Source organism: Esox lucius, chromosome 13 (genome assembly GCF_011004845.1).
Source record: "Esox lucius isolate fEsoLuc1 chromosome 13, fEsoLuc1.pri, whole genome shotgun sequence".
NCBI lineage: Eukaryota > Metazoa > Chordata > Actinopteri > Esociformes > Esocidae > Esox > Esox lucius.
Window position 1 is genome coordinate 29,677,293 of NC_047581.1, and position 131,754 is coordinate 29,809,046.

The 131,754-nt window shown below is 41.8% G+C and overlaps 2 protein-coding genes and 1 long non-coding RNA gene across 5 annotated transcripts; 1 reads left to right on the forward strand and 2 right to left on the reverse strand.

Moving 5' to 3' along the window:
• Nucleotides 1-49,104: 49,104 nt before the first annotated feature.
• LOC117595409 lies at nucleotides 49,105-57,994 on the reverse strand. The gene is made up of 2 exons (XR_004576662.1): nucleotides 57,358-57,994; nucleotides 49,105-49,397 (listed from the first exon to the last, which is right to left on the reverse strand). It is a non-coding gene; the product is annotated as an uncharacterized LOC117595409 (long non-coding RNA).
• Nucleotides 57,995-58,048: 54 nt separating this feature from the next.
• On the forward strand, nucleotides 58,049-71,373 carry si:dkey-3h3.3 (uncharacterized protein LOC100144568 homolog). Of its 3 annotated transcripts, XR_828316.3 has the most exons (5): nucleotides 58,049-58,367; nucleotides 58,853-60,274; nucleotides 60,815-61,032; nucleotides 63,710-63,835; nucleotides 70,994-71,373. XR_828316.3 is itself a non-coding variant. In XM_010876962.3 (4 exons), the coding sequence occupies exons 1-4, from the start codon at nucleotides 58,344-58,346 to the stop codon at nucleotides 63,777-63,779; spliced, it is 1,734 nt and encodes a 577-aa protein (XP_010875264.2). In that variant the 5' UTR covers nucleotides 58,049-58,343; the 3' UTR covers nucleotides 63,780-66,112. The 3 variants fall into 3 exon arrangements, 2 of the variants coding, with proteins under 2 accessions (XP_010875264.2, XP_019908202.2); XM_010876962.3 differs by lacking the exon at nucleotides 70,994-71,373 and having other exon boundaries at nucleotides 63,710-66,112; XM_020052643.2 differs by lacking the exons at nucleotides 63,710-63,835; nucleotides 70,994-71,373 and adding an exon at nucleotides 62,958-62,996.
• On the reverse strand, nucleotides 66,626-113,835 carry parp8 (poly (ADP-ribose) polymerase family, member 8). The gene is made up of 27 exons (XM_010876963.5): nucleotides 113,153-113,835; nucleotides 112,436-112,490; nucleotides 94,186-94,223; nucleotides 91,804-91,893; nucleotides 90,291-90,364; nucleotides 90,111-90,179; nucleotides 86,335-86,429; nucleotides 81,509-81,569; nucleotides 80,194-80,284; nucleotides 79,999-80,065; nucleotides 79,586-79,714; nucleotides 78,970-79,485; nucleotides 78,554-78,692; nucleotides 78,381-78,434; nucleotides 78,143-78,238; nucleotides 75,103-75,195; nucleotides 74,900-75,025; nucleotides 74,547-74,612; nucleotides 73,569-73,636; nucleotides 72,811-72,859; nucleotides 69,901-70,013; nucleotides 69,503-69,575; nucleotides 69,245-69,314; nucleotides 68,730-68,803; nucleotides 68,566-68,635; nucleotides 68,245-68,329; nucleotides 66,626-67,964 (listed from the first exon to the last, which is right to left on the reverse strand). Exons 1-27 carry the CDS (start codon nucleotides 113,241-113,243, stop codon nucleotides 67,862-67,864), a joined length of 2,655 nt encoding a protein of 884 aa, XP_010875265.1. The 5' UTR covers nucleotides 113,244-113,835; the 3' UTR covers nucleotides 66,626-67,861.
• Between the last annotated feature and the right edge of the window lie 17,919 nt (nucleotides 113,836-131,754).

Here is a 131,754-nt window from a genome sequence, read left to right on the forward strand (position 1 = left end):
AGAGACAGACGGAGATGGGTCAGATAGACAGGCAGAGACAGACAGGGAGATGGGTCAGATAGACAGGCAGAGACAGACAGGGGGATGGGTCAGATAGATGGGGATGGGTCAGATAGACAGGCAGAGACAGACAGGTAGATGGATCAGCTTGACAGGCAGAGACAGACAGGGGGATGGGTCAGATAGACAGGCAGAGACAGACAGGTAGATGGATCAGATTGACAGGCAGAGACAGACAGGGGGATGGGTCAGATAGACAGGCAGAGACAGACAGGGAGATGGGTCAGATAGACAGGCAGAGACAGACAGGGGGATGGGTCAGATAGACAGGCAGAGACAGACGGGGATGGGTCAGATAGACAGGCAGAGACAGACGGGGATGGGTCAGATAGACAGGCAGAGACAGACAGGGGGATGGGTCAGATAGACAGGCAGAGACAGACAGGGGGATGGGTCAGATAGACAGGCAGAGACAGACGGGGATGGGTCAGATAGACAGGCAGAGACAGACGGGGGGATGGAGAAGAGATGTACAGGTGCATGACATGGTTCTCCAGGGTTCTCTAGGGTTCTCTAGGGTGCTGCTGTCTGACCAGACCACACAGCACTGCTGACCATATGGCCCCCTGTTTCCCCTGGCCTCTACTGGCCCTGGACCACCTGAGGCAGACACACACACACACACAGCAGGCATCTCCAGTCCTAATCATTCCAGACAACAGCCACTTGACACCGCAGTAACAGATGGTCCTCATAGAGCAGCTCAACTTAAGCCACCCCACGACTGGTGTGTGGACATGTGTGTGTGGGTGTGTGTATGCGTGTGAGTGTGTGTTTGTATGCGTGTGCGTGCTTCCACTGGTATGCGTGGCGAGAGGAATAAAAAAAGTAGTTGTTTGTGTTTGTCTTTGTGTGGTTGGACTCGTCCGGGATGGCGGTGTGTTTTTCAGTGGGTGTGTGTGTGTGTATAAGCATACAGACTTGTCTGTGCGTGCGTGTGTGTGCACATGTGAGTGTGTGTGTGTGTGTGTACAATGAGGGTGATGAGGTGTCAGAGATGGTTATAGTGATACACACACCCACAGACTCACACACACTCCTGTTGTCTCCCGGGATGGAAGTTGCCCCGGGCCCATTTCAGCACAGATAAGAAGGAGGCCTAAAACCGAACAGCACAACACAATGCAGATCTGTGAGGAGAACCTTCTGTGTCTGGAAAAACTGTGGGCCGTTGTCCACACTGAACACAGTTAGATCCATGCCGATCTATGAGGAGAACTTTCTGAGTCTGGAAACACTTTGGGCTGCTGTCCACACTGAACACAGATATATCCATGTAGATCTGTGAGGAGAACCTTCTGTTTCTGGAAACGTTAAGGGCCGTTGTCCACACTGAACACAACTATATCCACGCTGATCTATGTGGAGAACCTTCAGAGTCTGGAAACACTGTGGGCTGTTGTCCACACTAAACACAACTATATCCACGCTGATCTGTGAGGAGAACCTTCTGTTTCTGGAAACATTAAGGGCTGTTGTCCAAACTGAACAGTTAGATCCAGGCCAATCTTTAAGGAGAACCTTCTGAGTCTGAAACACTGTAGGCCGTTGTCCACACTGAACACAGATAAATCCATATCGATCTGTGAGGAGAACCTTCTGTGTCTGGAAACACTTTGGGCCGTTGTCCACACTGAACACAGTTATATCCCTGCCAATCTATGTGGAGAACCTTCAGAGTCTGGAAACACTTTGGGCCGTTGTCCACACTGAACACAACTATATCCATGTCTGTGCAGAGTTTCAGCAAGTCTTTGAAACATAGCATGGGATGGGAAATAATTATAATCAGACAACTCCAATAATCCCCAGCTGAACAACTGAGCAACCGAGAAATTATTTCAATTCTCTGTCTGTCTGCCTGAATGTCTGCCTTTCAGTTTGTCACCATGTCGTTGTGATTGGCAGGCACCAAAAGAGAAGTAAATCTGTTTTGCTTGTCAGATTTCGATGGCATTTGTTTGGACTCTAGATGCGGGAGGAGAGCGTTGGTTCAGGGGATGAGGGTGTCCTGTGACAGGCAAGTGAGCAGTGAAAGCTTAGTGCACGGATGAGATGCATCACGATGGTCTAAGGGGAGGGGCTGGTTTAGGAGAAGGCGAGGAGAGGGTCTCTCTTTGTTCTTTGGCGCCATGGTCCTCTCAAAAGCCTTCCAGGCCCGAGTATCTGTCTGTCTCCCTGGTCATCAGGCGTTAAATGCAGCCCTGTGGTCAGGGGTCAGACATTTAGCTCTGGCTACTGATGGCCACACACATTTTTAAGGACAAATTGTCGTGCGAAATCTTTGTCACATTTGGTTCTTTCTGGGCCTCTGTTTCAAACATTTACATGTTTTTGCCCACGCAATACTCCACACTATGACAGGTCGTTTATTTCATTATTGTGAAATAAGACTATAAAAAAATGATCTGCCGTATGTAAAAAATACAGAAACCGAAATATCATGATTGGATAAGTCTCTTCTCCTTTGTAAATGCAATCCTAAAATAGGTCAGGTAAAACCAATCACCTTTAAAACCACACTGTAAGTACATTGGCCTCCACCTGCGTTCAACTGGAGTTATTTACATAATTTCAGGATCAACTCAGCAATTTCTGTAGGTGCACTCTGTTGGGTAGTGAACAGCAATAAAATATCAAACCGTGAGTATCAAAGAGTTTAAAAAAAACTTGAGGAAAAGTTGTGGATTGACAAAAGTAAGAGGATAAGTATACAATCATGTCAAATATGTTACTTTGTTCCCAGGAATTAGCAGCGCTGACTGTTTAGCTGTGGGATTTTCATAGTATGCAAACATGCATGCAGATTTGGGATAGTGATTTGGGATAGTGATATGAACCATCCATTCCTAAATTTGGACGATGCTAATAACGCAGACTGTGACAGAGCTGAATAATGAATTGTTTGAAAAAAACTATTCTATTTGCCTTTTGGAATATCTCATGGTAAGTTATTTTTTGATAATAATATGAATTTTGGACGAACTATCCCTTTGAGAGCAACAGTACAGACAATTCTATGAATACTGTTCTTCTCATTCCTGATATAGACTATGACATCGGACTGTTAGCGAACACAAATCATGTTGTACGGTACTGAAGCAAACTCCGGTTTTGTTTGTCACACCCATACTGCTAAGGCTCACTGTTACATTTATGAAGTGGTAGAAGTTAACAGTAATGGTATACAAAATCGGTCAGTGCTTGTATGATATGCACTGATTTGCAGACTTTGATTTGAATTGCATTGAAGGGATGTTCATAGTCACTGACTCCAGGAGGGACTGAGAAGGGACACAGAGAGGTCAGAAGGCTGATGAAGAGGTACCCTGAAATGTTTTTTTTTGTCTTAACAGAAGATACTAACCACAATGAGGTGATAATACCTTTTTAATATAACCATTTCCATGTCCTATTTTTATATTGTCCCAGTGGCAAATTAAGGGCCTGGTGTGACTGATGTGTGTTTTGTGTGATTATTTTTAAGCAATGTGAATTGCATTTGGGCATTCTCACAGGCATGGAAATGAAACAATACAGCTCTTGAAGAGTGATATGTTTTGATTTCATTCCATCCAAATATATGGAATCAGAATGTAGATCTGGGCAATAACATCCATGTTTTTCCCTGTCTGAAGACAAAGGCTTTAATTAAATCAAACCTACTAGTAATGTATTCATTATCATTTCTGTCATTTTCTGTGTAGACTTTATCTGGTTTGGTTTTAGTTATCTGGAGCCCGTCGACTAGATCTCTTTCGGTGAACCACAAATCGCGTATATTGGCTAGCTCGCTAAGGCAACTCTCTCCATGTGTCCCCGCCAGAACTGTGCTCCTCTCTAGGTTTCTTACTAGGTTTATGCCTTCCTATGGATTTTCTCCTACCCGACATTTTATTGCTTGCTGTTTGGGATTTTGTCTGGTTACCAAAATGTATTGTGTCCAGGTATTCTAACATTTCAGAATATGGACAACATGTGAGGGAACACAATACATATTTCTGTTGTGCATTGGTATGACTCACAGCCGTGAGTCCTAAAACTTCACCTGTGTCAGGGAGTGAGAAAACAGTGATTGAGCACAGTCTACACAGTTTGATATAACCCCAGCCAGAGAATGGTGCTGGGTGGAAGCCAGCTTTTGCCTTGGGGCCGGATGGCTTCTTCTATGAGGGAAAGGTGTCGTTTTCAGACCTGGTTCCATGGAGCATGAAAGACCCTTGTTGTTCACTTGGAGCCAAGGAGCAACCCCAACCCCCACCGCTCCCTACACCAACCAACCATCCATTCATCTATCCACCCCTTAACCCACCTCCCAGCCCACACACACATACTTACGTACATACCCACACACAAACACACACCAATACCCACTCACAGCAGGGACAGAAGCAACGAGACCTGGATGCAAAACTGACTTTTCACCGTGTCAGTGTCCTGCTTCTGAATGCTGTGAAGCTGAATCCCATCCTCTCTTCTCTCCCTTCTCTCCTCTGCCCTGACTGCTTTCTATTCTCCCCAAAAAAGAAGTTACCACGCCGGCAGTGGAGGCAGACGGGGGGATCTCCTCCTGTTTCTGTGGTAGCACAAGAATCCCTGGGTTTACTACTGAGAATAAAGACACACAGGGGTAAAAAAAAGCTGAGAAAATCTCTGTCCAGCTAATTCGCCTCAGGTCTACCTCCAGGCACTTATTAAACTCCAGCAATCAAAGCTTTTAAAATTGAGTGTCGCAATAGAAAGCATTCCCACAGTTAGCCAGCATCCTCGACACTAGTACCACTTCGAAGTTGAATTGCAGAGTGGTTGAACTGCTGGTTTACCAGGTCCCAAATGTCCCAGTGTAGCGCCCTACTGTCGACCAGGGCTCGTAGCACTCTGTAGGGCATAGGGTGTCATTTGTGAGGCACACCACTGCATACAGTAGGCTCATTGATTAGCATCTACTAATAAATGGGACGCCTCAGTCTGAGTGGCTCATAGACTGAGACTTGATTGATCATTGTGAAATAACAGACGTGTATTTTTTTTTTTTATGAAGTGACTTTCTAAAGGCCAGGAAAATAAATGGTAATGGAGGACTGACTTTGAATTGATTTACATGTATTTAATATTCAAACAGCTTGTTAGGGAGCCTACCAAACTGTAATACATCACCACATAGCTAGTATGTGGATGTCCCTTTCAAAATGGTGGATTTGCCGATTCCAGACGGATACATTGCTGACAGGTGAATATTAGCGAAAACACAGCAATCGCGATAGAAAAACATTGGGAGTGGAACGGCCTGTACTACATGGTGAGGCAGAAACACAAAGGAGTGGCAACGACTGCTCAAATGCACCACTCACTACGGAATTCCAAAATGCCTCTGGTAGCAAAGTCACTGCAGGAACTGTTTTTGTGGAACTTCATGGAATGGGGCCAAGCAGCCGCAAACTGGACGAAGATAACTATGCATAAAGTGTTGGCTGGAAGAGGGATAATGGTCTGGGGCTGTTTTTCATGGTTTGGGCCCCTTAGTTCTAGTGAAGGAAATCTTAATTCGACATGCTAGACCAGTGTTTCAGAATCCTGGTCCTCAGGACCCAAAGGGGTGCATGCTTTTGTTTTTGCCCTAGCACTCACACAAACGATTCAAATTAATGACTTGATGATAGTTTCATTACGTCAATCAAGTGTGTAAGTGGTATGATGACATTTGAAACAGGTGTGTGAGTGCTAGGACAAAAACATGTGCCCCTTTGGGTCCCGAGGACCAGGATTGGGAAACAATGTGCTAGACAATCCTGTGCTTTCATATTGGGGCGACAGTCTGGAGAAGGCCCATTCATGTTTCAGCATGACAATATCCCCGTGGACAAAGCCAAGTGTGTACAGAAATTATTTGACATGACCAGTGTGGAAGAATTTGACCGGTCTGCAGAAAAACCTGACCTCACCTCCACCAAACTTTAGGATGAATTGGACTGCTGACTGCAAGCCAGGCCTGATCACCCAACCAGTCAGGGCCCAACCTTTCTAACGCTAACTGAAGTAAAACTCCCCAGTAATGTTGCAGCATCTAGTGGAAGGCCTTTCCAGAATAGTTTCCAGAGGTATAATAGCAGCAAAGGAGGGAGTAACTCCATATTAATGTATGTGATTTGAGGAAGAGATGTTCACCTACTGTGCAATAATAATGTTTAAAAGGATGGCTTGGGTCCTGCGTGCTGATTGGCTGAAAGCAGTGGCATATTTGAGCAATAAGGCATGAGAGGTTGTGGTATATTCCCAGTATACCACGGCTAAGAGCTGTTCTTAGGAATGATACATCGCAGACTCAGTTGGTTTAGATGATTCCGACGCTGATATATCACATCGACACCACAATTATGTCATCACATTTTCGCTTTTAAACCTCAGGTGTTTTTGGGGATATGATTTAGGGTGTGAAATAAAAAAACGACTTTAGCTGAGTTATATCGGCAATATACCACAACCCTTTATGGGTCATCCCCTAAAAATAGTATGATACAGGATTTTTACATATATGATTAAAACTATGCATGTAGACAATGGATTCAATACAAAAGGATGAATGTGTTCAGGACTGTGGAGGACCAGCTTTGGGCTCCGATATCTACTGGAGCGTCTAGCTTGCGGAACGCAAACAGAGCTGTCGCCTCTGCCTGTTGAGCCGGATTGTGGTCGACTACACGCTTCACCTTGAGTCTTTCAACACCTCGGCTTGATCCTTTGCTCCCTGGCCCCCCACCCTGGCCCCCCCACCCCCTTCATCCCCTCATAGCCAATGTAAACATTCCCTTGTACTGGAGTAGGCGTGGAGGGGGGAGGGGAAGGGGCTTGGGAATGGATTCAGTAACGACTAAAACCAACTACATGCCCCCCCCCAGCCCCCTCACACCGTGGACGTTTCCCACTGCCAGATCAGGTAACATCATCTTCCTCGGTGGCATGAAATGCCGGTCCTCAGGACTCTGCCGCGTAGCGCCACCCGTTGCGGTGAGCTTGGCGCGGTGACTTCGGTCTGAGGGCGCGGTTGACGCGTCAAACTGAAGGTAATTGGCCGTTGCAGGGTCAACTTCACACTTGGGTTATCTGTCAAGGGGCTTTTCCCACTCATTACAATGCCCCCGTGTTTTGGTAGGCTGGCTCCAATCCACTTAGCCAGTAGGCGGGAATTCCAGGTATGCGTCTTTGGTGGAGTGGGGTAGGGCCGGCTGACGCCAACCATGGGAGAGGACAGGTACAGATTAGGTTTCAGGGTGTCCCAGCGTGTATTTGAGGTGTAACATGAGACTCATTACAGAACTGTCCGAACCTCACTGTGAATGTTATTGGAGTGGTGGGAATTAAACACTAAGAGGCCATCATAAATAGTACCTTCAATAAATAGAAATTCCTGATTAGTCTATTCAGTCCCCATGTCGTGGTTTTATTATTATGTAAAATAATAACGACAAATCCCTTGTTTAATACGATAAAAGACATTTAAACCTAACTAATTAATTGTTTATTTGTGAACAACACCCATTGAAAACAGAAGCAAGTTTAATCCAATATGAGAAAACAGATTAATACATGGTCTAAAGAAAATACTTTCTACAGCCAGGAACTGGTGAGATGCTTTCAGTCTCCACACAGACTATGGCGGCAAGAAAGAGACACAACGGTTTTGTTTTCATATGTCACATTTCTCCTCTGCAATTACCCCTGGTGAATGGTGCCTTCGACACACACACACTCACTCACACACTCACACACGTACAGACACATACATACACACACAGAAAATTACCCAGCTGAATGGTAGTCGTACCAGATAATTGCTTTGTTTTTCAATTATTTGCTGAGTCTCCCCGGTAATTTAGTTCATACTATGAAATATGGCAATTAGACATTTTAATTACAGTTTTCAGTGTATCTGTATTTCCCTGTCTCTGAAAAGATGTAATACTGCTATTAACGTGTGTGTGTGTGTGTGTGTGTGTGTTTCTGAGACTAGGGAACCGTTTAATATCACGCATACTCATTTATATTCACCACCAATTGCACTCAAGTTCACAATTAATCTAATTTATAAAATTATACAAATAAAATTACTGACAGAAAATACATACAAATGCACGACTATGGGGCAATATTTCATCTCTCTTTTTAAGTTTCGTCGGTAATTCATTAATTGATTAGGAATGGTCGAAAATGAAATACTTATTCAAAGTTTTCTTTTGAAATCTGTGCTCACATACTATGAGCATAAGGATAGCCAGCTATGTTTGCAAAACTCTGATTAAGTCATCCCTAGCCTTACACAGCTTCAGACTCCATGCCCAGACTGGGTTGCATTTTTATCTGGGCCTATATCTTCTTACGCTTTTATACAATATGTTTAACAACCCCTAAGAAGTGGTCTTTGTTCAGTACGGCCAACTTGTGTATCTACACATATATACATCATGTTGCCCTCTTCTCCATTGTGACTGTCCTTCACGTTAACTGCCACTGGATATCATTTGAAAAATATACAACTCTCTCCTTCTTTGTCTTTCTCTCCCTCTTTCTTATAAAGCACTGAGCTGTCCATGGAGCAAGCACCTGTCTTAAAGGAATATTTTCCCCAGGAAATTTATTTTAGTATTTACTTTGTTAGTCCATCGATAATGTGACTCCCTGAAATGCGTGCATGTCAGCAATCTGGTTTTTGAAGAAAATAAAAATGTCATATGATAATGTGATTTGATGATGCAGTGTGAGACCGGATGATTGGTTCTGAAATTGCTTGAAAACTGACTGCTGACATGCACATGTTTTTGGGGCATTATTAATGGACTAGCAAAATACTAAAAGACAGTTTCAGAGTAAAATATCCCTTTAAACGTGGTCTCTTCCTCAGCCAGGGGGTAGAAGGTCAGGAGAGTATCTCTACAGCTACATCACAAATGGAACCCTATTCCTTGCATATTGCCCTATATTTCGTTTTCACCCAATCAGAGGCCACTCTGCAGGTGCTGGTCAGTAGCAGTCACACTGGATGACATTGCCAGAGTCATGAATTCATGACAATAGAAGATATATATAGATAAAAACTGATAGAAATATAGATAAAACCCGATAGAAAGTAAGGAAATGCATATACAGGATATTTCTCATGCCATTTAAGCTACGTTAATTGGCACAGGCATGAAAAGAGATTAGAGAAATTGAGTCAGAGGGAGAGAGAATAAGGAGAGAAAATATTTGAGAGGATGATAGAAAGAGAGCGAAAGGAAAAACAAATCTGACATTGAGGCCATTAGGGAAAAGTGACTCCAGCCACCTGATTCTCACACAGTCACATTGTTAATGAACTAGAAGCAGGACTGCATTTATCTTCCATCCATATGTGTATAAATCAGGTGCCCGGCCCGTTTTTCTTTCACAAATCGTCTTTATTCTTTGTTTGGATCCACGTTAGCGGACGTCCTGACTCCTGCATTCCTTCTCTGAGAGGGATAATAGGCCTCCGGTTCCCGGTGACTTGTGAAGGTAAAGAGTGTGATTGGGTCGGAATCTGGTTGTGTTATTGCCGGCGGTGCATTAGAGGAAGCTCTGGATTAACCTCAGTGTAAACACTGCGGCGAGGTGGCGGTTCGAGCTAAATGTTATCCTGACTTTGAACCTTTTAGAGAGTGATTATATCTCTGAGCTCTGTTGGGAGAGAGAGCGTCAATGTCTGCTAAGTACGTTCATTTGTCTCCCTGGTTGTTATCGCACAGCGTTGTGCGTTACAAAGAATAAACACGGCTAAGATCGCAGTTGTTGTTTTAGCAAATTGATGATGAGTCGTCAAACTAATGTCGTTTTTCACGTCGTTGGCTTTTAGGGTTAGGGCTTGACAAGTGGGGGAATGTGAAAATACATTTTTAATTGAAGAGCGTAGAAGTACTTGGGATCAAACTGTGATCAAAAGTCCATTTTTTTCTAATCTTTTAACACATTGTTACATTTTCCACTCAGTTTAGGATTCTTTGAAAACCAAAAGCACTGTCCTCTTTTAAAATATACAGACTTTTACGACGCTCACTAAATCTCCTGCAGATTAGGTAACCATACAGTATATGGTTGATATAACTGAAATTACCTGTAATTCAATATTTTTTTTAATTTTTAGTCCTCAGAGCAACAGTAAACACGTTGTTGACATGGCTGACAATGTTCTCATAAACCTATTTTCTCAGTGACATTTCAGGTTCTGGTGGTTCTGAGGTAAATAATGAAGACTCACGTAACATCCTCATAAACCACTGCTACTTGGATGCAAGGCCATAACCAAGCATCTGTATTCAGGTTATTCATTGAGACGGCAAAGGTAAAAACAAACATTTGCGAAAACGGTCCCTGAAATAATTTCTCATCATTTCGTATTTTCGCAAATTTCAGCTACAAAAACAGGCTGGCGACGTTGCAGTCACACATTAATAACTGTCTGCTTGTCGTGTTCTTCTCGGCCGCGTCGTTTGGGGAAGGCTAATTAATCACCCGGCTGGTTATTATGTCTGACTGCCAGATAGCTGCCAAGCTCTTGAGTTCCAGTCCCAGTGTATTCAACCCCAGGGTCTGTCTTCCCATCCTGACACATGTTCTGGTCACGCACATTAGGATGTACCAGTCGCCTTAGGGAGGGCTAACAAAGACACAGTCACTTCTAGAGGCGATCCCCCGCCACCTCCCCGACCCCCCCCCCCCCCCCCCCCCCCCCCCCCCACACAGCTTTGACAGAAAAGAAACAGAGAGAAGAAGGGAGGAAGAAAGAAAGGCAAAAAGAGCGCAAGAGCTGACAAAGACCCAGTGGCTTCTGGGAAGCAACACCAGTACGACACATGGCTCGTTGTCTGGCCTCGGGCTGCATTTTATTGATAAGGTGTTCCCCCTTGCTCTCGGACAAACACGATCTAAATCCAAATGTTGAGCTGACTTAAACCAGGACCTACAGTGATGCTTGAGATATACAGTGCTTATTAGTTTTTGTGTGAACATGGGGATACTTTGTTGCTTCTGCAGGGCACCCATTTCCAGCACTCAAAGTTTCTTGGTTGTAGTAGTGCATTGCTGATGTTTTTCTGCTACTGGTCACCGACCCCCTCCAAAATTGTGCTTTCATCTTTGACATGTTTGCGCTTTGCCAGTCCCGATCCTAACCCTGTTTCACCATCCACAATTTTACCCCGACAACAAAAATGTATTGAGAACATGTTAGTATATCAAACTGCCTGGCATTTAAATCCGGTAGCCAAAGGAGTAATGGGGTTGCATTGGGATTTAGCAAAATAAAATTAATGATCATAACATTATATTAACTGCTTTGCAACTGAGCCAGATATATCCACCCTCATAACAACATTCAACAGGTTTTCTAATAATTTCAGGTAACAAAACAATAATTATTTCATTTTTTATTTTTTATTTATATGAAAAATGTCTTGTAGGTAATTTTCTTACATTGTATTCTATTTATTAATATTATTGTTAGAAACATGAGGGCCTCTGGCCGGCTCCAGGGATGTGTTTAAATAAGATTCATGCGAAGCCACTCCAAAGGTTTGTGGACGTTCTTGCCTTGTTTCGTCCCCAGTGGAGACCCCCTCTAATGCATGTAAGACGTGCTAGGTGAGGACCTCCATGTTCCTCATATGTACCCCAGGCTCTCTGTCCCACTTACCTGCCTTCAGGGAGGCACCTCAGGGCCAGGGTGAGAAGGTCTCTACATCCCCCGTAACCCCCAGGATCCTCCATGCCCTTTAAGACCAAGGCCTTGGCAACTGGGGGTAATTGTTTGGAAGTGTGCGGTAGAGTTTTAATGCCAGGAGAAACCAGGAGGGACCTGGCCTGGAATTGTGCTACACACACACACACACAGAGAGAAAGCAAGGTCAGAACTGGGTTTCTTGTACACAAACAAACACACACAGAAAGGTGGGTGAACACTGGGTTTGTGGTTTATCCCAAATTGAAACAGCCCCAGTACTGCGAAGCAACAGTACATGGTGGACTGGGCGTGCTTCTCTGTCCGTTTTCAACACGCATTGTCCTCCATCCCCCACAGCTCCTCCCAGCATGTTGGCCTCCGTGTTTTTAGTCAGTTCTGTTTTGTGTTTCAGAGATTTCCACTGTCTGGTCTGTGAGAAAAGGTTGACAACCAGGTCTTCCCTTTTTGTTGCCATCCATTCAAAAGTCAACGTTCAAAGAAAAAGGAAAATTGTATCCCTTATTGTTTGAAATCGATTATGAAATTAAATGTCACGCCAGAGGAAAGACAGCTTAATTTTCTCTTCTTTCTGTAATTGCTTTCCCATTAGGGAGCTGTGATGATTTCATCCACCGTTGCCTCTTGTCATTTCCACAACAGGTTTTCAACGATTTCCAATGTAGGTCATTTGGTTTTAATCAGATGATTTAAACCTCAGGTTGGTAAACCAAACACTGGTATTTGAACTGCTAGATTAGCCCTTGTGAAAAAAACAAAACAAATATTTATGGATGAAGCAGATTTTTTCCATTCTTCATAGTCTGATATCAATGATATTTTAATTTATTCCTGACCATTTGTTTTTATGAAATGTTGTTTCAATAGTAGATAATAAAATGTCACTTGTAATTTTTTGTCTTCTACTACACATCCCACCAAAATCCTTTGCTGGCAGTAGGATGGCCCTCAATGAGTAATACTAAGCCTGTAAGCACACCCCATCATCCAGTCCCAGAGGTTGACCTCATGACCAGTGACTTTAAAACAGGAAAATAGTTTTGACCTAATTTTCACCAACCTTTTAACATTTACATTTAAATTGTCCACTTTAGTAATTTAGCAGTCTTATCCATAGAGATCTGCAGTAAGTGCATTCGTTTTAAGAGAGATAGTTGAAACCGCCACATAGTTTAGTAGTGAGTGCTTTCTAATCAATTAATTAGTTAATCAGTAGAAGTCAGTGCAGGAAAGAACCATACATACAATAAATATAAAATGCAAAGTTTACAACAGAGCACAGACAACAGAGATGGTGGCAGTGGAACTAGAGCAACAAAACCTAAGAAATTAGGTACATTTCTTAATGTAAATTGTATAAATTTGATAAAAATTCATAATGTGTGATCAAAATCTACTACACACAAACTAGAAACAGCATATTTGAATTTAGCATTATGATTGCCTTCCTTTGTGTTAGTCCAGACATTCTTGGGTAAAATGTAACTTTTAGATGATTTCCTAGTCAGTGGCTTCATAATGAGCGCATCAGTGGTTCGTCCCCCCAGTGGCCATACAGACATGCTCTAACATGCTCTAAGGCCTTTTCAGACATCTTCAACCTCTCCCTGACCCGGTCTGCAAAACCAACTGGCTTTGAACAGACAGACTCTGCGCCCAACAATGACATGGCAACCTTCTTAAATGAGTATCGTCCTGCAGCACTCACAACTGTAGCTGTGAAATGTTCTATAACAGGACCCTGGGATTGAACACCTCCCTCTATAACAGGACCCTGGGACTGAACACCTCCCTCTGTAACAGGACCCTGGGACTGAACACCTCCCTCTATAACAGGACCCTGGGGCTGAACACCTCCCTCTATAACAGGACCCTGGGACTGAACACCTCCCTCTATAACAGGACCCTGGGACTGAACACCTCCCTCTATAACAGGACCCTGGGACTGAACACCTCCCTCTATAACAGGACGCTGGGACTGAACACCTCCCTCTATAACAGGACCCTGGGGCTGAACACCTCCCTCTATAACAGGACCCTGGGGCTGAACACCTCCCTCTATAACAGGACCCTGGGACTGAAAACCTCCCTCTATAAAAGGACTCTGGGATTGAACACCTCCCTCTGTTAATGGACCCTGAACTTCCTGACATGCCACACCAAGGCAGTGAGAGCCGGCAATAACACATCCTCCACCCTAATGATCAAAACAGGTGCCCCTCAGGGGTGCATGCTTGGTCCCCTCGTAACCCACAACTGTGAGGTCATACTTTTTCTTACATTATCATTACGTGGAGCATTCTTTGGTCGTTCACTGTCTTCCTTGGTCCACCAGGTCCGTTCTGTATACCATGATTGCAGGGTGCAGTCTGAGTATCTAATACTATTTAATCAATAAACCTACGTATTGAGTTTCTATAGGTAGTTGCCCTGTGTGGGCTGTGCTTTCCAGCTGTCCCACAGCGGCACAAGTCAGTGTCACCAGTTGTATGACAGGCTCTGTGTGATGGTGCCCTCCTGCTTCGGTGTTCCCTGGCTCCATATGGTCCAGCAGCTAATCAGATCAGACAAACAGCAAGAGGCCCAAGGCTTCTCCTTCTCCTCCAGATGGAGGGGTGGAGGAGGAATTGAAGAGGGGGGGGGTAAGGTGGGTTGTGTATTGACCCCCCCCACCACCCACCCACCCACCGCCACCACCACCCGGCCCCTCCAGTTGTGCTTACATCACTCTCCTGCATTTCTGCCTCAGCACCCAAAATACTACAATACACACTCACACACACAGAGATCTGAATGCGTACACACAGACTCACACACACAGAGATCTGAATGCATACACACAGACTCACACACACACATACACACAGAGATCCGAATGCATACACACAGACTCACACACACACACACACACACACAGATCTGAATACATACACACAGACTCACACACACACACACACCGAGATCTGAATGCATACACGCAGACTCACACACACACACACACAGATCTGAATGCATACACACAGACTCACACACACACACACACAGATCTGAATGCATATATTTGGTCACGATGCATTCAAACAGCGTTGCACTCAGGAAGAATGCAAGCAGAGTGACGGAGCATACTGAAACCTTTCCTCTCCAACCCTGGTTGTCAGTTCCCTAAACGATACCAGCCTCCATGTGGTCTCTGCTGCAGGGTTGAGACACCTAGAGGGACGGACATCCCAGATCTGAGTACCCAGGATGTAGATGCAGGTCATACTATTTGTTTCTGACTGAATGCAGTAAAACAAAGTCCCAGGCTGTCTGAGGGGCTATCGCTGTAGGCCGCGGGGTGTACAGGGAGTCAGGCCTGCGCTGTATGAAACAGGCACACATGCCCCTGACGAGCGCACACACACACACACAGGCACTCAACACACACCCAACACACACACACAAGTCCTCTGTGGACCTGGCAGTGCTGGGCACGAGGCAGGACCGTGGTATAACTTTGTGGCTTGGAGGTACTTAATATATAATGTAATATTCTTCGCTGTGCCATTTGTCATTTGAACCGAGACACAGATTATGGCTTTGGGCTGTGCATCTGTCCATGCTGGGGGGGGGGGCTAAAAGCTCGCCCAGCTGAGGCTGACAAACCACCCCCTGATCCTGGGGTCACACACACAAACACACACACACAGAAACACACCAGCAGCCGTGCAAGCACCAACATCCATGCGCTCACACCCACAGACACACACACACACACACACACAGAGTAATACACACCCACACACACAGACAAACACACATACATACTTTCCACCCAAAACACGACTGCACGAAAAGTCGGTCGTCCTCTCTCTCTGCCTCTCTCTCTATCCCACGCCGTCACCCCCTCACTCTCCACCTTCCTCCCTCTCACTCTCCTCCTTCCTCCCTCTCACTCTCCACCTTCCTCCCTCTCACTCTTCCCCTTCCTTCCTCCCTCTCACTCTCCCCCTTCCTCCCTCTCATTCTTCCCCTTCCTCCCTCTCACTCTTCCCCTTCCTCCCTCTCACTCTCCCCCTTCCCCCCTCTCACTCTTCCCCTTCCTCCCTCTCACTCTCCCCCTTCCTCCCTCTCACTCTCCCCCTTCCTCCCTCTCACTCTCCCCCTTCCTCCCTCTCACTCTCCCCCTTCCTCTCTCTCACTCTTCCCCTTCCTCCCTCTCGCTCGTCCCCTTCCTCCCTCTCACCCTCCCCCTTCCTCCCTCTCACTCTCCCCCTTCCTCCCCCTCACTCTCCACCTTCCTCCCTCTCACTCTCCTCCTTCCTCCCTCTCACTCATCCCCTTCCTCCCTCTCACTCTCCACCTTCCTCCCTCTCACTCTCCACCTTCCTCCCTCTCACTCTTCCCCTTCCTTCCTCCCTCTCACTCTCCCCCTTCCTCCCTCTCATTCTTCCCCTTCCTCCCTCTCACTCTTCCCCTTCCTCCCTCTCACTCTCCCCCTTCCCCCCTCTCACTCTTCCCCTTCCTCCCTCTCCCCCTTCCTCCCTCTCACTCTCCCCCTTCCTCCCTCTCACTCTCCCCCTTCCTCTCTCTCACTCTTCCCCTTCCTCCCTCTCGCTCGTCCCCTTCCTCCCTCTCACCCTCCCCCTTCCTCCCTCTCACTCTCCCCCTTCCTCCCCCTCACTCTCCACCTTCCTCCCTCTCACTCTCCTCCTTCCTCCCTCTCACTCATCCCCTTCCTCCCTCTCACTCTCCACCTTCCTCCCTCTCACTCTCCCCCTTCCTCCCTCTTACTCTCCCCCTTCCTCCCTCTCCTTATTGGCCAAACCAACCAGCGTCTCTTATCTACATTCCAATACTGCTGCATGAACTTCATCACACCTAACTTTTGTCTCATGCTCCCGGCCCCACTCCCTACTGATGCTCCCAGCCCTGTCTCAAGACTAGTTAGTAACACCACCCCCTCCTGTCTCAAGACTAGTTAGTAACACCACCCCCTCCTGTCTCAAGACTAGTTAGTAGCACCACCCCCTCCTGTTTCTAGACTAGTTAGTGGCACCACCCCCTCCTGTCTCAAGACTAGTTAGTAGCACCACCCCCTCCTGTTTCTAGACTAGTTAATTGCACCACCCCCTAATGTCTGTCGACTAGTTAGTAGCACCACCCCCTCGTGTCTGTAGACTCTACAGTAGCACCACCCGCTCGTGTCTGTAGACTCTATAGTAGCACCACCCATTACTGTCTAAATCGACATTTCTTGTAGTCCACAAAGGAGCTCCACAGGGTTACATCTTGTGTCCTATGTTGTTCAGTCTATAAATGAATGAAATCTCTAAATCTTAAAATGTTATGCTAATGACACCGTACTGTACACTTTGGCTCCCTCTTTTGAACAATCTTTTGCACGCCTGCAGTCTGATTTGCTGTTACAAAAATCACTTACAGGTCAAAGGTTGGTACTAATTGTGAATTAAACTAAGTTTATTCTATTTTCTAGGTCACAGAACCTAGCTTTGGTTGATCCTAAAATTATTAACCTAAATGGTTCCTTTATAGAACTTATTACCTCTTACAAATTCCTTGGGATTTGGTTCAGTGAAATATGTATTTTAAAACACCTCAGTGAGTTGGTAAAAAATGTAAAGATAAAAATGTGTTTATTTTATGGGAATAAATCCCATCTGTCACGTAGATATAGAAAAGATACGCAAGTGTCTTCACTCGATGCTAGATTATTGTGATATACTATATGTGATTGCCTTCAGTACTCATATCTCTGGATGCTGTCTATCAGTCAGCCTTGTGTTTCATCACTGGTGCAAATTTTTTCACTCATCACTGTGATATGCTTCAGTTGGCTGGGAGTCACTGGCATCTTGAAGGGTCAGACATTGTTTGGTTTTTATATAAGGCAGTCATGTAAAACCTCTTGACAATCTAACAGTTACCAGACACGCTCTCAAGACTGGATAGTGCTGGAGAAACTACGGGTCTATTCAGAACTGGGTAAAACTGCTTTTGAATATTTTGCCTCACTCTCATGGAATGCCATTTCAATTTAAATTAAATGGTTTACTGTCTCTAAAATATAAAAAAAATCCATTGTCAATTTTGATTGTGTTTCTGTTTTCAAAAAAAAAGTGAGTTTTTATTATTGTAATACAGGGTTCAGCTGTAAAAGAGACCTTGGTCTCAGTTGATTTCTCTGAGTAAATAAAGTTAAATAAATGAATAAATAAAATGCACAGTATTTTCATTCCACTCTTGTTTCGGCGTGAATTGTTGGGGGTGCTTTCTTCTTGTTACATCAATAATGTCTGTAGATAAAAGGTGTTAACAAGATGGCTGCCCTAACTCCCTTAGTACACGGCCACACCAGTTTGGTTGCACCTAGCGGGTGACTAAATGAATCCTATTGGTGTCCCACTGTGTGCAGTCCTGCTGACTGTGGGGATTATCAGCCACGCCCCCTGCCCGTCTGTAAAGGAGGCGCGGAGGTGGACACAATATCGAAATTCCAGCCAGGGAGGGAAGGGAGGCCTAGGCGTGAAAAGACCTGCTATTCAATCTCCTCTCCCCATCTCCTCCTCTTCTACCTCTCCTCTTCTACAATTTACTTGCGCTGCACGCGTCACAAATTAAAAGAAAGGAGAGAGGGAGAGGATAGAGAGAAGGGGAGATGACAGAGAGAGAGAGAGAGAAAGAGAGCAAGAGAGAGACAGGGAAACTGTCAAGCAGCCTTCACGTATAAGTTCCAAGCAGAATGTTAATTTTCCAGGAGGAGTGCAGTGATAATTCAAAGGGCCTCTCTTTTCTCTGTCAGGGCAGCTTGTCGTCCTGTGTTGTTCTCTATTCACCAGGCATCTGGACTGGCCCTTGAGGGGTCCTGGGTGTGGGTTGGGGCAGGGTGGAGGACCTGGGGGGCCGGGTGAGTTTGGACATTAGTCTCCAGAGACTGGAAGACAAACGACTCCTCAGTGAGTGTCTAGCAAGTGTCTCAGCATCGGGTTAAAATCATGAAATCCATTTTGTATTTCAAGATGTTGTACAAACGGAGGTCCAGTTATTGTACATGCAAACAACAAGTACAGTGACCTTATTGGACCATCCTGAAACAGGACCACTTTGTTCCTGGACAAATTGACTTACCGTGGGACTGAAGATAATAACCCAATTACTCCTGTTCTATGGAAACTTTCAAACCTGTTAACCAGTCATGTGTCCGCCTCCCCAGTAGGGGTCAGGCCACAATTGGAACTAGGCAGAAGGCCGCAGGGGCAGGATGAATTAGCCTCCCAGCATCAGTCCCAGGTGTAACCCAAGACAGAGCAGCCAAGGTAGAAGGGGGTTGGCCCCTGGAGTAGTACAAGGTTTGCCCCTGGGGTACTATGGGGTTGGCCCCGGGTGTAGTACAAGTCTGGCCTCTGGGGTAGAAGGGGTTGGCCATTGGGTAGTACAGGGTTAACCCCTGGGGTTGCCTTTTGATAGGCCCAGGTGGCAACAGTTGGATATGGAAGGAGGAGGTCGCTAACAGGACTGCAGCAAGACAGAGTTACAGAGAGAGAGCGAGAGAGAGAGAAAGAGAGAATGGAAGGAGAGAGAGTGAATGAGAGAGAGCAAAACAGACTGAGAAAGAGAGAGAAAAAGAAAGAAAGAACGATAAAGTGCCAGATCGGGAAGGGGCGAGAACGAGAGGGGAGGTGACAGGGGTCAAAGCTCCAATTACACCGTCTCCCTCCCACCCTTTCCTTCATTGGTCCCCACCCCCCTTCAACAACTGTTCCTCTACGCTACACTGGTGGCTGGGATGACCCCCCCCCCCCCCCCAAAAAAAAAAGTACACTGTCTCCTGTTAATACGGGGTGACTGGCTGGAAGCACCACAACACTGTGAGTAAATAAATGATGGCGACAGCAAGGACTGCGCTGAGCTGAAGCACAGAGCGAGAGAGAAGCCAGGAAACCGGCAGCTGTGATTGGACAGCAGGAGGGATTCAGCGTCCTGGCCAATGAAATATTCACGATCCCGATGACTCTCTGCCGTCATGACACCTCCAGGTTCAGAAGTTATTTCATGACCAGGATCAGGAGAACGGGGCCTTCTGGTTCTCTCAGGGAGTTAGTGTGGATCTGGGACTTAAATCCAGTGGGGGACAAACGGTTGGAAAATATCGATTATTAAGGACCATTCGTATTTTTCTGTATGAAGCTAAATGAGCTCCCCTGCCAAACACGCCGGGACACGCCTCGTCTCTGTATGAGTGATGTCCGTATGCTGAACATGAACTGCCCGGGCAGTGTTGTGCTAGCATCAGCTGTGGACAAGAGGAGGAGGGTGTCTTTATTCCCTCGACGAGCTCTGCTAATAGGCCGTCAGCTTGCTTTGTGTTCGGGGCTGGTGGTACGTCTAATTCAATTTCACCGCCAATTTCCGTCAATCCGAGTCGAGTTAGAGCGGGGGAGAGAAAAGCAAGCGCCCACCCGCCGCCCATGTTTTTCATGACACACACGTTCAAGTTCCTGTATTTCCACCCCTGCCACGGAATAGCTCGAACAATCGCAGGTGGGTAGTTCATGGCTTCTGTGTAGGCGAGTTCAGTACGTAGTCGACATTGTGGCGGACGCCATGCAGACCCAAGGCTATCACGTGTCCTGTGCGTAACCAGGCACATCTTATTTCCAATACGTTGCCCATCAACAATCTTGTAATTATTACTACTGTTATTATTTCCGAATGATATCTCTGTGTAATGTAACAGAAGTACAGCAGTCAGGAAAATCCAGACAGGTTTGTATTTACATACATTTGCCTAATGCAACAATCTCTCTCAGACAAAGGACCAATTCACCGGCCATTGTGACGTTTGTACCTTTCATCATAGCGCTTGCTGATGATTTTCATATAAAAGTCTTGGGCCACGTCTCAAATGCCACCCCATTCCCTTCACAGTTCACTGCTTTTGAGGTTTGACAGAACTCTGGTTAGAAGTAGGGCACTGTGCAGGGAATAGGGTGGGACTTGGGAGACGTTTTTCGTCTTTATAGAACATTCTGTTTTTAGTGAGGCTCCCGTCATGGATTGGTTTTAGAATGTTTCAGTTCCCTCTATATACATGGAACATCAGTCTATACACACAAACACACACACACAAACACACACAAATATATATATATGTACGTACATGATGTCAGTCTATTAGGTGTGACTGTACATGCACAGTACATGGGGTTGTCTTAAGGGGCACAATACAGACCCTGGCAGGCAGTTGACTGGGGATGTCTTTACAAACACATACACCCACGCACACACACACACATACACACACAACTATTTACCACTAATAGTACTGGCACTCGGAGGAAGATGCTTATGGGAATATTGCTGACATTTATTAGTTGGTTTTCACATCCAAAGGGATTCGATTCATTTCCATCTGTGATGGGCCATTTTTACTGCCTGTATTTGTATGTTCTTCTAGTGATTGATGATGATTCATGACATTCAGAAAGACAGAATATATGACCTGGGGGGGTTGGTTGTGCTAGCATATAAATATTTAATTTCTGTCAAAAACAGATTTTTTTTTTTCTGCTTTCATATTTTTTTGTGATCAGGAATAATTGTGTAAAGTCTGTTTCAATATGATAAATCAATTTATGTTTAAAAGCCTAAAAATAATAATGTCATAATATTAAAAATAGTATATCATTCAAAGAAAACATTTCATAAAAAATGAATGTTGATAAATATACAGAATATTTACAAAAGTTATTATGGGAATTTGCTTTAATCTTTTCCTTTATTTGGTGCATACATGTAAAATCTGCTCATGTCTTTATACCCAAGCTGAATAAAATGCATCACACAGAATAGAACACATCCCACAGAACAGATATACTGTAAAAAAACAGTCAACAAAACAGATAACAGAGAACACAAAACAGAGAACAAACCAGAGAACTAAACAGAGAAGAGAACAGAAAATTGAATGCAGTATTGAAGAGATAGTAGAACTGGACTATAAAATTGAAGGGGATGATCTAATTAGGTATTCCTGGGGGACAGAACAACACATCAGGAGAGATGAGAAACAAAGAGGATTGATAACTTAGAGATGAAGGAAGAAAAGGAGTGATAACTTAGAGAGAAGAGTAAAGAAGAGGAGTGAAAACTTAGAGAGATGAGGAAAGAAGAGTGATAACTTAGAGAGATGAGGAAAGAAGAGGAGTGATAACTTAGAGAGATGAAGAAAGAAGAAGAGTGATAACTTAGAGAGATGAAGGTACGAAGAGGTGTGATAACTTAAAGAGATGAAGAAAGAAGAGGAGTGATAACTTAGAGAGATGAGGAAAGACAGGTGGCCTGTTGGCCTCAGCTAGTGGCAGTTTCACCTGTAGATCTAGATTAGATACATGTAGACCTCTCCTCCTATCTGATTAGATACATGTATATCTCTCCTCCTATCTGATTAGATACATGTATATCTCTCCTCCTATCTGATTAGATACATGTATATCTCTCCTCCTATCTGATTAGATACATGTATATCTCTCCTCCTATCTGATTAGATACATGTATAGCTCTCCTCCTATCTGATTAGATACATGTATATCTCTCCTCCTATCTGATTAGATACATGTATATCTCTCCTCCTATCTGATTAGATACATGTATATCTCTCCTCCTATCTGATTAGATACATGTATATCTCTCCTCCTATCTGATTAGATACATGTATATCTCTCCCCCTATCTGATTAGATACATGTAGATCTCCCCTCCTATCTGATTAAATACATGTATATCTCTCCTCCTATCTGATTAGATACATGTATATCTCTCCTCCTATCTGATTAGATACATGTATATCTCTCCTCCTATCTGATTAGATACATGTATGTCTCTCCTCCTATCTGATTAGATACATGTAGATCTCTCCTCCTATCTGATTAGATACATGTAGATCTCTCTCCCCTCTCTTCCTTCCCTCCCTCTTTCCATCCTTCTCTCATCCCCTCTCTCTCTTCCCCTCTTTCTCTTTCCCTCTCTATTAAATTCAATTTCAATTTAGAGGGCTCTTACTCCTACTCTCCCTCTTTCTCCCCCCCTTGCTGAATCCCCCTCTCTGTCGCCCGCTCTTCACCCCCCCTCTCTGTCCCCCTCTCTCTAGCCCTCTCTGTCAATCTCTTGCTGTCCCTCTGTTTCTTTTTTTCCCTTTCATAAACACTTTCTCTTTTCTTTCGTTTACTATCCCCTCTCTCCCACTTTCTCCTCTCTCTCTCTCTCTCTCTCTCATTCTCTCCTTTTCTCTCTCTCTCGCTCTCTATCCTCTCAAAATAACATAATAGCTTTTTTTTTCCAACTGCATCGAGGTTGGGAAGGGACCCAAGGGATAAAGGAGGGGGGTAAAACTGTTACTGTACTCTCTGCAGAGGGAACAATTTGAGGGTGAATAATGTATTTGAATCCCTTGGGCACTTGTACCTCGCCCCCCCCTCCCCACCGTCTTACTCTCCCTCTGTCTTCCTCTCTGTTTCTTTCTCCGTCTCTCTCTCTTCCTTTCTCTCGCTCTCTGTCTCTTTTAAGGGGTGTTAAATTAGCATGAAGGAGAAGTCCGACAGTGGAGCGGCTGAAAGGCCTGACTGGTGGAGAGATGAAGTGCATCGTTGAATGGAGTGATGTTGTAAATGACAGGGAGGATCTCAATGAGGGCCGAGGGGGGGGGGGGGGGGGGGGGGGGGGGGGTTAGAGAGGGTGTTCCCGGGCGGGGGTGGGGCACGGCAGTGTGTTTGTGGGGTTAGGGAGTGGCACAGGGAGGGGGGGGGAGTACAGCGAGATGGAGGACAGTGGAGGGGGTGTTCAAGCTACAGGGAGGGCCGGGACCTTACTGCCCCCCTCCTGCGAACCCCCACACCCCCCCCCCACCCCTTCATCCCATCTGGTCCTTCAGAGAATACCTCGCGGTAATTACCCCCAGATGGCTTTGTACTGCCAGCCGCCCGTCCATCAGGGCCATCGTGCCAGGTGCCTGAAAGCCGCCTCACCACGCCAACGCCAAAGCCGGCCCGAGGACACCACCGGACACTTTTCATGGTGTTTTTCAAAAATATGCATCAAATAAATCCATGTGAACCAGACTGGGAACCAGAGTGGGAACCAGAGTGGGAACCAGACAGGGAACCAGACAGGGAACCAGACAGGGAACCAGACTGGGAACCAGAGTGGGACGAGATGCTTGTCAGAGGCTGAGTTAGGACGGGAAAGGGGACGGCAGGGAAACGGGGTTAGTTAGTCAGGATGTCCGGTCATTTGTTCTTGGTTTTGATCATGCAGTCTTGCCAGTGGCAATGGAAGGATTGGATTTGCTCTGATTCATTCAATGAGCAGGGTCTGTTTTGAGATACAATCTTTAGACACACAGGTAATACCCAAATTGATGAGACCTGGATTAATCAATATCGATCTGTATGATATCATCCGCCACTTTTGATGAGCGGCTGATGCCAAACAAATCAGATCAAGCAGAACATGAAATAGAGGAACAGATTCAGATTTTTAAATGTGAATATTGGTTCTGTTGGGTAGATGGTTGAACTGGAATGCAACCACATCAGCTGTTTACAGCCATTGTCCCCTCTCCTCTCTTCTGTCCTCCTCTCCTCTGCTCCTCTTCTCTCCTCGCTTCTGTCCTCCTCTCCTCTGCTCTTCTCCTCTTCTCTCCTCTCTTCTGTCCTCCTCTCCTCTGCTCCTCTTCTCTCCTCGCTTCTGTCCTCCTCTCCTCTGCTCTTCTCCTCTTCTCTCCTCTCTTCTGTCCTCCTCTCCTCTGCTCTTCTCCTCTTCTCTCCTCTCTTCTGTCCTCCTCTCCTCTGCTCTTCTACTCTCCTCTCTTCTGTCCTCCTCTCCTCTGCTCTTCTCCTCTTCTCTCCTCTCTTCTGTCCTCTTCTCTCTTCTCTTCTCTCCTTTTTTCCTCTCTTCTCTTCTCTCCTCCTCTTCTCTCTCTACTCTGCTCCTCTTATCCACTCGTATCCTCTATTCTCTCCTTTCCTTCATTATCTTCTTTCACTTTTAGTATGAAGAAGTAAAGAGGGAAGAGTAAAACGTTCCGTTCACATTACTGGGAATGGACAACATGGTGATGTCCTCGCAACAGGGTAAATGACAATGGGGTTTAGTTGTAACAAAATGATTGCGACATAAAGCAAAACATACAAGTCCAAGGACATCGTTGTCATTGGCAGTTATGGCACTGTATTCGGGATGAGTATTTAGAGGGAGTTCTGGCACTGTATTTGGGATGAGTATTCAGAGGGAGTTCTGGCACTGTATTTGGGATGAGTATTCAGAGGGAGTTATGACACTATATTCAGGATGCGTTTTCAGAGGGAGTTCTGGCACTGTATTCGGGGTGAGTTTTCAGAGAGAGTTCTGGCACTGTATTCGGGTGAGTTTTCAGAGAGAGTTCTGGCACTGTATTCGGGGTGAGTTTTCAGGGGGAGTTCTGGTACTGCATTCGGGATGAATTTTCAGGGGGTGACTGGTAGTAGATCACACAATTTTGTTAATATTTAATGTTCTTATAACTCCTGGTCCTGGGGACCCAAACGTTTGCACGTTTTTGTTTTTGCCCAGGCACTCACATACCTGTTTCAAATGTTGCCTTAGCCTTTACAAACTTGATTGACATGATCAACCTATCATCAAGCCTTTAATTCTAATCAGGTGTGTGAGTGCTTGTGCTATAACAAAAATGTGCAAACGTTTGGGTCTCCAGGGTGTTTGATTTTGACAGAAGAATCAGGAGTTTTGTGAATGTTGTTTGAAGATTTGGATCTGTGTTTAAAGTTTTTTGTAAAAATGGGAGGTTTCAAAAAATTTGTCTTAGCAATTGTGAAAAACTGTAAGCAACATCTTAGCCCAATCCTGATCTAAATTCCCGCTGATGAAAACCCCAAAACCAGAAACAACACTGCTTGTTATCTCATACGTCTAATTCAGATTGTTCTGATTCCTATTCGTCCTATTCAGATTCTTCTGATTCCTATTCATCTTATCCAGATTCTTCTGTCCACAAGAGATTACTATCCATATTTTAGATCACATTTTAGACCACATGTATTTAATGTTCAAAACCACATTCCTGCTCTCTCTCTCTCTCTTTCTCCATCAGAGAGGCATCCTAAATGCCAGCGTTTTGTTGTACACAATAGGTGCTTGACCTCTGCCATGGACAAACAATAAACCCCAGAGGCTGTCCCAGGGTCTGTCATCAACCGGCCTGGTCCATTCAGTCTTATTCATGGACCTGAGAGGAACAAAGGCAGAAGACAGAGAGAACACCAGTCTTCCCAGTTAGACTCCCACTGCACAGAGTGTCTGTCATAGTCCCTCAGGAATATCAGTCAACTGGGGGTGAGATATGGTTGGTTTTGTATTGTTACACTGGATGTGGAACTTGATTTATGAAGACATAAATGTACCTACTGGGCAGTAGGGTGAAGAACTGAAATGGAAAGTCCATATTACAGTTTTTCTGAATTGCTAAAAAACTAAACCCCATTCTCTGAAAAAAGAGTACCAAAGAGAAGAGTACATTTCAGAGGCGGTGGACGATGAGGAAGAGTACGTTTCAGAGGTGGTGGACGAGGAGGAAGAGTACATGTAAGAGGTGGTGGACGAGGAGGAAGAGTGCGTGTAAGAGGTGGTGGACGAGGAGGAAGAGAATATGTAAGAGGTGGTGGACGAGGAGGAAGAGTACGTGGAAGAGGTGGTGGACGCGGAGGAAGAGTATGTGTTAGGGGTGGTGGACGAGGAGGAAGAGTCCTCTGGCAAGACCCAGCACAAAGATGTGATGCTGAGGCAGAGTGAATCTTTTATTGACTTTGATTTTGCAGTCGCACAGCATTTTTGTGCTTTTCATTGAAAGTTTTCTTTGATCTATGGGCTTTTACAGTGGACTACTGTATTTTTAAGCCACTGCTAAATATACAGACATTCAATACTGTATTGCTTGTGTCCTGCATGTATAAATGTAGTGTCTAATGAATGCCCTGTAGTGTTTATATATTGACTGGCTTTGTGTATGATCTGAAAGCATTGTTTGATTTTGAGCATAGATTAAATGGTTTTTGACAGAAGAGTCAGGGGTTTTTGAATGTAGTTTGAAGATTTGGTTCTGTGTTTAAAGTTTTAAATGGTTGAAGGTTTCAAGAAATGTGTCTTAGCAATCAGGTGCATTTGTAAAATTCATATATACATAGTACATCAACAAGGGACCTGTCAATGCTTGTACTCCTGAAGTGGTGAATTTGGTAAACAAGGAGAGACTAAGCCTGTACCCCTGAAGTGCTAAATACGGTAAACAAGGAGGGACTAAGCCTGTACCCCTGAGGTGGCCTGCTTGTAGATGTTGAGCATGGAGGATGTGTTGCTACCTGCCTTCATCAGCTTGGGGTGTCCTGTCAGGACATCCGGGTTCCAGCTGCCGGTGGAGGTGTTCAGTCCCATGGGTCTGAGCTTTATGATGAATTTCTACAGTATTTTGGCCTTGAACCTGAAGTTTTACTTAATAAACAGCATCCTTACATACTGTAGGTATTCCACTTGTCCGTGTAGTGCTCTGACAGACTCTGCCGGACATCCTGTAAAATTCTTGAAAACCGTTAATTAACTGAAATGGGGGAGTTCTGCTGTTTCTCTTTATAAGCAAATTACTTCTGACTCCCATATTCTAAGTGAAAAAAAATTATATCTGTGCTGGTTTTAATAAGAATTTAATCTCTGCTGGGGGGTTTTTTACCCTGGAAAATGGTAACTTCCAGAAACTCACTGAAGCAGAGGTCCTAGCTGCCCTGCATGCCACTGATACTAAGAAAACCCTAGGTGCTGACAATATATGCCCGTACTTGCTAAAGTGTGCTGCACCAATCAATGCTGGTTCAGTGACACATCTTCAATTGAACATTAATCACAGGTAATATCCCTAAGTTATGGAATGCAGCTTTTGTTCTGCCATTACATAAGGGAGGGGACGGTAGTGATTTGGATAATTATCGACCCATCTCTAGGCCCCCTTGTCTAGCAAAGATCCTAGAATCCTTGGTCAACAAACAGTCACAATCTTTTCTTTCTGCTAACAGTATTCTTAGCATCAATCAATCTGGTTTTAGATCTAAACACAGTACTACTTCAGCCACTATGTTTGTTATAAATGATATTGCAAATGCCTTAGATGGTAGAAAGCACTGTGCTGTGTTGTTTGTAGACCTTTCAAAAGCTTTTGAAACTGCAGACCATGGACTAAGCTGTCATCTATAGGATTGGGCACTGATGCCTGCCGATGGTTTTATAACTATCTTAAAGATAGAACTCTGGCCGTACTGGTCGATGGGGTCAAGTCTGAGCCCTTAGAGTTACTTAAAGGGGTCCCTCAGGGTTCAATAACTGGCCCACTACTGTTCTCACTTAATATAAACAACATTGGTGAAGATGTCAGATATTGTAATCTCCATTTATAGGCAGATGACCCAGTGATGTACTCTTTTGCTCCAACAGCGGACCAAGCGTTATTGCAGTTGGAGATTTTAAGATACTACAGATATCTCTTTTACAGCTTAAACCTGTTCTAAACGCTAAGAAACAAATGTCATGTTTTTTTCTAGGACTAAACTTTTAGTTTGAAACACTTCTGTGATTACTAGCTTGGATGGTCCTCAAATCAAACAGGTCTCAGCATATAAATACTGATTTGGGAAAAAAAGATTCAAGATAGGTTTCCTTTACAGAAACGGGGCTTGGCTGTCCTCTGTAAATTGTAAAAAAAAAATGTTCAGGCTACTTTTATGCCCGTTTTAGATGATGGTGATATTATCTATATGCATGCTTCGGTAAACACATTAAAACCACTGGATTCTATTAACCATTGTGCCCTCAGGTCTATCGGTGATAGTTACAGAACTCATCACTGTATTCTATTTCAACATGTGGGTGGGGCCTCTCTATCTGTGAGGGAATTGCAACATTCTCTCTTGTTTATTTATAAAGCACTTCTTTTAAATTCCCCTCCATATATATCATCATTAATTTCCACTAGACTAACATATTTCAAAACCAGATCAAAGACATGGATTACTTTAGAGACTCCAGTGGTCTCCACAGAGTTGGGTAGGACTGTTTTCAGTTCCATCGCTCCTTATTTATGTAACAAACTGCAGATCAAACTTAAGATAAATACTCTGGTTTCCTTTGCCCATTTTAAAACTGTAATGGAGGATCTACTGTATGTCATTGTTTTGTATGTTTTAGAAATTTTCTTTCTCTAAATGTTTTGTTTGTGTGCCTAAAACTGTACTTGTCAACATTACACAGGGCAGAGCCGAAAAAGAGATACAAGTCTTAGTCTGTTTTCTCTGTTAAAATAAAGTCATAATTGTTTTTTGTCTGTGTAGATAAAGGAATGTGTTGGGGTTCTATGTGAATGGAATGGGGTTAGAGGTGGTCCAGAATGGCAGCTACTAGTTTTTGTATTATTACCCCTCACCAAGCCTGATAAGACCAGACCAAACCAGATCAGACCTGACCAGGCCAGACCAAGATTAGATTAATTTCAAGTTTATTGTCATTGAACAGTACAAGTATAGTACAATGAAATGCAGTTAGCATCTAACCAGAAGTGCTAATAGAAGAGGGCAGAAAATGTAAAAGTATTATGTAGAATTTATGTTACAAGTGGGATGTATAGATGTTTAGTGGAGGCAAATGCATGTACAAATGGCAATCCTAAATGTGTAATGCAGGCAAATTGAAGGTGGCATGTGCAACTGAAATGCAGGGATAGCAGCAGTAAGGTTCCCGAAGTAGACATGTACATGTAACAACTGAAAAACGTCAAGAGTCCAGTAGCACAAGGAGAGCAGTACAGCAAGGTCCCGGAGAGGTAGTACTAAACCGTGGGTGGCTGGGTATGGCAAGTGATGGGTACAAAGTTCAGCAGGGTTAGAGTAGATGGAAAGAGACTGTTCCTGAGCCTGCTGGCGCGGAAACAAAAAGTCTAAAAACTGTACTGCCCACCTGATGGTTTGGTTTGGCCGGCCAGACCAAACCTGACCCAATCTGACCTGAGCAGGCCACGTCTGACCAGACCTTCCCAAACCAGCCCAAACCAGATCAAGCCATTCCACACCAGAGAAGAGCAGAGCCCAGACTAGAGACCAGCCAAGAGCAGATTTAAGCAGACTAGTCTGGACTAATCTGTTGGTTCCATTGAGACAGGCTAAATCCCATATTTAAAATTATATTGAATAGTATTTGAACCCGTGTCACTAACGCTGGCCAGGGCGACAGCCAGGTTATGACACAGCTCTGACAGATACAATCCTCACTGCTCTGCTTGGCTAGCGAGGCCGCCTGCAGTCCTATTGATTACTGATTAAGGCAGTGAAGAGTTCAGTCAGGAGTTCATTGAGTCTGTGTTCCCAACGTCATCCTATTCCCTAGGCAGCGCCGTACCTTTGGCCTGGGCTTCCAGGGCTTTGGTCGAAAGTAGTGCCCTACATGGGGAACAGTGTGCCATTTGGGACGACTGGTCCCGAGGAGCACGTCTACCGTTCTCAGCCCACTCTAGTCGCTGGCCCCACCCTGAGAGCCAGTCAACCCTGACAGAAAGGTGCCATTTATCTGTTGTGACGAAGTGCCCGGGTCATTTGCAGTGTTGAGGCTCTATAGATCTACCCAATGACATTCACTGCCCTCTGGACTGGACTAATGGCTCCATGCGATGCTGCAATGCTTTAACCCGTTGTCTTTTCATCCCCTTCACACTCATCCCGGGGTCCCTGTCTGTCTCTGGGAGTGACGCAGAGATCAGGCCGTCATACTGGGCCGTGGTTTCATCGGGGTCCCTGCATCAACTGACATGGTAAAAATAAATGAGTAGAATAACATCTCTGTGTGTTTTCATCTGCAGGCCTGTTGAAAAGCGGAAGACGCTGAGACAAAAAAATACAAAATGGCACATGTAAGATTTGAGGTATATATGATAAGTCTGTATTTTTGTGTGTGTTTTTTATCCCCCAGTCGAGTCAATCTGGCATTAAAGTAATACCCAACGCATGCTGTTTGTGTTTTTTCTCTTGTTTTCCTTTGGAGGTACAGCAGCTTAAGTCCACAACAAGGGATTGGGGCATTAGTACAAGGGAGAGCTAGCGATTGTCAGCTGGGGATCAGGACCACATTAAGCCCATGGAGATACAGCACAGGCTAAACCTCCTGTGTACTTCAAAATACCAAAACCCAGAGCCTGCCTCCCAAATAGACACCAATTCTACAGCGCCCCTCTTTTGATCAGAGCCAATAGAGATCTGTCCAAATTAGTGCACTTTATAGGGATTAAGGTACAGTTTGGGAGGCCCACCCTATTTTTCAAGTCTACCTATACTCAGAATTCACTTTTTTTATCCCTATAGTTTCTAGAAACTGGAAATTTAAGAAAATAAGCTGCACGGCATCCTTTACCCTGGATCCCTTAACCTGGATCCTTTACCCTGTATCCTTTAACCTGGATCATTTATCCTGAATCCTTTAACCTGGATCCTTTACCCTGGAACCTTTAACATGAATCCTTTAACCTTGATTCTTTACCCTGTATCCTTTACCCAGGGTCCTTTACCCTGGATCCTTTAACTTGGATCCTTTACCCTGGATCCTTTACCCTGGATCCTTTAACTTGGATCCTTTACCCTGGATCCTTTAACCTGGATCCTTTACCATGGATCCTTTAACCTGGATCCTTTTCCCACGATCCTTTACCATGGATCCTTAACTTTAGATCCTTTACTATGGATCATTTACACTGGATTCTTTACTATGGATCATTTACACTGGATTCTTTACTATGGATCATTTACACGGGATTCTTTACTATGGATCATTTACACTGGATCCTTTACCCTAGTATTTCACAAAAAGCATTTTGGGTGGGGTAAATAAAAACTTTAGGGATGTCACCTGGAATCCCACAACCTCTGGGTGTACCATTCAGGGTGCTGACTGTTATGGTTACAGAACACAGTTGGTTGAGCAAGCCACACTACTACATTTATACTTTGCTAGACACAAACAGACAGGATAACATGATGTGGTCACCTGAGGGTCCACTGAGAGGTGACACGAGACACTAAATGAGCTTTAGGACATTCTAACACATGCCTGAACAGAGACCAACAGAAAGGCCCTGCTGAGTAAATACTAAATAATGGGAGGTGGTCTCCAATTATTACTTACTAATCCAGGGAAACTTTTTTTAATCAACAACAAAATACCAATATTTTTTTTAAATTATATTTCACAAGACATCCATCCACACATGCATCCCAAAACATTATACATGAGATATTGTTGTTTTCTTCAAATGGGTCCAAAGGTTGTGGGAGGGACAGAGAAATGGGAGGAGCCGATGGCTGGGGGAGTGACAGGGAGATGGGAGGAACCGTAGGTCATAAAAATGTCAGTTTGTTCAAAGTACTTGTAATTGGCCTCCCTGGAACATCGTCAGCTGAATGCAGGACAACGTCAGGGTCTGAGTTGTTCGTCATTTCCAATGCCTCTTCATGGTATTCAATTGGAGAAAGGCAATGTGCAGTGACCCCAAGAATGAGAGGACAATGAGAGGACGGATCCACATCGATTTTAGACTCTCCCTTGAAATTGTGGTACTGTTTAAGCAACAGAGTTCTCATCGACTTATCCAAAGTATCACACTTGACCGGAGGGCTATGAGTTGAAGTATTTCATTACCAATTTAAAAAAAATAGATCACATATGAAAATGTGATACTCACAGAGGGAAATTTAGAAACAAATAAAATGAAAAATGTTGTTGCCCTTTGCTACTCTTTCAATATGTAACTTTTTTTTTTCTCTTCAAACGCTAATGTTTTCGGCCCATTTTGCAGCAAAACCAACTTAACTCCCTGCTGTCTTTGTGTGTGTGTGTGTTTATGTGTGTGTATGTGTGGTTATGGCTGATGGCAGGGAGTGCTCCACACATTTAAAACAAGGGTTAATTAAGAACAAAAAAATTCCCTGCAGCAACAGCTGTCGTGATAATTGATAGAGTGCTGTTTGCCCGCTCGCCAAGTAAAATTATGCATGCACTACACTTAAAAATATACAATTATAGCTGGCTGGTAATGCTGAAAAGGTTGTGTCGGTTACATATGCTTGATGTAATTAATGTTACTTAAACATGGCGTGATACATCCGACCAAGAAAATGGCACCAGTGTGCCGAATTTAAAGAGAAAAAACAGCCGTTCGTTTTGGAACGAGTACTGGCCTAATTTATTCCGGGTTATATTTGTCGGTGAAAAAAAAGTTTACAGAACGGTTATGGGATGCCTCTGTAGAGAGAAAGGGAAAAAGAGGAGGAGAGGAAAGGAATGGAGAGGAGGAGAGAAGGAGGTGGTAGGGGCATTAACATGCAGGTGATAGTGTGATGGTTTTATTGGATGGCCTGCTCAGCCCTCTTGGTTGTGCCAATCAAATATTTGGCTTTAACACAGCATTACCCACTGGGAAACACACACACACTCAATGACACACCCACTACCGGACTACAACCACGTTCCCCTTCGGCTATAAAATGTTGGCTGAAATTGTCATTTTCAAGATTTTCAAATGATGTGTTTCCGTTTAATTTCTGTGTTGTTTTTGTTTTTTTTACGAATCAGTTAACATCCCAATTAGCAGGTGAAGAAAATGATTGTTCACGTTTTTCAATTTCTCCATCCCTTAAAGTTTTCCAACCATCAGTGTCCCACAACATGTCCATTAGTCATGTTAATGCAGACGTTGTCACCTGGGGTCCTGATTAGTCGGTCAGCCCCACCAAGCACAGGGACCAGCGAGCAGCCAATTTGACCTTTCTTCTGAACCCATGTAGCCAAGGAACCACCAGGAGGTGAACTGAACAACATGCCGTGAAGAGGAATTCATACGAAGCAGCGCAGGGGTAGGGGGAGAAGAGAATAAAACACACAACATCCGTTGCTTTCTTTGTATTGATTCAGCTGAGTGTTGAAAAGGTCTCGGTCATGCCCCTACCAAAGCATACTAATTTGCTCGATCAAGTTTGTCAGGGTATCGACTCAAGAGAGGAGGCCAGGGGGAAGCAAGGCCTGGGTGCAAATACTACTCAAAGTCATAATGAGTCCCCTGGCAGGTTTACGCGAATGCACCGAGCACTTTCAGAGATTTAACGTACATATCGTATTTGAATACAGGTCCTGTGGATAGAAAGGGGACTGGGAAAGGAGGGCTACAGAGAAAGGGAGGGAGGGGAGCCGGCATTGTGCCGTCGTCAGCAGGGAGCTGGTCTGTGAAACAGGATTACCCAGAGGTCACGCTGCCACTGAATGGACGTTCATCACTTTCTCCCTGCCTCCCAAAAAGCACGCTCCTCACTGTTAAGTGCACTACTTCTGACAGTAGACCTGTGGTACCGCCAAGACCCCCTGGTCCCAGTGAAGTGCACAGGGAATAGGGCAGCGTTTGCAACGCATTCTCTCACTCTCCTTTTTGCCTGATTCAAGGGGGCGGACCCACAGGCTACGTGATTGAGATGTAGAAGGCCGCCCCAGCGAGAGGACAGGAATGGAGGGAAGGGAAGAAGAGAGACAATACACACACTGGCACACTCCTCTCTCTTGCCAAGAGATTTGCCCTGGCCCTGCTAATCTGGCCGTTTGACTGCAGAACAGCAGTCTGGTTCTGGTGGGGTGCTTTTATTTTTTGCTGTGTTGCTTGCTTGGAACGCTTGGGATTTTTTGTTTTGTAATTTGTTGATTTTAACACGATGCAAATTATTATTATTTTTAATCCTTTATTTAACTAGTGGGTGTCACAGGGCGGTGGGCATCTTCAAGCAGATGAGCTGTGGCCGGCTTCATAGAGATCGTTGTGAACATTACAACAGATCAGGAATATAACATGAACACAAATGGAAATTTAGAAGAGTGCAAAGTGTATAACTTGTTTTCATAAGCACAACACAAACTTATAAAGAAATGTTTAAAAACACATGACCAAGTGTCAATCCGTAAATTACAACAAATTAACCCCATGGTAGATCCCAAGGCCAATGATTGAAATTATAGTGTATCTCATTTGAACCACTTAGTATCTCGCTGGAATGACAAAGCACATCATTGTAGAAGTATATATTTGTTCAGTCGAAAAATTGACAAATCTATCCGTCGACAACAGATTACTTCAAAAATCAAGCTGAATGAAAATTGTTCAAACCACACAGATACAGTCAGAGATGACGTCTCAATCTTCACCTCTCTCCTGTGTGTTGTCAGACAGTACACTACAGCACATATATTCCAGGATGCCCCATTGTCCCAGAGCTTAAGAGTTTAGGGGTGTCATTTCAGTAAAACCACATTAAACACTGGATGGGGAGCGTCAAAACCCAGAAACCACAGACAGCCGGTCAGACCGTAGATAGCCGCCGGGCTTTGTTAAGCAGAATAGGCCCTGTTTCTCTCCATTTAGCAAATACTCCGCGATCTATTATCCACCGAGCCAGATTGTGTAATAGCTCCTTTCTCTGGGCCGATGGGGCGAGGTCAAAGCCTCTTACCTCTATAGGTACTGTTGGTGGAGGACATCTGCTGAGGCTTCCCGTCTGGCTGGCAGAGCACCGAGGGCCAGGTCCCTGGGAGGGAGTGCAGGGCCCTGCCCTTTTCAACCTGATCACATAGGTATTTAGCCCCCAGGCCCCCGGCACCGCGTTGTGTTTGTTTTATTTGCGGAGCAGGTGTTTTATAACCATTAGCGACTCCATTATTACCCCGTCCCTGAGTGGAAGGCAAACAAGACCGGCACCAGCCCAGCACACGACAGGCAGGGCCGCGACTACCTCCCAAACGTCGCCCCGTTCCCCATCTAGGGCAACTGTGTTCGCCAAAGGCCGCAGATGTTCGCACCACGTTAGTAGGGCACAGGCCGTTGTTTGGGATGCAGGCAGTCAAGTCATGCCAGTGATCCCCCCCCCCCCCACCCCCCCTCCTCAATGGAACCATCTGGTGACGGGAATGGAGAGATGGTCCTGCTTCGGAGCCACTGTTTGCCTACGGGACACATAATTGTGTTGTCTGGCAAAAGCTGGCTGACGCGAGGCCGGCTCGTTGGGCTGTGGTGAAGTGGTGCGGTTTTATAGAATGTTTCTAATGCTTTTGTGCATGGCCCGGGGGGGGGGGGGGGGGCGGGGGGGTCTCTAAGTGCCCGGGCCAGCGCTGTGTGTTTGTATTGGTCTGTTTGTACTGGATGTGTCCAGCCCGGCTTCCGTCAGTAAAAGGGGAAATATGTTTGATGTTTGAGTTATTTTAGCAAATAAACCTCAGCAACCCAATGTAGCCATAGGGATGGAAGTATTTATCTGGGTCATTTCTTGCTCAAATAAGTAAAATGGTGCAAAATATTGTGTCAATATTGATTTAACCTGGTTGTGTATGTAGTACTACTTCAATGCTAATATACCATTAGTTAATATGACTAATATAATATCATGCAAATAGCACCTACTATACAATCATATTGATCATATCATAATAAACCAATGTTGTACAAAGATTTAATTCACTGAACGTACATTATGTTATTTTATGAGTGAATATGTTATTTACTGTATGCGTGGACTTTAATTACATCTATTTACTGTATGTAAGTATTTACTTTTAATAAATTATTATTCAGGCTTGAGAGGGGGTAGCTCTCAGTGCTGTCAGTCTTTTGTTTCTGTGTGTTTACACTCTTTGGCCGCCTGTTTTGGTGTTTGTGATAAGGCCAGCAACAGCAATAATTATTGGAAACAAATGCTCCAACACTACACATAATTACTGCACTGATGCTAATTATCTTGTGACTCATTAACGGCTCGTTAAGCAATTAGGGTCACAGTCAATGATATGCTAATGAGCAACACATGAGACACATGTAAAAGTAACTCGTTGAAGGTGATGCAACAACACTGAAGAGAAGCTGTCGATACATTATCTCTATCACTCCCTCACACACACACACACACATACACACACACACACACACGTGCACAGCTGGTGAACCATTACACAGACTTTTGTGACTATTATTACTGGTGTTTTCTAAACTGTTGAATTTAAATTATTCATATTGATGATTAGTATTAATGTTATTACGCTTTAATGTGTTTGTCAGCAGATCGTTAGCCATTGTTTGGGCGGGGGATCTGCACTGATCAATGTTAGTAAGTGCTTCAGAAAGGTTCATTTCTGATCCCTGAGGCAAGGAGCTACTAGATTAGCGCCTAGTAGTCGAAGCAATAATAACCCTGATAAAAAAAGAAGCTCAACTTTCTTTTAAGCCGATTGATTTATCCCCCCTCCCTCCGATCTGGCCTTACTGGGAAGCACCTTTCATGTTGATTGATCTCTGCAACATGCTGCAGGTTTAAAACCTCCGGAAAGCTTTCTCAGCTAATCAGTCCAGAGACAGTTAAGACTCCTGGGCAATGTTCTGACTGTGTCCCATCTGCCACCCTGGAGCCCTCGGGCTCTGGTCAAAACTAGTGCACTAAACAGGCACCAGGGAGGACTTTGGGGCACAACTTGTCCACTTGAAAGTGTGGCTTTGGTCCTGACGTGAAACCGGGGATGGCGCTTGGGTTATGGAGCTCCCAGAAGCCACCGGGGCAACATAATGAACTATTTTTTTAATGGCAAATTATCCTCCAGTTTCTATTTCCTCCCTGCTCCCGGCATTCAGAGGGAGGGAGGGAGGGAGGGAGGGAAGACCGAGGGAGTGAGAGTGAAAGGGAGGCAAAGAGAGAGGGAGAAAGAGAGAGGGAGAAAGAGAGAGAAGACCTTCGCAAATTGATGTATCTCTCCTCTGAGGTTTGTTCCAGAGGCATTATGGCATTTTAAAATATTAATATGAGAGTGCATTTAGCTGAGAGTAGCTCGTTCTCCAGGCAGCTCGGCCAGGCAGGCGGGTATTCTCCTGTGGGCTCCATTTAGGTCACCAGGGACATCAACCCCAAGCCTCACAGCCTCCCAGTCGGCTGATGATTTAGCCTAAATGTAACATTAAGAGATACTAGGCTTTTCCAAAGGTTCAAGGGAGCCACGGTTTTTAATTCTTTTATTTTTTTATCCCTCTTGCAGCTTTATGTTTTTTTCCTGTCATTCCTTTTTTTTTTTTTTTTATGAGAAACAAACGCTCAAGGCGTCATGTATGGCTGTCAGTAACACACACGAAAACACACACACGAAAACACACACACGAAAACACACACAGAAACACGGACGCACAAAACACACATGCACACGTGGCACTGGAGAATTAGAAACGTAAAAAAACATTAACATCCTCTTGTGTAATGATGATGATAAGGACGTGTCTATGTGTCTATGTGTGTGTGTGTGTGTATGTGTGTGTGTGCATAACTGCATGTGTGTGTCTGTGTGTATGTGTGCATTACTGCATGTGTGTGTGTCTGCGTGTGCTGTAGATGCTGAACACTGTAGAATACACCAGGCGAGGCAACAGTCTGACTGGTCCAACATCACCTTGATTAGAATAGACTGCATGTCATCTCCTGTTAGAATAGGAGACACACTGGGCTTCCTCAGAGATTCACACAGAAAAACAAACAGGCATACACAAACACACACACAGACAGGGGGAGACACACTCACACACGCTCAGACAGGTGCATAGACACAAATGTACACACATACACACTCACACACACTACACACCTAGTGTAGAAGTGAACATGGACGAGGAGAAGTGATGTTGCTCTGGATTGATAAAACAAAACTAAACAAAAAAGGTCTTTATTGACCCACTGGGCTTAATCTAGATAACAAGACAGTGATCATTTCAGCCCCGCCACGAAATACACTGTAATTACAGCTATGCAATTTGGTTTTAATGCACCACCATGCATGAGATTTTTTTTTATATTAACTTAAAATCGTTACAAAATTAAACTTTTGTGTTTATTCCACTTTAGTGATTTCTATTTTCAATATGCACTCTGGTACCTATATACAATGGCAGACAACACCCCCGGCTGGACACGCTGCAACTCCTAGCCTGAAAGCTGCGAGGGCTGGAGTAGCCATTGCTAAAATGCTAAAAGGGTTTTGACCCGATCGTTTACACTAATGTCAGATTTAAAAGCCCGGCGTGACACACCTCCTGTGTCTTTGTTTACATCTAGATCATTGAAACACACACGCACGCACGCGAGCACACTTTCACGTCTCTCACTTCACGGCCGATGTCGGTGTCAGAGGTCAGAGAAGATGGAGGTCAGCCTGACATTTGTTATGGTTCCCTCCATAACAGATGAGTCCAGTGTTGCCAGGGGAGAATGGTGAAATATTGATTAGGCAACTTAGCCGCTTGCCTCCAACACAGAGACTGACGGAGACTGACCCATCTCACCCTTTTAGGGGGATACAGAGGCATAAATATGTCCAGATCGGCCTCTGGCCGGAGAATACATCACTCACCGGACAGGAAGGGTTATCATTATTTGTATTGGTATTGCTGATGTGATAATTCATATTTCATTAGGTTGTATTGCGACAATTATACATTGTACTGTATATCTTCGGGAAGAGTCCACCTTGTTGGGGAATATGAACTACGATTTATAGTCAGGAAGGGTTGTACTCAGAAATGTACATAGCCCTTGTTTGCCGCAGTGGAGAAAGTTTCACAGGATACATGCAGGTGAATGGGTGTGTCCAAACTTTTGTTTGGTACTGCATATGAGCAACGGCAATGCATTTCAGAAATGTAGCCTACACTGCGTACACACAAAAATACACCGCCTTCCACACATTGCAAATACAACCTTCATCAACACGCAAACATACCACTTATCATGCAAATTCTGGTCCCAGTGAACAACAAAAAACAAAATGTCTCCTCCTTCGCCCACAAAATATCCTCCCTCATTGGAGCAGCTTTTGTTGTCATACTAATATTGTTCCATAACAACAGTCGGCTGGCTGGAGAACAGAGCCTTCCGCTGCCAACTCCTTTAGTATATTGCCCTCTCTTACTAGCCATCATAAATTGTAAATCTAACAACTGCCCGGTAAAACGCTGCTAGGGCCTTTGATGTGAGCAGGCCACTAATTTGATTAATATCCAGCCTCATCCTGTTCCCAAGCTCTTCGCCTTATGCGTTCCACATGGAGCAACACAAAGTAGTAAAAAAAAAATACAGGGCATTTTAGTAAACAAACAGGGTGAGAGATGGGTGAGTGCAGTGGAAAAATACAACAGCATGTGTTATGCTAAATTATATATAGATCTGTTACATTTAAAAATTGTAAAGTTATTGCAATGTCATTGGAAGGATAGCATGTGTGGAATTTCATTTTCCCATCACCTGATGAAATGGTGCTGTACATTTTCTTGCCATTCATTTTTTCACACCTGCATTAAATAAAATGAATGGTCTCTAGTCATCCCTCCTAAATATATGACTGGTCTCTAGTCATCCTTCCTAAATATATGACTGGTCTCTAGTCATCCTTCCTAAATATATGACTGGTCTCTAGTCATCCTTCCTAAATATATGACTGGTCTCTAGTCATCCTTCCTAAATATATGACTGGTCTCTAGTCATCCTTCCAAAATATATGACTGGTCTCGAGTCATCCTTCCTAAATATATGACTGGTCTCTAGTCATCCTTCCAAAATATATGACTGGTTTCTAGTCATCCTTCCTAAATATAAGACTGGTCTATAGTCATCCTTCCTAAATATATGTGACTGGGCTGTGAAATGTTATCTGTCAACGTGTAACATATGTGAATGTGTTCTTTCGGCATTCGTTTTACCCTAAACTCAGATTTATTTGGACACAACAGAAATGGTGAACGATGGCAGTGCCTCCCTGTCCTCACAAAGAGGGACATGTTTTCTGCAAAACAAAAATGTCACCTCTCCGCTGGGAGGAGAGGAAGAGCCAGTTCCACCGCCATCCCGTCCCGCAAGTGCCAACCCTCAAATGGACGCATTGGCATATGATCCGGCTCGATGATAGCGGAGCGGGAATCTTCCTTTCACCCAGCTCTGAATAGAGGCCACATCAGCCAGCCAGCTTTTTTGTTCACTTCAGAGAATCACTTGCAACCTGCAGACAAAAGCCCCACTGCATGAATGGGTCGTCATCTTTGACTCATTCAACCAATGATAGGGTAGGGGAGCAGAGGAGCGTGTCGCGGTAAACCCAAGTCGAACACAACCAGGCAGCGAGGCTTTTAAATAAGCCGTGGGAGTAAAAAGGTGTACGCGCCACCAACACCACCCTGCCGCTGCACATCACACACAATGTTTTCTTTTATTCAAAATCCATTAGCAACCTCCCGACATGCGACATAATAAAAATACACATTTATTTTGGCCAAAATTGGACGAAAACACCACTTCAGGGCTCTCGGGAGGGATGAAATAGCAATTCCCGGGGTTTTCGTATTTCTGTGTGTTTTCTCTGTTTCATTAGATTGGTCTGGTCGGTGTGAGGGTTGGCCATGAAGCGGTATTGTGCTTTTAGAATGATGATTATTTAATGAACAGATATAATTCATATTTTTTACGTGCACTTCTTCGGCTACCTGTGTGTGTGTGCATGTGTGTAGGCCTATGTGCGTGCGCATACGTGCATGTGGACGTTCCCGACCGGAAGCCTACTGTTTGTGGGGGAACGGTGCCAGTCGACCAGAGAGGATATGAGGTGAGGGAGTAGGCTAATGGGTTGGAGTAGAGTGGGCATGGAGCAGACCAGAGGGATCCATTGTAAAACGAACAGACTCGTATTCCAGGCGTGTTTGTTCAGTGCCATTAGTAGCATCCACAGAGAGACAAATGAAACGTACATCCATCTCACTGAAGGCGCAAGCTTTTAAAATGACATTCAGAGAGTCCGTATTTGTTGAGCTGAGTGGACTGCTAATTTGATACGGTCTGGCTAGTTTTCTAATTGGAAAGTGGTATCTACTGTAGGCTTACATTAGCTGTTTTACAATGTAACCTATGTCCTCAGCTGACCCTAGCTATGTTTGTGAAGTACTGTATGTTATAGTATTTACATATTTTACCACAACAAGGCCATGTTAGCTGTAAACACTACATTTCTTTATCTTACGCATCTATGCACCCAAGTCATTCATAAGACCTGTGTTGTCCATGGTAGTGGGATGTTAGTTAAGATGTTGCTGGCTGTGTCATTAGCATGTGTAGCTGAATGTCCATGAAACTTTAATTAGCTACAGTATTTTGGACTAGGTAACCTAGCATATGTTGGAATATTTCCCATCTCACTCGGAATTAGCCTTAGCTACATAAGCTAGCATTGTTAGCATTTGTTCCTATTTCCCCAACGTAGTTAAGCCAGGCATTAAGAGGACATAGCTGTGTTAGCGTGTACCTGCGTTCCCCACGCGACTCTAGCTAGCTGTGTCAGCGCGTGTGTACCTGCATCCCTGTGGCTCTAATTGAACACTTGTATCTTCTCAGCTGGTACCAGGAGACCGGGAGTCCAATGTCTCTGACATGCTCTTGCCCATGGCTCCCTTCCAGCTGCGACAGCATGCATCGCTCTGCGAGGCAGACCCTTGTTTCACACACAGGCGTGCACACAAACACTTGCACACACACACACACTCCGGAGCCGTGTTCGACAGCAGTCACGCCGGGCCCTGGGCCCACGGCAGCTGAAACTTTAATGTCGACAGGGGGAAACGCGCTGAGAAGCCAGGGCCGCAGCCTCCAGATGTGCGCGGGGAGCTGTTCTGCGGCAGCGACAGTAATCCTCACAGCCTAAGCATGTGCGTGGTCACAAGGTTGGGGAACAGCGTCTGGTGGGTACGAATGTGACGCTTTCGTATGAATGTGATGGGTAACAAGCACTCAGGTTCATTTTCTCCAAAGCTGTTAAGCGCCAGTATGCTTTTTGATGAGTTTGTTTGACTGGCTAAAGTAGCCAGCTCCCCCCTATGCCCCTGTAAACACGCTGACCTCCCTATTCCCTCCTACACCTCATTTTCCATCACTACATCCTCCTTCACCTCCTCCGCCTTTACCTCCTCCGCCTTCACCTCCTCCGCCTTCTATCTCTCGCTCCGTATGCTTCTGTGTGTACTGAATAATTTACAGTGTGAAGACCAGCATCAGTCAGCTCTCAGACAGATGTCTGGGAGGCATGGTTAAAATAGCTCTCAATGCCACAGTGTACACACAGACACACACATACACACACTGTAATTTGTCCTCTTGACCAATCAGAGTTTAGTAGATATGTTGGTCTTCCAGAAGAAGCAGGAACTCAAAGAAAGTCAAATGAATCCTAATCAAAACCAATCTGCCAACTTTAACCTCTTTCCAATCATTTTACTTTAATAATAGTAATCACTGAAACATTAATTTAATTTAGGTCATTACTCTGATCTCAAAAGGGCAGTGCAGGGTAAAATTTGAATCATGAACATTCTACTGCAGTTTTTTGCCCACTAACATGTTAACATAATTAATGTCCCCTAATGTCCCCAGATTTTTGAATGGACTTGACAATAAAATAATAATATGTGCAGAAAATCCATCATAAATATATACAATTATTATTTTTGCCTCCCTGTCCCCTCATAACCAATGATATTGTCTCCCTGTCCCCTCATAACCAATGATATTGTCTCCCTGTCCCCTCATAACCAATGATATTGTCTCCCTGTCCCCTCATAACCAATGATATTGTCTCCCTGTCCCCTCATAACCAGTTTGTCTCACTGTCTTCTCAGAACCAATCATATTGTCTCCCTGTCCCATCATAACCAGTTTGTCTCACTGTCTTCTCAGAACCAATCATATTGTCTCCCTGTCCCCTCATAACCAGTTTGTCTCACTGTCTTCTCAGAATCAATCATATTGTCTCCCGGTCCACTCATAACAGATCATATTGTCACCCTGTGTCTTCAAAACCAATTGAATTGTCCCATGTCCCCTCATAACCAATCTTATTGTCTACCTGTCCCCTGATAACTAATCGTATTGTCTTCCTGTCCCCTCATAACTAATCCTGTTTTCTCCTTGTCTCCTCAGAACCAATCATGTTGTCTCCTCATCCCCTCATTACCAAACATATTGTTTCCCTGTGCTCTCAGAACCAATTGTGTTGTCTCCCTATCTCCTCAGAATCAGCCGTATAGTTTCCCTGTGTCCTCATAACCAAACATATTGTCACCCTGTGTCCTCATAACCAAACATATTGTCACCCTGTGTCCTCACAACGCTTCCCAATGGATTTAGGAGAGTTGACCATCCCATATCCATTCATGCCAGGTAATTCTACTTTAATTCCACACATCTGGCTCTGCCCGTGCAAGGTTATAATTCACTCATCCAACAACCTCTTGTCAGGTGTCCAAGCCTCACGGTGTCACTAGAGCGTGATAAGACCAATAATCCCCTGCTGACAATGACTCCCCCTCACAGGGCAGTGCTGACCAATTCATTTTACCGATGGGGCTTCGCGGTTAGTGGTCAGCTAGCTGACAGTCAAAACTTGGTCATTGTCTGTGATGTTAAGGTTATTAATCACAAACTGTGATGGTCTGGTTATTTAACAGACTGGGATTGTCATGTTCCTAAACATAGACTGTCACTGCCAGGTTAGTGAAAATACAGTGTGATCATCAGGTTATTAACCACAAACTGTGATGGTCAGGTTTGTATAAATAGACATTGATCATCAGATTAATAAACATAGACTGTAATGGATGCTTGAGAAGATTATATTTTTTGCCTAACAAAATATTTTACCTGCCTGAAATACAAAATGAGGTCATTTTGAACCCAAAAAGCAAAAACAAACACATAATTAATATACATTTTATTATTATCCAAACATTACATTTTACAAAAATATCACTGTTTACATGGGGTTTTTTATCTCTGCCAATGGTCTGTCTATCCTGGTAGTCAGGACTTGTGCTTTTATCTGCAGATAAATTCATAAAATATTCATAGAAAGTCCATTTTATCATATCACTAAAAATCAGTAAAAAATCTGTGTTTTTGGCTGAAATGAAAATGATCTTAAAGGAGCATAAATGTATACCAATATAGAAAAACTAAACAAACATTTGGATTATTAAGAACACGTTGATTGACAAAGCCATGATAATGTAATGACATTTGACATCTGATTAAAATGAATGTCATGAAAATAACTTTTGAACTATTATTTTAAAAAGTCACGATAATGTAATAAACCACATTTTAGATATGATCAAAAGTCATGATGATGTCATAAATCACCTTTGAGCTATGATTAAATGTAATGATAATGTAATAAACCGCCTTTTAGATATTATTTAAAAAATTATCTCTCAAGTCGAACTGAACCCAGCTGGTAGTGTACAGTTGAAAAAAATAAACAAGTAAGCTTCCTGGAAAACCACACATCACGTGCCTGGTGTGTCACTGTTTATAATTGTGTTTGTGTGTGTGTGTGTGTGTGAGTGTGTGTGTGTGTGGGGGGGGGGGGGGCTTGTGTTTCTGTCATTTTGCTGCCTCCCTGCAAGAATGTCTGTTGAGAAAAGACTACCTCCACCTCTCTTTCTATCCCTGTCTCCTTCTATTCCTCTCTCCCCCATCTCTCCCCCGATAATCCCTGTCTCCAGCTCTCCCCCTTGCCTTGCCTCTCCCCAATTCCTCTCCCTCGTTGGCTGGCCCGGTGCCACTCCCTAAAGCCTGTCCTAGCGCACCCCTATATACATACACTGAAGCAAGGAGGAAGCCAGCTGGGAAGTGGTGGCACAATCCTAACATCATAATTATTGTTATTTATTAAATGAATTTGATCTAAATTCTAAACCGACTTTACCGCCAGATAACTTATCTTTATTAATTATTGTTTTTTTGTGATTAATATTATGTAATAGGAGCCAAGTGGTTGAGCATCTGACTAGTAACCAAAATGCTGCTACAATCCCATTGTTTCCCTGAACAATACAGCTAACCTTAACTAAGACTGTAAGTGGCTCTGAAAAAAGAATCATATTTTCTTTGGCTAAATAGTCAATAGATTTATTTGGGAAATTTTTGTTAAATTAATAATATATGTTGTGTAATTTCAGCCGAACTCACACCCTTCTCTCCCCCGGCAGGGCTACTTGAAGATATATTTTAATAAATCTTGGTGTTCTTTATTCCTATTGTAAATACATGCAGTGTGCATGATTTGATAAATGTATGTTAAAAAATAAAAATGATTCAAACAAATATTTCCATTACTTTATTTGCATTTGCTTTGGTATTAATCAGCTTACATAAGTTCAACCCAGTTTTTGTGAGGTTTCACAACAGATGACCCCCAGTACAACACTGAGACATCTGGCTTGTCTTGAAGGTCAGGGAGTGGTACACACAGCAGCTCCCAAATAAGAAACAGATTCAACTCCGGGAAGAGGAGAGGAGTTCACATAGGAGGAGTATAAGGAGGAGGAAGATGACTCTGTATAGTCTTTGTCAATGTTAGCACAGCATCCTGTACAAAGTGCATTGCTTTTTTTTTACACCCTCTGGATGTATAGAATACAGCTGGATCCACAGAATATAGTATTCTGGGTTTATGGAATAGAATCCTCTGTATATATAGAATAGAATCCGCTGAATGTATAAAAAACAGTAAAAGCACTTGGACCTATAGAACATTCTGGGTTTATGGAATAGAACCCTCTATATATACAGAATAGAAACCTCTGGATGTATAAAAACTAGTCAAAGCACCTGGACCCATTCTGGGTTTATGGATTGGAACTCTCTGGATGTATACAATTAAAATCTTGGTGTATAGAATAGAACCTTGTTGGTGTGCAGAACTAAATCATCTGGGTGTATAGAATGTAGAAACCAATTAAATATCACACGTAGCCATTCTTTCCCAGTGAGGAGAATGTATTTCAATTTCAACTTGAGGAATGAAACTGCATTCTTTTCATAAATATTCTTATATATGACATATACAGTAGGTGCAATCTAAGGATGTTTTTACTGTGACTGCTTTTTGAAAGAGATCACGGAAAGTTGTTGAAAGGATACTTCAAGATTTAGAAATTTGTTGTAAATACTTACTTAACCATACTTAGACAAATGGATGGACACAATTTTTATGTCTCTGTGTGCAGTTCGTAGAAAGATAAGGGGTAGCCTTTTAGACATGAACAAACAGCATACCACAAATTAATGTACCATGTAGTATGGAACCAAAAATAACAAATAACAAAATGTAATTGCTTTAAAAAGAACTGGAACCTATGTATTGTAATTTAAGAAACAATAGATAGTGCACAAGGCGCTAGGGACACAAGTTTGGAGTTAGAAGTTAGAAGGTCCATCCAACAGTTCACTCAATTTTGACATTCAAATGTGTGTTTGCAAAGAATATCCTTCTTAAATAGATAGTTCATCCAATTAATATTGGTTATTTGTGCCACAAATGCTAAAAAGTTTATAAACATTGCCTGGAAAATTTATCCAAAACATGGATTGCTGTGACACCTACTCTGTAAACCAAAAAATGCCATTTGGTAACTTGGGTGAACTGTCCCTTTAACAAGTTTACCAGCAGTCAGCCCAAGGTTCTGCAGAATAAATAATGATCAAAGATGACATGTGCTAATGTAAACTACTCCTTAAGGTTTCTCTCACAAAAATAACAATATTTGCCCTTTAGCTAGCCACCAAGGTTGAGTACAAAATGGATGCCTATTCCCTAGATAGTACACTCCTTTTGAGGAGAGGCTTATGGACCTTGACACTGGTTTCAAAACTTCTTATGTCATCTGTCTCGGGCTCAAGGCCTCTGGTACTTATACTGTCGGTTGCTAAGACCAAGTAACAATGAGTCTCTCTCTCAATCTCTCTATCTTTCTGTTTTTCTTTCTCTTGTTTATCTCTCTCTCTATTAATCCATCTCTCCATCCCGCTTCTCCCTCTCGCTCAACCTCTCTCTCTTCCTCTGTCCCTCCCAGGCAGCCAGGGCCCCCCAGTTATTAAGCCTGAAACCTTGAGGTCTCAGAGAAGCTGTTTTTTCCATTTGTCACTCTTGGCATCTTTATACACTGTCTGAGGCTGAAATGTCAGGAGTTCTCTGAGAAGTTACTTCCCGTGCCGGACCGTCCTTCATTTTATATCTCTTAAAAGGAAACAAGTGGAGCGAAAATGTTCAGTCATTTGTCTACTACACCCCCTGCCCCCCCCCCCCCTCCCACCCCACCCCAATAACCGCTCTCAGTTGAGGGATTTAATTTATGACGGTTACCGTGGCAACAATCTCTTTCTTCGGCCGTCGTTGGGGTTCATCCCTCTACTGAAGCAGTCACCTGACAGTGAGAGTTCATTTATAACGGCACATCTCCTGCTCGTTACGGAAAATTGTGTGTGTCTGTGTGTGTCTGTGTGTGTGTGTGTGTGTGTCTGTGTGTGTCCGTGGTGCTCAACACACAGGTTTTAGTTTTAACTAGCTAGTCTAAACAGTGCATCCATCAGCATGTCATTTCAGCACCTTTAAGTGACGGCTTCAAGTTTCCTTTACATAAATTCAGCTCAGGAGGATGAAGAATGGACTTCTATTAGCCCGAGGGAAATGGCGTCATACGCGAAGGAACTCTGCTTTCTATCAAAGCTGACATTAGCCTGATAGCTATAGCTAGCATGGAAGTCTGCTAGTGCCAGAAAAAGGTCCCTTCGTGCTAAAAATAAACAAATGCATAAGAATACAAAAGATTAATATTGATATTTTGAAGAAGCTGTCTGGGTAATAATAGTTACTGTAGTATTCACAATGTTAATACATTAGTACAAAGTGAACCATAAATTTGTCTTAAATATTACCAAAACGGTATGTATTGTTTATTAATTGTTAAAAACGTGCTACCAAACGGAATATAGAGTGTTATAGCAAATTAATATGAAGTATTGCCACAAATGTATATAAACTGCAACCGAAAATTTATGAAAAGTGTTACTGGGCATTTATATAAAGTGTTACTGCAACGTAATATCATCTGTTACTGCAACTTTTACTTTGAGCAAGACCAGAGAAATCAAGGAGCTGTTCAGTGTTGATCGGGAATAATTGGGAATCTTTCTGGAATCTCATAATGTTACTTCACCTCACCTCAAATGTTTAAACAGTGTAGCTGCATGACGGTTTATTGGAGAGAGTGAACGGTCAATAACAGAGTCATAGACCACATCCGTTGTTTCAGTTTAATTTGGAAGAGCAGACACACGTCACACGGGTAGCCAGGACAGCAGTTCAATCCCAAGCCAAGTGCAGTTCCATCCCACAGTCTGTGTGTGTTAGTTAAAAAGGGCCAGCTTACAATATCCCATCATTTTGGCCCAGCCCGTTCCCACGAATCACAGGCCAGCGGGACGAGTGGTTGTTGTGTCTCTCCTCCAGCTGCTTGGCCTGTCTGTTTCTCTGGTGACACCCACGCTGGACTGGTGCTGACGACACTTGCAGCAGTGGGAGAGGGAACTGGCCTGTAACTCAGATAAATGACTTTTCTATTGTATGTGAACTGAACTCATTCAGTATAAGGCAATATTTCCGGTTTCAGATGTGATTGGCCCTTTAAAAATTATTCAAACAAATAACGAGGGCATATTGAGGCAATGATTGGTTATATCTTAGGAAAGTATATGGAATGTAAGATGTTTGTGACATGTTGTGACCAGTTATGCAAAAACACAGACAAATAATCTTGGTAAAAGCGGGTCAAAGTGGCAGAGAAATCATTCATCCTTGTGGGAAAACAGGACACAATTTACAAGATTAAGCCATGCTAGTACAGAATGTCAGATGTGATTGATTGATCTCAAAACCTTTAGAATCAACACCTTCCAGGGCGCTGCAGAATACCTGACACCCTGGGTAAAAAATAACACAAAAAAGCTGAGTATTAACTAGATGCTTGAGCTTACAGAAATGTTTTATGAATCTAACGTAGAATAAAAAGAGTAATTACTTTATACAAAGGCATTCATATCTAAATTATAACAATTGTGGCACGCCTGCATTTAGTGTGCGGCCCCCCCTTGGCCAAGATAACAGCATCTGAGTCAATGTTTGCTGAGGTGGGAGAACACATAGGAAAGGATTTGAGACTATTTCACCAGACAGACACTGCCCAGATCATTCTGAATCCTTGGTTCTCACTTTTGGACTCTCCTCTTCAGCTCACCCCACAGGATTTAATGGGATTTTGGTTATTATTCTGTGATTGCTGTTGTAAATGCATAATTTTATGGTCAGTGAGTGGCCTAAAATCTCCTGGTACTTGGAGTCCATGTTGCAATTTATCCAAAACCTTTTTGCAGGGTCTTTTGAAGTTAAACAGCCCCACAACAAGATTTAATTTTAATCAGACCTTCGAACCTGGTTCAAATTAAAGTTCAAATTACATTTATCAAACTCCAAGCACTTTTATTTGTGGTTTGGTGACAGCAGAGACTTGCTTCTGGCTACCCCAATAATAATTTGCATGGAAGTGGTGACTAATCATAATTTCAGAGACTTGGTAACACCAAGATGTACTTCTGGAACTCTCTATTATGCCAGGATATTTATTTGCCACTTGAATCATATTCTCACTGTGGCAAAATAAACATACGTCCTCTTCCGAAGGGTGGTTTATCACAGGTTTATCACAGCTCGAGTTGTTTTACATTTCATCAATATTGCCCTTATAGTGGAGATTTTCAAGTGTATAGACAGTACTGGCCCTAGCCTTTTGGAGGCCCTAAGCACATTTTTATTTGGGGGCCCCTTCTCCCCTAGTGGTCTGGGGATCAGAATATCACAGATGACCACTTAAGAGTCTCCAAACACTCAGATGAACTAAAAAATGTAAAACCTTAATAGAATATACATCAATTCTATTTTCCATGAGTACCAATAACTGGGATATGAATGTTTATTAATATTTGTGTGTAAGATCAGGCTGATCAACAAAAATGAAATTTTTTCACAGCCTTTTTTGTTCACATTTACCAAGGGTGCCAATAAAACTGGAAGGCACTGTTAATCTTAGATTAATGCTAGTTAAACGATACCAGCACTGACATGGCATAAATAAATAGATTCAATCATCATAATGTGAATTCCGACACAAGGCCTGACTCTACAGACGGTTCATCATCTACCAGTTTCAGGAAGTGTCGTGTTGTTGGCAAGCTTCATCTGAATTCCTATTGGCTAAGTCGTTGTTGAATTAGCACTCGTCAATCCCATTTAGGAAAACTATAAGGAACTGCAGCAAAGCAATCAACTATGGCCTAATATGAAAAGCATGACAAAATATTTGATTATCAATGTTCAAATGGTGTTATTCATAGATACATTACATTGTGCTATTACAAAATATTTTAAGTGTCAAAATGGCCCCAACCTGATGACAGGTCATTTATTGTGGCTGTCAAAGATACGGTATGGCCTCACTATTACTATATACTGTAACGCTGATCATCTACTCGCTGAAAGATTTAAGTTGCTGATATGTTCTTGTGGGGGTTGGATATCACCCCACACATGAGCCATCAAACTCCTAACAAGCTCACTAAAACATTCTGGTGGATTGAGAATTATTTCTGTCAGGAAGGAAATGCTGGGAAAAGTTCAGTTCCCCTAACTTTTGCCATAACATCAATCTTTATTTTTGAAGGGAAGAACAGCAGAATGCTGTATGGCAGTGTCTCATTGGCCTTGAGTACTATTACATAGTGTAAACCAAGGATAGAAAACAATATTTTGTCATGCTTTTCATATTAGGCCATAGTTGATTGCTTTGCTGCAGTTCCTTATAGTTTTCCAAAATGGGATTGACGAGTGCTAATTCAACAACGACTTAGCCAATAGGAATTCAGATAAAGCTAGCCAACAACACGACACTTCCTGAAACTGGTAGATGATGAACCGTCTGTAGAGTCAGGCCTTGTCTCGGAATTCACATTATGATGATTGAATCTATTTATTTATGCCATGTCAGTGCTGGTATCGTTTAACTAGCATTAATTATAATAATGTTACATCATTAAGTCGACTAGGGGGCATCTCGTGCAACGCAAATGGAACCCTATTCCCTAAGTAGTTCATTATTTTTAATGCACCCCAGTCCACCATAGTGAATGATAAAGGCCATAGGGTGCCATTTGAGACGTCGTCCATGTCTTAGCTAGCACAGTGATGTTGGCTCCCTGGGATCATAGTTCCACTGTCCGCTATAATCAATAAAATCGTTTTGCCCTGGCCTCATCACTCGGCACCTCTTTCATCCTCTAATGTCTTTCTGATGATTTTGGGGAAGGTGGGATGATAAAACCCAGGGTGCGTCACAAATGACTACTTCTTTCCAAGGGAGTACACTACCTCTGAACCCTAGGGTCCCTGGTCTGAAGAACAGAAACACAGTCCAGTGGAACAGCATGTAATTTGGGACACAGTTTCCAATATATAAATGAGATAAGAACTTTTTATGGGCATGCAGCAACATCTTTAGTGGATTTACAAGCAATAGGCTGTCTTTTCACTTCAGTAGATTACATTTTGGACAGATTTGGGTCATCTCAGAAATGTGTTTCCCACTGATTTATTAATAAAGGTGTTTTTTGTTAATGGTAATTACAGTAAAATACTAATGACAATACAATGTGGTGCATTCTTTTTATATAAGCGGCATAAACAGTATACATTTTTTTAGATGAGGCAGTCATTCTATAGCACATACTGTCCATGTAATACACAACTTTAGATGATGCAGTCCTATAACAGATACTGTCTATGTAATGCACAACTTTAGATGATGCAGTCATTCTATAACACATAGTATCTATGTAATACATAACTTTAGATGATGCAGTCATTCTATAACACATAGTATCTATGTAATACATAACTTTAGATGATGCAGTCATTCCATAACACATACTGTCAGGGCAAAACACAACTTTAGATGATACAGTCCTTTTATAGCACATAGTATCTATGTAATACATAACTTTAGATAATGCAGCCATTCTATAACACACAGTCTATGTTATACACAACTTTAGATAATGCAGCCATTCTATAACACACACAGTCCATGTAATACACAACTTTTGATGATGCAGTCATTCTCCAGCACATACTGTCTATGTAATACACAACCATAAATGATGTAGTCCTATAACCCATTCTTTCTATACACAACTTTAGATGATGCAGTCCTATAGCTCATACTGTCTATACAATAAACAATTTTAGACACATTTTGTTTTCTTTTAAAAATGTGATTCATGCTATACACAAATTTAGATGATGCAGATCTTCTATAGCACATACTTTAACAGTATTTAGTGATCAATACTGACTGAGTAATTAAGTAGCACAGGATTAAACGCATGAACATCGAGAAACACATTTTTATTAAATCCAACATGATCACAACAAGGTACTTCAAGGAAAAACCTGGACATATCACCTTGTAAACCCCCCCAAAAAAATTCCCTCATGAATGTTCATGTCAGTCAATATGTTTTCAGTCCAGCATTCTAACTAATGTGCTGCTCTATGTAAGTCCTCTATGGCAGGATTTACTGAGCTGTTCTGAATATGAAACATATTTAGGAGACATATAGAACAATGTGTTACTGTACATGTGTGCTTGTATGTTTGTTGGTGGCATTAAGCCACGACAATGTTTGTCATGTGGAACAAAGCACCCTTCTAAAGGAATGAATGGGATCATTCTGACATGTTACTGTGGTCAACACAGTTAAGTGCCAAAATGATCACATAGTTGACCTGCGGGTTTGACTAGCGGCAACATTGTGAACATCATACTGTATGTACATCCTGCATTCAATAAGCAAAAGAAGTGACAAAATAGTCACTATAATTAACTATATTAATCAAACAGACATTTATTTCATTTATTTCCAGTTATATAAACGGGCCACATACAACAAATAATATCTATGCATATTATAATGTGAATACGTATGTTAGCATTGGGATTTAACTTAAGTGGAGGTTACAGGGTTATCTAGCCTTTTTGAGATTTGAATTTGGATGTTTAGTTTTGTTTTGGATGCAGACCAGAACATACTGGGGTAAATTGTCTTGGCCTTAACAGTACTTAATAGTGATCCTTAATAAAACTAAATGATGTCCCATTTGGTTGTGTGTTAAATGTATAGCAGATACATAATTCTATAACAGGGAATATACTATTTTAAAGGCCTCACTTCGATATAAGTTTGACTGAAGCTTTTATTTTGGCTCACAGCGCAAAGTCTTAACGGGCCCACAGACTGCTTTTCATGAAGACCATCATACAGACACGAACACTCGATGCACGTTGCAATGATCACAACCGAATACTTGTTGATTTATAACACATTCCATAAGCTCACTCGACCCTCTAGAATAACGAGAGCGTTCCGGACAACGCGCCCTGTGAAAAACAACGCACCTGATATTGAAATGGACCCCAGTGTGGTATCTGGGCCACGCCACAGTCACTTCATGACGATTTAAACGTGGCAACACTGTGGCACTGGCCAGTTGTAAGGGCAAGTCTCAGAATGATAAATGCCACTCGTGTCTGTGTGCTGTAATCAAATGAGCATGTCACAGTAATTAGTGCATTGTGAACATTTGTTAATTAGCTACTGCAATTGAAAGAGCACAGCCACTCTTCAGTTTAATGTGTTTTTGTTGTTTTATCTGTTTTGAGATCTTAGAGTACAGAGGCATAGGCCTACTTCACATCTAATACGTTGATATTAATTATAGACCTTTTATATAATATGTTCATCTATAATATAGTCCTATTCCATGTGAATTATGTTTATGATACGCTTACTTCATACATAGTATGTTGATGTTTATTATAAGTCTAATACATGAAGTACCTGATGTGTTAATGTTTGTTAATGCCCTACTTCATATCTAATATGTTGATGTTTATTATTGCCCTACTTCATATCTAATTTGTTGATGTTTATTATTGCCCTACTTCATATCTAATATGTTGATGTTTGTTATAGCCCTACTTCATATTTAATATGTTGATGTTTTTTACAGCCCCACTTCATATCTAATATTTGGATATTTATTATATGCCTTGTATATGCAATATGTTGATGTATATTATAGACCAATTGCATATATATTAGTTTGAAGTATATGATAGGCCTAGTTTATACATATTATGTTGATGTTTATTATTAACCTACTAGATAAAGTATCTGATATGTTGATGTTTGTTATAGGCCTAAGTCATATCTAATAATTATTACAAAAATAGATGCATTATGTCTATATCCATGTCAACACGTAGGCTATAGATATGATCATTGAATCACAGCTGCTGTACGAACTGTATTAAGTCAGATACGAGAAATCGGAGCATCATTTTAACAGAAAAGGCTAATTTTGCCAATGACAATGAGCATGTACAAATGAGTCAATGAAAATTATACGTTCCGCCCGTCCTAGAAACATCAACAACAATAAAAGAGGCAGAACAACAGCATAATTAGTGCGTGTACACCGTGACGTCCCTACATGGGATTACTGACGGGTGCTGGAGGCTGGCTGTTTTCTGGGTGTTCTCTCTCTCCAGCGTAGAGAAGCAGACATCCATTGTTTGACACGCGCCGAGCCGAGCCTGCTTGCTTTGGCGCAACAGACACCGAGACTTTAATCTAACCAGCGGCTGGAATCCTATGATTTGCCACGTCACCATTTTTGATGCACCTGCACAGGCGGTCTACAATGGCTCCATCTACACCTTTTTAAAATTGTTTCAGTAATAAATCAATAACTGACATTTTAAGAAGAACATTTAACCGTTATTGTATCGCCTATACCCGTGGTCCCGTTTTGGCGGGTCAACAGCAGCTGAGGTGCACCAGACTATGTGATATTATTAGAACAAATTGAATTATCTTGGATATCTTTTTTTTAATATAAATTCCCTCCCATTTAAATGCAAATGCCTTCAAACAGTCGTTTAACATGGATAGGTTGAAACGCGTTTACATTTTTCTCACATTTTAATTCATCCATCAGAAGCAAAGCAGCAGGACTGTTCGGGATATTCTTGTGAAGTGGCTGATTGAACTATGCTCCCCATGTCATTCCTGCCTCGGTGCAGCTTGGATGCTCTCAAGCAGCATAGACATTTTCCCTGATCAGATTATGAATTGTACTTAATCCGTGCTGGGTCCGCCATCGTCTTCCATCCCCCAGGTTCAATATGACTAATGTACATTCTATTGGCTACATTTGACAGATGTCTAAATCTCCCTCAATCCGATTCACATAATACTTTCACTGCTATTAAATCCACACTGTGCACGGTGGCCTCTTAGTGTGCCTAAGCTTGGGCAGACCTTTTTTGTTTTATCGGAGTTATAAAAAGCCAAACTATTTAATTTTACTCGTAATGCAAGTTTTGTGTTGTGAACGCGTTTTGTTCGTCTGCGACCGAAAAAGATGCGAATTATAACAAATCAATACAAACGGAAATCTGCCAGTGTCAAGGAGTATCAAAAATAATGCTGGGCTTTTCATATAATAATAATAATAATAATTTGATATTTGTAGTATAATTGTAAATAAAAGTAATATTGGGTGGAAATGTAAGATTTTTAAATGACAAACAAAACGTTAAACAAATGCAATCACATTCATAACAATTATTATTTTTATCAAAAAGGTTTATTTTTAGATATTCATTTGATGTAGTATCGGCTAATGCAATTAATGTATGCTAGTGACATAAAAGAAGGTAAAGAAACGGAGTGATTAATGAAAATGATGATGGACGAGGAATTAATCACCCTATATTTTCTGTAAAAAAAAAAAAGTATGGCTAATATAGGTAATTTTTTAATAATTGTTTGTATTTCAGGCATGAAACTGCGTGTAGGAGTTATTTTAAAAGGAATGTATTTACATGTTTATATTTTGAAATATGTAGAAAACATATTAATTAGACAACCAAATTAATATTTCATATATTACAATTTTTTCATTTATTGAATAATTCCTTTAAATTGAATGTTCTCTTAGAACTACAATTTACCTGTAACATATATTACTGTAAAGTTACCAGTTGCAGTTTCAAATTATGTCTGACAATGCTGTCTCAAACTAGGGTGGATCATCATAACTAAATAGTAAAAAAGAAACCACATGTAAAATTAGGGAAACAAATTTGCATTATATTATTGAGCTACTTATATTTTTAGGTGCATGTTTTCTATAACGAAAAATAAACGAATACAAAGTAATTAGCCTACACAACAGTTGCAATGAATCTTAATAAGCTAAACTTTGTGTATAATATTCCGTTTTCAATCTGAATATTGACTCCGATTATATCCAGTGCAATAGCCAGACTAAAAACCCCAAATCGCCCGCGACATAAACTAAAGTGCAGAACAAACTTACATACTGGTATCTCTCCTCTCTTCAAGTCCGGTCAGTCTCCCAATTTTAGAAATGCTGATAAAATCGCTGTGCCGTGGTCTTCTTATTCGAAGACTTAATTTGAGTCTTTCATTCAGTGGAAGTCCATGCAGGTGGCGGTTCGGTGAATACTGCGACGATTCAATGGCACAGCCTCACTCTTAGTCGAGTACCATATAATTAATTTTAAGTTACTGGGAACACCATATCATTACCGCCATAGAAAATTGTGTCACAAAAACAGCTGATTTGCATACTCTGTCCGTCAGTGCCAATATTGCGTGTTAACATTAAAAAAATAACAGAACACACATACAGCAAACAACAATCTAAACCAATAAGTACATAGACTACATAGATAGCTACGTGCAAATATTGGGCTATTGTTTGTGGATGTTAGCACTTAAAAATTAAGTATAATCCAATTTATGAATATGCCAACTAGACTACACTAAATAAAAAACGTGTGTTCTGTTTTATGTGATTCTGCAGTGTTGCGCATGGATGAAACCATTATCAATAGTATTGTTCATCTTGCCATCACAGTGTAGGAGAAAATTATGAGATCTAGTTATGATTTTTGCGTATGACAGCGCCATCTTGCGGATAGATAAGTAGCCAAATGTCTCCTTTGTGGACAACATACAGTGTGCTACTGGCCCCTAGGGGCAGTTGAAAAGCGGTGCATCATGTGTCGACAAAACACTAGCTAGCCCAACCAGTTCATAATGTAAAAACGAAACTAAAAGTTTGGCCGACTCATGATCTGTTTGAATTCAAATAATGCATTGCTACATGCGACCCAACTTTAAACGTCGAAACATAGAACATTAAATCTATTTCATTTTCTAGCAGAGACAACACAGACCGACTTATAAAATGTGGAAAAACCTGGACAGAACGAAGGGAGTTATAGAAGGGAAGTTTGTTGGCTTTTGTTCATAGCAACGAAAGACGCACAGTATAGCATGGCGTATGCAGAATCGAGAGAGGTAGGCTATGTAACCTACTCATAAATGAATAATACTTTGTAACATATTGTTAATACGTGTCTATGATTGTGCCAATGAACGTTATCCACAATATATATAAAATATACAGCTAGATAAAGTTGTGTTGCTATGTTTACTAGCACTGCCTATTACTAATTAATTCAACAATTGTGTAGTAATTCAAATACAACTCAGTTGTGTGGTCCACTAACTATATCCTAAGTTGCTCTGTATATATATCTGCTAAATGGCTGAAATGTACATAGTTGTAAGAAAACGATCTTCAACACAATTGAGCATGCAGTGCAGTTATTAATCGGTTTTGGGGTTATAGCCAACATATCTCATACCACAGTTAGTTGTTAACCTGTAAACCAGCAACCAGTTGTTGGTCCAAAAGCAGTTGTATTTGCATAATAATGGACAAACATGACTTATTTGTCTTTGTGCTACATTGATCATGTTGATCCTTGGTTGTCTTTCAGATGTTTTCAGAAGTTACTCTTTCTGTCGATGTAACCACTTTCAAGGAGCCTGACAGAGTCACAAAAATTCTCTCAGCATACAGTGACCTATTGACTCAAGTCTCGCCTTTGTTTTATGAAGTGAAGGGATCGTTTGAGGAAATTGATAATCTTTTTGTCAGGCTGTCAAGTCCAAAACTTCTGCACAATTCAAGTTTGTATCACCAGCATTCTGGAGACAGTCCCGTTCATCACCAGGGTCCCAGAGACAGTCCCCTACATTCCCGGGGTCCCAGAGACAGTCCCGTTCATCACCAGGGTCCAAGAGACAGTCCCCTACATTCCCAGGGTCCCAGAGACAGTCCTGTTCATCACCAGGGTCTAAGAGACAGTCCCCTACATCCCTGGGGTCCCAGAGACAGTCCTGTTCATCACCAGGGTCCAAGAAACAGTCCACTACATCCCCAGGGTCCCAGAGACAGTCCTGTTCATCACCAGGGTCCAAGAAACAGTCCACTACATCCCCAGGGTCCCAGAGACAGTTCTGTTCATCACCAGGGTCCCAGAGACAGTTCTGTTCATCCCCAGGGTCCCAGAGATAGTTCCATTCATCACCAGGGTCCCAGAGACAGTCCCGTACATCCGCAGCATCCTCAGTCCCCTTCCATCTCTGTCAAACCAGTGGAGGTAGTAAGAGCCATTTGGGATTTTATCCAACAGAACTGTAAAAAGGAGCTGGACAAAATTCGAGGTGGAGATATCGACATTCAACCTGTTGAGAAATTAACTCCTAAATCTCCAGATAAAATTCTGGTGACCTTTCAGAGCCACGGTGAGGATCAAATTTGGGCTCAGTTTGCCAGAGAACGCTTTGTCACATTTTATCAGAGACTTGCCACAGATCTGCAAGTAATGCGTGAGAGTTTGGATCCACAGGACATCAGAAAGCTGCAGAGGGCCTTTCCTGAGCTTTTGTTTTCATGCGGCTCGGGCAAACGTGAAGTCGCAGTGACTGGGCGCTTTGCCAGCATTGTGAAACTGAAGGATTTTCTAAAGAATGATGGCACAACCAGTCCTAGCTTTGCTGTGCAATCACAACAGCCCATAAACCCAAGAGAAAGCTTACGAACTTCTAGTACTTCATCGTCACACAACAGGCCTTTAGCCCAATTAGAAGAGATTTGTCCCATATGTCTGAACACTAGTGAAGAGACTGATAAAATAACTTTGAAGTGTGAACACTCGTTCTGTAGAGGGTGTCTGATGCAGGCGTTCAACACCAAACCTGTCTGTCCAACCTGTGGGGTGGTCTACGGCAAGCTGGAGGGGACACAGCCAACTGGAGGAACTATGACTATCAGGAAAGAAAGCTCTCCTTTGCCTGGATATGAGAATTATGGAACCATCACAATTAAGTATCACATAAATAACGGAATACAGACTGTAAGTATAAGGCAATCAAAGTTAGATGTTCATTTCTAGATCCGTGAAAGCGGCACTTTAGAATCCTGCCATGTTTACAAGACTGAATAAAAATACATTAAAACTTGTCTCCTCCCCATCTTCCCTTACCGAAGGAAACCAGAATAGTATTAGTTAGTCCAGGGTGGTTTAGGGTGGGAAGAATAATACTGTGAGACTGTAAAGCAAGTATGAGGTTACAAGTCAAAGCAAACTGATAGATGGACCAGTGAGAAAATGTAAATGTGGAATATATCAGGCATTCGAAACAATTGTGTAGAAAAATAAAGCATGAACTTAAAACATTAACTGCATATCTACTAGTCATTTATGACTGTATTTATGCAAGTAGAGTCAGAATCTTACATATGATTTAACCCCCCCCCCCTATGCACTGTCACTCTGAATTAGGGTATTTTGTAATTGCCTCAAGTGTGAACAGTCAACATTAGTTAGTGAAATGTATCACAGCGCTTCCCTCAGGCCCGTCCTGTTGTGTTATAAAGGTTCTCTGTCACGTAGGAGGAGCACCCCAATCCTGGCCAGCCTTACCACGGGGTTTCACGTACAGCCTACCTCCCAGACTCCACAGAGGGAAGGAAAGTCATGATGCTCCTGAAGCGGGCCTTTGATCAACGTCTCACGTTCACCATTGGCATGTCTTCCACCACGGGCATGAATAATGTGGTTACGTGGAATGACATCCACCACAAGACCTCCAAATATGGAGGCACCAGTTGGTAAGTTAGAATGTATGTATGTATTTAGTTCTACTGGGGAACTCCTGGGTAACCCTAATTAAATTAAAATACTTCCTTAAACATTTGAAGGAAACTCCATTGTCATAACAAGGATTATATACAGTGGATATAAAAAGTCTACACACCCCTGTTAAAATGCCAGGTTATTGTGATGTAAAAGAATTAGACAAAGAACTTTTTCCACCTTTAATGTGACCTATAACGTGAACAATTCAATTGAAAAACAAACTGAAATCTTTGAGGGGGTAAAAAATAAAACTCACACCCTTAAACTAATACTTTGTTGAAGCACCTTTTGATTTTATTACAGCACTCTTTTTGGGTAGGAGTCTATTAGCATGGCACATCTTGACGTGGCAATATTTGCTCACTATTCTTTGCAAAAGCGCTCCAAATCTGTCAGATTGCGAGGACATCTCCTGTGCACAGCCCTCTTCTGGTCTCTGGCTGGGCCATTCCAAAACGTTAATGTTCTTCTGGTGAAGCCATGCTTTTGTGGATTTGGATGTGTGCTTTAGGTCGTTGTCGTGCTGAAAGGTGAACTTCAGCTTTCTAACGGACGCCTGAAGGTTTTGTGCCAAAGTTGCCTGGTATTTGGAACTGTTCATAATTCCCTCCACCCTGTCTAAGGCCCCGGTTCCAGCTGAAGAAAAACAGCCCCAAAGCATGATGCTGCCACCACCATGCTTCACTGTAGGTATGGTGTTCTTTGGGTGATGGGCATTGTTGTTTTTGCGCCAAACATACCTTTTGGAATTATGGCCAAAAAGTTCAACCTTGGTTTCATCAGACCATAACACATTTTCCCACGTGCTTTTGGGAGACTTTTTTTTGCAAACTTCAGCCAGGCTTGGAATGTTTTTCTTTGTAAGAAAAGGCTTCCGTCTTGCCACTCTAACCCATAGCCCATTCATATGAAGAATACGGGAGATTGTTGTCACATGTAGCACACAACCAGTACTTGCCAGAAAATCTTACAGTTCCTTTAACCTTTTCACGCGTGAGTTTCAAATATTCCTTACCGACCCCCCAGCGTGAGTTTTTTTGCACGTGACTTCGGTACTCTGCAGCATTTGAACTCACGCCAGCCTTTGAACAGTCACCTTGCTAGGTAAGGAACACTACATGCATTGCATTGCAAGCTTCTCTCGTTGACTCGAATTCTAAGAGCTACAAAAGTTGGTTGATTTATTACTGTAGCTAGCTAGAAAACGTCAGCTAACCGCTAGCAAACGTCAGCTGCCTGCTAGCTAACAAATCGTGACCAGTTATTCAATGCAGTGAAAATGAATAAACTATATAAAATGCATACAACGGGGAACGTAACTTCTAGAAAGTTTTTGCAATGGTTTTGATCGGTAGTAGTCGCTAATATAATTCGTTTTTGTGCATTAGTGTTGGCTGTCTGTTGGTACGTAACTAACACTTCTTGTCCCGATTTGAATGCTTTCTACCTGGTTAATATCATAGTATGGTCTTGAAACAATTACAATCAGGAAATATAGTTATAAACACTGTTTGAGCTAAATGTGAGTAAATAATAGCGCGGTTTTACCAGCCATTGTTACGTTACTTGTAGCTAGGTATGCTAATGGTGCGTTCTAAACATGACGTTCTAATCACACCAGTGTGATCGTACGCTCCAGGGACCACTCTAGATTGATCACACTGGTGTGATCGTACGCGCCAAAGGGTTAATGTTGCTGCAGGCCCCTTGGAAGCCTCCCTGACCAGTTTTCTTCTCGTCTTTTCATAAATTTTGGACGGATGTCCAGTTATTATGTCTCTGCTGTGCTATATTTTCTCCACTTGATGGTGACTGTCTTCACTGTGTTCCATGGTATATCTAATGCTTTGGAAATTATTTTGTACCCTTCTTCTGACTGATATGTTTCAACAATGAGATCCCTCTGATGCTTTGGAAGCTCTCTGCGGACCATGGCTTTTGCTCTGAGATGCAACTAAGAAAATGTCAGGTAAATCCTACTAGAACAGCTGAACTTTATTTGTGATTAATCAGTCACTTTAAATGATGGCAGGTGTGTAATGACTTCTATTTAATATGAGTTTGAATGTGATTGGTTAATTCTGAAAACAGCCACATCCCCAGTTATAAGAGGGTGTGCACACTTATGCAACCAGGTTATTGTAAGGTTTTTATTTTTCAGTTTTCCTCCTCGAAGATTTCAGTTTGTTTTTCAATTGAATTGTTCACATTATAGGTCACATTAAAATCATTTATCTTGTCATTAGTTTACAACAAAAAGACCTGGCATTTTAACAGGGGTGTGTAGACTTTTTATAAGCACTGTATTGGTGAAGAATAGTCCAAATTGTCTGGTCAGTTATTAAATAAAGTGCAGATCAGATACCCATACATATTTCACAAGACATGCCACCAGGTGTGTCTGCACAGTCCACACGTCTTAGAGTCTTTTTTACACATCAGAAGTTTTGTTTGGTTGAACGAGACATGTTGACCGAGATATTTATAGTATAAATATTTATAGTGTAAATGGTGGTGCAGGTTTTAATTGGTACTTTCAATTCCATTTTACAAAGTAAAAAATCAAAGGATAGATACATTACTTCGCTGGAGTAGTTGTAAAATTAGATTACTTAGCGTTTAGCGTTTATTTTGTACCTTTGCTTTCAGTTACGGCTACCCAGATTCGGACTACCTCAACCGTGTCCAGGATGAACTGAAACTCAAAGGAATCTACTGACATCTGCTCTGCGAGGCTAAAATGAAGAATAGGTCTACATCTGCACAAATATGAAGGTGAAGCAGCAGATAAGTTAATAGTTAAAGCTTTGGGCCAATAACTAAAATATGTCTTGTTTGAATGTTGAACAGACAAATAAATGTGTCAATTAGTCCTGTTGGGTCATGTAGCTCAGTTCGTAGAGCATGGTGCTGTTGACGCCAGGGTTGTGGGTCTCATGTGGGGCCATATTCACTCACTACTGTTACACTGGATAAGAATGTCTGCTAAATTACTTAGAAGTAAATGTAAAATGTTTTTGAAGGCACTTAATTGGGCACTGTGAAGAATTCGGCCTCTAAACAATATCACAACTTGTCTCATTGTATTCCTGTCTTCCCGAACAAGACCGGTTTAGTACTAGCTAGTCCAGGGAGGTTTAGCGTGGGAAGAGTAGTACTGCTATTCTAAAGCGAGTATAAAGAGATAGCAAACTGACAGATGGACGGAGCAGTGAAAAAGTTTAAATGGGGAATATGTCAGTCAGTCGTATTAATTTCAAAGCAAAAGATGATTTGAAACATTAACTTAAAACATTAACAACAGATATCAACTCTCTAATTGTTGTTTACAAAATCAGCCTCAATTTAAAAAATAGAAACACCACCAGTAAAGTGCGAATTGTGGTTTCTCAGCAACTTTTAATTTAATGAACATAAACAAGTACATAAGCTACTATTTTCATAACTTGTAAAAAGCCAAAAAAGCTAAATTCATTTGCAAAATAAAGAAAAAGCAGTAAAAACTCAATACAGAAAATATTTGGCCTCCTTGTTGTCTTGGCAATATTTACAATATATACAATATGTATTGTCATATATTTGCCATTAATCCATGTCTATAAGGCACCAAATGCTAAGTAGCATAATAATATAATACTTTTATTCACTAAAATTGTGCAGAAAATACAAAGAAAGACAACCAGATCAAAGAAACACTCAATCACGAAGCGGATCAAATGAAATGTACTGTGGACCATTATATTTTGATATCTTGGTCTCCATTTAACTGAGTAATTTTGCCCATGTTTGAGGAAAACCGCAGATGTTTTTTAATGTAGGTTTTTAATTGACATTCATGAGATTTTTGCTGGGTGCACTTGATTATGCCCTGGATGCTCTTTCCTCTTATGAAATACATGCAGTTGTGTTACTGTAGCTAAAATACAAATTTAATCATAAATTGAATTGAGCTGGAATTGATGAGGAACCCCATAATTAAGATAAAATATTTATCTTTTCAGTACATCACTTGTGATCATATGATCAAAAGAAAATGTAAGATCTGTAAAATTAAAGCAAATTGGAAGATTTTTAATGTAGAGTATTTGCTAAATGAACATGTTTCATGTATAGTTAAATTTAAATCTATTTTAAGTATTGCATTAATCTTTCTTAAATTGGTGTATGATTTTATTATTAGTAGACCTGCACAATCCTTCCTCAAACGACTATGACAACAAAGTTCTTAGCAGGGTTGGGGTAATTTCCTGTTGATGGTAGTCAAATAATGAAATAAACTCAAAATCCAACTCAACAAAGACTTTCTTTTAAAAAAGTAATATAGTTTGAATGTAGAAGGATTAATTCATTCAAATTAAAATTAAAATTCCTTCCTGAATCCTCTGGCTTAAACCACAATTCCCTGGCTGTATGACAGATGAAATAATAGCTATAATCAATGATGTGCATATTTCAGAAACTGCATGCTAGCTATCCACAGCTAGCTGATTTACTGGTTTGAGGCCAGTATGAATCATGTCAGCAGTTAGCTGTCTAACCTATGAATTCCAGTGACTGTCTCTAGTAGTTTTACTGGGATTATTCTTTTTTCTTCTTAAGACAAATGCAGCATGTTACAGTGGCTACACTTTCATTGTGCTAATGTTAGTTTGAAATGGCTTCAAAAATGACTTCCTTCGTAAATATGGTATCCATGAGTTCCACTGAAAGAAGGGTTTACTTGTCAACATGTAATCTCTTTGAAGTGTCATCCAAATTGTTCAGATACAGTTCATGAAAAGTGTGAATAGAAATAACTGAACATCTGTAGAATGGCATTTCCTGACCAGGTTTATATGAGCAATAAAAATTATTTAAATGTTATGAATATGAAACAATATTAAACAAAGCAATTTAGTCACTGAACTATGCAAAAAAAGATAAGTGTTGCTTGTTTCCATCCGGTCTTCTATGCTTGTCAACCTGTATCTGTTAACAATAACTTCACATATATTTAAAATGTTTAAAATCGTTAATGATTTCTTTCCTTTTATAAAAAAAACATACAACCTCTGTGACCTACAATACTGTTTTCTTATGATACTTAAGACTTGTATATCATGAGGAGTGGTGTGGGTGTCCTATATGGCCAATATCAACACATAAACCAACAGCATTTCCTTAGAAATATATAATTTACAGTGAATAAATGGGGTAGTATCTAAGCTTGGATTGGTCTTTAAAAGCACAACTGAGCTCTGATTGGTCTTTGAAAGCACAACTGAGACCTAATTGGTCTTTAAAAGCACAACTGGGTTCTGATTGGTCTTTAAAAACACAATTAAGCCCTGATTGGTCTTTAAAAGCACAACTGAGCTCTGATTGGGCTGTAAAAGCACAACTGACCTCTGATTGGTCTTTAATAGCACAGCAATATATAAACAACAAGCAGCAAACACCAACAGTATTTAGTATAGAAATCCCATTTCCCCCCTAACAAAAGGAACTTCTTCAAAATGCTCTTCTTTAAATCGGGGCTACGATTATACCTCCACCCATATTTTTTTTAAATTTAGGTACAAAGAACAATTTGAAATGTTTTAATAGTGGATTATTTCTGTCCACTTTTTTGAAGACGTGTCACTCTATCCAGACAGGTTGTGTGTGTGGAACAACACAGAGCATATCCGTCCTGTACATTTGACTGGAATCAAAGTCTTTGCAATGTAAACCAGTAGATCCCTTATAAAAGGAAAAGCAACCGTAAAGGTATTTCTTTATGATAATGTAAAGGAAACGGATATACATTCAAAATTAAAACAGCAAACATTTCTGCTTATGTTTGACTACATCTGTCAAACCTCACAGACTAGATCCAGGATTCAATATGATTGCCGCAATTCGGCTATACACAATTAAAAAAAAATGTTACAATGGATGAGATCACAATTCGAATTAAATGCTGCAGATTTCATCTCAATTTTAAACTAAGTAAAACTAAATGTAATGAAATCAATTAAAATGTAAACCGTGCTGCAACACGGCTTGTCTGCTGTTTGGACTGGATCCTGGCCTTGGTGTCAGTTCTGCTCTTTGTATTGCTGTCTGGAATGATCACCATTATAATGTATTATAGCACTGTCGAAAATACATACAACCATTTTTTTTTTTCATTTTAAAATAATCAAGAGTGGAAAAGGCTTTTATATTTTTTTAGATTATGACCCAGTTGTTGGAACAAATATATTACATTAAGAAAAATAAAGTGCATATTAACACCTTCGGTATACAGAAAGTACATTGTATTTTTATTTTAAAAAGGTACAACTCTTCATAGTAAACAAGGTCAGATAGAAGGGACCTTTTTCTAGATGGTAAGGAACGTTTTCTGTTTTTCCCAAAAGGCCCCATATATTCTAGCAAGAAGTCTCAAAATATTCACCATAGAGTTTTACCATTTTAAAGGATCTCTAAAAAAATGAAATTGTCCCAACCAGCCTAACAGAGAGACGTGTCTTCTGAAAAACAGGATTCTCCATAGTATTTATAAACCTAGCAAAATTGGTTCTTTCCTTAAGAGTTTTGCTGTTTTTCAGTTGTAAATATGCATGGTTGGTTTCATCAAGGTTATAAACACTAGCCTGGAGTTATTTATTTGAATATTTAAAACCTTTGCTAAGTTGTTGGGGTTCTCTGTATAGGTCAGACCCACACTTGACAGGCCTCCGCAGCTCAAAAATCCAGCTTTGAGCTGGAAGGCTGGAGTTGAGGTGGATGTGAGGCAGCAGTATTGCGGAGGGGACATTTCCACGCCTGTCTGGTTCATCCCGTGGCGGTCTGATTGCCGATGACTCGTAGAATCTCTCGATGGATGCCGGCGTCTTGTGTGTTGATGCTTGTGTCTCCCACTTGGCCGTCTTCATAACTGGATGGGAAGAAAATAAAAAATAAGGACATCACTCCTGAAAACCAACCAACCCCTTGATCTGAGTCAACCAACCCCACAATCAGAACATACTCCCTGTGGAAACTTGCTATGAAATAAACAAATGTATTGGTTATTCAATAGTACAATAAAATACTGTGTGTTACATGAATTTGGAATAAAAGTCTCCTTTGAGTATTTATGAACTGTCTGTATGGCCACTAAGGAATGCAGTTTAGGCTTTATCACTAGCTTAAGGGATAAGAGTTCACCTACTTACACAAAAAAGAAGCGTGTACAGACATGGTCTGTATTGGGGACGACCCAGATGTCTCCATGTTTGTGCAGGTCAGGGGATGTGATGACTGGAAGATACGAAGCAGGACATTTCTTACATCAAATGTTTGTTATTCAAGGATACTGCTTTATACTAAACTGTCCATGTTCGTTACCAAGGTGTACTGTGTATCCATGTTCGTTACCAAGGTGTTCCGTGTGTCCATGTTCGTTACCAAGGTGTACTGTGTGTCCATGTTCGTAACCAAGATGTACTTTATGGCCATGTTCGTTACCATGTGTGCTGTGCGTGTGGTCAGTGTACCTTCACATAAGGCTATGCACTTCAGGTTACGGCTTTGCAAAAACTGGGGCTGCTGTCCTTTTTTCGTCGACTGCAACAGGACAAAACGCTTGTTAATCATTTTCCGGCAATTTCTCACAGTGAATCCATTTCAGCGTCCCTGCTATGAATGTCATCAAGCCTACCTGCAATTGTAAGTTGGTCTTGTTTGTAGCAGATTCGTCCTTCGAAGCAACTTTCTGTTGCTTTTTGTTCATCCCTAAATTAATAGAAAGATACACCATAAAAAACTGGGGGAAAAATGTGTCTGCAGAAATGAACGATACATTCCAAAATGAAAAATATAACAGCCATTTCAAATTGTTTTGAATAAAGCATCATGCACGATGAGAAATACTTAAAACATTCAGCCGAAAACAAGTTTGGAATATTGGACCGTTTTGTTTGCTGGCAACAAGTCGGCCACAGTCTCTTGATTTTTGTAATTGAATACAGTTTTTGGAGTGCAGACTTAGCATTGGGTACATATCTGGAACAGGTATGAGCTTTGAGGCACAGGGCTCAACTACACATATGTTTGGCAGCAGGTCATAACACCCTGAAACAAACAGACTAATTTCCATGTGCCCACTCAGTGTTTTGAGGGAAAAGTCTAGCGTGTAGCTTATCATAAAACCTCTGCATTTGATCGGCCGGGTACCTGAGTAGCCAAAGGATATGCTTGACATTGGGCTGAGATAGATTCCGTTCCCGTAAATGGCGCCATGGAGCTGTGGATGGACGGGGAACAACACAAGTGTTAGTTTGCATCAACATGCAACAATGTATGTGTGATATTCATGGTAGCTGTGGATGCCAGATTGTGTGTTGGGGATAAGCACACCGTGTCCTTGCAATAGTCCCGTGTTACATTTTAATCAGCCCCACCCGCCTTTGATCTTCCTGTACGGTTTAATACCTGAAGTCTTGTGTTGGATGCAACCACCAAACCGTTCCTCAAAATGGAGTGCCAATTCTCTATGTGAGAACCACTGGGGAGGGAAATGACCATAATTAATTATCAATGGTATGTAGTGAACTACTCTGTTACTAACGAATCACAACAAATTATTAAATATCCACAACATAACTACTATGAACAAAACCAAGACAATGAATCATTCTCCACTAAACAGTGTTTGCTGTGGCATCTACCCTACTGCCAGTGGCTTTGTTGTCTATTTGTATTTATTACAGTTCCTCTGAGTCATTCCCAGAGGATACCTCTCATTAATACATAAAAAATACAAAAAAGATTTCCCTGGCAAGCACGTGGCTCGGATGTAGGTCCTGGAAGAGGTAACAATGGAGTCCTACTGAAAAGCGAAGGTACTCCCAAAGAGGTTCTTGGCGGCTCTGAAGTTGGACTCTTTGGCAGGAGGACTGCTGAGGAGAAGGAACTGATGGGGCGTGTGCATGAACTTCAGTTGCTGCAGTCGTGACACAAAAGGCACAGGCAGACAATGACTTGAGACTTGTTCATTTTGTAGGACACGTACCAAAGAACACCCTATTTAGTGGACTCAACCAATCAAATGTATTTATGAAGCCCTTTTTACAACAGCAGTTGTCACAAAGTGCTTTTACAGAAACAACCGGCCTTAAACCCCAAGGACAGTAGTGTTGAATTTCAGTGGCTAGGAAAAACTCCCAATGCCCAGGACTCCATTTGTACTGGGCATATGGGCCAATGTGTTGGGACTAGGGTACTGGTTAACAGCAGTGTGTCCTTTAGGGCAGTGCTAGGCCGTCGTATTCCTAGAGAGACACGAAGTTGGCAGGATTTTGATCGAACCAGATGTGTAATTTAATCTGAATGAGTGAGTTTTCAGTCCAGCTGCCTTGTGACTTTACAGGAACAAATTAACTGACGGTGGCCAGAAATGTAATATAATGGCAATGTTTTAGAGGGAGAGAAGTGGGAGTGCAAATACAACGTGCCATCCAGATGTACTGGGACAGTGAAACATTGTTTATACTCTTGGCTCTATGCTCCAAGACTACAGATCTAAATGAAAAGAAAGTATAGATTCTCTGTTTTTATTTAAAGGTGTTGGTGTACGTATTGGTTTTACCATTAGAAATGACATTTTTAGGCACAATATACAGCTCAAGAAAAAATTAAGAGACCACTGCACCTTTTTCTTTCCCTTCCAAAAAAGTCAAAAAGGTTGGTTTTGAGTGAGGAACAGAGCGGTTAAAATTAAGAGACCACTGCAAATTGAACGCTTCTGTTCCTCACTCAAAACTTTCCATTTCAACTTTTTTGGAAGGAAAGAAAATGCAGTGGTCTCTTCATTTTTTCCAGAGGTGTATATTACAGGGCACTAAATCTATTGGGACAGATTAAAATAGTGTCCATTATTAAGTAGGTATGGTTACTGTTTGGTTCTGTGTCCTTTACATGCAGCAACTGCCTGCTGTCTGCTCACCACTGACCCCACCAGACACTGGTCATCTTCCCTGGTGAGGCTCTGCCAGGCCCGGACCGCAGACATCTTCAGTTGTTTGTTTCGCCATCTTTTTTCCTGACATATCGTTCAGCTGGATTGATGCTGTTTTCAGTTAGAATTCAAATCTGGACATTAACTTGGCCGGTCAAATGATTCCCGGAGAACTATGTCAATGTGATGATGAAGTGCCCGCCATTGTGTTTGAAGGTGTTTGCTTATACTTATAGCAGACACTTCAGAATGTGAAGTGTCAATATAAATGAATGAGTTACAGCTCCGGAAAAAATGTATAGACCACTGCACCTTTTTTTTACCTCTCCAAAAAAGTTGGTTTTGAGTGAGGAGCAGAAAGGTTAAAATTAAGAGACCACTGCAAACTGAACGCTTCTGTTCCTTACTCAAAACCTTCCTTTGCAGACTTTTTGGAAAGGAAAGAAAAAGGTGCAGTGGTCTCTTAATTTTTTCAGGAGCTGTATATGCAGTGGCTAACATACATGCCTGAAACATAACACCATGTTTCACAGATAACGTGGTATGCTGTTAAAATAAATCCACACATTCTACTTGTTATCACTCTGGTGCTTATGTTAATTTTCATCTCATACTGTATGCCTGACATTTTTTTCTGGCAAGTAAAAGCAATTTCTGAGCTCAGCATTGCTTTTTAAAAGTTTCAAACCTTTGGTTTTGGGAAATAAAATGATGGCTATGTATCAGGTTTTACAGCCTTATAATTGCTTCCTTGACTTCTACTGAAACCTCTTTGGTCTTCAGGTTGACAGACTTCACACTCAAACGCCAAGACTAGACATTTACAGCTCTAATATAAATAACATCATGATGAGACATAACTGATGAACCAGAAACACCCTTGAAATATGGGGACGGTATAATAACACGGTTTGTCTTTCTAAATGTCAAAACCAATATGTACACCAGTTCCTTAAAATAAAGGCTGAGAATCTATACCTGACCTCTTATTATTAATCTATAACCAACCTCTTATTATTCATCACTACCTAACCTCTTGTTATTAATCTATACCTAACCTCTTGTTATTAATCCATACCCAACCTCTTATTATTCATCACTACCTAACCTCTTATTATTACTCTATACCTAACCTCTTATTATTAATCTATACCTAACCTCTTGTTATTAATCCATACCCAACCTCTTATTATTCATCACTACCTAACCTCTTATTATTAATCTATACCTAACCTCTTGTTATTAATCTATACCCAACCTCTTATTATTCATCACTACCTATCCTCTTATTATTAATCTATAACTAACCTCTTATTATTAATCTATACCTAAACTCTTATTATTAATCTATACCCAAACTCTTGTTATTAATCTATACCCAACCTCTTATTATTCATCACTACCTAACCTCTTATTATTAATCTATACCTAACCTCTTATTAATTGTTTGATTTTAAACACTCTTCAATGTCCTAATACCTATGGCAGTCACTATACATAATAACAATTTGTTTTTATTTGGTTGTTTGTATTTGTATAAGTAGTTTACGTACAGAACCTTTTCATATTTTAAAACTGGACCCTTGTGGGTTTCAAACCCGCTGCTGCAAGTGCAATGCTCTACCAAGTGAGCTGTAGGGGGCCTCACTGATTGAGAGTGCCCGTGACATTAATAAAGTGGTTTCAAACCAATTCCCAAATGCAGTGTTCATTAAATGTTTTCTTTAAGGACAAAGACACACCATTTGAATGATACTTAACCTCCCGTCAGGAGCGAACTCACCCTGGTTACCGGTAGTTTAACTATGTGTGATCTGTTACTGGATATCACCCTGTAGACAAAAGAAAGAAGTTTAACTCAGACATTCACATTCTGCAACATAACAGCTGCTTGCTGTATGTATATATATTTTTTTTTTACTGTCAATCACACTGTCTCTGCGGAGGTGAAATGTATTCTTCCTTCTGCATTCTGTCATGTCATGCTCTGTTCGTGTACATTCAGTATGACAGCCAGTACTTCTGATGGCTCAGCAATAGGCTAGCTGATATTTTCTCAGGGGGAGGGGGGGTCTCAATGGTACACAATGCTAGAAAATATAAAGTTGCTTTCAGATTAACTGCATTTTTGCCCACTGGGCCATTTCTTACACGTACTGAAAGCTGTAACTCTTCTCAGTTTAATCGGGAACATTCTATTTTCAAAGACCAAGACAACGTATTCAAAATCGCTTTTGGAAGTTTAATAATTGTGTTTTTATTAACTGAGGAAAAAAACATCTTGTTTTGAGAGGTAAGAGGTTTTCATCCAACAGTCCTCATTAGAACAATGGGCTGGAACAGAATGAGGATGGATGTGAGAAAACCCTGGTGGACTGACTCTGTTGACCTGACTGACTGCTGTTTTCCAGGGTTTCTGAGGGAAGAACAAAGGAAGGAGTTCCTTACTGTCTCCTCAAGCCAAGTGACTGACTTCCACTGCCTTAGAATACGTTGTCCAAGGTCGCGCTAGCAGGACTGGTTTCTTTTTGTTTTTCTTACCACTGCAATAAGGGGTGTGCTAAAGGATCATGCTTGTCCATCTGTTTCTTGATTTCCAAGTAAGGTGCCTGTTGGGAAACAATGACGTAACTACTTACAAGTTGATGGCTTATGGCAAGTGTCATAATAAGACTTATGGTACCTCCCATTTAAATGTGATCACTGTGACTGAAGAAACTGACTAAAGAAACTGTGACAGGAGACACTGTGACTGAAGAAACTGTGACTGAGGATACTCTGACGGGAGACACTGACTGAAGACACTGTGCTTGAAGACATTGACAGTGGACACTGTGACTAAAGACATTGTGACAAGAGCCACTGTGACAGGAGACAATGTGACAGGAGACATTGTGACAGGAGACATTGTGACAGGAGACAATGTGACAGGAGACAATGTGACAGGAGACAATGTGACTGAAGACAATGTGACAGGAGACACTGTGACTGAAGACAATGTGACTGAAGACATTGTGACAAGAGACAATGTGACAGGAGACATTGTGACAGGAGACAATGTGACTGAAGACAGTGTGACAGGAGACAATGTGACTGAAGACATTGTGACTGAAGACATTGTGAGAGAAGGCATTGTGAGAGAAGACAATGTGACAGGAGACACTGTGAGAGAAGACAATGTGGGAGGAAACCGTGTAACTGAAGACACTGTGTTTAAAGACACTGACAGGAGACACTGTGACTGAAGACATTGTGACAGGAGACAGTGTGATTGAAGACACTGTGACTGAAGACACTGTGACAGGAGACACTGTGACTGAAAACACTGCAACAGGAGACATGGCACTGTATGAGAGTTAGAAACGCAATAAAACAGGAACATCTTCGTGTGTTATGATGGCGTCTGTGTGTCGTCGATGGAGCACATTGTAGAATTCAGTAAATCCGGGAGCTGAAATACATTGATGCCAGAGAAGACAATGTCCTGCTGTATGGTGCTGTTCCGTTATGGATCCATACCTGGGTCATCTCGCGGATCGATGTAAGGCTGTCGAGGGCTCGCATCACTCGATCATAGTCCTTTTTCTGAAATGAACCACAAGCATTGTGATCACTTGGTACAGTCCAGTAACATGCCGTCTTCCATGTCTGTGTAAGCTGCCACGGTTACGTATGTATCAGAAACATGAATGGTCTCAATTAGATGGCAGCGTGGTATAGTTATAAATATTCAAGTTTCATAAGTCAGTCTGTCATGCTGTCAGGTGGCACAGTTTGGTTTAGGGTCAAGATTACGGTTAGGTTTAGAGTTCTGGTTTAGAATCTTGAGTCAGGGCTGAGGTAAGGTTTCGGGGTTAATGTTAGGGTCGTACCCTGGGGTTAAAGGCCAGCGCCTGGGAGTCACATGGGTCCACCACAGAGGGATATGGCTCAAAAATGACAACTTTCCTGGGCGACTCCAACGCAGACCGACACATCGACACCAACAGATCCACCACCTAGGAGACAGTGAGGCCAGTTAGCTACCTTTGTGTGTGTGTGTGTGTGTAGGTGCATATATGTGTGTGTGATGTACCTGAGCTCCTGTGGCGATCTCGTCAGCAGCCTCGTTCATCACCCCCAGTGTTTGAAAGGCGAACACGCAGAGCTCCCTCTCACACACTGTGGGCTGTGGAGAGGAGACACAGAACACACACACACCCCACAAACACACACACACGCGCACATACCCCACAAACAGACGCACACAAATCCCATAAACACATGCATACACACAGACCCCACAAACACACACACACAAACACCACACCCCCAAACACACACACACACGCACACACACAGACCCCACAAACACACGCACACACACATACCCCACAAACACATACACACACACGCACACATACCCCACAAACACACGCACACACACATACCCCACAAACACACACAAGCACACACCCCAGAAACACACACACATACACCCCACAAACACACACACACATACCCCACACATACCCCACACATGCGCACACATACCCCCCAAACATACACACACACCCCACAAACAAAAACACATACCCCACACACACACACCCCATAAAACGCACACATACCCCACATACACACCCCCACACCCAGCCCACACACAACCCCAACAGACACAAGCGCACACGCGCACACACACACACACACACCATATAAATAATCTAATTCAAACATATCTTGCCTGCCTTACGGGCATATTTTACCCCTCTAATTCATTTAGATTGATTGTAATGAATGGCTGTTCTGCTCGTTAGCGAAAAGGTCGTTTTGGGTTAAATGAGCCAGAAACAGGCTGCTGTCCACACAGCCGGCCATCGGGACAGACTCAGATGCTGTGTCTTATTTTGAGCCAGTTTTACATAGCCTGAAAATAATCCTGCAGCAACAGATAATGTGCATTTTTATGTGGTTTAGTATTTGTAGGTGTTGTAGTGGGGCAGGACACAGAGAATGGATACAGTGTCCAAAATGTCTGGAAGTTATAGTCTTTAGAAGGTTTTTGAAACGTTGAACACAAGAAGAATAAGCCACATGGAATGCATTTCAATCAACACGTGTGCCATGCTAAAAGTCAATTTGTGGAATTGCTTTCCTTTTTAATGCGTTTGAACCAATCAGTTGTGTTGTGACAAGGTAGGGTTGGTTTACAGAAGACCATCATTATGTCTGTAGTGCTCAGCATATGTGGGTACACATTGAAGACTATTGCAAATGCATTCCAGGAGACTTTCTCATGAAGCTGGTTGAGAGAATGCCAAGAGTGTGCAGAGCTGTCGTCAAAGCAAAGGGTGGCTACTTTGAAGAATCTATAATATAAATGTATTTTGACCTGTTTAACACGTATTTGGTAGCTAACAGACTCCAAATGTTTTATTTCATAGTATTGATATCTTCAAAATTATTCTACAACATGGAAAATTGTAAGATATTGTAAGAAATACCCTTGAATGATCAGGTTTGTCCAACCCTTTGACTGATGCTGTATGTAAATTATAATCTCAACACACAGTCTTTCCTGTCCGACCCCAATGATAATCATATTCTGTCCATCAATAAGCAACCCCCCTCCCCCCCCCCCTCCCCCCCCCCCCCTCCCCCCCCCCCCCCCCCCCCCCCCCCCCCCCCCCCCCCCCAGGAATTATTATTTCTGGTGATAGGGATACCCCCAACCAAAACAGTACTTAAGGGTCCAAAGGGATAGCATGAGCCCTGTTCAGATAGAACATATGTGTAGAACAACAGGAACCTGAGAGGTACCTCTTAAATTAAAAAGTGCTCATCTAGAGGGGAGGAAGCATAGTGGTCGGGTAGTGAATCTGACGATTTTATCCGTGATGGAAAAGACAGCTTCGGGGCTTTCTTGGTTTAGTTTAACAAGATCTTTGCTTACACCGAAAAGCAAGCCAAAACCCCGTAGGCTAAGAAGGGTTTGGTATATCAATTGAAAGAGAACACAGCCTTTTGACAAATCTTTGAAGATTTAAGTGTGTCTGTTAACTGGCACCAGTCTTAGCTGCCTCGGAGTCACAGAAAAGAACAGTTAGTCTGGCACCAGTCTTAACTGCTTGAGTAACAGAACAGAACAGTTAGCCTGGCACCAGTCTTTAACTGCCTCTGAGTCACAGAACAGTTAGTCTGGCACCAGTCTTTAACTGCCTCTGAGTCACAGAACAGTTAGTCTGGCACAAGTATTTTACTGCCTCAGAGTAACAGAACAGAACAGTTAGTCTGGCACCAGTCTTTAACTGCCTCAGAGTCACAGAACAGAACAGTTAGTCTGGCAGCAGTCTTTAACTGCCTCAGAGTCACAGATCAGAACAGAACCAGTCTTGGGATGCGGTGAACAGTTTCACCATCTGATATGTGAGTAGTTCATTGTGTCTGGCTGAGGAATCCAGTTAAAGCAAGGAACTGTTTTTAGAAAATACATATTATACCTAGAGCATTGCACTGTCCCTTTTAAATTCTCTCTTTCCTATAAATACATCACCAGCATGATATCAAATATTTATTGATAATAGCCTCTGATAGGTGTCAACAGTAGATATAGAAGTGTAATTAAAATGCTTTAAAAATCCTGTTGCACTTGCTTTGCAATATGGGTAAATGATATTATTGCACATGAAGACTCCCAGAGTGTACAGATACACCAGGTGTTCAGCCACAAAAGACCGGGGTGATGCTGACGTCTACCAATGACACACAAGAAGGCTGTGCTGTTGTTGTCTTTGATCTAATGTCCACCCTGCAGACTGCAGTTTTAATACGTGTCTGGGCTGTCAATGGCAGGCTAAAGGTCAGCGGTCAGAATCTGCTAGAGGTCACAGACCCTGTCAATCTACAGGACGACCAGGAGAACCCTTCTCAGAGTTACTCAGCCTACATACTGTGATCTCCGTAAGTATCGGGACAGTGAAGGTTTCTGTTACCCTGTAGGTTTACATTTCAAGTCAAACGACGACTCCAAGGTTAATGTATGAAATGTGATTCTGATGGTGAAACCACTGCGTGTGCCTATGTGGTGTGGTTGTGTGTGTGGTTGTGTGTGTGTGTCTGTGTGTGTGTGTACTCACTCTGAGCATGGGTCCATTCTGAAACACGTGTGGTTCGTCACACACTACACAGAACTCATTTAGAACTGGGATTCTCTGCTCAGCATACTCCATGGTCTGCAGACACAAAGCACTGGTGTTATAAGACATCATAAAGGCTCCCTTGTGCTTAAAACAGCTCATTACACCTGTCTGCTGACAGTCCAGCGTTACCCAACTGTTTAATGGAGGAGTTCAGTGGATTTCAGGAAGCATTTACCTGGACGAGAAAGCCTCTGTCTCTGATTGGGATTGACTTGGCACCATTGTTTGGCTATAAAGGAAGAGAGGGAAGTCTGTTATTCCTGTTTCTTACCTGGCAAATAAAAACGGACTATTCCTGATGCCTACTGAAATAAAAAAACTGAATGAATTAGACCAGCCATAACTGACCGGTGGGGGTGTGGCCAGAGAGGGGGCAAGAATCCCTATCAGCCCTGATGTTAGAGAGAGACGCCTTCCCTCGGTTGAAGCCACAGAGTCCTTAAAGATGTCCGCCGTCTTGCCCATCTTAGTGTTACTGGAACAGGACCTGGAGTTACACAGAGTTACACACAGTTTCACGGAGTAACAGGCATTGCTTCTGAGTGTCTGGCACAAATGGATTTAAACTTCTGACCATTATTAGTGGGTTATGTCAGGTGTGTTTCAAGAATCCGCTCAATTCAACCCCCGTCATATGTTGAAAAAATTATAATAATAATAAATGTACCGCCACTTCATTCTAGAAAAAGGCTCATAAAAATATAGTCAAACACAAGAAAAGAAAAATGAATAAAGTAGGACATCGCTGTAGAGCAGGATCTAACCTGCTCATGAGGCGGTGGTGGTGCTTCAGTCCGTCTAACTCCTCCGTCCTGATGGAGCCAGAACATGACCTACTCAGCAGCCTGTGGGGCTTCAGACCTCCACCACCCAGAGCTCCCATCCCACCACCTCCTACCCCGCCGGCGTGCTCACAGCGGGGGTCACCGGAGCAGGAGCGGGGCATGAGCCTGTGAGGAGCAGGGCGGAGGTCCTCTGGTTTGAGCACGGTGGGACACGGCCTGCTCAGGAGGCGATGGGGTTTTAGGGTGAGCGGCCCGGGGCCGGGCCCTCCCCCATGGTCTACACGGGGGTCTCCGCTGGACAGGGAGTGGCCCAGGAGGCGGTGCGCGGCCTTGGTGCCGGGGACACTGGGGGCGCAGCCGTCCGCCTCGGACTGCTGTTTGACAGAACTGGAGCCGGTCCGCCGGAGAAGACGCTGGGATTTAGAGACGCCATCTTGCTCGGGCTTCAGTTTCTTCTTGCTCTTGACACAACCTGGAGGAGGGTAGCTGGGACATCTACAGGGAACATCAGCATCATGTATTAAACAGCAAGTCTGAACCAAGCACGGCCAGATTCATTCTTTAACACATGACAATGCTGTCAAGTTTCTCTCACCTGCGGAGCGTTGAGAAGATGTGGAGAGGAGATTTGACCTTCTTGTCGTTCTTGTTTTTGGTGTGTGGGCAGTTAAGCTTCTCTTTACTTTGGTGTTTCCACTGCTGGGTAACAAACGTCTGCATAATCCTGGATGGAAACCATGATGAAAGATCCACGTTATTGTCCTAATCAAACTAAGAAGTACAGCCAGGTCTCCTCTGTTCTGGAGTACACATCAGGTTGTGGCAGTTATGGTATAATTGTAGCGCAAGTTTTAAAATCATTCCAAAGTCAGTATTTCCAGACTTAATTTTAACATAACCCCAACAAAGACGTGACACTTTTCCTGTTACTGCAGGCTAGTTTATTTGCTGTGTGGCTTTAATATAGTATCAAGATCTGTACATATTAGCCCCATTTCTTTTACATACTTTTTCAGCTGATGACCAAGTCCAAACCGGTCTTTTGTGGACACTTGGAATACATCCACCGTGGGGACTGAAAAACATCAGACAACGAAGTAAGCAATGTTAAGCCACAGACAGTTGTGTGTTTGCAAGTGGGCGTGCGTGCGTGTGGGCGTGTGTGCATGTGTGTGTGTGTGGGGGGGGGGGGGGGTGTCTTACCTGGTCCATTCAGATACTGTGTCAGAGAGCAGTGAAGTCGCACGATCACAGGCTCCCTGCGGATCACATCCCATGCCAGGGCTATCTCCTCCTGAGCACAATTAAATTAAAACCAGGTGGTGTAATGTCAATGCCTGTAACCAGGTGGTGTAATGTCAATGCCTGTAACCAGGTGGTGTAATGGTGAACACAATGCCTGTAACCAGGTGGTGTAATGGTGAACACAATGCCTGTAATTGGGTGGTGTAATGTTGAACACAATGCCTGTAGCTGGGTGGTGTAATGTCAATGCCTGTAACCAGGTGGTGTAATGTTGAACACAATGCCTGTAACTGGGTGGTGTAATGACAATGCCTGTAACCAGGTGGTGTAATGGTGAACACAATGCCTGTAACCAGGTGGTGTAATGTTGAACACAATGACTGTAACTGGGTGGTGTAATGTTGAACACAATGCCTGTAACTGGGTGTTGTAATGTCAATGCCAGTAACCAGGTGATGTAATGTTGAACACAATGCCTGTAACCAGGTGGTGTAATGTCAATGCCTGTAACCGGGTGGTGTAATGTTGAACACAATGCCTGTAACTGGGTGGTGTAATGTCAATGCCAGTAACCAGGTGATGTAATGTTGAACACAATGCCTGTAACCAGGTGGTGTAATGTCAATGCCTGTAACCGGGTGGTGTAATGTTGAACACAATGCCTGTAACTGGGTTGTGTAATGTTGAACACAATGCCTGTAACTGGGTTGTTTAATGTCAATGCCTGTATCTGGGTGGTGTAATGGTGGACACAATACCTCTAACCAGGTGGTGTAATGTTGAACACAATGCCTGTAACTGGGTCATTTAATGTCAATGCCTGTATCTGGGTTGTGTAATGGTGGACATAATGCCTGTAACCAGGTGGTGTTATGTCAAGGCCTGTAACCAGCTGGTGTAATGGTGAACATAATGCCTGTAACCGGGTGGTGTTATGTCAAGGCCTGTAACCAGCTGGTGTAATGGTGAACATAATGCCTGTAATGTCAATGCCTGTTCTATCACACTGTTAATGTGTTGTCAGACGATGCGATGCTACTTTCGCTAGGTTCTTTTGTGAAAATATAATTGTGCCATCTCATTGAGACTAACCAGAGAAGATGAATGTTGAATACAGATTTTATTAAAATATTCAAATCATAAACAATGTAACCCTCTGAAATTCTAGTTCCTTGTTGTTCTCAGTATTCAGATATTCTGAGCACAATAACTGATGTCGTCACATCTAAATCAAACCATCAGTCATCTGCTATAGGAGACGTTTTGTACTCACATCTAGGAAACTGACATCAATGTGCAGATCAATGTCCACATCATCAATTGCACCGTATTCCCTAGGAGACAAAAGGACATGTTGATCGATGACGTTTCTCTGGATTCAAATACAAATACACAGTGTCAGTCAGAGAGTTGTTTAACAAGGGGACTATGGACTGAGTTGTTTTTCCATCTTCAAAACATGTTTGTTATATATCAAACATTAAGTTATCCATTAAGTTATACGTTCATCATTAATGAACATTATTTTGCAAAGATCTATATGGTGTCTCACAACAAAATGGTGCATAACACCAAACTGCCTACACACACACACACACACCACCATCAACTCTGACTCAGAGTGGGACCTAATCCAGATCCATTATTATTAAGGTCATGCCAGGGTCAGAGGGTCATGATTGATTTTTCAGCAATCAGATAGTTTATAATCTCTTTCAGTGTCAAAAACACGGATTGGTTGAATAGAATGATCACGGTAATGCCCCGATCTCTCCTCTCTCGTCCTGGCTTGCCGGGCCAGTGAGATCCAACCCAGCCCTCTCTCCCTCATTTGGACTACAGATGCCTGTTTGTCTTTATTGTCCTCACCTGTGTTCCTGATCACTGTCCCTATGGAAGTTCCTCCTGTGCATGAGTCCTGCCTCAATACTTCAACGTTACATCTCCCCCATACTGTAAGTTCAGATCTGTTGGAACTCCTATGATCAAATGTTAAGATCTGTTGGAACTCCTCTGATCAAATGTTAAGATCTGTTGGAACTCCTTTGATCAAATGTTCAGATCTGTTGGAACTCCTTTGATCAAATGTTCAGATCTGTTGGAACTGCTATAATTAAATGATCAGATCTGTTGGAACTCCTATGATCAAATGTTCAGATCTGTTGGAACTGCTATGATCAAATGTTCAGATCTGTTGGAACTGCTATGATCAAATGTTCAGATCTGTTGGAACTCCTATGATCACATGTTCAGATCTGTTGGAACTCCTATGATAATTGTTGAGTTCAGCTCTGTTAGAAACCATATTGCCATTGTAATGCTCATATCTGTTGGAAAACCTATTTGTTACATTTCAGATGGGGGACCAGAATACTCCATCATTGTCACTGCCAACACTCCTTCTTTGCGTGATTTACAACTAAAATCGTCCAGTTAGCTGACAGACACAAACCTAAACATTTCATTCACCTTTCCTTCAACCATCAGCAGTTTTCTACCCCAACCAAATCACACAGCTGGTACACAAAAGGCCATTTTCCAATCCAGCACTGAGTTCTCCGGAAAGAAGCATTTCCCTGCAAAAAATACACCTCAGTTCCACCTGGGTGCTGACAGAGATATTTTATAAAGAAGTACTATTTTAACAGCCGCATTTGACGACGCCCACACCTCTCGTCAATACGGGACATTATTTTTTCGAAAGAGTTTTTTTTAACTCAGTGGCGTAGACTGCCTGGGTGTCCATTGTAGCCACATAAAAGCCAATAATATAAACCCTGCCATCCGGACCTTAAAATGTTCCAAATCCTATTTGGCTGTTATACTGCAGGAGCGCGTCGTTGATGGTTGCATGTCTCCGACGGCGCATGTCTCCTGAAGGCCTTCGTTCCACGCATTCATTTTTCCTCAGATCATCGGAATGACTTTGTTGCCAGGCCCGAAGCTAACTGTCACCATGGTTACCCATCACACCCCTGACGAAAGTGCCTGCAAAGTCGGAATAGTAATCCTGTATTACCCGGTACTACCCTGTCCCAGTCCTCTCTCCCCCACTTCCCTCCTCCTCTATACCTTCCCCTCTCGTCTCTCCTCTCCCCTTCTCCTTTGTATTTTTCACTCTTCTCTCTGCCACTCCTCTATGTTCCACACTGCTTCAGACCTGCACACCCAAGAATAGGCTTCAGGAAAATGGAGACGTGTTAAAAGAATTAGGAGACCTCAAGACTCCAAAGTAATTTGTTCTGCACCGGAAAGTAATTCTGTCATCAATTCTCTTAATGCTGACAGTCACTCAGTCACTTCCTGTGGGGCGTTTCCATGTACGCCTGCAGAATATACAACTTTAACAGACTTTAAAAGGTAATACACACCTGAGACGACACGCGCTGTGCTTATCATGAATCTGATCTCTGCGGACATTGCACAATATGCTTTCGGTTCTGGTTTTAAAGCAGCATTGTTGTCTCTTAGCTCTGATGACTCCTGGCCGTAAAACATTAACTCATTCTACATTATACCCAAACAATTATACCTTACACCTTCTTTCACAACCTTAAAGCATCAGACAAAAGCCTACCAGTATTATTTCAAGGGTCATAGAGAACAGTGGGAGTCCCGATTTGAATGATGTTTTCTCCAGTGTGCTCCTGCGTGCTAGAGATAAGCAAGATGGGGTAACTAAACCAATCAGGTCACATCGAGGACACCTACTTCATTGTATTCCCTATGTAGTGCACACCTTTGACCTGGGCTTAGGGTGACATTTCGGCCAGATGGCTGTTTCATCCCCCGCTGTTGCATGTTGGTGTACTTTATCCAATTCAGTTCACAGCTCTGGGAATCAGTAGGTCGGTTTGAGCCAAAAAGTATCTAGACACAGTCCCTCATATCTTTTTCATCATCCTCCACAACCACACCCTCTAACTACTGTAGTTCTCTACATCCTCCACAACCAAACCCTCTAACTACTGTAGTTCTCTACATCCTCCACAACCACACCCTCTAACTACTGTAGTTCTCTACATCCTCCACAACCAAACCCTCTAACCACTGTAGTTCTCTACATCCTCTACAACCACACCCTCTAACTACTGTAGTTCTCTACATCCTCTACAAACCCCTCTAACAACAATTTGTTTTCTACATTCCACAACCCCTATAATGATAGTTAATTCTCTACAATCCACAACCCCTCTAATGATAGTTCATTCTTTACATTATCCACAACCCCTCTAACAACAATTAGTTCTCTACATCCTCCACAAACAACCCCTCTAATTACAATTAGTTCTCTACATCCTCCAAAACTCCTTTTACTGCAGTTAGCACTCTACATTTTCTACAAATAACCCCTCTAACAACAGTTCTCTACATCCTCCACAAACAAACCCTCTGACTGCCTTTAGTTCTCTACATCCTCCACAGCCCCTCTAACAAATATCCCCTCTAATGGTTACGTTATGTGAAAAAGTCAGTGCTACCCCTGGAAAGTCTCTTTTTGTATACATTTGGATACACATGGATATTTTATCTAAATTAACTGACAAGTAAACAATTTAAGAAATTATAACAAAATAAAATTACATTTAAACATTTAATGAAATTAAAATATACATTAATGCAATCATAGTGCAAAAAAAAAACTACATTCCTATCAAAAGCTGGTGTTGCTCGTTTTGGCTGAGAGAACTTAACGTAGTCATTTCTTGTATCAGGAATTTTTGCCCAGTCTTTTTTCCACATGTCACATTCGAAAGGGTTCCTTGCAGGCATGGAGTGCAAGTCCTCGTAAAACCTTTGCAGAGGATTGAGATCACTTTGACAATTCTATAACACTCATTTCTTTCTTTTTGAAATATTCTTAAGTAGCTTTGCTTGTGTTTTGGAGAATTTTTGTGTTGCAAGATCCTTGTTTGGTTCACCTTAAATTTTTTGACAGATGGCCTCACATTCTCCTCAAGAATTCGGAAACAATGATGGCACGTTGGCCAGGCCCTGAGGAAGCAAAGAACTCCACCTCTGACTCATCTTTCCAGAGAACATTATTCCAAAAGTGTTGGTCTTTACCCAGGCAAACGTGAGTTGCGTCTTAATATAATTTTTTGAGAGCAGAGGCTTGACACGAATGTTGTAGATGATCTGTCAGTCAATGTACTATTTGCTTGCAAATGGCTTAGTAACCTCTCCTAGACTCATGGGCATCAATAATATTAATTCTTAGGGCCTCAGGGCCTCAGGTTTTTAGTCTTGGATGTGTTACCAAACACCCATATGGTTAAGACTAAAGTTTCTAATCTTTATGGAAGGCCCTCCCAAGTTAATAAGAAATTATATTGTAATAACTTGCACCTGTTTTGGTGCACCTGATTGTAATTGTAGCCATTTCATGGGAAATTGCATTTCTGATCATTTTAAATTGTCTACAATTGTATTTTCTTGGTGTGATTTGTTAAACTGGGTTACTTTAATCAATCCTTGTGGCTGGAATTTGCTTAAATGTATGTTTCCAAAAAAAACAAAAAAACACCAGGGGCTGTGCTAACATTTTCACAAGATTGTAGTCCTCCACATCCTCCACAAACATCTTATCTAACAATTGTAACAATCTGTTTTCCAAATTTCTCTGTGGTTACCCCAAGTGCTTCATATTTCAAGTCTCAATCAATCACTGTCCCCTCCCCCAGAGGGGAGGGCTAACGGTGGGCAATGAGAGAGACGGGGCGTGGCCTGGAAGTAGCCACTCATCCATCCACAGCTCACAGCCTAGCACAGCAGGGAACTTGTTAACAGCAACGTAGAGGCGGTTCACTGGAGGATGAAGACAGGTGGAAAGGTCCACCTAACAGCAGGGAGGAAGACAACATCTTCCTGCTGGGTTTGTATAGAGACTAAAGAAAACAGACCTGGATCAGCAGTGGGGACACGTTTTCACAGCTGTCACAGGTGTTTCCAGGGCATTTCCATTAATACAGAGCTTCACCTATTGGTCGTCTCGCTGTCAAGGGTTACCAAACAGCTAGCAAGTATGGTACTACGCACTGAAAGAGCCACAAATGTTTTTTTTCTAAGAGAAAGGAGGAAGAAGGAGACGAGAGCTACCTGAGAGATACTGCGTGGTGTCCATACAGCTCCCGGACCGCCGAGAGGTCTGCCTCCAGCTGGGGGTGCTTGTGGAGCTCGCCATCGTAGTTCACCTAATCACAGAGATACAACAGGTCACCTGACTGACAGTGACCAATTAAAGAGAGGCTACATGTCACCTGACTGGCATGTAGGGAAAACAGGTCAACTGACACACGGTGGCCTATCACAGAGACAACAGGGCAACTGACACTGTGGCCAATCGGAGACAAATTAGAGATAAATAGCCACAATGGGGCTGTCAACCATAGAGGCTTGTTTCAAAAGTGTATTTTGCCCATCCCCCAAGAAACCAACGGGTCCCTAAAAAGTTAGACCTGAGCATAGCCAAACCTAATATCCAAATTTAGCCAGAAAATCAGTGTCTACCCAAATGTAGCCAGCCAATCCCAGTGTCTATCCAATGGTAGCCAGCCAATCTCAGTGTCTATCCAAATATAGCCAGTCAATCCACACCTTAAACAGCCAGAGGGCCATTTTAAATCTGGACAGTGGATACATGCAGCAGCTTAATGTCTGAGCTGCTTGCTTTTGTCTGGCAAGATCAAAAACACTGAAAGAGCACGCCAATGGAAAAGGGCTGACAGCTTGCGGTGTGGCACCCAGAGGCTTCAATGAGAATGTCCCAAACACTGTTGTGAAGAACAAAGGAGTGCCTCTGGCTGCCTCCCAAAAGCCTCCCCCTTTTCTACATTGAGCAGCACTAGTTTAACCACGGTAGACACAGCTCTGGAAATAGTGAGCCATTTGGGATAGTTGGGGGAAAAGAAACTATAAACAAGTAACTACTGTTACTCAATGCCATCTTTAATTTTCTGTTTCATTGGCTGACTTCATTTCAAGCAAGAGCGAAATTAAATCGATATTATATAAATGAACAAATTCACTCTACAGCCGTCCAGACACATTTAAGACAGAAGTGGACACATGGTTTAATACATATTTTACTTTTAAATATTGATACCTGCTGTTACTGGAAAAAGGCACATCCTTCAGTATGCATCTAGTTCCAATTATATCCTCCCCATACTATGCAAAGACACAAACAACAAAACGCTTCTGACAACATCATTGGTGTTTGTAATGCAGTTCTTCTCACAGTTATTGTTATGATAGCGTTACAGAGGCATTAGAGCATTAACGTACTTCCAGTCAATATTTACCATCCAGTCTAGTCAGTTAATATAATGCTTTCCATAAGCTTTTGAAAAAGTCTGGTGTGGCCAAAATAAAAACACTTGTACTCACAACTTTAAACTGGTCCAGATGAAAGTGTCCACTACATTTGTGGATCTTAAGTCCAAGCCCCAGGACCTGTCTCAAATAGTGCCTATATTCATTCTCTACTCAGGGAATGATGCAGACCTGGGACACCAGGTGAATGATGTAGACCTGGGAAACCAGGTGAATGATGTAGACCTGGGACACCAGGTGCATGATGTAGACCTGGGACACCATGTGAATGATGTAGACCTGGGACACCAGGTGAATGATGTAGACCTGGGACACCAGGTGCATGATGTAGACCTGGGACACCAGGTGCATGATGTAGACCTGGGACACCAGGTGCATGATGTAGACCTGGGACACCAGATGAATGATGCAGACCTGGGACACCAGGTGAATGATGAAGACCTGGTACACCAGGTGGATGATGTAGACCTGGGACACCAGGTGAATGATGTAGACCTGGGACAACAGGTGAATGATGCAGACCTGGGATACCAGGTGCATGATGTAGACCTGGGACACCAGGTGAATGATGCAGACCTGGGACACCAGGTGAATGATGAAGACCTGGTACACCAGGTGGATGATGTAGACCTGGGACACCAGGTGAATGATGTAGACCTGGGACAACAGGTGAATGATGCAGACCTGGGATACCAGGTGCATGATGTAGACCTGGGACATCAGGTGAATGATGTAGATCTGGGACACCAGGTGAAATAATGTAGATCTGGGACACCAGGTGAATGATGCAGACCTGGGACACCAGGTGAATGATGTAGATCTGGGACACCAGGTGAATGTGATTCATTACTTTGGGCGCTATGCTAAATGATCAGATAAAAGATACAGTAAATTGACCTACAACAGCTGTTGATGTGACATATTTCCCTGAGCACCAAGCAGGTGGGGCATCCGTCAGAATCAGATGACCATAGTACAGTGACTGACACTGCATTAGGGACGGCATCTAGCAACTTATTGTGCATCATAATCTAAAATTAAAAACACTAATCTGTCAAATTAAATACAGTTTCAGAAAATACCAAAAGGAATTCACTAATCAACAGACAGTGGCAAATGAGGGAGGGACAGACAGAATTAACCAATCAACAAATTGTGACGAATGAGGGAGGGCCAGACATGATTAACCAGTTAGACAGAGTGAGAGAGTAAGTAGAGATTGATGAGAAAGTAGAGTGAGGGAGAGAGTGTGAGAGAGAGTGTGAAAGTGAGGAGAGGTATTAGAGAGTCGAGTAAAGGAGAGCAGGTCAATCATCAGAACAACTATATATTTCCATATAAAGGGAAGTCACTTGTGACTGCATTCATTTAGGTGATGGAAACTTCCTACTGGTGAGTGAAGAATGAGCCACAGGCCCCTCATTGAGCAGGCTGACAGAAAATGAATGAAAACACAAAAGTGCTTTATATTTAATGAGTCTTCCAGAACTACTTTGAGGAAATCTGCCATGAAATCAGGTGGCTACATGCCCAGGTGGAAGACGTGGCGGGAGGTTTGATTTCCGGCCTACCTTTAAAGCTCCTGGTTCTTCTCACTCCATTATTAGCAGTTATTCTTATTGCCCTTATTAATCTTATTTCATTTTCCATTTCAATTTAAAAGTTTGACGTTGGCATGAACTGATTGGAATCCTCCTCGTTGGTCGACCTGTGTTTCACCTGTGCCGACACAACTGATGTTTGATCTGCCAGCCCTGTGATCCAGCTAGCAATGGATATGTTGTGATGTATTGAAACTTTTAAATTAACTTGTCAGACCCATTGCCTACAGCAGTGTGAGTGTGTCGTCGTCGTCGTCGTCGTCCCCATCATCAAGTCCTTCATGAGCTACAACAGGTATGTTAGGGCAGGGAGAGATCTAAAACGTGCAGGACGGAGCGGGGGGGGCGTCCATGAGCAGGGTTGAGAAACACGGATCTAGAGGCTGTAGTAAACTTTCAGAACCTATTATAAAAAGCCTATAATTGTTTATTTTTGGTGTCAAAAGGATTCATTGCTATTTTTTCTGTGAGCAACAACATTTCTAGTTTTTCTTACAGGAACACAACAAAGTACACCAAAATCCCTTCAATCCTTTACAGTAAGAAACATTTTCAATTGGAATAGAGAGAAATTTAAATGGAATTGAGCCCTACCCAGAACTGGCCCTGAAGCCTGGGGTAGGCTTCCTGGACACATACATTGCTTTGACTGTGACTTAAAAAGCATTCTGGAAAGTGTTTTTTCTCTCAGTCCAGGCCTAGGCTCTATCTGTGTGTGGGAATCTGGCCCAAGGAGATGTTCTTTGACTGAGGCTTAGAGGGGGTGATCTAGCGGTTAATTGTTACAGCCGAGGCTTAGGAGGAGATGAGGAATGATTCTTCTGACATCCATTTTGTTTGTGTGTGTGTGTGTGTGCGCGCACGCGTGTGTGTACATGGGAAATCAGGAAGTCCTTCAGTGAAAAAAATAATTTTTAAGGAAAATAGGAAAGGGTTTACCTGGCATCCATAGTAAAACTCCTCAGAGTCAGCATCCCCATCAGAGTCCTCCTCTATGGCATAGTGGCACTGGGAGATGATAATAACAGGTTATAACATTGTTACAATTCTTTATTACTTGTAATAAGCATGAATTACCCTTTTATAATTTGTCTTTAGTAAATGAGAGACAAGCATCACCTGGTTTTTGTCTAACTGAAGTTTTGACTTGGAGATAGACAGGCAGCAGCTGGCGTCATTGTTGATCCTAATCTCTATTGGCGATGTGCAAACACATACACACACACACAAACACACATGGAAACACACACACATATACATATAAACATAATACTATTAGCCTGGATAGACATAATACTATTAAAAAGGATAGACTGAGTTACATGTAGACAAAGAAATACAAAATAATAAAATAGTTATAAAAGTGGTTTGACAGACCTATGCATTTGAATAACAATTACAATTGTAAAATAAAATGTAAATTACAAAACTTAAAACACAAAACGTATCTTAACACATTGTGTAAAAATCATAGCTAAAAAGGTTTATGGGTCCCTCAGATATTCCAGCTGGCGGTTCCGAAGGATCGGACTATACTGGCAGACAGAGGCCTCACTAAACCTTTTTGTTCAGACCTTTGGGACGACAAAAAGGCCAGGGACGGAAGATCTGAGGGGCCAATACAGAACTAAGTCAATACAGAACATTTCAATAACTTTTTGCTCTGTGGGAGTCAAAACTGTGAAAAATATACAGTTATGGTCAGACAAGGCTACATTAACAATAGAGGATATTTCTACAATTAGCCCCCTGGGAAATCACTAAGGTATGGACATGGTTGCGGGAAGGCTAATTTATTTGCTAAAATAAAGATCACTGAATTTAAAAACGTCTAAAAACTCCATTGCTTGGGTGTCAGCTTGATTTATCTACATGTTATTCGAAGATATCACCTACTAAAGTGGTACATGAACTTGGAGGTCTATAAAGGGTTATAACATGCACCGACGGCTAACATTTCAATAAAACTGCATTGTTTTCAAAAGAGGGAATTCACCAACAGATGTATACCAGCCATATGGAGCATCTGCAAAAATGGTGGTAGTGCCTCTGCCCTCCTTTCATTTCATGAAGTGACAGAAACTATAGAAACACCAGGAGAATACAAACATGCTTCCTTTAAAAACAAACTAGATTGTCCTATGAAAAAAAGATCACTGATGATAATAGATGACACACCTAAAATAATGTCCTCACATTGTTTACTAGGGCGTGTCCCGAATGGCAAAGGTGGTCAGATGCAGTGCACTACATTGGTGAAATGGTACTGTTTGCTCCCTCAGATTAAATTTTAGGCTAAATTTTTAGCATCCAATCCCTGTAGAATGGGTATACATAGCAATGCTAATTACCTACAGTGCCAGACCTCTCACAAAAACATGTATTTTCCTGCTTGCACCAACTTGGGAAAGCATTTATTTTCTACGAATGTGTTATCAGTAACTGTCAAGTCTCTCTGGATAAGAGCGCCAGTTAAACTAGAAGGCAATTGTAAAATGTAGCAGCCTTCAATCAAATATAAAAGTATGTGAATAGAAAAGAACATCAACCCTGAATGGTTAAATGTTGTTTGCCAGCCTGTCAGGTAATACGGTCTGGAGAATACAGGATGGATAGAGCCTAACAGAAATACCTGTAGCGATTCTGTGAAAGATGACTGGGATCGGGTCTCGGGTGACTAGAACTTCATCGTCGTTTTCAGAGTTGGATACATAGGTGTTGTCTGGGTTGGAACATGAGAAAAAGGAAATTAGGTTCACTGCTGGGTATATACACAGAGAGGACACACCAGGATGTTGACTACATTTGACCTTGGGTTTTTCCTATTACATTATATCTCTGAGCTACCAATGTAAAGCATAGCACGTTATTTGGACACATTTCTTAACATAAAGTAGACAACATACACTCACCGGCCACTTTATTATGTATATACACCTGCTCGTTAACGCCAATAGCCAAACAGTAAATGGTTGCTAATCAATATATAAAGCATGTAGATATGGTCAAGAGGTTTAGTTGTTGTTCGACCAAACATTAGAATTTGAAAGACACAATTTAAGCAACTTTGAAGGTCATATGACTTTTTTCGCCAAACATAGTGGTTCCAACATCACAGAAACAGCTGACCTCCTGGGAATTTCACGCACTACAGTCTCTAAAGTTTACAGAGGGTGGTGCAATGAACAAAATACACCCAATGAACTACAGTCCTGTGGGTGAGAACACCTTGTAAATGAGAGTTCAGAGGAGAATGGCAAGACTCATTGAATCTGACAGGAAGGCCAAAAATATTCAAATAACCACTCTTTACAACAGTGGTGTGCCCAATGGCATTTCTGAACATATAACGCATCAAATCTTGAAATGGATGTAAGCATCCTACCTAATAAATATTGAGAGGTATTTATTTTCATGTGGGTCTCAGTCAAATAACAACAAAAAAACAAGCACCAATAAAGAATTTAGGCTATTTAGAAGAAAAGCAATATTTTCAAATGGTGGATATTTTTACATTTCCCCAAAATATTAAAAAAGAAAACAAAAAAAATTAAGATGGAATCATATTTTAGAGTCCTAAGGTTGTCCATCCATGGGATTAAAGCTATTTAAAGACCTTCAACGATATGCCGCTCTGTGAAATGGGTTTCATTTTTATAGGATGTCTTTTCTATCCAACCCAATATGGTCAGGAATTGTGGACTAGAGAATGTGAAGTGTGAAATAGTTGTACAAAAGCACAGTAGACAGCCATTCGTTCCACTGCATATTATTTGAAATCCCAAGCTTCTCTGGTCCTTTAAACATCCATCCCAATGCAACCTTTATTCACTTCCCAACTTAGAGAGCTGTAAGGAATACATATTTCATGCATATTAAGTTACATTGCATGACACATCCCGAAGCAGCTATCACAGTGACATAATAATTCCCAAATGCTACCCTATTCCCTTTATAATGCACTACTTCTAACACTGTGCTTTCAGAAACTAGTGATTATGAGACAATGGTGTTATTGGATGCTTGATGACAGGACTGAGTTGCGAGGAAAGGCGTCAACAACTTCTTTAGAATGTTAGCAGGCATCATGGCACCTTGTCTTTAGAAATGTGTCTGTTAGCCAGGTGACATAAAAATCGGTCCTGTTCATTTTGTGATGTTCTCCCAAGGTATTTAGAAGCAGGTTATTTCACATTGTAAAACTGATTGTACCAGATGCTGAGCAGCACTCCAAGCCAGTCTAAATCATCTATTGTATTTACCCCACTCACACATAAAATGTAAGTCAATGAAAAGAGTACACAGTCCTGGTAAGTCATGTATGTTAGATAGGAGTTTTGACAGTCCTGATAACTCATGTAAGTCAGTGTAGAATGTACACAGTCCTGAAAAGTCATGCAAGTCAGTGAGGAGTGTAGACAGTCTTAATAAGTCATGTAAATCAATGAGAAGTATAGACAGTACTGATAAGTCATGTAAGTCAGAGAGAAGTGTACACAGTCTTGATAAGTCATGTAAGTCAGTGAGGAGTGTAGACAGTCTTGATAAGTCATGCAAGTCAGTGTACAATGTACACAGTCCTAATAAGTTATGTAAGTCAGCGAGGAGTGTAGACAGTCCTAATAAGTCATGCAAGTCAGTGAGGAGTGTAGACAGTCTTGATAAGTCATGCAAGTCAGTGAGGAGTGTAGACAGTCTTGATAAGTCATGTAAGTCAGTGAGGAGTGTAGACAGTCTTGCTAAGTCATGCAAGTCAGTGTACAATGTACACAGTCCTAATAAGTTATGTAAGTCAGCGAGGAGTGTAGACAGTCCTGATAAGTCATGCAAGTCAGTGAGGAGTGTAGACAGTCTTGATAAGTCATGCAAGTCAGGGAGGAGTGTAGACAGTCTTGATAAGTCATGTGAGTCAGTGAGGACTGTAGTCAGTCCTGATAAGTCATTAAAGTCAGTGAGGAGTGTAGACAGTCTTGATAAGTCATGTAAGGCAGTGAGGAGTGTACACAGTCCTTACCTGGGTAGTCGTCAGAAACGTGCACGGAGTAGGTCACCCTGGGGGAGAAGGTATAAAACATTTACACATAATATCCCTGTATCAAAACAACATCGAAATGAAAGGATATGTTATACTCTTACAGCTCATATTTAATTAACTCATATGCTCACCCCTTAGTGAACTGTATGTTAATGTACTCTATGTCAAAATAGATTTGATGTATTTTGTCCCTGTATGTTATCTAACACTGGCCATAACTTTACACCACCTCTACACAACATTCTGGATATGTGTACATGCAGTTAAAGGTGAATAAAGGATATTCAGATTGGGATGTTATCACAACAGGTCATCTACACTGTATTCACAAAAGTTGAAGCAGAACAGACAAAAGAGGCAAAAAGGCATAGAAAAGAGGTTTAAGGACTGCTCTAGTATGAAAACATGTGGTAAGCTTAGACTAAGGCAGGTGTTTAATGTAGCCTTGGGTGGTATACCATATATATTGTATATGTATGGTTATTTAAAAACAGGAATGGTTGGCAATACTGTCAATATTTATATTATAATAACTATATCATTTGCATTTATTTCCTACATTTGAGTATTTGTAGCAGATTTTTTATTAAATACCTGCATATCAACTTCAATGTAATTGCAATACATTTTATATCACAGTGTTTGCATGAAGAATGGGACACAGGCTTTTGCATGAAGTACATTACTGTCTCTGGTGTGACCAGCATTTGTGTATTTCAAATTAGCTCCCAATAAACGTGATGCTCATTCGGCACTGGAGCCAGGGAAACTGCCAATCTGAGCAGCTCAGTGTGGCTCAATAGAAGCTCCATTAGGCATGTCAGCAGACAGCTAACCTCCAACGGAGAGCCTCGTCCTCGACCCCCCCACCCCCCCACCCCACCCCCACTGAAACACAGCGCCGTCTATGCTGATGGTGGCACAGTGCATTGACCTGATATGTGTTTCTCAGAAGAGGAGAACATAGATGTGTTTTCAATGTTGAGAGAAACTATGTACCTCTGCCATTCTACATATTAACGGCGGTTTCAGACACAGGTTCACACAGACCCTGGTTAATTGGCTCTTCCCATATAGGTCAATGTCATAAATTATGAAGATGGAATGTGTGCCTTCACTAATTCACACTCTGCTTTACACTTCCTGTTAAACATCAGTGGCCACCGCAAAAGTTTCCAGAGAAAACTCAGAGCTGGTGTTTATTAACGACAAACCGAATCTAATTTACATTATTCTTATTGAGGCCGGCTCAATCAAACTTTCAATCCTCTAAATGAGTTATCCTTCCAGCAGCAAGGGGCTTGTGAGAGACGGCACAAGACCCAAGCAGCACACTTCATAGTGTACCAGGGCTCCGCAGCCCCACCGGACCCTTGAACAGAGTAGTTCACAACGTAGGAAAACAGTTGCCATTTGGAATACGGGCACGGATCCAGCCCGACGGTTAGCACGGAGTAACATGTCAGCCGCTCAGTGAAGGAACATAAAAGTCTAATCATGCTGTATTTTTAGCATGAAGGCTACAATGGGAATCTGCCTTCTGTGCATTTGTACCAGGAGGCAGAATAGCTGAGAAAAGAGGAAGAAGCAGAAACTCTTCAAAAATGGTTTCAGTGGAGCCCCTCCGCCCTGGGGAGCTTTGAAAACCACAACACATGGAACAGGAAACAGACCAACCCAGGTAAATGTTTAAAATACACATTATTCAAATAAGCCCTCGGCAGACATTAAGCTGAGTCATAATAAGCCACACATTAATGACAAGGTCTCTCTCTGAGAACATAGTGGAAGTATATTAAGTAACAAATTATAGATTAACTGTACTGTATGTTCATTAACCATACATTGCACATCCATAAGCATGTATTACACATCCATTGGCATACACACATAAGAATGCAATACACATCGGTAAGAATGTTACACATCTATAAATACGTATTAAACAGCCATGATAATATGTTACACATTCATAAGCATGTAATGCACATCCATATAAATGTCACACATACATGCTTATGGATAATACATGCTATTGTATTACACATAACACATATATAAGCCAACAAAACACATCCATAGCCATACGTTACAAACTAAACTGACCCCGACCCCAGTTGGAATCGAACCCAGATCCCCAGTGAGTTGCAAGAACCATACCCATCATTTATAATACTTCCAAAGACATAGGATACATGGAATATATTTGCTGCATACTGAATAATTCAAAATATTATGCACTAACGGGGTCCGTTCAATGAACAAACAAGTGACAAAACATTCTAAATGAATGGAGAAAAAGCACAGTAGACGTAACAAAAACACAGGCCACTGCAGTCCCAGAGTGAGGGACGTGGTTCAGGGTAATGACCGATACTGATGATGTCAGTAAACCAAACCACTGGTTCCGGTGAGATGTGAATGTTGCGATGTAGGCAGAACACACATCTGACAAACTGATGACAACCAGGTGTAAAGCTACCTCTCTGACTCCACAGCTGTGCGTGTGGGTGTGGGTGTGCGTACGTGTGTGTGTGTGTGTGTGTGTGTGTGCACTGAAGGAAGGCAGCTACACACCTCTTTCCCTATCACACCAATGCTGTGTTTCTTACCATCAGCACTTCTCGCAGTATGTCTCTCCCTCGTGAAGCCCTCTTACAGATTTATTACAAGATCTCACCATCTTACTGCTGTCCAGTCAATCGTTTTTTTTGTTTTTTTTTATGGGATACAGCTTTAGTCAAATTAGTATTTACTTTTTCTATTAGATTAGGAGAATGTACACACAGTAGGTTCAGAAAATGTACTGTTGCATTTGAGGAGAATCAGTGGATGGATGGTTAGGAAAAGGGTTAGGGTTAGATAAAATGCACACATGGTTATAGGGTTCCATCCACAACAGGTCATCTACACTGTATTCACAAAAGTTGAAGCAGAACAGACAAAAGAGGCAAAAAGGCATAGAAGAGGTTTAAGGACTGCTCTAGTATGAAAACATGTGGTAAGCTTAGAAGGGTCTTAACAACCCACTCCGTACTGTCAACCAACCAGCCCAAACAAATGAACTGTGCATTGAAATGTCATGTTAATCTTCACCACAAGCGGAGCCTGATTTGGTTATATGGGAGACAAGGTGGTAATCAAACAAAATATCTGCTGTCCTCATTGATTACCATCCTGATGTGTAAAAACCTATAATTCTGAGGTGTTTTAAATCCTTGGTCCTGTCCCCATACAAAGCAAGGTACAAGAAACTGTAAAGCCCGTTAATCAGCTTACAAGCAACAGAGAGGAGTGGACAAGGCCTCTACGTCCCTGCTACAGCTGGCTCAGTCCCACCTCAAGTCCTATTTCCTGGTGATGTTAGTGCTGGAAGACATTTCTTGACTGGATTTATCATGTGGTCTGAACACACTTGTGTCCTCAAAGTGTTTTCTCAGAATAAACAAAGGTCATTTATAAGTAGAGAAAATGTAATTTAGGTTATATAACATTTTACAACAGTTTATTTGCTATATACACAGTATATATATATATATATACACGCATATAAACAGTGTATATACAGGTGCTGGTCATAAAATTAGAATATCATCATAAAGTTGATTTATTTCAGTAATTCCATTCAAAAAGTGAAACTTGTATATTATATTCATTCATTACACACAGACTGATATATTTCAAATGTTTATTTCATTTAATTGTGATGATTATAACTGACAACTAATGAAAATCCCAAATTCAGTATCTATGAAAATTAGAATACTACTTAAGACCAATACAAAAAACATATTTTTGCACTGTGTGCAGGTGACAAGTCCTGTTGGAAAATGAAATCTGCATCTCCATGAAGTTGGTCAGCAGCAGGAAGCATTAAGTGCTCTAAAACTTCCTGGTAGATGGCTGCATTGACCTTGGACCTCAGAAAACACAGTGGACCAACACCAGCAGATGACATGGCACCCCAAACCATCACTGACTGTGGAAACTTTACACTGGACTTCAAGCAACGTGGATTATGTGCCTCTCCTCTCTTCCTCCAGACTCTGGGACCTTGATTTCCAAAGGAAATGCAAAATTTACTTTCATCAGAGAATATAACTCAGCAGCAGTCCAGTCCTTTTTGTCTTTAGCCCAGGCGAGACGCTTCTGACGCTGTGTCTTGTTCAAGAGTGGCTTGACACAAGGAATGCGACAGCTGAAACCCATGTCTTGCATATGTCTGTGCGTGGTGGTTCTTGAAGCACTGACTCCAACTACAGTCCACCCTTTGTGAATCTTCCCCATATTTTTGAATGGGTTTTGTTTCACAATCCTCTCCAGGGTGCGGTTATCCCTATTGCTTGTACACTTTTTTCTACCACATCTTTTCCTTCCTTTCGCCTCTCTATTAATGGGCTTGGACACAGCTCTGTGAACAGCCAGCCTCTTTAGCTATGACCTTTTGTGTCTTGCCCTCCTTGTGCAAGGTGTCAATGGTCGTCTTTTGGACAGCTGTCAAGTCAGCAGTCTTCCCCATGATTGTGTAGCCTTCAGACCTAGACTGAGAGACCATTTAAAGGCATTTGCAGGTGTTTTGGGTTAACTAGCTGATTAGAGTGTGGCACCAGGTGTCTTCAATATTGAACCTTTTCACAATATTCTAATTTTCTGAGATACTGAATTTGGGGTTTTCATTAGTTGTCAGTTATAATCATCAAAATTAAAAGAAATAAACACTTGAAATATATCAGCCTGTGTGGAATGAATGTATAAATTATACAAGTTTCACATTTTGAATGGAATTACTGAAATAAATCAACCTTTTGATGTTATTCAAATTTTATGACCAGCACCTGTATATGATTCGTCGTTGTCTGTCGTTAAGGCCACAAGGTTTTCTTCTATAAGTTCCCACACAGAAAGCATATCTCTCAGGCCCTGTGCAATCATCTCTGATGCGTGTGATTGACTGAAAAATAAGCTGTCTCAAGGCATCTGTTGCGCAGCTTCCATTCATCATCAATGTTGTGCAAAGTAAGGCTCCAGTATGGGTCCATCGTCCTACTTGACCAGAGATCAGATGTGGCTGCAAAGTGCTGAACAGACATATTCAGCAGCTACCTTTTTACGACATGTTTTGTACATGTTTGGGAGCGTAGTTTAGAGAAAATATGGTCGCGATGGCACAGTGTATCTTCTGTCGAGAGTTTAACGAGGTGTTTAAACCCACTGCGCTCCACTGTAGCTATGGGAGCCATATCCTTCGTGATGTAGTAACAAATGGCATCAGTTATTTATTTCCATATTCTTGTGTTGCATTAGGAAAGGCTTGTGCTATCGACACCTGCTTTGTGGAGGCACTTGTTGCTGGGCGCTTGTCAGTCTCTTTTTTTTTGAGCCATGCACTGTTCATATTCAGTAAAGCTCCAAGTGTTGAAACAGATCGGTGGTATTACCTTTTGTCGCTGAAACAGTTTTTCTGCAGTGTTTACATTTGACTTCATTTTGTTAGGTTCGTCTTTACTGAAGCCAAAATGTGTCCAAACTACGTACACTGCCTTTTTCAGCTGACTCAGCGTTTGAGTTCTCCTCCATGTGGCTTCCACGCTGCTGACTGGACGGGCCAGAGACACGTGACTACACACGCGGGAGTATGTTTTTAAGGGGAAAATATTAACAGGATTGTAAAACCAAAATTACTGAATTGGGAAAATTATGTTGTTTAGAGGATCTGGTTAGCCTTCGGTTTATGTTCTGCTTGTTCAATATTGCTATTAAACACATTTGAAGAGGATTTGAAATGCTATTTCTTTTTCAATTCTTATAATTTTTGCACTGGTAATTTTCTTTTGGCACTCACTAAAACCTCGCTTTTTGGGGCCCTTTTCTGGTAACTCAATTATCTGTTTTGTAGAGGGGAAAATACAGTACAGCTACAAGGAATTCAGATCAACACAATTATAATTTTGGAAACCTGTTCCTAATTATTTTCAAGGAAATAAATGACATTTCTCACATTGATAATCTATCTCTGGGTTTACTTGTGATCAATCTGCAGTATAGAAATAATTTCTCATAATTTACATAAGCATTTATGTTCCCGACTGCTGTCCCACAGAAATCAGCCCTGAATTTACTTGTGTTTTTTTATCACTGGTGTAAAATGCCCTACTGCAGGTCACATGGTGACTTTAAAGTAACCGTGTAACTCGAAGTGTACTTTTCTGCTGATTCACCCTTGTAAAGTCTACCTACACTCACACATCTCAGCACGTTCCAGCAGAAGCATGGTCGTATCTCGCTGAGGCCAGCGGGATTTAAATGTCAAGGAATATGGGAAAAGGAGAAATTGCAGGCCTCCACAAACTCATCTGCGTTCAGCTCTCACTGATGCCGGCCTGCTCTGGTTGCACGGAGTGTAATAATTTTATGGGAATACTCTGCAGACCACTGCTAGTCTCTGACAAATGAACAGCAGCGCAGATATGGGACGTCCCATGTGGCTGGTTCTCTGTTTGCCTTGGAAAACCTTTTAAAGGGGCAGGTCAGGTGGGTTAAGAGGGTAAGCCCTCACAGGGGAACGACGAAGTGATGTGGTCCGGTCCCCAGCACACTCATCTCTTTCTGTTTTTTTCCTCCTCTAATTGGCCACCAGCTAAACCGTTTTGAACTAACAGCACAGGGCAACCGCAAAGGCAAGAGCTGGCGTGTCACTGTGCGTCCTGAAAGTGAGCCGTGTCTAAATGTGTCAGGGATCTTATTTAGTCTGAACCCTAAACCCTCCAGTCAACTGGAACACCTGGCCTGCTGACAAGAGGCCTCTACAGGAGACATGACTGAACCATGGCAACCGTCAAGGATCAAGAGACGGTGTGTGGCACAGGCCAGCCGGTGTTGTGTAACGATGGAGAGAACACAGCCCACACCCTCACACAGGACTAACACTGCGGTGTAACATTAGGATATTAGCACCACAGCTGTAAACACTGTTGTCTGACCCTGACCGCAGTAGAAAAGCAGCCTGTTCAAGACAGACCGCCAGTATGTCCAGGCAGATACTGGTTGACTAAGCTTGTCAGTCTGGGTGATTGGCTGACTAATTTGAAGGGTTAGAGAGACTAGACTCAGGAACTCACTGCTCCAAAACACAGAACACATCCACCCCAGATCTGATTCCCGGGCCCACAACAGGAAGGGCTTGATGACTGATGACAGAGGCCAAGACATTTTAGGACTGGTTGATGGCTGCTCACCTTCTTGGGTAACTAAATAACTTGGTGAAATTCAGTCAGCCACTGACTTTAAAATATCTTTATAAAATACTAACTAGCCTAGCCCAGTGTGTGACAGTGGAAAGATGTTAGCCCACAGCCCTAATTAGCCTAGCCCAGTGTGTGACAGTGGAAAGATGTTAGCCCACAGCCCTAATTAGCCTAGCCCAGTGTGTGACAGTGGAAAGATGTTAGCCCACAGCCCTAATTAGCCTAGCCCAGTGTGTGACAGTGGAAAGATGTTAGCCCACAGCCCTAATTAGCCTAGCCCAGTGTGTGACAGTGGAAAGATGTTAGTGCGCAGCCCTAACTAGACTAGCCCAGTGTGTGACAGTGGAAAGATGTTAGCACCCAGCCCTAACTAGCCTAACCCAGTTTGTGACAGCGGAAAGATGTTAGCGTGCAGCCCTAACTAGACTAGCCCAGTGTGTGACAGTGGAAAGATGTTAGCGCCCAGCTCTAACTAGCCTAACCCAGTGTTTGACAGTGGAAAGATGATAGCAGGACCCCTCTAGAGTGGTCAACACAAACATTGGAAAAACTCACTTAAAAAAAAAAGTGTTTGAGAATAGCTCAGACAAATGACATTGTCCTCTTCAGGAGTTCGTGCTGTCCAATTTGAAAAGACTAGTGAATGATGAGCTGGCCAATTGGCAGTGTCCTCGCATTACTGTTAATGTTCTCTTGGTGGGGTACACCCACCCATTTCCTACGCAAATAAACAGTTCTTTAACATATCCAAACATTTAAAAGGAAAACTATTTCAAATGTGATTGTCAGATTAAACAGAAGTGTCAGATTAAACCAAACTCTTTATTTTTTTACTTTGTTAATTTCAAATATGCTTATGTATTTAATACACTAAAATACCAAAACAATACCAAAAACAAGTCATGACAAAAACTTAATGTATTTAAAAAGTTTTCATATTGGATCATTTAAATCATATTTAAATATTATTATTTTTCCACTTGGTTTGCATCCCAGTAGCATCCTATTCCCTGCTCAATGCCCTACTCTTGAGGAAGGTTTTAGTCAAAAGAAGTGTACTAGGGAATAGGGAGCCATTAAGGTAGTGTTGTTGGGTATCACTGTCTGAGCCCTTCACATACTGATCGAACCCATACACCAAATATCTTATCAATGCCACTTAATTCAACATACCACAGCCTTATCAAACATACCAGATCCATACACCAAACATCTCATCAATGCCACTTAATTCAACACACCACAGCCTTATCAAACATACCAGATCCATACACCAAACATCTCATCAATGCCACTTAATTCAACATACCACAGCCTTATCAAACATACCAGATCCATACACCAAACATCTCATCAATGCCACTTAATTCAACACACCACAGCCTTATCAAACATACCAGATCCATACACCAAACATCTCATCAATGCCACTTAATTCAACATACCACAGCCTTATCAAACATACCAGATCCATACACCAAACATCTCATCAATGCCACTTAATTCAACATACCACAGCCTTATCAAACATACCAGATCCATACACCAAACATCTCATCAATGCCACTTAATTCAACATACCACAGCCTTATCAAAAATACCAGATCCATACACCAAACATCTCATCAATGTCACTTAATTCAACATACCACAGCCTTATCAAACATACTAGAATGTCCACAAGAGATTTCAAACTCAAGACCTCCACCGTTTCAAAGATAATCTCTGAACAAAAAAACGATAATATCGCACAGAGATTTCTATCCCTTTCTCTGGCTGAGATTAAGTCTAATCTGATGAAAGCAGGTCAATATGGTTTTCCAAATCTCAGGAAAACAGTATACAGACCCTTTACGATATTTCTCTCTTTTTTTTCAAGTAAAATGAGTTTCATTTGTTGACAGGCTTGCAGGATTTAGCTCCACAGACTCATCAACCACGAACATTTACCTTGTATGGGAACAACTACACACACACACACACATACCTTTGACTGGTACTGTGTTTGTATGTGTTTCTGTGTGTGTGTGCATGTACATATATATGTGTATATATATATATATATATATGCACACAAATACACAAACATACAAACATAAGGTTTGTACACACTCATTCAACATATATACATATGTACATACACACAGATGCACACATACGCATCGGTATCAGTGCGGATTTCAAGTCAGTTAAAAATATATATTTTGTAATATTTATGAACAACTATTTCCAGAGAACATCTTAACAGCTGCAACCAACACATAATTTTGGATCAATAGCTAAAGCTCAAAGACTGTGCAGAGCATTGGTGACTTGGTAGCATCACAGGACAGAATATTGGATTGGATTACTTTTAAGGAAAAATGTCCCTGAAACAATTGTGATATTGGTGTTCTGTCATTTAGCTATCTTAACTGTAAGTCACTCTGGATAAGATAAACATGTCTGCTTAATACCAAAACTGTAAATGTAGAATGCCTGTGTAAGGCGATAATATATCTCACCTCCTTGAGAAAAGGTCAAGAACTGAGCTAATATAGTAGATTGATGCAAATTATCTCGTTTACTGCTATTAGTCTAGAAAAATGCAGTGTAGTACGATTCTAATACTGTAATACTGTAAACTGCTAATGCATTAGCATATTGTATAGAATCATCCTGGAGACTGTTGATGCTTTAATAACTGCCACACCATTATTCCTCTTGTATGTGCCATGCAGACACAAGGTGGAGATACATACACTCTCTTTCTCTCACACGCGCACACACACACACACACACACACACACTCTGTACAGAGCTTAATTTGTTTGTGTGTCGGTACAGTGGAGATTCCAACTAGGCTGCTCAGACTGACATCAAATCAATGGAGGATCACTTTGGAGTGGGAACACCTACAGCAAGAGGATGGTAATACCAGGCCTTTCCCTTTTACCCACACACACACACACAAACACAAACACATCCACAAACACACACACACTCACTATCCTTGTGAGGGACAGTCGAACGATTTCCTATTTTTCCTATCGCTTAACCCTAATCACAAGCCTAATCAAAATGTATTTCAATCAAAAATCATATCTTCTCTAACTTGGGTATGGCTGTTCTTTGGGCTTGGTTATGATTGTTCCTCAGGCTTGGGTATGGCTGTTCCTCAGGCTTGGGTATGGCTGTTCCTCAGGCTTGGGTATGGCTGTTCCTCAGGCTTGGGTATGGCTGTTCCTCAGGCTTGTGTATGGCTGTTCCTCAGGCTTGGGTATGGCTGTTCCTCGGGCTTGGGTATGGCTTTTCCTTGGACTTGGTTAAGGCTGTGACTCAGACTTGGGTATGGCTATTCCTCTGGCTTGGGTAAGGCTGTGACTCTGACTTGGATATGGCCGTTTCTCAGGCTTGGGTATGGCTGTGACTCAGACTTGGATATGGCCGTTCCTCAGGCTTGGATATGGCCGTTCCTCAGGCTTGGATATGGCCGTTCCTCAGGCTTGGGTATGGCCGTTCCTCAGGCTTGGGTATGGCTGTTCTTCAGGCTTGGGTATGGCTGTTCCTCGGGCTTGCATATGGCTGTTCCTCAGGCTTTGGTATGGCTTTGACTCAGACATGGGTATGGCTGTGACTCAGACTTGGGTTTGACTGTAACTCGGCTTTGTAAATGGCAGCAAAGAAAGGCCCATGCAGCCCATCTCTGAGTTAATCTTTTATTCAAAGTGTTGGAAGCCTGGAGTCGCCCCTGGTGTCTCCCTGAGGACACATGGCAGCCCTGGATGCTTGATACAGCAAAAGAAAAGATTCACTTTCTCAAATGCATGATTCTACGAAATTAGTGTCTGTTACATGGTCATGCTAGGTGCCTTGTGGGTGTAGCTGGTAGGTTGTTGTGTTTGGATAGAGTGGGTATGTATGTGTGCATAAGCCAACGGAAACATGTGACTTCCCTTTTCTACCAGAGACTGTTTACTAGTATTTGCTTGCAAGGCATTCTAAAGTCATGTTTTCTCACGGCCATCTCTAGTCTCTCTGCAGCAGACATACTGTATGGTGAGAAATATGTTTGGAACATCGAATCTCAATAAAAACCAAACCGGCTCAACACATTGAGATACTGTATCACCAAGTGTGATGATAACATTGTATCCTGATATCACTCTTTATTGCGAAACTGGAAGCCATTTGGGCCACGGCTGATGAAAACTGCCATTTTGTTGATGTGTGTGTGTGCTAGCTCTGCAGGAGACATTCAGTATGCATTCGAACCTTAAGGCTTGGAAAGAGTATGAGCCTCGCAAATGATCTAAACTCACCGACTGTAACTATCTGCCCTGTCTGGCACACTGACTGCAGCCCTCTCTCCCTCTTCTATATCCCCCCCTCTCTCTGTCTCTCTCTCTCCCTCCTCTATATCCCCCTCTCTCTGTCTCTCTCCCTCTTCTATATCCCCCTCTCTCTGTCTCTCTCCCTCTCTTATATCCCCCACTCTCTCTGTCTCTCTCCCTCTTCTATATCCCCCTCTCTTTGTCTCCCTCCCTCTCCTATATCACCCTCTCCCTCTCCTATATCACCCTCTCTCTCTGTCTCTCCCCCTCAGTCTCTCTCCCTCATTCTCTTCCACACCTTCTCTCCCTCTCACTCTACCTAATCTCCTCCCTATCTCTCCCTCATCCTCTCTTCCTCTTTTATTCACTTTGTCCCTCTCTCCTTCCCTCTTCTTTGGTTCGACAACCTTCTTTCTCAATCTTCGTTCCTCTTTTTGTCTCTTTCTCACTCTCTCATGGCACCATGGAATTGTACTTAGTCTTAGGAGATGTCTGCATGTCTGTTATTTTACGTTATCCTACTTCTATTATTTCAATTCCAGTCTGAGGGACTGAACAATGTGTGTTTAGGAGATCAAATGTTCATTTTAGGAGATCAAATGTTGACAGCAGCAAAGTTCTTGCTAGCTACCCACTAAATGGCTACTGCGTCGCTAAGCTGAAAGAGCAAGGCACATTTAGTGTAAGGGACGTGGGTTCAATTCCCATGTGGACCAGTGATGCATTCACTACTATAAGTTGTTCCAGATGAGAGCTCACTAAATGACTTGCATAAAAATGTTACAGGGCCCATGCACTGCAGTGGTTCATTTGAATTACATCAGTAGGTGTTCTCGATAAAGCTGGCAGTTAATTTGACCAATATGTTAAATTATACGAATTTCTGCTCTCTGTATAACCTGTGTAATTATGATGTTTTTGAACCACTTGTTATGAACGGCCAACTGAGATTTTAATTGACACTTTATGAGTTATGTTTTGACCCACTGGTCATCTGAAGGTTTGAATACCATGCATGAACAATGAACGTTATGGGCTTAAATGGTATGGACTCTTTTAATCTACACCCGGCACAGCCAGAAGAAGAGTGGACACACCAAGGAGCCTCTGAATTCTTTCCTAAGTTTGTTGGAGCTAAGTTTGTTGGAATTAGGCGGGGTATCTGTAAAAACACTTCGTGGCAACTGATGCCATGTAAAAGGGATTAATAAAACAAATTTGAGTTATGAATTTTAGCCACTTTCAGCCATTAATACAGGGGTGTCCAAACGATTCCACGGAAGGCCGTGAGTCTACAGGTTTTTGGTTTTTCCTATAAATTGGTTCCCAGTTCACACCTACACAGCCAGGTGAGAGTAGAAACTAACCAATTAGAAACCTAATTAGTCAATCAAGTACAAGGAGAGAGTGAAAACCTGCAGACACACGGCCCTCCGTGGAATAGTTTGGACACCCCTGCATTAATATATCCAGGCGGTTAAAGCACAAAGCCTTGTTAGTTTTGATCCATTAGATGGTAGTGTCCCTTTAAGAACTGATAAATGATGAGTACAAGTTGTGGGATTGCACTAAATCATCAGTCAGTGACAACCATATCATTGGTGAAAGCAAGTATTTTTTTTTTCCTGGAGAGCTGTTAACCATCGTGGGTAAAATGTAATGTGATAAATGAAATATTATTTTTATTTAACTTTTGTAAAACATCTGGCATATTATGCATCATCTGCATTGTATTGGAGTTATTTTCCTAGTATTCTTGCCAGATGTGCAAGTTAGACTTAAATGATTGCTAGCTAAGATCTGCATTTTCTTAAGCATGAGTAATTATCAAAATCATAACTAGCCCTACCCTCAAATTCTCACGTTGTTAATGTTAGCTGGCTAACTATCCACCCGCATGGTCCAGGTATTGTTGATATTAAGCATAATATCAACATCCTCACGTATTTAATGTTAGCTGGCTAACTAGCCAAAAGTATGGTCCTGAAGTCAGCCACAGTCAGCAAAGTAGTTAGCTCGGCTAGCATAATAATAATGTGATACAGTTTAACAGCTTGCTACAAAAATAACTGAGTAGTAGATGTGCAATCCATGAAAGTAATAAACATACTTTTGACAATGTAGTGAACACGTTTCAGTATGAAAACATTGTCGTAAGGAACCGGTTAACGTTAAAACGGATATTCATCACTCGCCACCAAGTTGTCGCAAAGTGTTTGTTTACAAGACCTTCGACTATTGTAAAACCCTGAGACACTGCTGAATACCAATTCCAATGTGACTCTGATGGGAATTTGTAAACAGAGCGGTTTCCGGCTTACATTGAGATTCAGTCCTCTCTGGGGTAGTGTGAGTGAAAATACTTCCGATAACTTCTGATCCACTGACATGGATCAATCTTCAAGTTGTACCTAAGGTACTGTGTGTGGTATTTGTTTTCTTATGTGGATGATATAGTCGCTTTTTGTTGGTTATCATTTAAATGAAAAAAGTTTACGTTTAGGTAATATACAATATTTAGTTAAGAAACCATCATTTTCATGATGGCCCGCAGATCAGCACTGCACGATCTGGATAAAATATTGAATCCTGATTTTCTGGCTACATTTTCAATTGCAATTATGAAATTCCATTTTCAAACAATTGAGTGTGAACAGCACAGAAAATCTAACTTCTAAAATTAGATAATAGAAATCATAGCCAACATAATGTGCTAACTGAAAATATGTATCACTTATTACCAATTTCAAGGTACAGCGTGAAAACATTGCAGTATACACAAATGTTATGGCATTTGCCTCTATAAGCCATAGGGGCCAACCAGAAAAGCCAAATGCAAAGCTCCAGGTGGTCAAAAAAAAGATTGTGTGTTCAAACGTTCAAAGAGGCCTGCCACCTCTGTGATTCCAAAACACATTGTATACAGCCCAAATGCTGCAGAATGTGTAACCCAAACCAATGGATCTTTTCCTAATGTTTCTACCCACCCTAAGAGACATCCTCATTCAAATGTCCAACCTCTACTCCACCCAGACCCAGGACAAGCAACTGTATCTGAGTATGGTTAAGTTCTTCACATTCCTGGGATCCTTACCTCATCTGGGTACAGCTCTGTTCCAAGAAGACAAATGTACTGTTACAGTGACATATACAATGAAAGCATTTCAGAAGCAATGCGGAGAAATTGCTTTGATGAAATAACGGCCTCGGTTCATGTGGTTGCCACACAAAGACCACTGACGTCCAATCTGTTTGACTACAAGCTATGGAGCCTTGCCCCATCCAGTAGTTACATGTATCACGTGGACTGGGTCATATGGTGGATCCCAAACTCTCCTCCCTGAGACTGGATCACATGATGGATCCCAACACTCTCCTCCCTGAGACTGGATCACATGATGGATCCCAACACTCTCCTCCCTGAGACTGGGTCATATGGTAGGTTCGCCTTTTAAAATGATAAACTTGGATTAGCAAACACAACGTACCAATGGAACACTGGACTGATGGTTGCTGATAATGGGCCTCTGTACGCCTATGTAGATATTCCATAAACAAATAGCCCTTTCCTGCTACAAGTCATTTACAACATTAACAATGTCCACACTGTATGTCTGATCAATTTAATGTTATTTGAATGTACCAAAAAATAAATATCACTACCAAAAAAGACAGTTTGGAACATAATAAAAAGGAGTTTAGGAAAGAAAAAATATGATCATCATACCAATACTATCAGTGAAATAAGGTTGAGGGGTGTTATGCCTTGAGCTTGAATGGCTGCCACTGAAACTGGCCCACTTGTCGTCATTGATGCAACGGCTGATGGCAGCAGCAGGTTGAGTTCTTGAAGTGTACTGAAAAGAAATGTCAGCCAAAATAAAGGCAAAAGCCTTCAATCTCTGGATGACACTATCATATAGCGAAATAATCATGCTGCATAGCAACTTGGGGGTTTTCATAGCCAAAAAGTGGAAAGTTCTTTACTGGCCAAGTTAATCTCCATAATTGAAAACAACTGAAAATGTCATTCAATCGTTTAAGATGAAATTTAAGGCAAAAAAGTTAATAAACCATAGAAAATGCCAGTCAAAGAGAGCATCAGCAACGAAGACAAAAATTATTAACTGCAGTAATAATGCTGGTGGTAGTGATAATAGTGGTAGTAATTGTTGTTGTAGTTGTAGTAGTAGTTGTTGTAGTTGTAAAAGTTGTTTTAGTAGTAATGGTAGTAGTAGTAGTAGTACTAGCAGTAGTAGTTGTTATAGTAGTAGAAGTAGTAGTTGTAGTAGTAGTAGTATTGTTTGTTGTAGTTGTGGTAGTAGTATTAATATTGTTGCTTTATTTTTTTTATATTTTTGTCTGGCTATATATTTGCTCATAAATTATTATTCTTAACTCTCACTACATAGTTGTCGGGTGCCATGTCACAAGAATTTCATTGTGCAGGGTGGCGCTGTGTTGTTTGGTGCATTTGACAAATAAACCTTGAAACTTGAATAGTAGTATTGGTGGTAGTATTAATAGTAGGGGATGTGGTGGTATTAATAGTAGTAGTGTTGGTGGTGGCAGTAGTAGTAGTGGTGGTGGTAGTATTAATAGTAATAGGAGTAGTAGTAGTGGGAGTAATAGTGTTGGTAGTAGTGGCGGTTGTAGTTGTAGTAGTATTAGTAGTAGTAGAGGTACTAGTAGGAGTGGTGGTAGTAGTAGTGGAAGTTGTGGTGGTAGTAGTAGTGGTACTAGGAGTGGTGGTAGTAGTAGCGGTAGTAGTAGTGGTGGTGGACATGGTAGTAGTAGCGGTAGTAGTAGTGGTGGTGGTCATGGTAGTAGTGGTGGTGGTAGTAGTAGTGGCTGTGGTGGTAGTAGTAGTATTAGTGGTAGTAGTAGTGGTGGTGGTAGTTGTAGTAGTAGTGGTGGTGGTAGTAGTGGCTGTGGTGGTAGTAGTAGTATTAGTGGTAGTAATAGTGGTGGTAGTAATGGTGGTAGTTGTAGTAGTAGTGGTAGTAGTAGTGGTACTAGTAGGAGTGGTGGTAGTAGTAGTATTAGTGGTGGTAGTAGTGGTGTTAGTAGTAGTCGTGGGGGTAGTATTAACAGCAATAATAGTAGGGGTGGTAGAGGTGGTAGTAGTAGTAGTAAGAGTAGTAGTGGTGTTAGTTGTAGTAAAAGTAGTAGTAGTAGTAGTGTTGGTGGTAGTAATAGTGGTGGGATTAGTAGTAGTAGTAGTAGTTGTAGTGGTGGTAGTAGTAGTAGTAGTGGTGGTGGTAGTAGTAGTGGTGGTGGTGGTAGTAGTAGTGGTGGTATTAGTAGTAGTAATGGTAGTAGTAGTGGCAGTAGTTGTAGTGATGGTAGTATTAATAGTAATAGTAGTAATGGTAGTAGCATTTTACATACACTGATAATATAATACTGATCTAGACCGTCACATTATTCACACTGAGACCACACTGCTTTCAGTTCATGCATATATTTAAATGAACTTCATTAAAATTGATGAATAACCCATCCTCCTATAAACCCTAATCAATAATATTTGCTTACAGAAAAAATACTCCACTCTTTGGTTATTCAACATTACATACATCATGTGCAAGGAAAACCATAGAGAATAGTAGTATTTGATTAAGCACAACACACAAACCCACACAGATTACACAATTTCCCCATTTGGTGTACACATACACACAAGAATTTGCCTGAGGTGAACAACCTCCCTTCATCTACCCAGCTACACCTTCACACACACACACATACCCACACTGCAAGCCAGAGCAGACTGAAGTCCAGAAGATGGAAGTGATTTGGCAGACTTGGGAAGTATGAAGTGTAGACCTGGAGGGAGTTTTGGACTCTGTCTCAAAAGACACCCTAGTTTTTATATAAAGGATCAAATGTAGTGAACTATGTAGGGAATAGAAAGTAATTTGGGATTCATTATGAGCTAGCAGACATGAAGTACCAGGGCAGCCATTACTCTGCACATCCCAAACACACCTACATCATAAAGTACCAGGGCAGCAGTACTCTGCACATCCCAAACCGGCCTACATTATAAAGAACCGGGGCAGCCATTACTCTGCACATCCCAAACACACCTACATCATAAAGTACCAGGGCAGCAGTACTCTGCACATCCCAAACCGGCCTACATTATAAAGAACCGGGGCAGCCATTACTCTGCACATCCCAAACACACCTACATCATAAAGTACCAGGGCAGCAGTACTCTGCACATCCCACACATGCCTACATTGTGCATTATTGCATGTGTGTGGTGGTGATCCAGTGACCCATGCTAGATCCTCTTGGTTAAGACCAGAACAGCCTGAAATGTGCGTATTTATCAAAACAAGGACTGGTGGTCCTGAAAGCGCCAGTTCATTTGTGGCAAGCAAGAGGACTGTCGGGGGGGGGGTCTAAAAGAGGTCCACAACACACACCAAGTAAACTATGATTTACCATAGGATAGAATATATAACGTTTTCATCTAACAAATACAGTAAGTGCAATCCCTATCATTTTCAATGCAAACCATTCACATGACGTACCACTACAAGTGAGCCAGTACTGATGAAAACCATAGCAGATCCATCATGATGTGGCCTAGTAGAACTCAGTGCAGCCTGTTAGGAACAGAATGATGGATACCAGCAATCGGAGAACGTTTTACTGTACCTTCTGGAGCCTTTGGAATACGTGAAGGTGAATGTGGCGTCGGTGTATCTGAAATCTGAAATAAATAAGAGTAGAAAGTACAACTTGTCAGTGGACGACCGTTATATTAACGGAGGTACACAATAGGAAGATACACGCGAGGCCACCACCACAGAAGAGAAAAAAGTCCCTTTCAACAAGTGCAGTTTCCATAGCAACATCAAAATGGTTTTCCACTGACTGACAAAATATGTAAAGGATGGTGAATTGTTGGCCAATATAATATTTACCCAACAAATATGTCCGGTAGATCTGTAATGTTCTATTGCAAACGAACTAGACTAGACTAGACTGGAATTGTGTTGTATTTAATAATGTCGCCCGGTTATTTTAAATGGGATGCATTTAGTGTATTCATGACAAGCATATTAATGTTCCTATCCAGTCTATTCTATTCCCGTGTATTCGGTATCAAGGCCTAGACTATAAATGTTTTGCCAGACAAACATATAATGACAGGCTATAGCGGTGTCTGGGTTTTCCCAATTTAATCATCACCGCGCACACCTCTCGAATGCAACATTTACTTTGCTATTAATAGATGAATATGTCACGATAGGGGCGACTGTCCGGTCTAGAAGATGTCACATTAAATGTGTGTATTTTTAATTATCAACATACAGCAACATGCAACCGTATAGCCTGGGTGGGTCACATTTACACTGTAAACGAACTCACCAGAGAATAGGCAGTCTTTCTCTGCCTTGGACCTTTGAATAACGATATCCACGTCTTTCTGTATTCTCTCTTGTCTTGAACACATCCCCATGAAATAAAACCCACAGGAATGGCTTCTCTTCTATATTACCGGCAAAAAAAGATCCCATCAAAGGACTGATGTAGGCTATTTCCAGTAAACTGAATTTGCAACTGTATGGAGCTGGGCTTGCTTGGCTTTTAGATTATTGGCTATCCCAGGTGTGTCCGATCGTAGCAACGTTTCAGCTGGTAGCGGATATCATCTCGGATAACAATGGATTATGTTAATATGGAGGAGAATGAGTCGATAGCAGTAGTTCCGCACTTCGATGGATTTCATAAAGATAGCCTGTTTTACACCGGAAGCCCCAGTCTACACTTCTCCTTACTCTGCACGACTGAACGTTCCCCACAATGACGATTTTGAAAGCAACGTTAAGAAAGCTCGATTATTGCCCGTCTTAAAGTGAAACTAACATCGCTCGCACTCAGGGTTGCTATAGAGGTATATAAACATATGATTTCGAATGAAAGAGATCAGCCATATGCCGCACGTTGAATCAAAAGCCCAATGGTCCCCGAAGTAGCCCAATGACGCGTTCTGAAGCCAGTCAGAGCAGCAGTCTGTAAATCACCCGCCTCTTCTTTTTGTTAGATTTTCACGGCCTGGAATGAAGTGTAAATTGATAGTGTGACTTCGTCGATGATAGAGAGCAATGGAGAGAGAATACTGATATGAAGGCGATGCTCGCCTGAACATCCCCTTTATAGACATCCCCTCTAGCTATTCATAAAGTTTATTGTAAATAGTACACAATAACTACATTAAATTGGTGGGGTCCGTCAAGTCAACAAGAATGACATGGGTGACACTAGATACATTTATATCATCTGATCAATAGACCACTGTTTGTAAGACTAAACCAGGCAGTATAAGATTATCGGTATGTGTTATTATGTACTAGCTCAGCGACACAGGGGACGGTACCTGTCATCTTTTCTTTTCACGCTCCACACAAATGACTTCACACACAATAACGTGATCTGAGCCACATAAAGAAATTCTCTGACGATCGTGTGAGTTAGATATGTCATGCGGGAAGACAGTTCTAACCAGAGGGATATATAAATTCTGGTAACACTTTACAAAAAGTGTAGCCTACTTTGAGCATTGACATTACTGATGTAGTAAATATTAACAAACATTAATTATAGATCTGAATAAACACGTATCCGTCTTTGTTAATATTAACTTAAGCAGTATACTAGGCTAAGTATTAATGTTAGCAAATATATTACAACCCCGTTTTCAAAAATGTTGGGGCGCTGCCTAAAATGCAAATTACAACAGAATGACGTGCGAGTCATGTAAAGCCATATGCAATAGAAAAGAGCAACAAGACAACATATCACATGTTGAAACTGATTTTTTGTTGTCGTCAAACGGTATAGGCACATTTCGAATTTGATGCCAGCAACACTGGACAGGGGTTTGTTTACCATTTTGCATCACCTCCTTTAACAATATTGTAAGCGTTTGGAAACTGAGGAGATCAATTGCTGTAGTTTTGAAAGTTGAATGTTGTCCCATTCTATATTGATTGCAGCTGCTCAACAGTTTGGTTCGGGGTCTCCTTTGCTGTATTTGTCGTTTTATAATGAGCCAAGTGTTTTCAGTGGGTGACAGGTCTGGATTGCATGCAGGCCAGTTTAGTATCCAGACTCTTTTAGTATTTTACTATGGAGCCATGCTGTTGTAATACCTGCATAATGTGGTTTGGCATTGTCTTGCTGAAATAAGCAAGGCTTTCCCTGATAAAAACGTCATCTGGATGGCAGCATATGTTGCCCTAAAACATGTAAATATTGTTCAGCATTAATGGTGCCTTCACAGATGTGCAAGTCACCCATGTCATGTGTGCTAATGCAGCCCCATACCATCACTGTGTAAGGTCTGCACCCTGTTCATGTCATTCCTCACCGGGAATCGGCGCACCTCCTAGACCTCAACCTTCCACTCCATCTGAACGCATCACTCTTCCCGCCTCACAATCACCAGAATACTGATCACCTGTGTCACTTACCTGTTTCGTTTGTTTTCTCCCAGTATTTAGTTCTTCCACTCCCAGCCTTCTGACTGTGAGGTATTGATTGTTACTTCGCTGCATCATTACGAAGCCCTCTTTCGGAGTTTGTATACCGACCCGCTTCTGCCCGATCTACCTTTTGACTCCGATTCCCAGTCTCTAACTGTAGTGCCTGTCTGTTGGATTACGGTGCTTTGACCTTCTGCCTGCCTGTGGCCTGGAGACCAGCCTAGCCCTCTTGTACCTCAGTTTGTATCGGTGCCTTCTGTGTATGACCCCAGCCTGTACGTCTGACAACGTTTCTACTGTTCCCCGTTGTCAATCAAAGCGGCGCATACCGCAACTGGAGCCACAACACTTGCCTCCGTCTGGTATCGTTACACACGGATGCTGGCATTTGAACTGTGCGCTGATAACAAGCCGGATGGTCCTTCTCCTCTTTAGTCCATAGGATGTGGCGTCCATGTTGCCCCAAAATAATTTAAAATCTTGATTTGTCAGACCACAGTATAGTTTTCCACTTCGTCTCAGTCCATCTTAAACAAGCTCAGGCCCTGAGAAGGCGCCAACGTTTCTGGGTCTTGTTTATATATGGTTTCTTCTTTGCATGGTAGAGTATTAACTTGCGTTTGTGGATGCAGTGACAAGCCGTGTTCACGGACATTGGTTTTCAGGAGTTTTCCTGAGCCCATGCAGTGATTTCCACTACAGAATCGTGTCTATTTTTAATGCAGTGCAGCTTGAGGGCTCAAAGCTCATGTCCATCTAATATTGGTTTTCGTCCTTGTCCCTTACTTGCAGAGATTCCTCCAGATTCTCAGAATCTTTTAGTGATATTATGTATGATGTGATCCCCAAAATCTTGGCAATTTTACGTTGGAATGTTTTTTTTATTTTTATTGTGGCACTACTTGCCCATGCAGTCTTTCAGAGTGGTGAACCCCTCCCCATCTTTACTTCGAAAAGATTCAATTACGTAACTGACCTGTTGCCAATTAACCTAATTAGTTGTGAGATGTTCCACCAGGTTCTTTATTAGTATTACACAATGTCTCCAGTCTTTTGTTGCCCTTATTGTAAGTGTAATTGTAAATCATTTGAATAGCAATTAAAGGATAATTAACATTTGTGGAGTCTTCATTAGCATAACTTAATAGTAAAGCATTGAATAAAGGCATTTGTGGCCCTTACTGTAAAATGTAAACTACGTGAATAATAATTAATGCATAATTAACATTTGTGGAGTCATCATTAGCCTTACTCAGTAGTAACACATTAATTGAAGGCGTTTGTGTTCATAATTGTAATGTGTGAACTACATGCCTAGCTCGCTGAACCTGTTGTGAGCATAATTCCTATTAGCCAACTTGTTTAAAATATTGTCAATAACCCGATATACTAGTTCTGCATGGAGATGTCACTCTTCTGTTTCCTTGTCCGTTTCTTTATCATCCTTTTCCACTATGCAAAGCAATATGTTTTTCATTGACCCTGTGCTGTAGTTGAGAATATGCCATGTCCCTGATAATCATCTGTAGGCCTATATTAAAACAGGAATGCCATAATTGGTGTTCAGCATACAATACTCAATACATTCTGATAGTCTAACCATCCACATGGACGGTTCTCTACATTCATACTGATAGTCCAAGCATCCGCATGGACTGTTCTCTACATTCATACTGATAGTCCAACCATCCACATGGACAGGCCTCTACATTTGGTAGCAGCAACTCCAACACGATTCGTTCCAATTTTCCCCCTCAAACGAACATCTCCTTTCAACTCTGAAAGTCCATTGAATATTTCAAGACTGTCTTTAGCGAACAGAGACTGCAAAGAAACTCATAGTTTCTTGAGTAGAGAACATAGTTCATGATTGCATTCTTTCTGTAATTCTGCGATGCCAAGAAGGTTGTTTTTTTTTTAGCTTTTTCGAGACGTTTTTCCACGATCTGGATACGCCAAGCACAAAGAGGGGCTGATCAAATAGCCAATAGAAAGGTCATATAGATATAAGGCAGGCCTGTGTTCCACCAGGCAATACGTATTCCAAAAGCCTGACAGATAGACTGCTCGAAATGTAATTTATTTTAAATTTAAATGACCCTCCCTGGTCCGTGTAATGCTTAACAGTTTATTAGTCTAATTAATATCCATAAATAGAATCCTTACGCTATGGTAGAGCACTGGGCTAGCGGTACAACTTATTCTTGCTAGCGTCACAGCTTCGAAGAGCTACGGTCTAACTTTGCAGATGCCACATTGCCGACAAAGGTTTGTACCTAGATAAATGATCTGTAAATAAACAAATGGAGATGGAAAGTAAGATTATTATTTAATTATTTTTACATTCATACGAATTTACGTACGAGTTTCCTTACGATCTTAACAATTTGTATGTTTAACCTCATGGCAGATATTTAACTTAATTAAAAAAAACTGTAAACCCTCCCCAAGACTGAAATAAAAAAGCATGAACCTCCCCCATTTCCCTCCGTGTTTCAGTCCGAAAAATGCTAGGTAAAATAATGTATGTAGTGTAATGTGTGTGTGTTATTTCAGCATGTCATGGGATGGGGGATTCATTGTCAGCCGAGATTTCCTGGTCCCATACCTCAGACAGTACCTTTATGAGGAGATATGCCAATGGATCAGAGAGGAGAAAATAAGGAGAGTAGAGAAGGAGGAAAGTGGAGGGGAGAATGAGATGAGGAGAGAATTTGGAGAGGAGAGAATGAGCAGAGGTCTGGCAGAGACAGATGATGGGATGCCTTTGGTCGCCACATTCAATACCTGTGAGAGGACCATCAGAGTGGGGCCAGCAATCACACACACACACACACAGATGTATCACTATGTCAAGAAGACAACTTATCTCATGGTCACGACGTAACAAAATTGTTTGGTGGACTTCATTGCGTGCTGCGTTGTTTTTGTTTGCCTTCGAACCGATTTAAAATAATGGATTTCGACTTTAAGCGTGTGGTCTGCCACAACCGTGACAATTGTTCTCTATCTGTTCTTTTAATTTTAGATATAGCCTCGTAAGACAGCCTTGTATTTTAATCAATTTCACACTGAACCGCGCTAAAGAAAAAACATGACTTAATGCATATAGTTCTCAGATCGCTTTTTACAATACCAATTTGTAACGTTGAAGCATGGAGGCGGGACACATGCGCAGGTAGAACGGGGGACATTTAATAACATCTAAAACACGAAGAAACTGAAAATTAATCCCAAAGTAATGTTACACATGGGTAAAACCAACACAAAGACCGACAGGATACAATTGGGAAGCTGGAACAAGCGTGGGCAAAAATCAACAGAAGAACGGGTGTGGGAGATGAAGTGATGGAGAGAGGGTATTGGATTAACTGGCACGGCTGTAAGGGAGAGAGGGCGTTGGATTCACTGGCACGGCAGGCTGAACGTCTGAACGTGCCAATTACAGGCAACAGAGCAAATTGATGTTTTTGAACAAGCATATAGATAATGTGCTTCTCTCCTGATCCTTTGTTGCTGAACATGAACAGGTGGTCCTCAACCTACATGCAGCTGGAGACGTGGTACTCCATTCATACATACCTTAGACATTACCCAATCAGCAATACATTTAACACCCGACTAGTCATTCAGAGCATCATTTTCATTAACATTGTGATGTTCATAGATTAATAGATCTCTGATGATGTCTCATTCATGACACAGTGTGATATTTAGAAAAAAAAACAAGTATTACTTCACCCTGACAGTCAACCAGACAATAAATTCCCTCTTCACTAAACCCTAAAAGCCAACCAGACAGTAAATCCACTCCTCACTAAGCCCTGTCAGAAAATCAAACAGTAAAGTGACACCACACTAATTGTTGACTGCCAACCAGCCAGTAAAGTCCCTCCTCACTAAGCCCTGTCAGGGACATTTATCCCAGTGACATGGCCAAGCTAAGCACCTTGTACTTTACATGGCCCAAATAAGCACCCTATTGTGAACATGGCCCAACTAAGCACCCCGTACTGAATATGGCCTAGCTAACACCCCACTGAACTAGGCTGATCTAAGCACCCCGTACTGAATATGGCCTAGCTAACACCCCACTGAACTAGGCTGATCTAAGCACTCTGTACTGACCAATGCCAGGCTCAGCACCCTGTAAGGAACATGGCCCAGCTAAGCACACTATAATAAATAATAAAGTAAAAATATAAAATAAAGATATACTCTTTAACCTGTATCCTCTGTGTCTCAAGGTGAAGATTCTCTGTCTCTCCATCCCTGCTTTCAGGTCATTAATGTTTGACTAAATGATGGACAGTTGGTCAGGTCTTGATGCAGCAAACCTGCCCCCAGAGAACATTATTCCATTTGTTTTGGTCTTTGTGTTGTCTGGCAAATGTCAGTCTTGTCCTAGTAGTTTGTTTTTAGAGCAGAGGCTTCTTCCTTCATGACCTCCCATGTAGGCCAGGTGTGTGCCGTCTCTTTCTGACAGTTGACTCTTGCACTTCAACATTGATTATGGCAACATTGATTATTCTCAACAGCAAAGGGCCATGGGGAATGATACAGTAGCTAGCATACAAGGTAAACTTTGCAGAGAATGCTCAATCTGTAAGGTACATAACATACAGAAAACAGGCCCTGGGAAACAAGGTAAAGCACCCCCACCACATGGTCCATTTGTACACTTACAGATGTATTTCATAGACATGACAGAAAGAGCTGGTGACAACACACACTGACTTGGATCAGTCTGAATGTTTGCATGGCAGGTAGGCAGAGGTACGCTGGACTTATTACATTAGATCACTGAGTCCAAAAAGTTATGGTCGATGTTACATTGGTCATTTTCTGTTGCGGTTACGGCTAACGGTAACCTGTTACATTTTCCATTAAACAATTTGTCGGATACCTTGATCACGTTATCAGTGTAACCCTATGTCCTACAGAAACTGCTAATGTACACATAAAATCAACACGCCATCAATTTGTTTGTGTGTGTTGACACTTAGCAAAAGCTCTGGTCCTCACTCAGGAAATGATGTAACCACACAGGTTTCTGTGCAGTGACTAAACACCACAGGACATCTAGGGCACAATGGTTCTTTTTTTATGGGCTTTGTCACGCTCTGGTTTCAGATTTAAAAAAGTGAAACTTGTATAATGCATACATTCATTCCACACAGACTGATATATTTCAAATGTTTATTTCTTTTAATTTTAATGATTATAACTGACAACTAATGAAAACCCCAAATTCAGTATCTCATAAAATTACAATATTGTGAAAAGGTTCAATATTGAAGACACCTGGTGCCACACTTTAATCAGCTAATTAACCCAAAACACCTGCAAAGGCCTTTAAATGGTCTCTCAGTCTAGTTCTGTAGGCAACACAATCATGGGAAAGACTGCTGACTTGACAGCTGTCCAAAAGACGACCATTGACACCTTGCACAAGGAGGACAAGACACAAAAGGTCATAGCTAAAGAGGCTGGCTGTTCACAGAGCTCTATGTCCAAGCACATTAATAGAGAGGTGAAGGGAAAGAAAAGATGTGGTAGAAAAAAGTGTACAAGCAATAGGGATAACTGCACCCTGGAGAGGATTGTGAAACAAAACCCATTCAAAAATGTGGGGGAGATTCACAAAGAGTGGACTGCAGCTGGAGTCAGTGATTCAAGAACCACCATGCACAGACTTATGCAAGACATGGGTTTTAGCTGTCGCATTCCTTGTGTCAAGCCACTCTTGAACAAGACACAGCGTCAGAAGCGTCTCGTCTGGGATAAAGACAAAAAAGACTGGACTGCTGCTGAGTTATGTTCTCTGATGAAAGTAAATTTTGCATTTCCTTTGGAAATCAAGGTCCCAGAGTCTGGAGGAAGAGAGGAGAGGTAAAGAATCCATGTCGCTTGAAGTCCAGTGTAAAGTTTCCACAGTCAGTGATGGTTTGGGGTGCCATGTCATCTGCTGGTATTGGTCCACTGTGTTTTCTGAGGTCCATGGTCAATGCAGCTGTCTACCAGGAAGTTTTAGAGCACTTCATGCTTCCTGCTGCTGACCAACTTTACAGAGATGCAGATTTCATTTTCCAACAGGAATTGGAACCTGCACACAGTGCCAAAGCTACCAGTACCTGGTTTAAGGACCATGGTATCCCTGTTCTTAATTGGGCAGCAAACTCGCCTGACCTTAACCCTATAGAAAATCTATGGGGTATTGTGAAGAGGAAGATGCGATATGCCAGACCCAACAATGCAGAAGAGCTGAAGGCCACTATCAGAGCAACCTGGGCTCTCATAACACCTGAGCAGTGCCACAGACTGATCGACTCCATGCCACGCCGAATTGCTGCAGTAATTCAGGCAAAAGGAGCCCCAACTATTGAGTGCTGTACATGCTCATACATTTCATGTTCATCCCTTTTCAGTTGGCCAACATAAGTAATATTCAAATTTTCTAGTTATAAAATTAAAAGAAATAAACATTTGAAATAAATCAGTCTGTGTGTAATGAATGAATATAATATACAAGTTTCACTTTTTGAATGTAATTTACTGCAATAAATCAACTTTTTTATGATATTCAAATTTTATGACCAGCACCTGTATAATCACTATCAAATTTCTCCCAGCTTTGCAGGTCCCAATTTGAAAATGGGTGGTTTTGATGACACGGAACATTTCGGCACCCACGTGACAAAGGTATCAAGGAGAGGATGGTCTGTGGCTGGGGTGGATGGAGAGGACGGTCTGTGGCTGGGGTGGAAGGAGAGGACGGTCTGTGGCTGTGGTGGATGAAGAGGACGGTCTGTGGCTGGGGTGGATGGAGAGGACGGTCTGTCGATGGAGAGGATGGTCTGTGGCTGGGGTGGATGGAGAGGACGGTCTGTGGCTGGGGTGGATGGAGAGGACGGTCTGTGGCTGGGGTGGATGGAGAGGACGGTCTGTGGCTGGGGTGGATGGAGAGGACGGTCTGTGGCTGGGTTGGATGGAGAGGACGGTCTGTCGATGGAGAGGATGGTCTGTGGCTGGGGTGGATGGAGAGGACGGTCTGTGGCTGGGGTGGATGGAGAGGACGGTCTGTGGCTGGGGTGGATGGAGAGGACGGTCTGTGGCTGGGGTGGATGGAGAGGACGGTCTGTGGCTGGGGTGGATGGAGAGGACGGTCTGTGGCTGGGGTGGATGGAGAGGACGGTCTGTGGCTGGGTTGGATGGAGAGGATGGTCTGTGGCTGGGGTGGATGGAGAGGACGGTCTGTGGCTGGGTTGGATGGAGAGGACGGTCTGTGGCTGAGGTGGCCACATATTCATAGAGAGGAGAGGACAGATTAATTCAAGACCTGGTGAGGTCACAGACAAGGAAACAACAGAAGGGATTAAACAGCTCACACAGCAGCCTTCTCTGCCACCATAACAACAACTGCACTGAAGGGAGATTAATAAGGGTTGTCTGAATCATTGGTCTGACTTGTGGAATGGGCAGGAAGCCAATGCTTCGACAGCCACCAGAGATCAGAGGCAGAAGGCGGAATGGGTGGATGTGCTCTCCTCCGTCAGCCTGGAAAAGCCGTCGGTACGCATAATTGGAACGACCTCGCCAAACCAGATTGAAAGCGGAATGCGCGCAATGTTACCCCGGGATGCTAGAGGGTTTCTAGATTTACAGCCAAATAGGAAGAGGTGGAGGAAATTGTTTATGCTGACCCACAGTGAGTACACAGAGAGACCACCTGACAACATTTTATATGTTATTTAAATAAGCAGTATGGGTTTATTTTATTGTAAAACACTACAATCAAACATTGATACGATAAAAAGTATGAAGAATTGTTTGTGTTCTCCAAAAACTCATTCATATCTTGTATGATGGTTGAATAAATGCAATAGTAATTAGAGGATACTGGGCAAGTTAAAGACAGAAAATGCAGTGGGAGATTTAAAAACCTTTTAGCATCAGACATTTAAAAGTCACTTCTTTTAGGAACAGAAGGAAATCCAGTGAAATCATACTCAGCCTCTGACAGAGTCATCTGGACAGAGGACATTCTCCAACCATGAGAAGCAGTCTTCCAAGAATTGGCCTTGGGTGTGTTGCAGATAAGAGCCTCATAGTGGAAACAAGTAGAAGAGATTGGAGAAATAATTTCCTAGCTGCACCAAATACTTACAATGTTGATTCTTGTAAGACTTTCAAATATTCTGCAGTAAATTGTGGTTTCTTTGGGCACTAAACTCCACAAGTTAGGGTTTGAAATCCAACAATTACTATTGGATATATGTATACTTGCTGTTTTCAACCTTTAAAAATGAATAAACACTTTGTATACAATATTATTTAGAGCACCAAAGTATTAAGACAGCAGTGCCCAAGTTAAGCACTTGTGCGTAGTACTTGGTTGCATATGCTTGTGCACAGGACTTGGTTGCATATGCTTGTGCACAGGACTTGGTTGCATATGCTTGTGCACAGTACTTGGTTGCATATGCTTGTGCACAGGACTTGGTTGCATATGCTTGTGCGTAGTACTTGGTTGCATATGCTTGTGCGTAGTACTTGGTTGCATATGCTTGTGTGTAGTACTTGGTTGCATATGCTTTGCACGCAGTAAATGTCTGAAGTCTGTGACCCAATGACTGATCACCGGAAGCTTGGTATCTTCTTAGCTGATGCTCAGCCAGGCCTATAATGGAGCCTTTTTCAGTTGTTTTTGATTCTTATCTACAGCAAATACTACTCAGTAAATACTACCGTATTCCCTGTTACAGAGCATCAAATACAAAAACACTACAGTGAATACTAATATATTAACATAGGGATTAAATGGTCGCTACAAACTTTTGGCATGGTTCAGCGCTTGTTTGTCGACTGCAGAGCCCGTCATTTAATGACATGCCTTCAGAAATTGACACATTATTTCCTCTTTCCATCATGAGCTTGTTAAATTCCCACCAAATTTGGGTTCAACCGAACACAACATTGAAGCACAAAAAGTGGCTAGCTAGATCTGTGGGACGCAAAGCTTTTGTTGTCCTGGCATATGGTTGAAAGGCCCATGGAACATTCTAGCATGTCACTGTCAGTCTCATCGTAGTTGGCCTGAATGTGACTGCCAGACCAGCTGGTGGGGAGAGGATGCCAATGGATGTTCTGACCTGTTCAATGCAACAGACACACACACACACACATAGCCAGACAGACAGACAATGTGACAGAGACAGAACCACACAGATAGACAGGCAGACAGTGTCACAGACAGGCAGACAGACAGACAGACACACTATAGTATTGCATGAGTGTGTTCTGGCTCAGAAGTCATTAAAACCCCAGCCAGTCCTTCCATGTTAAATAGCAAGGCCTTATCTCCCTCTGAATTCAGAACAATTTCACCTCAGCCTGAACATCATCACTCAAAGACAAGGGAGGGGACACATTCAAAGGAGACTAGACAGCGTTGTGGTATATTAAATGAGTGCCTTGCTCCCAGCCCTGACAGAGGAAGATACCACCATTTACCGCATTTTACTTTCTAATTGAGAGGTCAAAAAAGTCAAAATGAAGGAATAAAAAAAATGACACGAGCTTTGTGGGATATAGAAGCATGAAGGACGGGAGGAAAGGTCATTTGCAAAGTTATTATTTGTAAGACAGCGGAGTGATAGAAGGATGTGGTTGAGGCATTAATATAAGAGATTACATTGGAGTCAATAGATACAAACAAATTATTGGTAATGCAAATAAAGTTAGTGATATTGACTCCAATGTAACTCCAAAGACCGCAAAAATATATACAAAATGCAAAGCAATTGTTTCTTGTGAATCATTTCCAATGCAAAACAGAAGGAAGTGCTTTCCAACGCTTGTATTTTTCACACTCATGGCCAGTGTGTCAGTGTAATTATGAGATGTGTAGCAAACTTGCCTAGCATGGACGCATAAGATTACATTAGATTCAACTTTATTGTTATTGAACAGTAATAGAACAGAAATAGCACCAGCCTCTGCTTGTCAAAGAACCATTTCAAACTAAATATCATCATGATTGTCTTTGTGCTACTCATTGGCACACATTTTGTCCTTGGCAAACACAACAAAGAATAGACGAGAGACGAGACAACATTCAAATAAATAAATGTAATGCACTGTTTGACGCCAATGTTCAGAATGAGCACACGGTATAGGAAACTCATAGGTGAGCGTTGGTGAACATTTTCTAAAATGTACAAAGTTCTGAGTTGTTCTGATTTTTTCTGTTGTAATTTTCCTTTAGCCTGGCTGCTTGGTTAGCCACAAGGCCACAGGAAACGCTATCGACAAAGCCTGTTGGGGTGCATGAATAACCATAAACGTGAAGATGTTGGGATTACCCTGATATGTTCCGGCTACTCAGCCCTTCATCAGCTCTGCACAGCTTGCCTGGGTGCAGAAGGTCCAATTACATCATATCCTCTCAGCCAGCATTTTGGGGGTGTGGCCAACAGCTGCAGTTAGTACAGCATAGGCGCTCGTGTTGTTTTTGGGAGTGTTATTGTTGCTAAAAATAATAATTTAAGGTATTTAAATATTTTGTTTCTTGTTATGTATTTCACTGTTCGAATGATGACACAATCTGATCAAATTGCAGATATCTGTTTACATGATATGTGATTACATGGACTGCTACAGCATGGGTTTTAGTGATAGCTAATGCTCTTTGAGCAAAAAACTATTTTTCTACACTTTGCTGTTCAATAAAGTACAAACTGCCTGAAAATACATATACATTTTTAAAAACAATCAGTTGGGTTGCCAGCTGGGATTTTCAAAAGGCGATTTTTACTCTCAGGAGATGTGGGGCATGGTGTTCCCATCCATTCCTAAGATTGTATTTTATCTTCATGTGACCCGGCATCACTGAAAAAAACTATTTTCCAAGAGGGACTTGGACAAAATGGTATATTGAACAACAAATAAATTCCTAAACAATCATGGTTACTAAGTTTATACATTGATCTTCGGAGGTACAGATCAAGTAGGAAGATATAGAAAAACTCCCTTCCATTAGCTCCACCCACAGTCCCCCAACCAGGAAATAATGAAGTGTTGCACTGGAGATAACCTCACCCTGGGATGTTTCTGGATCCCATCAGCTTCCCGGGAAAATGTCCTTCCACATCCTCATGAGTCTCCCTCAGCAACTGGACCGGGTTATAAATAAATATAAAATGAATACACATTATTAAATTTTCACAGTTCAGTGATTACATAATTTTTACCAGCAGGGGGAGTCCTGAGCATTAACCACATTACACAACACAAGGCTGTTGAGAGGCAGAAATAAACATTTTATGGTATTGTATTTGTCATCTGTAAAATATAAGCAAGTGATAATTAGGAAGAAAAAAAATTATAATTAAAGGCATGGCTCCAAATGGAGCAGAATTTGTTTGATAATTTAAACAAACCACTCCCCCTGATATCTAGTCCAGAGCAAGCAATTTCCTGTTACAAAAGAGAAGTTAACCAGCTAGTAGCTTCCAGCAGAAGGGTCAAGAGCCATCAACCAGATTCACATCTCAGAAGCAGAACATCACTTGTACTATCCAAGTTTAAACAAGCACAGCTCCTGTCTGTCTTGTGCAAAGAATGAGATGTTGGATGAGATGTTGGACGAGATATTGAACGAGATGTTAAACGAGATGTTGAACGAGATGTTGGACGAGATGTTGAATGAGATGTTGAACGAGATGTTGGAAGCTGTTGTTATTTTAGGATGTCTGCCTTGAACCTTGTATCCAGTTCAGACAACTGGGGATTTTCCATTTTAGGTTGAGAGAGTGCTATACAGCCACATAATGGTGGTTCAGCATTTTCATTCCTCAGTGTTAGGCCTATATACTATGGAAGTCATCCTCATTCCTCAGTGTTAGGCCTATATACTATGGAGGTCATCCTCATTCAGTGTTAGGCCTATATACTATGGAGGTCATCCTCATTCAGTGTTAGGCCTATATACTATGTAGGTCATCCTCATTCAGTGTTAGGCCTATATACTATGGAGGTCATCCTCATTCAGTGTTAGGCCTATATACTATGGAGGTCATCCTCATTCCTCAGTGTTGGGCCTATATACTACGGAGGTCATTCTCATTCCTCAATGCTAGGCCAATATACTATTGAGGTCATTTGTGTTGAGCCTATATAGTGTTCATCCTCAGTGTTAGGCCTATATAATGGTCATCCTCAGTGTTAGGCCTATAAAGTGGTCACCCTCAGTGTTAGGCCTATATTGTGCTCATCCTCAGTGTTAGGCCTATATAATGGTCATCCTCAGTGTTAGGCCTATATAATGGTCATCCATATCCATAAACAGATGACCTCTGGGAAGTCACAAGCCTGTGATAATGCCATTGTGAGGTCGGCCCATAGGTGGAGACATTTCCCTAAGATACGGGCACTTTCACAAACCCAGACAGGTTTTCAACACACTCACTGACAGTTTATCAACCGACATGGTTTCATTTTGTTCAATATAGGAATCCAACTTCAGCGCTAGTCTTCTGAGTCACTTGCATGACCTTTTCTAGGAAAATGTCCAACTTCACTATTTTCTCTGAGGCTGCAGTGAGAACAAACAAGTTCTGCCTTGTTTGTGGTTTTGTGAGGAATTTCCATATTATCTCCTGGGACTTTGGGTTCCTGAAACACGGCTGTGTGTCCAGATCTGCAAAGGAATCTTGTTCAATTGTTCTGTTACCTTTCTTCATGTTGACCTTTATAGACACAGTGACTAAGATGCATTTGGGATCTAGTCCTGATTCATCTACTGTACAATCATTGCGGTAGTGGAGTTTTCCCTCAGGTTTTCCGAATTTCAACACAAGACACAATGCCATAGTGCTGACTCAGCTGGGATCACCTTTACTTTCTTTCTAGTGAGGTGAGTCATAGGCCAACACTCTTGATTTGTCTCCAACTTAAACAGCTGCTGTGAGACTTTGACTATAATATTTAATTGTCTGTCCATTTTCCCCATACATTGTGTTAAATAAAGATATCTCTGGCCAAACCATAGGTATATCAAATGTCAACTTATCCCGTATTTCCTTGGTCCACAACTCTCGTCACACTGCTTGCACACCCTGTGAGGGGCCCAATACTTTAAAATATGCAAAATAGGCTTGCTTGACAAATGCACTGATGCTTGTCCTTTGACAGTCATAAGCTGAGAGAAAATAAAAAATAAATTTCTAACCCCTTGTATACAGACATTTATGGACAAACAATAACATTTTGCTTATTCAGAGGGTAAGCTGTAAAGAACAAACCTGACGTGCTAGAAGAAAACTGATTTTTTGAAGTCAGCATACCAGATTTAGTCCAAATGAGGTTACAGATCCAACTCAACAGAAATTAAGTTCAAAATTGTTCCCTTGTGTTATCAGTTGTACTGATAACACAAGATTAATGGTCTTGTGCTTTTACAACCCCATTTCCAAGAAAGTTGGAACGCTACGTAAAATACAAATAAAAACAGAATGCAATGATGTACAAATCCTTTATCCCTGTATTCAATAGAAAATAGTACAAAGACAACATATCAAATATTGAAACTGAGAAATGTCATTGTTTTTGTTAAAATACACACCCATTCGGAAAAAAGGTTGGGATAGGGGCATGTTTACCACTGTGTTGCATCACCTCTTTTAACAACACTCTGTAAGCATTTGGGAATGAAAGAGACCAATTGCTGTAGTTTTGAAAGAGATATGTGGACACTGACACTATTTTCATATTTTCCGCCACCACAATGGATTTGAAATGAAACAACCAAGATGCAGTTGAAGTGCAGAGATTCAGCTTTAATTCAAGGGGTTGAATACAAATATTGTATGAAACTTTTAGGAATTGCAACCATTTTCAAATACAGCCCCCTTATTTAAGGGGCTCAAATGTAATTGAACAAATTAAATACAATAAAAATGTAAATGTTAATTTTTAAAACTTCGTTGAGAATCCTTTGCAGGCAATGATTGCTTGAAGTCTGGAACGCATGGACATCACCAAATGCTGGGTTTCCTCTTTTGTGATGCTTTGCCAGGCATTTACTGCAGCTGTCTTCAGTTGTTGTTTGTTCATGGGTCTTTCTGCCTTAAGTTTTGTCTTGAGCAAGTAAAATGCATGCTCGATCAGGTTGAGATCAGGTGATTGACTCGGCCATTGCAGAATATTCCACTTCTTTGCCTTAAAAAACTCCTGGGTTGCTTTCGCAGTATGTCTTGGGTCATTCTCCATCGGTGAAGTGAAGCCCCTTCTAATCAATTTTCCTGAATTTGGCTGAATCTGAGCAGACAATAAATCCTTATACACTTCAGAATTCATTCGGCTGCTTCTGTCTTCTGTCATCAATAAACACTAGTGACCCAGTGCCACTGGAAGCCATGCATGCCCACGCCATCTTACTGCCTCCACTATGTTTTGCAGATGATGTGGTATGCTTCAGATCATGACCCAGGGGTAACTGAGGTGTAAACACTAATCTGTTTCTGATGTACGTTCTAGAAAAGTGATTAGTGACTTTGCAGGTCAAAGGATGTTTCCCATTGTTGAAGTAGCAGATATTTAGTAAGAGGCTAACTTTCTGTGACACAAACGGATTTCTTGTGATCATTCTTCTGAAATTATTAAAAAACAGTCTGCCTGCCTGTCAGCATAAGTTCTCAACATTAGCTCATTTTGTTTAGCTGCGTAAATTACACCAGCTGGCGGTACTACAGGTTGTCCTGTCCCCGCTACACCTATCTGCATAAACAGAGACCCAACTGACCCATACTCTATGTAAATACCTACTTACCGTTATTTACATTACATTTATTATTTATTCCTTGTTATTATTATTGAGAATAACTCCTTGTGTATATTTCCTGTGTTAGATTCTGTCTTTCACTTTCACTTTCTATTTTATTCTATTTACAAAAATATGTTTTTTGGAAAAGTCTCAGTTTAACTGTAAGTGCGCATTTCACTGTTATTTGATGTCTGCTGATATTGATGAATGTGACAAATCCCACGGCATTTGATTTGATTTGTTAACGTGATAGTCCCTGTGAAATGGCAGAGCTTATTGGACCTTCAGTAAAAGCACCGTCATGTAAAATCTGTCAGAGATTGAGATGAGTCAGAATTCTAACCTGGTTTGAAAAGGATTTCATTTCAAAGCATAGGATAGGGAAATTTGGCTGAAGTAAGGGAAGCCAGGCTAAACTCCAGCCTCTATCATCCACATACATATTGATAAAAACCAGCCATGTAGAATAAGAAAGCACTGGATAGGAGTGACATGAAAAACAGGACCTAGTTTTCTTTTTACTAAATTCAAAAGGGATAAATATGCTAATCATACTAAATATAAAATTACATCTATACAGAAAAAAAAGTAAAAATTATTAGATATAAATTATTAAATATAAAATGTTTAACTGCATGAAAATATCTATGACGTTTGTTTTAATAAGGAAAACTTTTTTAATTTACCAGCAGGCATTTTGCATTTAGAGGTTATTATGGGAGAAAGTACATTTATATGACCAATGAGGCAATCAATAAAAACGTAATTAAACATAAAACCCTTACCAAACATCAATCACTAAATAATGACAAGTATGAAATAAGCAATATGTAGAATTTATTCTCCAAGTTGAAACTAGGGCAACTGCAGCAAGAACTGTTCACATTCTAATAAACTCTCCCCAATCCAGCAGGGTAAAATACTTTTTACAACAGACATTTGGAGGTGAGGTATGTCTTAAAACACAAATGTAAAAGCTGAAAACAGTAGAACACAGTTCTTTAGTTAGGATGGAGTAGCGAGACAAGATTATAACTGCAACCTCATTCAATATTGATGTACTGTAAATAAACTCGTTGACAAAATTGAAGCAGCCTACATCTCCACAGCTCTGGACATAAAAAAACATTTGCTTTGGTACACTGATGACTTAATGTTGTCACCAAAACATCAAGCTTGTCTTTACAAGAACAGTAAGAACAGATCATTATCCATCACTATGGTGTAAAAAACAAACAAAGAAACAATCTTTCAAAACATTTGTCAGGAATGTAGGTAACATTTCCTTCTGGGAAGCTTGAGAAACTCCAGGTATATCTTCCTCCGTTGGATTAGAAGTTCCTCGTGGGAGTTCGCACATGGCCATAAAGTCCGTAATATCATATTTTTCAAAATATCTTCTGGAATATATTTTCCAGAAAATTTTCAGATATCAGTAACAGAAAATTCTACCATGGTTTGAAGCATTTTATAAACGTAACCTGAAATATGGGACCCTATGTACAAAGCCCGACGGAAAAATTACAACTGGAATTTTGCACAAATATTCTTAGTGTTCACAAAAATGCCCCAGACCATGGTAGAAGTTTGAAAATATTCCAGACTCACCTGACTACCTGTGATTCAAAATATTATCATCACAAAGCATTCTTATGCTGAAA

Coding starts and splice junctions, on each gene's coding strand:
- si:dkey-3h3.3 (XM_010876962.3), top strand. CDS start 58,344: ATGGCGTATGCAGAATCGAGAGAG. Junction 60,275..60,814: donor TAAATAACGGAATACAGACT/GTAAGTATAAGG, acceptor TCTGTCACGTAG/GAGGAGCACCCCAATCCTGG. Junction 61,033..63,709: donor AAATATGGAGGCACCAGTTG/GTAAGTTAGAAT, acceptor CTTTGCTTTCAG/TTACGGCTACCCAGATTCGG.
- parp8 (XM_010876963.5), bottom strand. CDS start 113,243: ATGGGGATGTGTTCAAGACAAGAGAGAATACAGAAAGACGTGGATATC. Junction 72,860..73,568: donor GCACACCCCTTATTGCAGTG/GTAAGAAAAACA, acceptor TTTTGTCTACAG/GGTGATATCCAGTAACAGAT. Junction 70,014..72,810: donor TTAAACTACCGGTAACCAGG/GTGAGTTCGCTC, acceptor TCACGACTGCAG/CAACTGAAGTTCATGCACAC.